General features: G+C 39.5%; 4 protein-coding genes, 2 long non-coding RNA genes, 2 pseudogenes and 1 gene segment (V, D, J or C); 6 read left to right on the top strand and 3 right to left on the bottom strand.

The window, feature by feature from the left end:
* Positions 1-992: 992 nt before the first annotated feature.
* Positions 993-1,516, bottom strand: LOC122342808. The segment is given in 2 exon segments: positions 993-1,342; positions 1,422-1,516. Coding segments are annotated over 2 exon segments (429 nt in total).
* Positions 1,517-4,849: 3,333 nt separating this feature from the next.
* LOC122342756 lies at positions 4,850-11,095 on the top strand (annotated as a pseudogene).
* Positions 11,096-22,729: 11,634 nt separating this feature from the next.
* LOC122342757 lies at positions 22,730-24,060 on the top strand. Its single transcript, XR_006250642.1, has 3 exons — positions 22,730-22,852; positions 23,388-23,458; positions 23,983-24,060. It is a non-coding gene; the product is annotated as an uncharacterized LOC122342757 (long non-coding RNA).
* A 5,464-nt stretch (positions 24,061-29,524) lies between these two features.
* LOC122342807 lies at positions 29,525-35,270 on the top strand (annotated as a pseudogene).
* A 1,874-nt stretch (positions 35,271-37,144) lies between these two features.
* LOC122342758 lies at positions 37,145-37,823 on the top strand. Its single transcript, XR_006250643.1, has 3 exons — positions 37,145-37,235; positions 37,412-37,451; positions 37,761-37,823. It is a non-coding gene; the product is annotated as an uncharacterized LOC122342758 (long non-coding RNA).
* Positions 37,824-38,305: 482 nt separating this feature from the next.
* LOC122342755 (NLR family CARD domain-containing protein 3-like) lies at positions 38,306-40,267 on the top strand. The gene is made up of 2 exons (XM_043236824.1): positions 38,306-39,325; positions 39,479-40,267. The coding sequence occupies exons 1-2, from the start codon at positions 39,192-39,194 to the stop codon at positions 40,263-40,265; spliced, it is 921 nt and encodes a 306-aa protein (XP_043092759.1). The 5' UTR covers positions 38,306-39,191; the 3' UTR covers positions 40,266-40,267.
* A 19,207-nt stretch (positions 40,268-59,474) lies between these two features.
* Positions 59,475-128,994, bottom strand: LOC122342760 (protein Wnt-5b). 4 transcript variants are annotated; one of them, XM_043236827.1, is made up of 5 exons: positions 128,242-128,994; positions 68,972-69,102; positions 68,235-68,482; positions 65,889-66,178; positions 59,475-59,992 (listed from the first exon to the last, which is right to left on the bottom strand). In XM_043236827.1, the coding sequence occupies exons 2-5, from the start codon at positions 69,061-69,063 to the stop codon at positions 59,534-59,536; spliced, it is 1,089 nt and encodes a 362-aa protein (XP_043092762.1). In that variant the 5' UTR covers positions 69,064-69,102; positions 128,242-128,994; the 3' UTR covers positions 59,475-59,533. The 4 variants fall into 4 exon arrangements, with proteins under 4 accessions (XP_043092762.1, XP_043092763.1, XP_043092764.1 ...); XM_043236828.1 differs by lacking the exon at positions 128,242-128,994 and adding an exon at positions 80,236-80,458; XM_043236829.1 differs by lacking the exon at positions 128,242-128,994 and adding an exon at positions 73,840-74,032.
* Positions 84,506-86,278, top strand: LOC122342759 (F-box/LRR-repeat protein 14). The gene has a single exon (XM_043236825.1). It carries the CDS (start codon positions 85,044-85,046, stop codon positions 86,244-86,246), a length of 1,203 nt encoding a protein of 400 aa, XP_043092760.1. The 5' UTR covers positions 84,506-85,043; the 3' UTR covers positions 86,247-86,278.
* Positions 128,995-133,888: 4,894 nt separating the features above from the next.
* Positions 133,889-144,179, bottom strand: part of erc1b (ELKS/RAB6-interacting/CAST family member 1b) — a 187,244-nt gene continuing 176,953 nt past the window's right edge. For 11 of the 12 annotated variants that reach the window (XM_043236247.1, XM_043236248.1, XM_043236246.1 and 8 more), the window contains one exon: positions 133,889-139,765. In XM_043236247.1, the coding sequence (XP_043092182.1) occupies positions 139,628-139,765 (138 nt within the window). In that variant the 3' untranslated portion in view covers positions 133,889-139,627. The remainder of the gene's footprint in view (positions 139,766-144,179) is intronic. The other variant, XR_006250571.1, reaches the window with a different exon arrangement.

Here is a 144,179-nt window from a genome sequence, read left to right as displayed (position 1 = left end):
ACATGGGGGGGTTTGTAGCTGTAACGTGGAGACTGACAACAGAGTTAGGGATCCAAATGCAAAAAACTTTATTTACAGTACGTTTTTAGATTTTCAAATCTTTAGTCAGATTTCAGCACTACATCCGCACAATCAAAGTGCATTAAGTACAAAATGAGTTGTTCCAGTTTAGCAGACTTTTAATACTTTAAGTATAGTCTAGACAAGGCCCAAGGGGTCTTACAAACCCTACTTTACTGCAACATGAGTAGCAACATCAGTCAGCAGAAAGGTAGGCCATACCGACACACGCAGATAGTCGTGTAACAGACTTGGCCTGTAACATATGTGTAACAGTAGCTGTCTGTTACATCTACATAATTGCAAAGTGTAAGTACAAGCTGTTCCACAACTTAGGTACATGATCAGTACATTTTGTTTCATGTAAGTACTACTAAGCTTCTACTAAGTACTTACTGTAATTAGTCTGTATTATGGACACCTTAAAATAAAGTTATCTGCTGGAACGTCTCTTCTACTGTGAACGAGTGTACTGTAGTTAGTGGAAGCTAGAGACTAAGGCTGAAAGTTTTACGTATGTATATTTTTCTTATAAAATTACTTTTGGGAATTTACAATTTACTCAGGAGGCCTTTATTCTCCTGTTGCATATGTACCATTTCCAGTATTTACTATTTTCGGTTTTCTCAGAAAGATATGACTGTATGAGCAAACATGACATAAAAAGAAGCAAACGTGTAACTTTACCTTCCCTGTCTAATGCAGATAGATGTTTTCTAGTTTGATTTAATGGGTAAAGGGATAGGACATCTAAAGTAAAGCATTGCCACATTTATAACAATAAACTTCACCATCTATTTATTTTGTGTTATGAGTGTGTGTTCTCTGATCAGTGTTGTGTGTGATTGTGTTGTAGAGCAGCTGCAGTATCTCTTAGCTGTATCAGTGCAGTCTCTGTGACTCTGACTCACAGCTTTTTGTACGACTCTTTATCACTGTGTGAACACCCAGCTATTACTGATATAGTTTATAGCCATACAGTAATAATCTCCTGTATCTTCAGTCTGGACTCCACTGATGGTCAGAGAGAAATCAGTTCCACAGTCAGCTCCATTTCCACTGAATCTTGATGGAGTTCCTGACCGGAGGGTTTTAATGCTGTACACTAAAAGTTTAGGAGCTTCTCCAGGTTTCTGTAGGTACCAGGAGAGACATGACCCACACCAACCGTCTGACTGGCGTCCAATAGAGCTGCTGGTTTTACAGGTCAGAGTCACTGTTTGTCCGTTCTGAACATGTTTCTCTGTTGGAGTCTGAATCACAGTCACCTGTCCTGCAGAGTCTGAAGAACAATTAAACGACATGATATTTAAAAAGTTTGAAATAACTTTTAAGAGAGCTAACTGAATGAAAGGTCTTACCTTGAAAATACATCCCTAAGATCAAGAAGAATATGATCAATGTCATTGTAGTTGCTGTTTTTGTTGCTGTGTCAGTCATGAAGTGTTAAACTCACAGCGCTATAAACTCTCTCAGAGCACTGAAGCATGTCTGATGATGTAAAGTGACTCTCACTATTTAAATCATTCACCTGAAGACTGTAGTTCACTCTCGAAGACAGATAACTGAATGTGGCACAACCTGTAACTGAATTCAACTGAAAGAATTATGAAGAACATCAAGAAAATCATCACTGATAGGGACTAAAATGTTGCAAGTTAGTTTTAATTCAAAGTAAATTAAGTCAGATTTAAATTGACAAGTTTCATTAATAAATCCACTGGTGGACAAACACTTAATAAATGATCATTAAAAACAAACAGTATGGACAAAAATGTCTATATTCTTCAACACATGTAGTGTTTTTGATAACTTTCATTAAGATTTAGATTACTGTTTAGATTACATAGTTTTAAGCACTCCTGAAAATTCAGCAATATTAATATTATGCTTTGCTGCTATTTGCCAAACGTTCATGTTCATAAGAGTTTATTCACATGCTAGTGACGCCCCTCTAGAATAAAACAGTCAATATCGCTCTAAAATACTTTAATAATCTACAATACAATAATAATAATCTACAAAACAGTAATGTTCTTTTATTTAACTGGGGTTTAATCCTTTGAAAAGAATAAATAAATAATAAATATATATTTTTTGTTGTTGTTCATTTGTTTGAGAACCACACATGTATGTCCAACTTATATTTAATAAACTATGGTGATTCTTTAGGAAGATATGGTTACTTTACAGGGCAGATAATAGACATATTTACATAGATTTATTTACAGTCTTGTTGTTCAATGCTTTGGCAGTACTCTAATGTGATTTTCTGAGTTAAATGTTCATGTGTTTATTAAGGCTTTGATGGATTTAGTGTTCATTGAGAGCAAGTACACTGTTAAACTAATTAATATGTATCAAATATTTCAATTTGAAATGTCATTTAAATGTATAAATTAAAAAATAAAACCTTTATATTACACTATTGTAAAAACTCTTATTACATTATTATTATGTCTGTTTTGATGAATATTTTGTCTTCTCTTTTACATTGAAATATTCAGGGTTCACTCACTGAACCATGAAAACACCTGCAAATGGAGGAAATTATGAAACTATTTTGAGTAGTCAAATGATGAACCCCAACCACTGAAACAGATGACTGTTGGTTCTGTGTGTGTTGACTCGGTGTAGTCTGACTGTATCTTGAAGCTCCTGTGAAACATCTGCTGATGGAGCTGATCTATTCTGAGAGGAACAGAATGAGTCAGGACTAAAGAGAGATGATGTTTGTTCACTGAGACTCTCAGCAGTCAGACTGAGCTTCCCAATGATTGATCAACCATTTACTGTTTTGCATGGGACTATATATAAGTGTGTGTGTGTGTGTGTGTGTGTGTGTGTGTGTGTGTGTGTGTGTGTGTGTGTGTGTGTTGTTTGTGATCCTCTCATCAGCAGCTGCATTATCTCTCAACTGTATCAGATACGACTCTTTATCACTGTGTGAACACATCTTTACTGTTGATGTAGTGAAAACTCTGACAGTAATAATCTCCTGTATCTTCAGTCTGGACGTCTTTCATGGTCAGAAAGAAATCACTTCCAGTATCTCTTGTTTCTGTCACTGAATCTAGATGGAGTTCCTGACTGGAGGGTGTTTGTTTGTTTAGGAGCTTCTTCAGGTTTCTGCTGATACTAATATAAGTGACCGTAGCGTATCCCAATGTCAATCTAACACTCTATTGTAGCTGTTTGCACAGTTTTAACTTCAGGCTCAGTCAAAGTGACTCTTTTGGATTCTTATAATAATATAACTTAAATAATGTCTCTTACGGAAGTATGTAATAGAAACCCATGATAAATAATCAACTGCCCAGTACATTCTGCGTCAATGACGTCAAATGGTTGCACTCCTTGAGCTACTGGTGCTTTTTACCACAGCACAACTAATAAACAGTAAAGATGTTGTGTCGTTTTGGTTGAAATTTTCAGTCGAAGAGCAACAAGAGAAGCGATGTTTGACATTTGCCATTTTCCTAGCGATAAGAGTAGGAAGAAAATAATGTGATGATGCCTGTAGACGAATAAAACTTCCTAAAGACTTGTTTCTTTGTCCTTTCCACTTTAGCTCTGATAATTTTGACTCATTGCTGTAATCTCTTTCATTTGAGGTGGTCAGTCAGTTTATTTTCCGAGTTGTGTTTTCTGAGTTGTCTAGATCACTGAGTGCAACCATTTTACGTCATCAGGATAGTGGCGTCACTAAAGTCTAAAATATGTATAAAACAATGTGGATTTTTTAATAATATAAACCATTCATGGGTTTTCTTCTACATATTTCAGTAAGGGACATCATTTACATTATATAAAGCCACACAAGTATTAATAACCAGGGTTCCCTTTAATATAAAACATACAATAAATAAAGGACTATGGCTGAAAGCTTACTTGTAATGAAGTAACTGCACTGTAAAATCTAACTGTTCTAACAAACACTGTTTAGATAACTTAATGCCTGTAAAACTAGTAATATGTACTAGTATACACACAATATTCATTGTTTATTCGGAAAACCCAAAATTCGATTGATTGATTCTTTCTCTAGTTGCATCTACTCATTTCTCAAAGTCCTATTGAAAGTTGAATTGTCAATAAAACTGAAGAATTGAAAAGAACATTAATGTCAATCTGCTAAAATGTGCTGGAAATTATAAACCCGTGAAGCAGATTAGTCCATACATAATTGTACAATACCTATATATTATTATGATATTATATATTCTTACAGATGGATCGGTTTGAGGCACTTAATCGGTGTGAGAAGGAGGCATATAAAACTAGTTTAATTTTCATTCATATTGTCCGTGTTGAGTTATAAACGGCACAACTGCTTTGAGATCCACCTGAGCTTGTGATGATGCTCTGCACCACTAGAGGGAGAAGAAGACGAGAAAGAAACAAGAGTTAAGAGTCACCTTGACCGGGTGACTAAATGAAAGTAAAACAAAGGATCATATTTTGAGTTTAAATCTATGCCTGGACTTTGAAGTGGAAGCATACAGTGGTAAGTTCAGAACTTGTTCTTTATCTAATCATGTAGATATTTAAAAATAAAATGATAACGATAATTATGATGGTAAGTTATTGTCTATTTAAAGATCTGTTGTTGGAGGAATAATTTCAAACATGTACTAATTATACTATATAATTAGAAGGATTTATGAAATAATTGCTAGGATTTATGGGCTTTTTTGTTCGTTTTTTTTTTTTTTCATTTGTGTACTCCCAGTGCAGTATGGTATCATTTGTACAGTATTATACAGAACTGCAATACATTATACTGAATTTGACTGTGTATGCATTTATTTAACATTGTATTTTTAACTTTTAAAACTTTAACTTTTAGCAATACAGAAGGCCTTCAATCTGCTATTGAGACTATTTAATAAAATGTCACCATATTTTTGTTTAAATATATGTAGTTTGTATAGTTTATATTTTTTTAAGAGTAGGAAGTGCTTCCAAAATGAGCTCCCATGAGAAAAGGGAGAATGAGGAAACATCCGCTGACTCCAGGTATGACATCCATACTTTTTCAACGTTTTATGAAGGTGCACGTTTTTATGCACGTTCTGATTTCAACATGTTCCTAGGTAACATATCCAACATATTTTGTTAAGGAACAACATTTCAATCCAAAAATATAGTCTTGACCATATCCGTGCACCTAAACCTAATCTTGCACATGAGTAATGCCTAAAATCAGAGGAAATGGTGTAAGCCTAAAAAAAATTCTTCAAATCTGACTGGTTAATCACAACGTTGTTCCAAGGTCAACAAAGATGATAACCTAGGAAAATTTCAAACTCAGTAAAATCAGGTCCTGCTGTGATTTATAGCTCTGTAGCTCAAGCCATGGCTCTCACAATGCCAGGATCATAGATTTGATTCGTGTAGGCTTACTCACACATCACTATAAGATATACAGTATTTGTTGAGTTTTGGATTAGTGTGTTACTTTATGTTGGCATCTGTTACCGTGTTTAATCTGTATTTGATGGGTTGCAGAAATTCTCAAAAGTGTCCACGTGAATTTTTGCATTGGCCAGTGTCTGTCAGTGCCGTGTCAAATTATCTGAATCTTTCTTTCTCTCTGTATTTAGATGAAACGTAATGTGTCTAAACTAAATTAAAAGCCAATGTTCAAGGCAATGTTGTTCCCAGCATAGTTTGCATTTAGCAAATATTTATGTGTAAAACTTTTTATAATATAGAACATAGTTTATTCCTGTTTTTACTAAATTTCAGTTCGCCTTTTTCAGTAATCAAATGGAATAACAATAATTAAAATAGCTTTAACTGTTTGTATCTATTATACTTTGTCTTTTGTCACTATCAGCAGGAAAAAGAGACTGAGATCAGATGCTGCAGGATCCAGTGTGTCTATGAAAAGTACAAGTTCCATGTCTACATACAATACATTCAGTGATGGAACAGTGACCTCTGCCCCACAGTTAGTATAAATATTTAGTTGCTGAAATATAGATTTTTAGTAACCCAAATAAATACTAAATGTCCTCCAAAATATTTAACAATGCACACTAATATGTTTCTCAAAATCTTAAACATTCATTGTAAACACTGTAATTTTTCCTGTTCTTCCTATTAATTTTAGCATAGTGGAGACAGATAATACAACTGCATCCCACAATCAGACCCACATCAGGAAGAAAAGACCTGAAGAAGTCCTGCAAAAAGTCAAAGACAGACACAAAATCAGCATGAAGAACAAGTATGAACACTTATTTGAGGGAAACAAACTACAAGGAAATGAAACCCTCTTGAACCGGATCTTCACAGACCTCTACATCATAGAAGGAGAGAGAGAAGGGATGAATGAAGAACATGAGGTTTTACAGATGGAGAAAACACCCAGAAAACAACACTCACAACACAATCCAATCAACTGTAATGACATCTTTAAATCATTACCTGAATCAAGATGTGAAGAGAAAGACAAAATCAAGACAGTTCTTACTAAAGGAATTGCTGGAATTGGAAAAACCGTCTCTGTGCAGAAGTTCATTCTAGACTGGGCCGAGGGAAAAGCCAATCAGGATGTAGATTTCATGTTTGTGTTTTCATTTCGAGAGCTGAACTTGATTAAAGATCATCAGTACTGTCTTCACGGACTTCTGCTGGACTTTCATCCTGAGCTTCGAGACCTGGGCTCAAAGATTTATGAAGAATGTAAAGTGGTGTTCATCCTAGATGGTCTGGATGAAAGCAGAATGACACTGATGTTTTCAGATGATGAGAAGGTTTGTGATGTGAATGAATTTTCCTCAGTGGGTGTGTTGATGTTGAACCTCATAAAAGGAGATCTACTTCCCTGTGCTCTCATCTGGATCACCTCCAGACCGGCAGCAGCCAGTCAGATCCCATTCAAAAATATTAATCGTGTAACAGAGATTCAGGGTTTTAATGACCCTCAAAAAGAGGAATATTTCAGGAAAAAAATCAGTGACCAGCATCAAGCCAGCAGAATCATCTCACACATCAAAAGAGCAAGAAGCCTCCACATCATGTGCCACATCCCTGTTTTTTGCTGGATCTCATCAACTGTGCTTCAGAAGCTCCTGAAAGAAGATGTTAATGCAGAAATCCTCAAACGCTTACTGAAATGTACATCCACTTCCTGCTGATTCAGATTAAGAGACAGGATGAAGAGAGAGTTCCAGACAAACTCCTTCATTCCAAAATAGAAGTGACTGTAAAACTTGCTAAACTGGCTTTCAAACAGTTGATAAGGGGGCAATGTGATGTTCTATGAGGAGGACCTGAGAGAGAGTGGCCTAGATATCACTGACTGCTCAATGTATTCTGGGATTTGCACTGAGATCTTTAAGGAAGAATCTGTGATTCATCAGAGGAAGGTCTACTGCTTCATCCATCTTAGCATTCAAGAGTTTCTTGCTGCTTTCTACGTATTTTACTGCTATTTAAATGACAACATGGAGGCCCTTAAGGATTTTGATTTAATGCACAATTTGCATAAAGGTGCAGTAGATAAAGCCTTAGAAAGTAAAAATGGACACCTGGATCTGTTCCTGCGGTTCCTGCTGGGCATCTCACTGGAGTCCAATCAGAGACTCTTAAAGGATCTACTGGCACACACAGAAAACAGCTCAGAGACCATGAGGAGAACCACACAGTACATAAAAGGAAAGATCAAAGATGGACATGAACTCTCCACTGAACGATCCATCAATCTTTTCCTCTGTCTGCTGGAAGTAAAAGATCAGACTCTGTCCAAAGAGATTCAGGAGTTTGTGAAATCAGAAAAACACTCAGAGAAGAAACTCTGCCCTGCTCACTGCTCAACAATTGCCTACATGCTTCAGATGTCAGAGGAGGTGCTGGATGAGCTGGACCTGCAGAAATACAACACATCAGATGAAGGCAGAAAAGACTCATACCAGCTGTGATCAACTGCAGAAATGCTCTGTGAGTGTTTAAATTGTGTCTTACAATGAAAAGTCCTTTCTGAATGGAATTCACTTTTGACCCTGTTCAAAGAAAGAAACAGCAGGTTTTGTATGTTGAATTTCTGGTTTTGATTGCTGGTTGTAGCTGGTTTAAGTTGGTAATATGCTAGTTACAAGATCCTAAGCAACTAGCTCCTGCTCAGGACCATCTTAGGACCAGCACATGACCAACTTCAAACAGCTTGTGACCAGAAGCCATGCTTCAAAACATACCTATTCAGCATATGCTGCTTTTTTGTTGTTGTTTTTAAACAGGGTATTATTTAGCTTATTTTTAGAATGTCCTGATCTGTTTAACAAAATAAAATAGATATTATTGCAATGCTAATAGTAGAATGAAATTAAGAATTTGATTATTGTTTTGTGTTCTGTTCTGTTTCAGTTTGGCTGGTTGTAATCTCACTGACCAATATTGTGATACTGTGTCATCCGCTCTACAATCCTTAAACTCTGTCCTAAGATTGCTGGATCTGAGTAACAATGACTTGCGGGATTCGGGAGTGAAACTTCTCTGTGATGGAATGAAGATGGAAAACTGTCAGCTGGAAATACTGAGGTCTTTTAAATCATGTCAAATTCTCAACATTTGTAAAGGCAGCAGGTCTGCTAAATAATCTTGCCCTCTTTCTGCCCAGTTAAATCTTTAAAATTGAGGAAAGTAGTGACAGGTTTGGAGGTTTGCCTAAAGACTTCATAACTGATCATTAAAAACACTTAAAAGGCCCATAATTCTGAAGTGTCAAATATATTATTTATTGTGTAGACTATTTTGTTTGGTATAACCAAAGTTCTGCACTCAGACTTGTGTTTTTAATCTGCTGTCAAATTAAAAATATAGTGTAAATTATTTGTGCATATAATTTTATAACACCCAATAAGGAAATCCAATAAGGACAAATATATATATATATATATATATATATATATATATATATATATATATATATATATATATATATATATATATATATATATATATATATACTTGTTTAAATTAAAGAAAAGATCAACGATGATTCCTCAGGTATTTGATATTTGAGGGCTTCACATATAATGCAGTCTTTTTTTTTATGTATGTTTATAGGTTGTCGGGATGTATGGTGACAGAAGAAGGCTGTCGTTATCTGTCTTCAGCTCTGAGTTCAAACCCCTCACACCTGAGAGAGCTGGACCTGAGCTACAATCACCCAGGAGAATCAGGAGTCAAGCTGCTCTCTGACAAACTGAAGGATCCAAACTACTCACTGAAGATTCTCAAGTATGTGGGGTACAACTTAAGAAACCTTGTCTGTGGCAAACGCCAAATCTTTCTGGATGTACTAATAAAATCACAAACAGACTGCTTAATATCAGCTGACAGTTTATATTGACTGTTTGAATGTAAGAGAAGTTACAGCTCTCTGGCTTTTGTTTCTGTTTGAGAACGCAGATACTGCGCAGTCTGCATTGGTATCCTGCAGACAAATGATGGTTAAACTCACGCTAAAATGCAAATGTTCAAAGATAGGAAAAGAAGATGGCAAAATATTAACACCTAGCAAGGCAAATAACAATCAACTCCAGCTGCTAGCAATTTAAACAGCCTACCTATATTGCTCCATATCTAATCTTACAACGTAATGATGTACAGGATTTAGTACAGTACAAATATTTTGAACATCCTTTATTCTGTCCCTTATTTTCCTATTTTCAGTTATATCATAGGTTAAGTTTAAATTGTGTGAATATTTGAATACTGTTTTAACTATTTGGTATATGGTTGATTGATTACTTTTTAAATAAAACAAGCAAAACACTCTGTGGTGAAATGGAGTGCTGCCTTTCTTTAGGCTTAGTACTAAGTTTTAACATTCACAACATGCAAACATCAGTGAAACAAAGTTATTAAATCAATCAACACATAGTAAGAAACACAATGAGAAAGCTGGATGAACACATTTAGTTTTTAGATACTGCACTTTGGTGGTCAAAGCTCACATCAGTGGTCATGTTTTATATATATATATATAATATATTTTGTATAATCCCAATAAAGCTTAAAATGAATGCATTGCCACCAATCCACCTTCAACATGTTTGACTGGCTGATGTAAAAACTTTAATGGCATTTTCTCAGTTTCAGTTTTTACTGAAATATATTGAAACACTGCAAAACACAGCTCTGTGAAACGCGCTTTTGTAACAAGATGTATTTAAAAAATGCTAAACAAATGAATTGCAATTGTTACATTGGAGGTCTGTATGTGAATAATTATTCCAGATACTGTAGGTATGTTTGTGTTTCATTTTAGTATGGTCCATGGAGAGCCTTTCAGGATCCAACCAGGATTACAAAATGTAAGTTCTATGTCTGAACACTAGCACATTTAATAAAACAAACATATACAATTGCCTCTTCTTTTTGTTCAGATTTCTGTGATCTCACACTGGATCCAAACACAGCGAGCACTCAACTCATTTTGTCTGAGAATGGAGAGATGAAATATGTAGAAGAAGAGCAGCCATATCCTGATCATCCAGAGAGATTTAAAGATATTCCTCAGGTTCTCTGTCGAGAGAGTCTGACTGGACGCCATTACTGGGAGGTTGAGCGGACTGGCTGGGCTCGTGTAGCAGTGGCCTATAAAACAATCAGCAGGAAAGAAGGATGATCTGTAAGTTTGGATACAATAACAAGTCCTGGTGTCTCTTCTACACTGTTGATGGATTTGTTGTCTGGCACAACAATCTAAATAAAAACATTCCTGCCCCTTCACCCTCCTCTAACAGAGTAGGAGTGTATCTGGACTGGCCGGCCGGCACTCTGTCCTTCTACAGCATCTCTGACACACACACACTCACACACTTACACACATTCAACACTACATTCACTGAACCCTCTATGCTGGGTTTAAGGTTTTGATTCCTCGCTGTCACTCTGTAAGATCACACAACAGACAAACCTGCAATCCTAATCATGGTCCTATGTCTATTGCAATTGCATTTTGTACATACAAATACTGTTACTACTACTTGTAACCCGGACTAACTTTTGTTCCAGGTTTACAATTATTTTTGTATATATTTATAAATAGTTTTGTGTATTATTTCATGCACATATAATTGTTAATTTAAATTAAGTAATTAAAAAAAAGAAAATTACGTAGAGCGTGGCGTAGTTGACCAATGAGCCGCTTTATGCATTTTTTTTTTCTCTGACGAGGAAGTAGAATGAGGAAACCGCGGAGAAAGGTTGCGAGAGTTGAAGTAGAGCTCCTGATTAAGGAAAATATACTTTACAAAAGTAAAGTAAAGATTTTGTTTTTGTAGTGATTCAAGAGGGAGATTTTGATTGCTAACATCCAGTTATTATTTTTCGTTTCAAAGGATTTTGTTTTTTGAGTTTGCGAGGGAATACTGGATATGGTGAGTTATTCAGTTTAATGTTGTTAAACTGGGGTTATGCACATATTTTTTTTTACAGTTAAGTGTTTAAATCTTTATTGAAATGTATGTATATGTGTATTTTGCACTGTTATTTGTTAAATTGATGATCGCTAATCGCACGTGGTTGCAGTTCACGTGGCCGCAGTATCTGATACACGTGAGCCTGTAGAAAATGTAATATATTAAGCAATTTATGCAAATATTATTATTGTTATATTCTGTGAAACAAAATGTTTATCATAATGCAAGATCATTTTGAGATGACACCTATTTGAAATTGTTTTATTGAAACGCTGACTTATTTTAATAGGTCAGGTTTTTTCCGTGGATTTGCGTTGGATGTTTTCTTTGATGGCGAGCCGACCTAATCGAATCTGAAAGGAGACCAAAGTTACCAGAACTGGAAATTTACCTTTTTCTCTTCAAAAGGAAAGGATTTCAGAAGACATTGTGGACAGTGAATTACTGCTACGTCGTTGGATTTGAGATAAGTGATTGACAAACGGAACTAATCTCAAAAGCTTTGAACAGGTTTGAACCTACTCCGAAAGAGGATTCTTTAAGGGATATATTTTGTACGGTGAATGTCGATTATATATCCGAAAATTACAGTTAATTCATTGTGTGAGTAACAGAAAATATACCACCAAAGATTCATTTGAGTACTCAAGGAACCAGTGTTATTTTCATTTCAATTTTATATTGGAATCTGTTTTATTTACGTTGTGATTTGTTTATTTTTCTTTTATTTTGTTTTATTATTTTATTTATTATGTTTTATATACTTAAGGGGGTAATTTGATTAAAAGTATACTTGCTATAAAACCTGATTGTGAGTTTCAGTGATTTCCTATCTCCAGAGGGCCGCTCCTATATTTCTGAGTCGTGAGTTAGATTAAACAGTGGAACAAGATATTAAGAGCAATACATTTAATTGAATATAACGTGTACCCTGTGCTACATGAAAAGTGGCGAGCCAGCCAGGAGATGGTTTTTGCATTACTGGAAACTCTCTAATCAACCCAAGTAAACTGTTGACAAAATGGAAGAAATTGTTGCCAAAGGCATTAAAGTACCTAATGCTGTGATAGTCAGTGGGGTAACCGGAACTGTAGATGACGAAAAACTAATTGAGGAACTGCAGAAGCATGGATCCATATCTAATATGGTGACAATCCAAGATCCTCTATCTGAGTTTCATAAGAACCTAATTGTTGAGTTTAGAAGTGGAAGTGCAGTGCAGTCCTTGGAACCTATGTTGCCTTTTATTTACAAGTTGACTGATGATGCTGAAATCACTTACGAAGTGAAGTCCTTGTCTGATGTTTATACTAAACATTTAGGAGGGGATGCTACTAGGTCTTACCTGGAAGGATTGAGGAAAATAGCAAAGCAAAGTGGTGTTCAGTTTGAGACGATGCTTAGTGACATGTTAACACAGATGAGCTCAGCTGTTGTTCCTTCATGTACTGAGATAGGTACTACAGTTCAGGCTCCTGAAACCCACATTAATCAGGATCAACCTGAAATTAAGATGGTGGCAAGTGAGCCACATTCAGCAGAGAGACTACAGACTCCATCTGCTTCTTTGCGTGTAAATGACAATGTTCTTACCTCTCCTACCGTACTGAATCCACCAGATATACAAAGATTAGTTGTTGAACATGTGGTGAGAACCGGAGAAGTAAATACACAAGCACTTGCATCAACAAGGCTCAGAGTTTTCTCTGGGAGGATTCCCAGGCCTCCAAATGAGGTTGAGTATGACACCTGGCGTGCAAGTGTTGACTTCATCTTAAAAGATCCTACAATATCTGGTTTTCATGGGTCACGAAAGATTCTAGACAGTCTTTTTCCCCCAGCCTCTGATATAGTCAAACACTTAGGTCCTGAAGCAACCCCTTCTGAATACCTGCAGTTGCTTGATTCAGCATTTGGCACTGTAGAGGATGGAGATGAACTTTTAGCTAAGTTCATGAATACTTTGCAGAACGCAGGTGAAAAGCCATCAGTTTATCTGTCCAGACTTCAAGTTGCTTTGACCATTGCTGTAAGGAGGGGAGGCATTTTGCCTAGTGAAGCAGACCGGCAATTATTAAGGCAATTCTGTCGGGGCTGCTGGGACAATAATTTGATTGCAGATTTGGGTTTGGAACAGAAACGCGGTAGTCCACCTTCATTTGCGCAGTTATTATTAATGTTGCGTACTGAGGAAGATAAATACACTGCCAAAGAAAAGCGCATGAGACAGCATTTAGCTGGAACAAAGCAACGTGTTCAAGTGCATACTCAGAGAACCTGGATGGTAGATGAAGTGAGGCCATCAGACAATTCAGACATGTTGTCAGTTGCATCTGAAACTAAAGAGCTGAGGAAACAAATAGCCACCCTTCAGATTCAGTTGATGAAACTCACTCCCAGGGCTGAAGTTTCAAAAAAGTTTGCTTCACAGCCTAAAGCCGGAAAAGGCTTTACAGTAGGAAAGAAATCCCAGAACCCAAATGTTGGAGCCATCACCACTGCACCTACAAGCAAACAAATGGAAAAGCCCAGACCATGGTACTGCTTTAAATGTGGAGAAGATGGCCACATTGTAGCCTCTTGTACTGCTGAGCCAAATCCCAAACTTGTGGCTGAAAAACGCAAGCTGTTAAGAGAGAGGCAATCCAAATGGGAATCTCAGAATGCTGTTGTGGAGGAGCATTTAAACTAGAACCAGTTCCAATTGAGGGGCGAATTGGAACTGAAAGACATGCTAGTCCCATCAGGACTTACGTTTCCACTTGTAGCCAGTGCCCTAAGGATTCAGGCATGAACGTTAAAGTACCAAAAGGTTTAATTGGCACTAAATGCATTGCATTAGTTAATATTTTGGGGCACGAATGTCAGTGTTTAATTGATACTGGTTCGCAAGTTACCACAATCCCTAGTTCCTTTCATCAGCAGTATCTTTCAGAATACCCCATTCATCCTCTCTCTGACTTACTAGAGGTAGAAGGGGCAACGGTCTTTCTGTGCCATATCTTGGGTATGTGCACCTGAACATAACTTTTCCAGCAGAATTTGTTGGTGTCGAGACTGAAGTTCCAACTATTGCTTTAGTGGTGCCAGACATCAAATCTCGCAGTCAACCATTGATTTTAATTGGAACCAATACCTTGGATATTTTGTACGAGGAACATTTGAAAGTGAGATCCATACCCTTCTTGCCAGAGTTGTATGGCTATAGAGCTATCCTTTACAATCTTGAACTACGACACAAGCGAAGTGAAACTGGTATTCTTGGTCATATTACACTGAAGAGTCAAATACCTGAAGCTTTGGCTGCTGGTCAAACAATTGTCTTGGATGGTACTTGTCATTTACCTGGAATTCCAGTTGACAAATGGATTGTTGTGGAACACCCTACTCTTTCTTCTTTACCAGGCGGAGTTGTAGTAAAATGTTGTTTGCTTACCCTTCCCTCTGAAAAATCAGGATGTCTTCCTGTGGTTGTCACTAATGAGGCTGAACACGATGTGACTATTCCAAGACGATGTGTCATTGCTGATATATATGCAGTGGAATCTGTGCGTTCACCTCATGGAAGTCTATCAGCGTTTGATTCCCAGAATGTTAAGCCAGAAGGGTCCCAAGAGCCGAACATTGCCGTTAACTTTGGTGATTCACCATTGTCTCAAGAGTGGAAGAGTCGGATTAATAATCAGCTTAACAAAATGCCTGAAGTCTTTGCTCACCATGACCTGGATTTTGGAAGGACCCAGAAAGTAAAGCATAGTATCAAGCTAAAGGATGAAACACCTTTTAAGCAAAGAGCCAGACCCATCCATCCTCAAGACCTGGGTGCTGTACGTAAGCATCTTCAGGAACTCTTGTCGAGCGGTGTTATCCGTGAGTCAGAGTCTTCCTTCTCTTCGCCCATAGTGGTGGTACGAAAAAAGAATGGAGATGTCCGCCTTTGCATAGATTACAGGAAGTTGAATCTGCAGACAATAAAGGATGCGTACGCTCTACCTAACCTTGAAGAGACATTTGCAGCCCTAAGTGGTTCAAAATGGTTTACCGTGCTTGACTTAAAGTCGGGGTATTACCAAATTGAAGTAGAGGAAGCAGATAAACCGAAAACCGCATTTGTGTGTCCCCTGGGGTTCTGGGAATTTAATCGCATGCCCCAAGGAGTGACCAATGCGCCAAGTACCTTCCAGCGGTTAATGGAGAAGTGTATGGGAGACATTAACTTAAAGGAAGTACTTGTGTTTTTAGACGATTTGATTGTGTTTTCACAAACTCTGGAAGAGCATGAAAGACGGTTGATGCGAGTCCTTAATCGGTTAAAGGAATATGGGCTGAAACTTTCAATGGAGAAATGTCGGTTTTTTCAAACTTCTGTGAAATATCTGGGACATATTGTTTCCGAACATGGAGTTGAAACTGATCCTGAGAAGATTGAAGCCATAAAAACCTGGCCATGTCCTAAAAATTTAAAGGAACTAAGATCATTCTTAGGATTTTCTGGTTATTACCGAAGATTCATTAAGGACTATTCCCAGATTGTGAAGCCACTAAATGAACTGACATCTGGATACCCTCCACTGAGGAAAAATATCAGAAAGCCTAGCAAAGACCGTCAGTATCACAATCCTAAAGAGCCATTTGGTGGTCGTTGGACACCCTCTTGTCAAGCAGCATTTGAAACCTTGATAACCAAGCTCTGTACCGCTCCTGTTTTGGGTTTTGCTGATCCAAAACTCCCATACATTCTTCATACGGATGCCAGCACCTCAGGCTTGGGGCAGCGCTGTATCAGAAGCAGGATGGACAACAGAGAGTTATTGCTTTTGCTAGCCGGGGGCTCTCCCATAGTGAATCCCGTTACCCAGCGCACAAGCTTGAATTTTTAGCACTTAAGTGGGCGGTAACAGAAAAATTCCATGATTATCTTTACGGCAGTTCATTTACAGTTGTTACTGACAGCAATCCGCTGACTTACTTGTTGACGACTGCTAAGTTGGATGCTGTCAGCTATCGATGGCTTGCTGCCTTGTCCACATTCTCGTTCACCCTCCAGTACCGAGCTGGTAAGCAGAATGTTGATGCGGACAGTTTGTCCAGGCGACGCACGCCGGAGCTGTCTGATGATCACTTGTCAATAAAGGAAATTGAGAGGATTGAGAAGTTTGTTCAATTTCACACGGCTGATGTCAATGCCTCTGGTATCGCAGAGACTGAAGTGATTAAAGCCATTTGTGAACGACATTTGGTACAGCAGAACAATGATCCCGCTTCCTCCTTGGTCATGTCTCTTGCAATTCATCCAGATGCAGTACCAGACTGTTTTATACAAGGAGATGTTCTAGATGGGTCATCAGCTATACCTCACTTGACAAACGAAGAGCTAGTTGAAAAACAAAGATCTGACCCTGTTATCAGAGAAGTGCTGATCTACCTGGAGTCTGGTGAGAAACCTTCGTCCGGTGTTAGGAAGGAAATTCCTGATTTCCCGTTTTACTTGTAGAGTGGGATCGCCTAGAGGTGAAAGATGGCGACAGGATGGAGATTCTGTCTCTTACCAGTTAGTGCTGCCTGAGGAACTTAGGTCCTTTGCTGTTAACCAACTACATGACCAGATGGGCCATATGGGCATGGAAAGAACTTTGGATTTAGTCCGTTCTCGGTTTTATTGGCCGAGGATGAGTTCTGAGGTAGAACACAAAATAAGAACCTGTTGTCGATGTCTCCGGAGAAAAGCCTTACCTCAGAAAGCTGCACCTTTGGTAAATATCCAAGCCTCAAGGCCGCTTGAACTTGTCTGCATGGATTTTCTTTCCCTGGAGCCAGATAAAAGCAACACAAGGGATATTCTAGTCATTACTGATTTTTTCACAAAGTATGCTGTTGCTATACCGACGCCCAATCAAAAAGCCAAAACAGTTGCTAAAACCCTATGGGAACACTTTATCATACATTATGGTTTCCCAGAACGCTTACATTCTGACCAAGGACCCGATTTTGAGTCACGTATGATTAAAGAGCTCTGTGCAATAGCTGGTATCCAGAAAGTTCGTACCACACCTTATCATCCTAGAGGCAATCCAGTAGAGCGATTTAACCGCACACTACTAGGTATGCTGGGAACTCTGGAGGAAAAAGATAAGAGTCGTTGGAAAGAATTTGTTAAACCTTTAGTCCATGCGTACAACTGTACTAAGCATGAGAGTACAGGATTTTCACCATATGAATTGATGTTTGGGAGACAACCTCGCTTGCCGCTTGATTTGGTGTTCGGATTGCTGAAAGAGAGTAATCAGAAGGTATCACATTCACAGTATGTGCAACAGTTAAAGTCTCACTTAAGAGAGAGCTATGAAGTTGCTGTGCGTAATATGCAGAAACTCGCTGAAAGGAATAAAGTTCGGTTTGACAAAAATGTGAAAGAATCTACCCTAGATGTGGGTGACCGTGTTTTGGTGAGGAATGTTAGAATACGTGGGAAACATAAACTCGCTGATAAGTGGGAGTCTGAGGTCTATGTTGTGGTGAAGAGAGCAGACAAATTACCTGTCTATACTGTTCGACCAGAAACAAAGGATGCTCCGCTTTGCACTCTTCATAGAGACCTGTTACTTCCTTGTGGATTTTTGCCCATTTCTGAGCCTGTAACTTTAGCTGAGCCAAAGTCAGTTTCAAAGGCAAAGACTAGGTCAACTCCTGAGGTACAAGAGCCAGAAGAGCTGAATGTTAATTCAGGGTTTGATGATGAATCCACTGATACTTTGTATAGGACTTGTCCAGTTAAGGGAATCAGATTTGTAACTTATCATGATTTGCCCAGACAAGAAAATGTCTTCCCTGTTTCAACTTCTGAAAGTTCCTTACCTGTGCATAGTACAGAAGAAGAGCCTTCACCTGAGAGTACAGCAGAACATATACCAGTTGAAGTTTCTGTTGGAAATTTACCTGATGTTGCAGAATCTGCTGAGTTAATTTGTCCCCCTGAAACCCCAGAGGTTGCTAATGAGGACGATAGTGCTGAAAGACAGTGTGATCCAGTTAATCATACTTTGGTTGAAGACGATACTGTAGTTTCAGAAACTCAGTGCAGACGTTCTAGTAGAGAAAGAATGAAGCCGAAGATACTTACATATCCAAGTTTTGGAAATCCCTTAATTCAAGTGGTTCAGTCCTTGTTTCAAGGATTAAATACTGCTTTTGTTGTGGCTTTGAGTGGTATGGAAGAACCAAATGAGCTAATAGAGAAGTCTCAAATAAAGATTGTGTAGGGTTTGAGTTACCTTAATTTAGGATACGAGGACGTATACCTAATTAGGAGGGGAGAATGTAACCCGGACTAACTTTTGTTCCAGGTTTACAATTATTTTTGTATATATTTATAAATAGTTTTGTGTATTATTTCATGCACATATAATTGTTAATTTAAATTAAGTAATTAAAAAAAAAGAAAATTACGTGAGACGTGGCGTAGTTGACCAATGAGCCGCTTTATGCATTTTTTCTCTGACGAGGAAGTAGAATGAGGAAACCGCGGAGAAAGGTTGCGAAGTTGAAGTAGAGCTCTGATTAAGGAAAATATACTTTACAAAAGTAAAGTAAAGATTTTGTTTTTGTAGCGATTCAAGAGGGGAGATTTTGATTGCTAACATCCAGTTATTATTTTTCGTTTCAAAGGATTTTGTTTTTTGAGTTTCGCGAGGGAATACTGGATATGGTGAGTTATTCAGTTTAATGTTGTTAAACTGGGGTTATGCACATATATTTTTTTACAGTTAAGTGTTTAAATCTTTATTGAAATGTATGTATATGTGTATTTTGCACTGTTATTTGTTAAATTGATGATCGCTAATCGCACGTGGTTGCAGTTCACGTGGCCGCAGTATCTGATACACGTGAGCCTGTAGAAAATGTAATATATTAAGCAATTTATGCAAATATTATTGTTATATTCTGTGAAACAAAATGTTTATCATAATGCAAGATCATTTTGAGATGACACCTATTTGAAATTGTTTTATTGAAACGCTGACTTATTTTAATAGGTCAGGTTTTTTCCGTGGATTTGCGTTGGATGTTTTCTTTGATGGCGAGCCGACCTAATCGAATCTGAAAGGAGACCAAAGTTACCAGAACTGGAAATTTACCTTTTTCTCTTCAAAAGGAAAGGATTTCAGAAGACATTGTGGACAGTGAATTACTGCTACGTCGTTGGATTTGAGATAAGTGATTGACAAACGGAACTAATCTCAAAAGCTTTGAACAGGTTTGAACCTACTCCGAAAGAGGATTCTTTAAGGGATATATTTTGTACGGTGAATGTCGATTATATATCCGAAAATTACAGTTAATTCATTGTGTGAGTAACAGAAAATATACCACCAAAGATTCATTTGAGTACTCAAGGAACCAGTGTTATTTTCATTTCAATTTTATATTGGAATCTGTTTTATTTACGTTGTGATTTGTTTATTTTTTCTTTTATTTTGTTTTATTATTTTATTTATTATGTTTTATATACTTAAAGGGTAATTTGATTAAAAGTATACTTGCTATAAAACCTGATTGTGAGTTTCAGTGATTTCCTATCTCCAGAGGGGCCGCTCCTATATTTCTGAGTCGCAGTTAGATTAAACAGTGGAACAAGATATTAAGAGCAATACATTTAATTGAATATAACGTGTACCCTGTGCTACATACTCATAAACAAAAAAAAAAGTTTTTATTGTATTTATGTTGTATTGCAAAACACTGTTATTGTTACTGATACAGAATAAGTTTGACAAGTTAAGGGTGGGATAAGGGATAGTGAAGTAGACTGATAGTAGAGCAAACAAACTTAATATATATATGTTATTCTTGCTGTTTCTCCACCACATATATGTACTGCAATCATTATGTTATTATTCTGTTACTGTTTAATCTTAAATGAATGTTGTATGCTGTGAGAAAGAGAAGAGAGACATTCTCTAATTTAAGGATATTATCACATGATGACGCTGTGAAGCAGTAATTTTAATTTTGAATGATGTTTAACTAAACATGGAAACAAACACAGCTAAAATGATTTAATAAAATGTACTGATTATCATCATATCTTTATCTTCTGCTTTCTGAAATCCACCTGCATTTGGGCTGGCGTGAAATAGATTTTATGTTGACACAATTGAATATGTTTTGAATTTTTAAATGAAGCATCACTGAGATCCTGTTGTTTTTGTGGTGTGTTCACTGTAATTCTACAGTGTTTAGTGTAAATCTACATTGTATTCATTGTAAATGTTATAAAGAGCAATTTGACCTTTTTCTATCAGAACGTGAAATCTGACACAACCCGGACCAAGGACTTTCAGTGTGCTCATTAATTAATGAACTGTCAGTTGGATTCAGTTCAGCTTAGTTTATTTGATGAACACTCTCACGATATATTGCTCCACTCTAGAGAGATCAGATTTGTCAATTGTGTTATTAAACACAATTTAGCTGATACTAAACATAGCAGAGAACCTTAATATTATGTGAATAAATAAATGAAAGCATTATCATTTGTACACTAGCTCTCTGATACATAGCGGTCACCACAGTGGAAGCCATTTTGAAACATTTAGGTTGTAGTACCATGTCCCAAACACCAACTGGTGAACCCCAAATTGTTGTGTTTTTATCTATTTTTTGTTTTAAGATATTATAAAATATAGTCAAAATGACTGTGGGAAAAGGGGATGCCCATGTACCTTGGGAATAAGTGTTACATACAGGTGCATCTCAATAAATTAGAATGTCTTGAAAAGATAATTTATTTCAGTAATTCAACTCAAATTGTAAAATGTGTGTATTAAATAAATTCAATGCAGACAGACTGAAGTAGTTTAAGTCTTTGGTTATTTTCCTTGATTTTGGCTCACACACCCAACAAATTAAAATACTAAAATACTGTTCATTTACTGTAAATGTGCTCAATACTTGATAGGGCTCCTTTTACTTTGATTACTACCTCAAATCGGTGTGACACGGAGGTGATCAGTTTTGTTGAACTGCTGAGGATGTATGGAAGCTTAGGTTTCTTTGACAGTAGCCTTCAGCTCATCTGCACCTTTTGGTTTCTTGTTTCTCATTTTCCTCTTGACAATAAGATTATCTATAGGGTTAAGGTCTGGTGAGTTTGCTGGCCAGTCAAGCACACACCAACACCATGGTCATTTAACCAAGTTTTGGTGCTTTTGGTAGTGTGGGCAGGTGCCAAACTTTGCTGGAAAAATGAAATCAGCGTCTTGAATACAGTGACGCTGGTTTTTTAAAAAAACAAAGTGGACCAACACCAGCAGATGAGACTTTTTAGCAACTTGGTCTATGAGCTTCTTCGCCCTTCCGCCAGACAGATTCCAAATGAAATACAAAACTTTGTTCTCATCTAAAAAAAAGGACTTTGGACCACTGGGCAACAGTCCAGTTCTTCTTCTCCTTAGCCCAGGTAAGACAGCAATTCTATATATACAGACAGACACATTGCCTTCAGAAGGACAGTTTAGCTTTTTTAGCATACTTTTGTGCTTATTACAGAAATAATATGGCCTAACCTACTTTGAAATATGATACTGTTATAGGTGTGAATTAATTGTAAGGATTTCAGACATTTATCTGCATTTTAACTATATAGTGTATTATAGTTCAAAATCATATGCATTTAGCTGAATTTCAGAGTGCTTTTTGACCGCTTATGTAGGACTAAAGTACATATTTACTGTATATAGATTTTTATAATATTGATTCAGAATTCTCTGTAAGGTGGAAAAACATTTTCGTCTTCATTTGGATTGAGGTTGAATGCTTAGGAACATGGAAATGGAATAGAATAAAATAAAATAAATAATATTGCTTATCCTCTCATGATACATCAAAATCAGTTTACCCCTAGACACATTGTTTTTCTTTTTTGAAACATAAACCCCATAAAAAACGATGCAATACTCAACTGCACTACTAAAACAGACCAGATGAGTCCATACATAATTATACAATAACTATATATTATTATGTTATTATATATTATATATTCTCACAGGTGGAGCAATTTGAGAAACTTACTCAGTTCCTGAAGGAGGATGAGGAGCAGAAGGACGTCAAAATTCAGAAAAACACCATCCTTAGGGATGAATTACAAACAAAGTTTTTTTATTTTTATTTAATTAACTCTGTGTTGAGTTACAAACACCCACAACTGCTTTGAGTCCACTAGAGGAGAAGAAGACGAGAAAAGAGAAGAGACAAGAGTGACCTTGACCGAGTGACTAAATGAAAGTAAAACAAAGGATAATATTTTAAGAGTTTCAACCTATACCCAGACTTTTAAGTGGCAGCATAGTGTGGTAAGTTCAGAGCTTGTTTCTTGTCTAACTATGTCGATATATATAAAAAAGTTTACAATGGAAATTGTGATGATAAGTTATTGTGAATTTAAAGATATTTTGTTGCCAGAATAATGTAAATCTTTTATGATTGTATGATTCAGTGATTGTTGATTCTCTTGATGTGCCATGACATGCTCTTAAAAATGAATGCAGTTTTTACATGAGTCTTACATGCTCTTCTTTTATATCACAAACACTGCGTTATTGCTGAACCTACTGCTTCCAAATTTCTAGAATTGTACTGTATATTAAACATTAAAAACTGAATTACCAGTGAGAATGATTTTGTAATGTAATAAAACCTGAACAAAACAGCCAAAGATATTTGATATGAACCATCACAAGATTTTCATTGCTCTTATAATGTTAAAATTAATGTCATGACCACTTTAAATGTTTATATGTATCTTGAGTGTTATAAAATATTGTTTATGCATTTTATAATCGTTTTTATATTTTTTTATAATTAAATAATATTTTCCACTTTAATAAGATAAAGAGAAGTGCTTCCAAAATGAGCTCGCATGATAAAATGAAGAGAAAAGACACCACCATTGATTTCAGGTATGACATCAATACGATTGCTGAAATATGACTGAATAAAAGTTGTAATATAAACATACACAACTGGAAGCGGTGCAACCAAGAGAAAAACTATGAAACAAAGAGAATAATTTGTTGGACATCATTTAATGCATATTCATGAAAAAATAAAGTAAAACTAAGTCAGGGATTCTGATCATGTTTAGGTCAGCAGAGAAGTCTTTGCTGGACACCAAATCTGCCACACATAATATTTTTTCCACTCAGTTATGTCATAAGCAAGATCTTTTCTTATTAAAACATATTATGTCATGCGTTCCATTATAATAGATGTATGCTGCATTATGGGAGCAAGTGATTGGTCACATAATGCATATTAAATCGCTAGTCTGTCAATATACTGTGATCTAATAGCTGTACTCAGAGCCATGGCTCGATACTGCCAGAAAACTGAATGGGGGTAAACTAAATTAATAGCCAATTTTCAATGTTGTCTGTTTAAGCATACAATACATACTTGTTTGTCTTTTGTTTGTCACTACCAGCAGGTTGAAGAGACTGAGATCAGATGCTGCTGGATCCTGCAGCAGTGTGTCTATGAAAAGTACAAGATCAATGCCTTGCGCGCACCTACGTTCAGTGATGGAACAGTGACCTCTGCCCCACAGTTAGTATAAGTATAGTATATGTAGTTGCTGATTTATAGGAATGGGCAATGTTTCAAATATATTTTAAAAACAATATTTTTAATAACATTTGCATTTTGCATTTTGCATCAGACTTTTAAAGCTGCAGTGCCATGTAGTTGGATTCTTTTGTTGTTGTTTTTCATGTACCATGTGCTCTGTGTGCCCTACTTCCTGTCCTCTGTTAATTGTCTCTATTGAGAGTTATATTCTTGTCGAGTACTCCTTTCCTGAACCACACAGTGACAGAAGAACGGTCTTCAAACAGTTTATATAGCGGCGTGTTTCCCTTTTTTTATGTTCTCCCCAATGAATGACCTTAATTTCCTCAACCTCCTGCTGGAGCAGGGGGAATGCTCTCTCGAGGGCTACACAGAGGAGTTTGTCGCCCTTGCCAGTGACTCGCGTTACCCGGGCAGCTTCCTGTGCTCGATCCACTTTCACAGACTCAACACCTCCACACAAGCAAAGCTGTCTGAGAATGGGCCTTGAGAGGCGTTGCTGCTTACATCGAGTTGGTGCTGGTGTCGTGCAGTTCGCCAGTGACTGTTCAGCCTGTGGACAGCGACACCAACCCCACTCCAGATCCAGAGACCATAGACTTGGCACATCCCATGCATCCTGAATCCCCCCTCCAGCCGTTCTGAGTCCCTGCCTCCTGTGCCACCCACTGGTTATTGCGCAGTCAGCACATTTTCTAGAGTCTGCCCCACAAGCGCGCCCTCCAGTGATTGCGCTGTCAGCATGCTCTCCAGTGACCAGACATCAAGATTTCCCACCCTTCCACTCTATTCTGCCTCCGTTGATGTCTTCCTGCAGTCCCTGTACTCACCCTCAGCTCACCATCTGGTGCTGGGGTTTGCCAACGGTTCGGCCAGTCACCATCGCCATCATTGGAAGAGGATCCCTCACCTCGTCATCTAGCCTCCAAGTCCTGGACTTCACCTCAGCCCATAGACCCCTCGGCTCCACTGTGGCCCATCAGTCCTCCAGCTCTGCCAGGCTCCATCTTCCTCTGGATTCCTCACCTCCGGCTTCACGTCATCCCTCCATCCCTCCGGCTCTGTCAAGCTCCTCCATCCCTCAGGTTCCACCTTTGGCCTCTGTCGCTCTGGTTCCACTGTGTCCTTCTAGTTCCCTGTCTCCTCATCGGTCGCTGGTGCCAACAGTGTCGCCTAGGCCCTCCTGCTCCTTGGTGTCACCCTGGCTCTTCGGCTCTCCGTCTCCTCCACCACCTGCTCCACTGCCGTCGATCAGCCGCACAAAGTTGACGGCCATTCCTCCTCCATTGCTCCTCCCTCCGTCAGCTACACCGTGGGCCGTCATTTCTGTGCTCTGGATCCTACAGATCTCCTCCTACTTCGGACTCCTCCCTGTCTCCTCTCTCCATCTGTTCCATGGACTCTGTTTGCCAACCCCCTCCTGGGGCCGTTCTCCACCAGAACCTTCTCCCAAGATCCCATTCTCGGTGCTTCTCTCTCTCCTGACAAAATGGTGTCTTCATGCTTTTGTATTGTAACTCACAGTGTTTTTGTTGTATCATTGCATACAGTGCACGTTTTACTGGATGTCGCCAGAACCAAAATTTTAGAGTTAAACTCTGCATTAACTGAAGAGCTGTGGGACAATGGTCTGCTCCAGAGGCCTACTGCATCACTGACCCCACTACTGCACCTCGCTACAGTGGAGATACTACAAGCGGTTCGAGAGAAAGCAAAGAGGGGTATATGCGAAGGTATGCAGCTAACTCCACACAAGCCAGCTATCCCCACCATCTTATTGGTGAACATTCGCTCTTTGGAAAATAAACTGAACTATATCAGATTACTATGATAAACACAGAGGACTGTAAGAGACTGTTGTGTTTTTGTGTTTATGGAAACATGCTTCAACAACAGCATGCAGATTTAACAACACGTGGAGCTGTTGTGGTCTGCAAACACTGCTCATCTCTGGTGGACTTCATGATTATTAAGTGCCAGCCATTCTATCTACTGAGGGAATATATGGCCATACCGTTGCTCTATATATCTCTCCCAGTTCCAACAACAACTACAGGAGAGTGACACTAAATGATCTGTACCAGGACATCAGTAAGCAACAGACAGCCCACCCAGATTTTTAATCTTGGCTGGGGATTTTAATCATGCTGACTTAAAGAGTGTGTTCCCAAAATCTACCAACATATTGACTTTCCAACAAGGAAACAACACATCAACCCTCCCCCACATCGGTGCCTCAAAACCATGACCATCTTGCTAATGCCTGCATACAGACCGGTCGTCAAATTTACCAAACCAGTTCACAGACAGATTCAGAAGTGTGGCTATAAGGGTCATCAGAAGCCCTTTAAGACTGTTTTAGCACCATTAACTGGAGTATGTTCAAGCAGGCTGCACGATACAATGACGTCACAGACCAGAATACACAGAGACTGTTACATCCTACATCATCAGGTGCATCGAGTCATAAAGTCCATCACTGTCTGACCCAACCAGAAGCCATGGTTGACAGGAGAGGTCTGCAGACTCCTAAAGGCCCAGAACGCTGTCTTTAGAGCTGGAGATCAGGAGGGCCTTAAGACCGCTAGGACCACCCTGTCCAAGACAGTACTCCAGGAGATTATCGTTTCAGTGACTGCAGAGACACTCAAAGCCTGTGGCAGGGATTCAGTCACAGACTTCTAGCCCCCCACCCCCAGACCTGCAACAGCTCCGTCCCACTGCTGAACAAGCTGATTACCTTCTTTGCTCGCTTTGAGGAGGCAAACAGCACCACAGCACAGAAGACTCCACCTCCCTGGACGACCAGGTGATGATGGTATCCTGCAAAAGAGCAAGAAGAACCTTCAGCAGGGTCAACGCATGCAAAGCTCCGGGTCCTGACAAAATTCCTGGGCGTGTTCTGAAAGAACACAAACATTTTCAACACCTCGCTTAGTCAGGCTGTTGTCCCCACATACCTCAACGCTAACATCATCATTACAGTGCCGAAAAAGTAATCTCCATCCTGTTTCAGTGACTACCATCCAGTTGCAATTGAACAGCTAGTCATGCACCATATCAAGTCATCCCCCCATCTCTGGACCCCTTTCTATTTGCATATTGGTCCAACCGCTCAACTGATGATTCCATTGCCACTGCCCTCCACTCAGCACTCACACATCTGAATAAAAAAGACTCATGTGTCAGAATGCTATTCATAGACTTCAGTTCAGCATTTACTACAATCATCCCTCAACAGCTCATCTACAGAGTGGTTCAGCTGGATCTTAACACTTCGCTGTGAAACTACAGTACAGGTCATCATAATTCAATCTGCTGCCATCAAGGAGGAGACTGCAGGGAGGAGTCTCCAGACTAGGACTAGTAGACTGAAGGACAGATTAATACATCAGGCTTCATAAGACCAATAAAAAACATTTTTTAGTAAATTGTTGACCTTCTGGAAAGTATGTTCATTTACTGTACATGTACTCAATACTTGGTAGGGGCTCCTTTTGTTTTAATTACTGCTAGCATGGAGGTGATCAGTTTGTGGCACTGCTGAGGTGGTATTGATTTCTTTGACAGTGACTTTCAGCTCATCTGCATTTTTTGGTCTCTTGTTCCTCTTTTTCCTCTTGACAATTCAGGTCTGGTGAGTTTGCTGGCCAGTCAAGCACACCAACACCATGATCATTTAACCAAGTTTTGATGTGTTTGGCAGTGTGGGCAGGTGCCAAATACTGTTGGAAAATAAAGTCAGAATCTTCAAAAAACTCAGGCAGTTCAGCCTTGACTGGGTGCACTGACCAAGTCCAACTCAACACAGAAAAAAGATTCTCTACACAGGGTAGAGCTTGCTCTTTTTCCAGTTTACCTGAGGCTCCAACTGGCTAAGGTACTGGAGCACCAGGTCCCTGTGATCGCACAATTGTTCTTGAAACTGGGCCATGATGAGCCAGTCGTCCAAATAGTTGAGGATCCTGATGCCCACTGAACTGAATCATATAGCCAAGTTGTATCGTACAGACAGACCTTATATATGGATGCTTAAATAGGTGTTGTATTTCTATAGGTAGATGGGGTCAGCTGAAAGTCAGCTGATGCAAGCTTGACTAACGTGAACGCTATGCTAGATTTTTTTTTTGAGCTGAACTCACACCCTGAATTTTTATATGTACACAAAAGGCCTATTTCTCTCAAATATTGTTCAATGTTGTCTTAGGCTGGCCACAATAAAGGGCCACTTACACAGCACAATGCCACAGATGTTTCAAGTTTTGAGGGAGAGTCCACTTGGCATGCTGGCTGCAGGAATGTCCAGCAAAGCTGTTGCTTGTGAACTTAATGTCATTTCTCTACCTAAGCCACCTCAAAATCACAGATTATGTGTAACAACATCAGCCCAGGACTTCCACATCCAGCTTCTTCACCTCCAAGATCTTTGCATGACCAAAGGATTTCTGAAACTGTCATGGAACTGCATCTGCATGCTCGTCATCCTCATTGGGGTCTTGGGATTGTGTGAGTAAGCGGAATGCTGATGCCCATGGTGATGGTGTGGTTATGGTATGGACAGGCGTATGTTATGGACAACAAACTCAGGTGTATTTTATTGATGGAATTTTGAATGCACAGAGATAACATTGGTTCCTGAAGGCCATTGTTGTGGCAGTCATCCCATCATAATGCACCGCCCCATGTTGCAAGGATCTGTACACAATTCCTGGAACTGAAAACATCCCATTTCTTACATGGCCAGCAGACATGTCACCAATTGAGCATATATGACATAGTGTTTCAATTCCTGTGAATATCCAGCATCTTCACACAGCCATTGAAGAGGATGGACTAGAAGGTGATTCTTAGCATGTATGTGCATTAAAAATGTAGTTTCTGTGCTTTGGTGAATGTAAGGGGAGGATAAATGTCTCATATGGAATTTCAGTCTGGTCCTGAGGGGGGATGACTCTATGAAGAGTTTACAATATTGATTACTATTATGAGTTTACATGTGATGAACATGATGTGCTGTGTCTTTTACCATTAATCTTGGTTACTCAAATTGACATTATCCTTCCTTAGTTGGCAGTCTGTTGGATCTCCTGGCCCATAATTTTACAACATTCTGTTGTCCTGGGCCTCTGTAGTAGAATTTCAGCTTCTCATGTTTCAATGTTCCAATCAAATTTTAAAGTGTCTGATTCACTCTGAGATCCAACAATAATCTGCAGGTTTTGTTGTTAATCACTGCTGGTAGCTCAGTTTACTGTAAGAAACTGCAATTACAGGTTTTTAAACATAAATTGCAACAAAGAGGCAAAACTTATGGACTGCAGCTATAAATACAACAGTTGTTTCCAACTACAGTCCTGGAGGTCCCCAACACTGCGTGTCTCCTTAGTATATTTAAAAAGAACAAATAAAATAGTATTCTGTATTTAAAGTATGTGTATTTGAAATACTACTCATTCCTGCTGATGTATTGCAATTTCATTTTAATTTTCATTTTCATTTAAAATTGAAACCGAAATGAAAACTAAATGTTCTCCAAAATTTGCAACAATCCACGGCAATATTTTGCTTAAACAGTCATTGAAATCACTGTTATTGCCATTTTCAATGTTTAAATTTTAGCATTATGAAGATAGATGATACAACTACATGCCACAATCAGACCCATTTCAGACAAGAAAGACATGAAGCAGTCCTGCAGAGAGTCAAAGACCAACACAAAACCAGCATGAAGACAATGTATGAACACATATTTGAGGGAAACAAACTACAAAGAAACCAAACCCTCTTGAACAGGATTTACACACAGCTCTACATCATAGAAGGAGAGAGAAGGGGTGAATGAAGAACATGAGGTTTTACAGATGGAGAAAACACCCAAAACACAGCACAATGTAATCAACTGTAATGAAATCTTTAAGCCTTTATCTACACCAGGATGTGAAGATAGAAACAAAATCAAGACAGTTCTTACTAAAGGCATCGCAGGAATTGGAAAAACCGTCTCTGTTCAGAAGTTCATTCTAAACTGGGCTGAGGGAGAAGCCAATCAGGATGTAGATTTCATGTTTGTGTTTTCATTTCGAGAGCTGAACTTGATTCAACATCATCAGTACAGTCTTCATAAACTTCTGCTGGACTTTCATCCTGAGCTTCAAGATCTGAGTTCAAAGATTTATGAGGATTGTAAAGTGATATTCATCCTAGATGGTCTAGATGAAAGCAGAATGACACTGATGTTTTCAGATGATGAGAAGGTTTGTGATGTGAATGAATTTTCCTCAGTGGGTGTGTTGATGTCAAACCTCATAAAAGGAGATCTGCTTCCCTGTGCTCTCATCTGGATCACCTCCAGACCAGCAGCAGCTAGTCAGATCCCATTCAAAAATATTAATCGTGTAACAGAGATTCAGGGTTTCAATGACCCTCAAAAGAGGAATATTTCAGGAAAAAATCAGTGACCAGCATCAAGCCAGCAGAATCATCTCACACATCAAAAGAGCAAGAAGCCTCCACATCATGTGCCACATCCCTGTTTTTTGCTGGATCTCATGCACTGTGCTTCAGAAGTTCCTGAAAGAAGATCTCAGTGCAAAAATCCCTCAAACTCTGACTGAAATGTACATCCACTTTCTGCTGATTCAGATTAAGAGATGTTATGATGAGAGAGATCCAGACAAACCTTTGAATTCCAAAATAGCAGTGATTGTGAAACTTGCTGAAGTGGCATTTAATGAGCTGATGAAGGGCAATGTGATGATCTATGAGAGGACCTGATTGAAAGTGGCGTAAATGTCGCTGATGCCTCACTGTTTTCTGAAATTTGCACTGAGATCTTTAAGGAAGAATTTGTGATTCATCAGAGGAAAGTCTACTGCTTCATTCATCTGAGCATTCAAGAGTTTCTTGCTGCTTTCTATGTTTTTTACTGCTATTTAAGAAGCACATCAAATGCTCTTAAAGCTTTTAATTCTATGCTGAATTTGCATAAAGGTGCAGTAGATAAAGCCTTAGAAAGTAAAAATGGACACCTGGATCTGTTCCTGCGGTTCCTGCTGGGCATCTCACTGGAGTCCAATCAGAGACTCTTAAAGGATCTACTGACACAAACAGAGAACAGCTCAGAGACCATAAGAAAAACAGCCCAGTACATTAAAGAGAAAGTCAAAGATGGACATGAACTCCCCACTGAACGATCCATCAATCTTTTCCTCTGTCTGCTGGAAGTAAAAGATCAGACTCTGTCCAAAGAGATTCAGGATTTTGTGAAATCAGAAAAACACTCAGAGAAGAAACTCTGCCCTGCTCACTGCTCAACAATTGCCTACATGCTTCAGATGTCAGAGGAGGTGCTGGATGAGCTGGACCTGCAGAAATACAACACATCAGATGAAGGTAGAAAAAAGACTCATACCAGCTGTGACCAACTGCAGAAAAGCTCTGTGAGTGTTTTTTTTTTTTACATTGTTATTTACATTTTTACAGCATTAATGTTAAAGTAATTATAATAAAAATACATGAAAATACATAGGCAATTAAATTTTATTTTCATTTTTTCCCTAAACTGTGCATAACGATGATTCGCAATTATGTTATAACAGGATGATTTGATAGACCATTTTTCTTTCTGCAAAATGTGTTTAAATGGAAATAAATAGGATTTCTCATTGAATATATCTATGAACTAAATATAATTTTAATATTAATGTGTTTTGGGGGGCGACCTGCAGTAAAAAAAAAAAAAGAAGTGTAATAATGGCAGTAATAATTGACCAGATTTTCATAATAATATATAATATTTAATAGATTATTAACATACAATTTCTTTCCCCATTCATTTGTTATGACTCGCAAAATGCATAATAAACATGCTCCTTGGGGTCTTCATATGAGGACATTCAATGTCCTGTTTCGTAATAAAAAGTCATAATATAATTTGAAACCACAAGATGTGGATTAAGATGTGGATTTATTCAAAAATTATTATTAATTATTACAGATATAATACAAAATACTTACTTTTTACGTCAATCCCTGTTCTAGTTGTATTGCGGTAGGGAAAACCTTAGCGCAAATGTTTTATTTATGATTAAATCTAGCTGCATTCAATTGACCACATAAAGATAGAATAAATAGATATAAGTATATATTATTGCAATGCTAATTGTAGAATGAATTTAAAATTGTATTAATCTGTATTCTGTTCTGTTTCAGTCTTGCTGGCTGTAATCTTACTGCTCAGCAATGTGACATTGTGTCATTAGCTGTACAGTCCTCAGAATCTGCCCTCAGAGAGCTGGACCTGAGTAACAATGACCTGCAGGATTCAGGAGTAAGGCTTCTCTCCGATGGACTGAAGAGCCAAAACTGTCAGCTGGAGATACTGAGGTCTTTTAGAACATTCATTCATTCTTTATTTATGAAGCACAAAAAAAAAACAACTCAGGGTTGACCAAAGTCCTGTATTAATTAAGATAATTCATATAAAAATACACATGACAAACACCAATAATGGGTTAATACATCATACTAAGTAAATGTGTTTTAAGCTTCGATTTGAAAGAGGAAAGCGATGAGAGCATTAAATTGACACTGGAAGGCTATTCCAAAGTTTAGGACCTGCCTGATGCTTTAACCTCGATCTACAGACAGAGAGTGTTCCAAGGCCAGTGACCCAGAAGGAATGTGATAAAAATAACATATCTGAAAGACACTATGGTGTCAAGCCATGTAAAGCTTTAAAAACAAAGACTAAATTCATAGTTTAACTGGTATCCAATGATATACATTTGAAGTCGTCCAATCAATGATTGATTAGCTCCATAACAGAATGAATTGCAAAAATCGAGGCGTGATGTAATAAATGCAGTTAATTCAATGTTTTTGAGAAGAAAAAGGTTTGACTGTTGTAAGATGCCATAAATGATAAAAAAACAGGTTTTGACAACAGCATGAATTTGTTAATCAAAGATATTTTAGATATTTTTCACACAGAGTAAAATGAGAACTTAAAACACAGAGGTCCAGTTTACAAAAAATCATAGGGATCACTTTGACCAAACTATAAAACTTTGGTTTTACTCTCATTTAAGGCTAAAAATTGTGTGAAAGGCAAATTTTCACTTAATGAAAACAAGCTAACAGAACCCCTTTGGAGCTTGAGTCATTCAGTCATTCAAGTGAGATATAGTTGGGTGTCATATAGGTGGAATGATACTCTATATTTGGAAAAAATGGAACCCAATGGCAGCAAATACAGAGTGTAAACAATGTTAGCAAGTTCAGCTCTCAGAATTGAGTTTTTAATGTGCTGTGTCAAGTTAAAAAAATATTATTTTTAAAGAGCCTGTTTCAAGAAGTTGCATTACACTGCTTGGCTTGCACTCCCTTTAGAGAGAATGACCTGTCAACAGTGATTTCTCAGGCATTTGAGAGTCGAGAGCTTGACATACGATGAAGTCTGTTGTGTGTTTGTAGTTTGTCAGGTTGTATGGTGACAGAAGAAGGCTGTCGTTATCTGTCTTCAGCTCTGAGTTCAAACCCTTCACACCTGAGAGAGCTGGACTTGAGCTACAATCACCCAGGAGAATCAGGAGTCAAGCTGCTCTCTGACAAACTGAAGGATCCAAACTACTCACTGGAGATACTCAAGTATGTGGCATACATGTTTAAAAAATCTAGTTTATCTTAATCTTAACAAAAACATTGCTTAGAAATTCTTTCTTTTGTGGTACTTCTCAAGTGTGTTTGCTAGTTTCAGTCCGAAGCAGTTTAAAAAGGAGGTGTGAACACCCTCAAGTTTAGTAATAACACATACATATATAAATACATATATTTTTTTGTAGATGTAGACATTTAAAATGTTATAAATACTTTTTCTCACTTCCGTAGACCCCATATGTGGGGTGAACTGACCCCAATATGTCCTGAAGGCACAACAAAACTGATTTCAAAAAATATTTATTGAGAAAATACTATACAAATGGATTAATTCTTATTAATGCATTCTATAAGAATAATATTTAAAATTCCTTTAATTCTTTATGTCTGTATGTGTGTGTGTGTGTGTGTGTGTGTGTGTGTGTCATTGTAGTTTGGACTATGGAGAGTCTTTCAGGATCCAACCAGGACTACAAAAATGTAGGCACTCTCTGGAGTCACTTTTGCACATTTAATGAAATCAAAATTTTTTAAATTATTTTCCCCTTTGGGTTTAGATTTCTGTGATCTCACACTGGATCCAAACACAGCGAGCACTCAACTCATTTTGTCTGAGAATGGAGAGATGAAATATGTAGAAGAAGAGCAGCCATATCCTGATCATCCAGAGAGATTTAAAGACATTCCTCAGGTTCTCTGTCGAGAGAGTCTGACTGGACGCCATTACTGGGAGGTTGAGCGGACTGGCTGGGCTCGTGTAGCAGTGGCCTATAAAACAATCAGCAGGAAAGAAGGGATGATCTGTAAGTTTGGATACAATAACAAGTCCTGGTGTCTCTTCTACACTGTTGATGGATTTGTTGTCTGGCACAACAATCTAAAGCCACAACATTTCTGTCCGTTCACCCTCCTCTAACAGAGTAGGAGTGTATCTGGACTGGCCGGCCGGCACTCTGTCCTTCTACAGCATCTCTGACACACACACACTCACACACTTACACACATTCAACACTACATTCACTGAACCCCTCTATGCTGGGTTTAAGGTTTTGATTCCTCGCTGTCACTCTGTAAGATCACACAACAGACAAACAACTGACTTCTGATTCCATCTTAATCATGGTCCTATGTCTGTTTATGAAAAGATTTGATGTATGAAGTATATAATGTATGAATTTTAATAACTACACACTATGAATCATTAGTTAAGCATTAGTTAATACTCAATTCATCCTTTATTAACCATTGTACCAAAATTATTATACTTTATTAAGCGGCTTACAAGTGCATCTATAAATGCCTTGTTCTTGAGCATATATATAATGTTTAATAGTTGTATTTTCATGCTTTATTAATGATCAGTTTATTGTTTCTAAATTATTACATTATGTAAAAACAATTATTTAGGAGTTTTCAGTGTTTAAGATCATTTAGAAAGTAAATGATTAACAAATTATTTCAATGCACATTATAATATCGTATTATTTAGACGCATACGATAATAGTTTCTCAGTGTGTTAATAAATGCTTTATTAACACATGTTCGTCTCTAATTCATGATTAAGTCAAGTACCTATAAAACATTTAATAGTTGCCAGCCATCTATTTTTGTGAGCTCATATATAGTGAGGAATATTTTTACCTTGTAACACATTTATAAAGGAGAGGCAAAGTTAAACTAACACAACACAAGAACAGAACTATATATATATTTAGCAAAAAAGGTGCAAAAATGAAACCGTACAACTATACACTTGATAAATGAAAAGACAAACCTCTGCACCCTGAATCATGTGTGTAAATTAGGAGACTTCTAACATGAGCAAAGTTCTGTTCTTCTGGTATGGGTGGTGCTCAGATAAGGTTTTATCATCCTACCCCAGGTGGTACATGACTCACAGGTTAGAATCGGTCCCAACAAAAGGTCCTGTAAAAGTTTTAATTATGCCAGAATTGATTATTGTTTTGTTTTGATTTGGGTATTTAAAGAAAACTGGTGAATCATTCAGGGAAGCATCTATAGACAGAATGCTGACTCTTTGATATCATTTTGATGTTTGCTGATCAGTTGTGTAAGAAAAATGTATTACAATGTATTCTCAATTTGAATTGGTTAAAAATGGTATTTTATTGATTTAAGAATTGTTTAATTATGCCTGGCAAAATAAATGTTCATTTTGATTTATTTCAAACTCTCTGAAATTATTCTTCTGAGTAGATTAATGTGCAGTCCACGATATTGTGGCAGGACAGAGCGTAACCGACGCATGGCGTGGCGAGGCTATCCATTATGAATGTTTTGGATGCTCTGTCGCCATCATTAACACGGTGTTTGGGTATTTTGCGGTTAATTAGTTAGATGTCCTCTTTGTTCAGAACATGCCGGTGGGTAGTTCACTTAAGGCATCATAACCTTCACCCCTTCACCTTCTGAGTAACGGTGGAACTGTCCAGCCGTGTCGAGGGTTCAGCGAAACGGTCGCCTGAATTCCCAAACACTGGGTCCGTAATGGAAAGACTAAAATGATGGGTTCTAAATTCTTACACGACAGGTAACTGTAATCAGTCTGTAAGTGAAAAACACAGTTTAAGAAAGAAAGAAATTCATTATTATTGGAGTAAGACCAAATTATATATGGAGTCAGATCTTTGCATGTTGTGTGCTGTGTTGACTTTAAGTTAAAAGACATTCTCTAATTTAATGATATTATCGCATGATGATGTTATGAAGCAGTAATTTTGTTTGGTATAATAACAGTGAAATTGCGTGTGAGCCGGATCGTATTGAACTGAGCACACAACTAAGATTATTCAATAAACTGTACTGATTATTACCATCACTTAATCTTCTGCTTTCTAAAATCCCCCTCTTGTTTTCTTAGAACTGAATCTTAGACAAAAGCGAATAAACTGGTTCTCGTGGTGTACTATTCCTGCAGTGTGTTCACTGTAAATCTACAGTGTTTAATGTAAATCTGTAGTTATAGTACATTTTAGTAAATAACAACTTGACCCTTTTTAGCCACAGAGTGCAGTCTAAGAGCCGAACCAGATCTAACTAAGCTATTTTCACTCTGTTATTAAACCCGGTTCGAGGCAGCATCTACCTGATACTAAATATGGCAGAGAACCTAATATTATGTGAATAATATGTGTACACTATACAAGGCCGACTGTATCTGACTGGACGTTTATAGTAGGTCAGGACTGAATTGTTTTGGATAGTCTCCATCTAGAGGTGAATGTACAGCATTACGCAGACACATTGCATTCAGAAGCACTTAATTTTAAGTGTGCTTGAAAGTGAAAACTAACTTAAGGTCCATGAGATTGCGATGATGCTCTGCACCACTAGAGGGATTTTTCACCTCAACCAGGTGACTAAATGAAAGTAAAACAAATTTAAAACAAGTTTAAATCTGTGCCTGGACCTTCAAGTGGCAGCACAGTGTGGTAAGTTCAGAACTTGTTCTTTATCTAAACATGTATATATACTGCATAATTATCATGCAATGACAATAATAATAAACCAGTGATGCTGATTGTGCCAAGAAGTGTTCTTGTGCTCATTTACATTCTTTTCATTTACAAAAAGTAATACTGAGTTCTGCACTTATATTGTATCACAGATACTACACTAATACTAAACCTACTGCTTTTCTACTGCAGGTACGTTTTTGTAATTGTACTGTAACAAACATTTAAAGCTGAAATATTGATTTAATATTATATATATATATATATATATATATATATATATATATATATATATATATATATATATATATATATATATATATATAATACATATTTTCTGTAGAAACCTTTGAGTTTACCAGGAGTTCTGGGCTTCTTATTTATCTTTTACATTGCATTTTGTATTTATGTTTAATGGAGCAATACAGAAGGTCTTCCATCTGCTGCAAGACTATCCTAATCTAACGTCCATGTTTTGTTTTTATTGACATATATATCAAGTGTTTCCAAAATGAGTTTCCAAGAGAAAAGGGAGAACGAAGTAACCGCTATTGACTCAGGTATGATTTTAATACTTTTGAAACTTTTTATGTAACTCATATTTCTGTAGCTTAGCATGGTTTCACAATTCCAAGATCAAGGGTTTGACTTCGATAGGCTTTTTCACAGCACCAACAGATGCTGGCCAGCTCTTTAAGGTATATTCGTTGGGTTTTGTTGGATCATTGTGATCATCTGTTACCATGTGTTTTCCTGTTTTCTATAAAAATTTCATCGAGTATCTTTTAATAATAAAATATAACAATACAAAGGTTAGTTAAACCAAAAAACTCTCATGTCATTGCAAACCTGTAAAACCTTTGTTCATCTTGAGAACACAAATGAAGATGATTTTAATGGAATGAAATGGAGCTTCCCTGATCCTACCGCAGACAGCAATGATCCTTAGGCTCAGAAACATTGCAAGGACGTTGATAAAATAGTCTATGTCAGTTTATAGCTCAGGGCTCAGCAATAATTTTACACAGCTACAATAATATTTTTAAGTCTGTGGAGGGTCAGAGAGCTCTCCAAAAATATTTTAATCTGTGTTATGAAGGTTGTTGTGGATGAATCTTATGGATAGAGGCAAAAAGGAGACCAGAAGTGCGAGGTGAGATGTGCAGAAAACATCAAAACATCCATGGGTCAGAAAAATAGCACCCCGTTAGACTTTGCTTGAACTGTAATATGCACTTGGAACTTGACAAAGAGTCCAAAGACATGAAAGGTCATTTATATTCATTTGACAGAAATTTACTGTTTACACAAAAGCAGTAGTGCTACTGTAAATAAAGCCAGATTTCTCGAATGTGCTGCAGATATTTTAATAAGCCTAAATTATCATACAGTATGCACATTTTTCAGAATATATAACATAACATGTACAGAGTTTTACACTAGACATAATTAACATAACCCAACACATATTACACACAACCCTTCCCAGCCTCATAATAAATGAATGTTTTATGTGCATGTGTGAGAAAAGAGGAAACATGCCCCATATTCTGTGAATGGTCGTGGAGAAGCTCTGTGACCAAGATGAACGAAGGTCTTACAGGTTTCAACGACATGAAGGTCATTAATGGCATCATTTTTAATTTTTAAGACATGCGGAGTGGGTGGATTATTGTAGGGTGGTTGTGTTCACACATTGACAACGCAGATTTATGTCTAAACACCATGAAAAAAGTGAATTTTGCATAATAGGTGCACTTTAAATAAAAGAAGAAAAATCATTAATGGATGATGCTTGCCTGTTTATCAAGTAGTACAAATGTGTATGTTAATATGCAATAAAACTGTGTGTGTGTGTGTGTGTGTGTGTGTGTGTGTGTGTGTGTGTGTGTGTGTGTGTGTGTGTGTGTGTGTGTGTGTGTTTATATATATATGCTTTACATATTTGTTTGTATTTTCAGCAGTATCAGCAGGAAGAAGAGATCAGAATCTGCAGGACCCAGCTCTGTGTCTAATAATAGTATAAAGTCTATACATAGACCTCCTTCATTCAGTGATGAAACATAGTAAATATTTAGTTGCTGGTTTACTGCAATTTTATGTCAATTTCAAATAAAATATACTACAATATATGCAAATATATAATTCACACTAATGTGTTTCTTAAAACAGCTGTTGTAATTTGCCATTTTGACTATTCTTTCTTTTAATTTTAACAGTAAAGAGATAGATAATCCAACTGCAATCCACGATAAAACCCACAACAGGCAGAAAAGACCTGAAGAAGTCCTGCAGAGAGTCAAAGACCAACACAAAATCAGCATGAAGAACAAGTATGAACACTTATTTGAGGGAAACAAACTACAAGGAAATGAAACCCTCTTGAACCGGATCTTCACAGACCTCTACATCATAGAAGGAGAGAGAGAAGGGATGAATGAAGAACATGAGGTTTTACAGATGGAGAAAACACCCAGAAAACAACACTCACAACACAATCCAATCAACTGTAATGACATCTTTAAATCATTACCTGACTCAAGATGTGAAGAGAAAGACAAAATCAAGACTGTTCTTACTAAAGGAATTGCTGGAATTGGAAAAACCGTCTCTGTTCAGAAGTTCATTCTAGACTGGGCCGAGGGAAAAGCCAATCAGGATGTAGATTTCATGTTTGTGTTTTCATTTCGAGAGCTGAACTTGATTAAAGATCATCAGTACAGTCTTCACAGACTTCTGCTGGACTTTCATCCTGAGCTTCTAGACCTGGGCTCAAAGATTTATGAAGAATGTAAAGTGGTGTTCATCCTAGATGGTCTGGATGAAAGCAGAATGACACTGATGTTTTCAGATGATGAGAAGGTTTGTGATGTGAATGAATTTTCCTCAGTGGGTGTGTTGATGTTGAACCTCATAAAAGGAGATCTACTTCCCTGTGCTCTCATCTGGATCACCTCCAGACCAGCAGCAGCCAGTCAGATCCCATTCAAAAATATTGTCGTGTAACAGAGATTCAGGGGTTTCAATGACCCTCAAAAGAGGAATATTTCAGGAAAAGAATCAGTGACCAGCATCAAGCCAGCAGAATCATCTCACACATCAAAAGAGCAAGAAGGCTCCACATCATGTGCCACATCCCTGTCTTTGCTGGATCTCATCAACTGTGCTTCAAAACCTACTGACAGATGATCTTAATGCAGAAATCCTTCAAACTGTGACTGAAATATACATTTACTTTTGCTGACTCAGATTATGAGAACTTATGAAGAAATAGATCCAGAGAAAGCGTCTACAGTCCATCAGAGACGTAATTGTGAAACTTGCTGAAGTGGCATTTAATGAGCTGATGAAGGACAATGTGATGATCTATGAGGAGGACCTGATTGAAAGTGTAAATGTCACTGATGCCTCACTCTATTTTCTGAAATTTGCACTGGGATCTTTAAAGGAAGGGTTGTGATTCATCAGAGAAAGTCTATAGCCCCAATTTCATCTGAGCATGCAAGAGTTTCTTGCTGCTTTCTATATTTTACTGCTATTTAAGAAGCACATCAAATGCTCTTGAAAGCTTTTAATTCTATGCTAGTTTGCATAAAGGTGCAATGGATAAAGCCTTAGAAAGTAAAAATGGACACCTGGATCTGTTCCTGCAGTTTCCCTGCTGGGCATCACTGGAGTCAATCAGAGACTCTTAAGGATCTACTAGCTTTAAACAGAGAACAGTTCCAAGAGACCATAGGAAAGAACAGCCCAGTACATTGAAAGTCAAAGATGGACATGGGCTCCCCTGAACTGATCATCAATCTTTTCCCTCCATCTGCTGGAAGTCAAGAGATCAGACTCCTGTCAAGAGATTCAGGAGTTTGTAGAAATCAGAAAAAAAACCTCAGAGAAGAAACTCACCCCTGCTCCTGCTCAACAATTGTACCACCTTGCAGATGTCAGAGGAGTGCTGGATGAGCTGGACCTCAGGAAATACAACACATCAGATAGGTAGAAAAGGAGAACTCATACCAGCTGTGACCAACTGCAGGAAAGCTCTGTGAGTGTTTTTTTTTCATTATTATTTACATTTTTACAGCATTAATGTTAAAGTAATTATGGCAAAAATGCATGAAAATACATAGGCAATTAAATTTTATTTTCATTTTTTCCTAAAACTGTGCATATGATGATTCGCAATTATGTTATAACAGGATGATTTGATAGACCATTTTCTTTCTGCAAAATGTGTTTAAATGGAAATAAATAGGATTTCTGTTACTAAGATATATCTATGAACTAAATATAATTTAAATATTAATGTGTTTTTGGGGGCGACCTGCAGTAAAGAAATTATAATAATGGCAGTAATAATTGTAGATTTTCATAATATTATATCATATTTAATAGATTATTAACATACAATTCTTTTCCCCACATTCATTTTATTTATGACTACTTAAATGCATAATAAACATGTCCTTGAGTATCTTCATGTGAGGACATTCAATGTCTGTTCGTAATAAAAATCATATTATAATATGAAACCACAGTAATTTCTTAAGGTATGGATTTATGACCCATGATTAAAATTAGACAGATATAATGCAAAATACTTACAGTAGAAACCTTAAGCAGATGTTTATTTATAGTTAAATCTATCTATACAATTGATGATAAAACATGAACTGCGTAAGATAGAATAAATAGATATAAGTATATTATTGCAATGCTAATTGTGAATGAATTTAAAGTGCTGTGTTAATTTGTATTCTGTTCTGTTTCAGTCTTGCTGGCTGTAATCTTACTGCTCAACAGTAACGACATTCTAATGTCATTAGCTGTACAGTCCTCAGAATCTGCCCTCGAGGCTGGACCTGAGTAACAATGACCTGCTGGATTCAGGGTAGGCTTCTCTCCAGATGGACTGAAGAGCCCGAGCTGTCAGCTGGAGATACTGGAGTCTTTTTAGAACGTTCGGTTCATTCTTTATTTATAAAGGACAAAAAAAAACAACTCAGGGTTATTAAATTACATATATAAATTAAGATAATTCCTTAAAAATACATGACAAACCTCAAGAAAATATGTAAAGACACTTTCAAAATAATGGGTTAATACATCATACTAGAAGTAAATGTGTTTTAAGCTTCTGATTTGAAAGAGAGCGATGAGAGCATTCAAATTGACACTGGGAAGGCTATTCAAAGTTTGAGACCTGCCTGGAGTGCTTTAACCTCGATCTGGACAGAGAGTGTTCCAAGGCCAGTGGCCCCAGAAGGGATTTGATAATGTAGCATATCAGAAGACGCACTATGGTATAAGCCATATAAAGCACAAAAACAAAGACTAAATTCATAGTTTAACTGGTATCCAATGATATCCATTTTAAGTCGTCAATCAATGATTGATTAGCTCCATAACAGAATGAATTGCAAAATCGGCGTGATGCTAATAAATGCAGTTAATTCAATGTTTTGAGAAGAAAAAAGGTTTGTGTGCAAGATGCCATAAATGATAAAACAGTTTGGCAACAGCACAGATTTGTTAATCAAGATATTTTAGATATTTTTTCACACAGAGTAAAATGAGAACTTAAAACACAGTCAGTTTACCAAAATATCATAAAGGGATCACTCCCAGCCCAAACTATAAAACTTTGTTTACTCTCATTTAAGACTAGGAAATTGTGTGAAAACCAGAATTTTCTTAGTGAAAACAAGCCCATAGGGCCCCTATGGAGCTTGAGTCATTCAATCATTCAAATGAGATATAGTTGGAGTGTCATATAGGTGGAATGATACTCTATATTTGGAAAAATGAGACAATGGCATAAATACAGAGTGTAAACAATGTGTAAGTTCAGCTCTCAGAATTGAGTTTTTATTAGTATATGTCAAATTAAAATGTTTATTTTAAGGCCTGTTTAAGAAGTTGCATTACATATGACTTGCACTCCTTTAGAGAGAATGACCTGTCAACAGTGATTTCTCAGGCATTTGAGTCAGAAAACAGTATCTGATGATGGGAAGTCTGTTATTGTGTTTGTAGTTTGTCAGGTTGTATGGTGACAGGGAAAGGCTGTCGTTATCATCTTCAGCTCTGAGTTCGACCCCTCCCACCTGAGAGGCTGGACCTGAGCTACAATCACCCCAGGAGAATCAGGAGTCAAGCTGCTCTCTACGACAAGCTGAAGGATCAAACTACTCTGGAGATTCTGATTATGTAGCGCCATGTTTAAAATTATCAATCTTATAAAGAAACATTGCTTAGAAATTCTTTCTTTTGTAGCGGTACTTCTCATCTCTTCTTAGCCTTTCTTTAAGTCCACATATTAACTCAAAAAAATTGTGGCCATATTCTTTGAGTTCTTGCTATATAATTGCTAATAGTAATATTAACACATACATACATATATAAATACACATATATTTTTGTAGATATAGACATTTAAAATGTAGAAATACTTTTTCTCACTTCCGTAGACCCCATATGTAAGTGAACTATTAATATGTCCTGAAGGCACATTAAGGTGTACAGTGCTTGAAAACTGATTTAAAAATATTTATTAGGAAAATACTATACCAATGGATTAGATTCTTATTAATGCATTCTATAAAAATAATATTTCCAGCTTCTTTAATTCACTATGTCTGTATATGTGTGTGTGTGTGTGTGTGTGTGTGTGTGTATGTCATTATAGATTTTTGGACTATGGAAGCACAGGATCAACCAGGACTACAAAATGTGAAGCCACTCTCTCTGGAGTCACTTTTGCACATTTTAATGAAATCAAATTTTTTTTACAATTATTTTTCCCCTTTGTGTTTCAGATTTCTGTGATCTCCCACTGAATTCCAAACACAGCGAACACTCCAGCTCATTTTTGTCTAGGCAGGAGAGGTAGAAATATGTGAAGAGGCATAGCCATATCTGATCATCCAGAGATTTAAAGATGTTCCCTCTGGAGTTCTCTGTCAGAGAGTCTGACTGGGCGCCATTACTGGGAGGTTGGGCGGACTGGCGCTGGGCTCGTGTAGCAGTAGCCTATAAAACAATCAGCAGGAAAGAAGGGATGATCATAAGTTTTGGATACAATAACAGAGTCCTGGTGTCTCTTCTGCACTGTTGATGGATTTATTTGTCTGGCACAACATTGCAGAGGCCCTGCATTTCTGTCCATTCACCTCCTCTAGCAGAGTAGGAATTATCTGGACTGGCGGCGGCACTCTGTCCTTCTACAGCATCTCTGACACACACACTCCACACACTTTGCACATTCCTTTTCATTCACTGGAACCTGCTGGGTTCCGTTTTGTTCTCGCTGTCACTCTGTGAATCACTGAGACAGAACAACTGACTGATTCCATCCTAATCATGGTCCTGTCTGTTTATAGAAAGATTTGATGTATGAAGTATATAATGTATAGATTTTATAATAACTACACACTGAATCATTAGTTAAACGATAGTTTATGTAATTCATCCTTTGACAACCATTATGCAAGAGTGTTATACTTTATTAAACTGACTTACAAGTGCATCTATAAATGCACCTGTGATATCTGTAATGTTTTGTGAATTTGTATTTTTCATGTTTATTAATGATAGTTTATTGTTTCTAAATTGTTTACATTATGTAAACACTTGTTAGGAGTTTTCAGTATTTGAATCATTTAGAAAGTAAATGATTAACAAGTGTTCAATACACATTATAATATCGTATTATTGACCTTACGATAATAGTTTCTCAATTATGTATAAATGCACATAACACATATTTCATCCTCTAATTCATGATTAAGTCAAGTACCTATAAAACTGTTTAATGAATTTGCCAGCCATCTATTTTTATGAGCTCCATATATAAAAGTAGGAATATTTATACATATAACACATTTGCAAAGGAGAGCAAAGTTAAACTAACACTTAGAACAGTACTATATATATATTTAGCAAAAGGTGCAAAAATGGAAACAATTACAACTACTACATGATAAATGAAAGACAAACCTCTGCCTAAGATGTGTAATAAATTAGGAGACTTCTAACATGAGCAAAGTTCTGTTTCTTCACCAGGTATGGGTGAATTGCTCAGATAGGTTTTATCATCCTGCAGGTGGTACATGACTCACAGTTAGAATCGGGTCCCAACAAAGGTCCTGTAAAAGTTTAATTATGCCCAGAATTGATTATTGTTTTGTTTGGTTGGGTATTTTAAAGACTGGCGGGTGTTCAGGAAGCATCTATAGACAGAATGCTGACTCTTTGATATCATTTGATGTTTGCTGATCAGTTATTATGAAAGAATGTGTACAATGTATTCTCAATTTGAATTGGTTTAAAATGATATTTTAATGATTTAAGAATTGTTTAATTATACCTGGCAAGATAAATGTTCATTTTGGTTATTCCAAACTCTCTGAAATTATTCTTTTGAGTAGATTAATGTACAGTCCACGATATTGTGGCAGGACCAGGCGTAACCCGACGCATGGCGTAGCGAGGCTATCATTATGAATATTTTGGATGCTCTGTCGCCATCATTAACGCAGTGTTTGGGTATTTTCACGGTTAATTAGTTAGATATCCTCTTTGTTCAGAACATGCGTTGGGTAGTTCATAAGGCATCATAACCTTCGCCTTACCTTCTGAGTAGCGGTGCAGACTGTCCCAGCCGTGTAGAGTTCAGTGAAACGATCGCCTGAATTCCCAAACGCACGGTCAGTAATGGAAGGAACTAAAATGATGGAGTTCTACGTTCTTACGACAGTGCTGTAATCAGTCTGTAAGTGAAACACACAGTTTAAGAAAGAAAGAATTCATTATTATTGGAGTAAGACCAAATTATATATGAGTCCAGATCTTTTGCATGTTGTGTGTGGTGACTTTAAGTTAAAGACGTTCTCACTAATTTAATGATGTTATACGCATGATGATGTTATGACAGTAATTTTTGTTTGGTATAATATGGTAGAGAGTGCGTGAGCGGATCGTATTAGACTGACACACAACTAAGATTATTCAATAAACTGTACTGAGTTAGTACCATCACTTAATCTTCTTTCTAAATCCCCTCTTGTTTTCTTAAGACTGAATCTTAGACAATGAATAAACTGGTTCTCGAGGTGGCCACTATTCCTGCAGAGTGTGTTCCTGTAAATCTTCACAGTGTTTAATGTAAATCTGTGAATTTATAGTACATTTTAGTAAATAGCAACCACGGCCCTTTTTGGCCACAGGTGCAGTCTAAGGCCAGACCAGATCTAACTAAGCTATTTTCACTCTGTTAATAGAAGCCCAGTTGGTAGCATCTACTGATACTAAATGTGAGAGAACCTAATATTATGTGAATAATATGTACACTATACAAGGCCGACTATCTGGCTGGACGTTTATGTGGAGTCAGGACTGAATTATTTTGGATGATCTCATCTAGAGAGTGAATGTACAGCATTACGCCCAGACATTGCATTCAGAAGCGCCAATTTGGTGTGGCGAAGTGAAAACTAACCCGAGTCCATGAGATTGCGATGATGCTCTGCCTGGGGGATTTTTCACCTCAACCAGGTATTCGTAGAGAAAATGAAACTCAAATTTAAAACAAGTTTAAATCTGTGCCTGGACCTTAAGTGGCAGCACAGTGTGGTAAATTCAGAACTTGTTCTTTATCTAAGCATGTATATATATACTGCATAATTATATTACAAAGCAATAATAATAAACCAGATTATTTGCAGAAATTGCTCTTGTGCTCATTTACATTCTTTCATTTACAAAAAGTAATGCTGGAGTTCTGCACTTATATTTATGCAAGATACTACTATTACTAAACCTACTGCTTTATTTTCTACTGCAGGTACGTTTTTGTAATTGTCTGTAACAAACATTTAGCTAAGAATATTGATTTAATATTATATATATATATATATATATATATATATATATATATATATATCATATATATATAATATATATATATATATATTACATATTTTCTATAGAGACCTTTGGAGATTTACAGGAGTTCTGGAAGCTACTTATTTATCTTTTACATTTGCATTTTGTATTTATATTTAATGGGGCAATACAGTACTTCCATCTGCTGCAGACTATCCTAATCTAATGTCATGTTTTGTTTTTATTGACATATATATCGTGCTTTGAATGAGTTTCCAAGAAAGGGAGAGCAGAAATGTAGCTATTGACTCAGAGTATGATTTAATACTTTTAGAAGCACATGAAATCTGTAGCTTAGCATAGTTTTTACAATTCCAAGATCAGGAGTTTGGCTTGATAGGCTTTTCTGGCACCAGCAGATGCTGGCCAGCTGCCTGAGTATATTCGTTAGGTTTTGTTGGATCATTGTGATCATCTATTACCATATGTTTTTTCCTGTTTTCTACTAAAATTTCGCCAGTATCTTTAATAATAAAATATAGCAATACAAGGTTAGATTAAACAAAAACTCTCATATCATTTGCAAACCTATAAAACCTTTGTTCATCTTGAGAACACAAATGAAGATGATTTTAATGGAATGAAATGGAGCTTCCTGATCCTGCCCAGACAGCAGTCCTTAGGCTCAGAAACATTGCAAGACATTGATAAAATAGTCTATATCTAGTTTATAGCTCCAGGGCTCAACCCAATAATTTTACAGCTACAATAATATTTTTAAGTCTGTGGAGGTCAGAGAGCTCTCAAAATGTTTTAATCTGTGTTATATGAAGAGGTTGTTATGTGGATAGATCTCTTTATGGATAGAGGCAAAAAGACCAGTCACGAGGTAGAGATGTGCAGAAAACATCCCCTAAAACATCCCTTAAGTGAAAAATAGCACCCGTTAGACTTTGCTTGAACTGTAATATGCATGGAACTTGACAAAGTCAAAGACATGAAAGGTCATTTATATTCATTTGACAGAAATTTCTGTTTACACAAAGCCCAGTAGTGCTACTATAAGTAAAGCCAGATTTATAAGATGTGCTGCAGATATTTTAATAAGCCTAAATTTTATCATACAGTATGCACATTTTTTCAGAATATATAACATAACATATACAGAGTTTTACACTAGACATAAGTGCCATGGCAACACATATTACACAGTAGCCCAGCCTCATAATAAATGTTTTATGCATATGTAGAGAGAAAAGAGAAACATACCCCCTTATTCTGTGAATAGTCGTGGAGAAGCTCTGTGACCAAGATAGACAGAAGGTCTTACGAGTTTCAACGACACAGAGAGTCATTAATAGCATCATTTTTAATTTTTTTAAGACATGTAGGTGGGTGTTATTGTAGGAGTGGTTGTGTTCACACAGCCCCCTTAGCACTCAGATTGTATCTAAACACCATGAAAAAGGTAGATTTTTATAATAGGTGCACTTTAAATAAAAGAAGAAAAATGAATTAACAGACAGTGCTTGTCTGTTTTATCAAGTAGGCCACAAATGTATGTTAATATGCAATAAAACTGTATGTGTGTGTGTGTGTGTGTGTGTGTGTGTGTGTGTGTGTGTGTGTGTGTGTGTGTGTTTATATATATACTTTACATATTTGTTTGTATTTCAGCAGTATCAGCAGGAAGAAAGTCAGAATCTGCAGGAGCCAGCTCTGTGTCTAATAATGATATAAAACTCTATAGGTAGACCTCTTTCATTCAGTGAAACAATGCCCTCTCCCACGGTTAGTAAATATTTAGTTTGCTGGTTTACTGCCGTTTTATTATCAATTTCGATTAAAATATTCTACAAAATGTACAGATATACAATTCACACTAATGTGTTTTAAAACAGCTGTTATAATTTGCCCATTTTGACTATTCTTTCTTTCAATTTTAACAGTAAAGAGATAGATAATCCAACTGTAATCCCCTGATAAAACCCATCAGGCAGATAGACCTGAAGAGGAAGTCCCTTGCAGAAGGTGGGAACCAACACAAAACCAGCATGAAGAACAAGTACAGACACTTATTTGAGGAAACAAACTGCAAGGAAATGAAACCCTCTTGAACCGGATCTTACAGACCTCTACATCACTTAGAAGGAGAGAAGGGAAGTAGATAAGAAGAACATGAGGTTTTACAGATGGAAAACACCCAGAAAACAACCTCTGGCCTGGCTGCAATCAACTGTAATGACATCTTTAAATCATTACCTGAATCAAAGATGTGAAGAAAAACAAAATCAAGACTATTCTTACTAAGGAATTGCAGGAATTGAAAAACCGTCTCTGTACAGAGATTCATTCTAGACTGGGCCGAGAAAAGCCAATCAGGATGTAGATTTCATGTTGTGTTTTCATTTCGAGAGCTAGACTTGATTAAAAGTCGTCAGTACAGTCTTCACGGACTTCTGCTGGACTTTCATCCTGAAGCTTCAAGATCTGAGCTCAAAGATTTATGAAGGAATTTAAGTAATTAAAGTGTTCATCCTAGATGAGTCTGGATGAAAGCAGAATGACACTGATGTTTTCAGATGGTAGGAAGGTTTGTGATGTGAATGAATTTTTCCTCAGTAGGTATGTTGATGTCAAACCTCATAAAAAGGAGATCTGGCCCTGTGCTCTCATCTGGATCACCTCCAGACCGTAGCAGCCAGTCAGATCCATTCAAAAATATGTCGTGTAACAGAATTCAGGGTTTTAATGACCCTCGAAGAATATTTCAGGAAAGAATCAATGACCAGCATCGTAGCAGAATCATCTCACATCAAAAGAGCAAAGAAGCCTCACATCATGTGCACATCCCTGTCTTTTGCTGGATCTCATCAACTGTGCTTCAAAACCTACTGACAGATGATCTTAATGCAGAAATCCTTCAAACTGCTTGACTGAAATATACATTTACTTTTTGCCCAGCTCCAGATTACTTGAGAACTTAGAAGAAATAGATCAGAGAAAGCGTCTACAGTCCATCAGAGCGTAATTGTGAAACTTACTGAAGTAGCATTTAATGAGCTGATGAAGGACAATGTGATGATCTATGAGGAGGACCTGATTGAGAGTAGGCGTAAATGTCTGATGCCTCACTGTTTTCTGAAATTTACTGAGATCTAAGGAAGAATTTGTGATTCATCGGAGAAGTCACTGCTTCAATTTCATCAGGCATGCAAGGTTTCTTGCCTTTCTATATTTTTACTGCTCTTTAAGAGAAGCACATCAAGTACTCTTAAAGCTTTTAATTCTATGCTGAATTTGCATAAAGAGTGCAGTAGATAAAGCCTTAGAAAGTAAAAATAGACACTGGATCTATTTCCTCTCTGCCCAGTTTCCTGCTGGGCATCTCACTGGAGTCCAATCAGAGACTCTTAGGGATCTACTGGCACAAACAGAGAACAGTTCCAGAGACCACTTGAAGAACAGCCCAGTACATTAAAGAGAAAGTCAAGATGGACATAAGACTCCCCACTGAGCGATCCATCAATCTTTCTCACCTGCTGAAGTCAAGGATCAGACTCCTATCAGAGATTCAGAGTTTGTAAGAATCAGAAAAACCTCAGAGAAGAGCTCTACCCTGCTCCACTGCTCAACAATTGCCTACATGCTTCAGATGTAGAGGTACTGGATAGGCTGGACCTCCAGAAATACAACACATCAGGCAGAAGGTGAAAAGAAACTCATACCAGCCTGTGACCAGCAGAAAGCTCTGAGTGTTTTTCATTATTATTTACATTTTTACAGCATTAATGTTAAAGTAATTATAATAAAAATACATAGAAATGCAAGCGAATTAATTTATTTTCCATTTTTCCCTAAACTCATGCATAACGATGATTCGCAATTATGTTATAACAGGATGATTGATAGACCATTTTCTTTCTGCAAGATGTTTAAATGGGAAATAGTGGATTCTCATTGAATATATCTATAGACTAAAACATAATTAAATATTAGTATGTGTTTTTTTTAAGAGTGACCTGCAAATAAAAAGAAATTATAATAATGGCAGTAATAATTATTGAATTTTCATAATAATATGTCATATTTAATGAATTATTAACATACAATTTCTTTCCCCATTCATTTGTGGCTCTTAAAATGCATAATAAACATGCTCCTTGGTGTCTTCATGTAGAGGACATTCAATGTCCTGTTTCGTAATAAAAATTCATATTATAATTTTATGGAACCAACTTAATTTCTTAAAGTGGATTTATAGCCATAATTCAAAAAATTAGACAGATATAATACAAAAATACTTGGTATTCGAAAACCTTAAGCGCAAATAACACATTGCCAGATTAAATCTATCTGCATACAATTGATAAAACACTAGACACGTAAGATAGAATAAATAGATATAAGTATATATTGTTGCAATGCTGGTGTAGAATGAATTTAAAATTGTATTAATTTGTATTCTGTTCTGTTTCCAGTCTCTTGCTGTGTAATCTTCTGCTCCAGCAGTAACGACATTGTGTCGTGGCTATACAATCCTCAGAATCTGCCTCAGAGAGCTGGACCACAGGTAAACAATGACCTGCTGGATTCAGGAGTAAGGCTTCTCTCAAGTGGACTGAAGAGCCAAGGCTGTCCAGCTAAGGATACTAGAGTCTTTTAGAACATTCATTTCATTCTTTGTTATAAAGGACAAAACAACTCAGGTTGACAGAGTCCTGCTTAACAAATTACAAGATAATTCATATAAAAATACACACAAGCCAAACCTCAGAAAATAACCAAAAGACACTAAAATATTAGGTTAGTATGTACTAAATGACTCTTTAGCTTCGATTTAAGAAAGAGAGAGAAAGCGATAGAGAGCATTCAAATTGACACTGGAAAGCTATTCCAAAGTTTAGGACCTTAACACAGTGCGCACTTATAGATCTACAGACAGAGAGAGTGTTCAAGGCCCAGTATTGGGAAGGGATTTGATAATGTAACATATCCCCAGAAGACACTATAGTGTCAAGCCATGTAAAGCTTTAAAAACAAGACTAAATTCATAGTTTAACTGGTATCAATGATATCAGGCAAGTCAATCAATCAATGATTCAAGTTAGCTCCATAACAGAATAGATTACCAAAAATCGAGCGTGATGTAATAAATGCAGTTAATTCAATATTTTGGGAGAAGAAAAAGAGTTTTGGCTATTTGTAAGATGCCATAAATGATAAAAACAGGTTTTGACAACAGCATGAATTTATTAATCAAAGATATTTTAGATATTTTTCACACAGAAGTAAAATGAGAACTTAAAACACAGGAGTCCAGTTTGCAGAAATATCATAGGGATCACTTTGGCCAAACTATAAAACTGGTTTTACTCTCATTTAAGGCCTAAGAAATTGTGTAGAGAGGCAAATTTTCCACTTAATGAGAACAAGTAACAGAACCCTATGGAGCTTGAGTCATTCAGTCATTCAAGTGAGATATAGTTGGAGTGTCATATAAATTGGAGATGATACTCTATTTGGAAAAAATGGGGCAATGGCAGCAAATACAGAGTGCAAACAATGTTAGCAGTTCAGCTCTCAGATTGAGTTTTTAATGTGCTGTGTCAGATTAAAATGTTTATTTTTTAAGAAGAGCCTGTTTCAGAGTTGCATTACATATGGCCACTCCCTTTAGAGAGATGACCTGTCAGCAGTGATTTCCTCAGGCATTGGTCGAGAAGCTTGACATCACGGTGGGGAGTCTGTTGTGTGTTTATGGTTGTCAGGTTGTGGTGACAGAAGAGGCTGTAGATTATCTGTCTTCAGCTCAGGTTCAAACCCCTCACACCTGGGAGGCTGGACCTGAGCTACAATCACCCAGGAGATCAGAGTCAGCTGCTCTGACAGGCAGAGGATCCAGAGCTACTCACTGGAGATTCCAGAGTATGGCATACATGTTTAAAAAATTATCTTAATCTTAACAAAAACATTGCTTAGAAATTCTTTCTTTTGTAGGTACTTCTCATCTCTTCTTCCCTTATTTCTTAAGTCCACATGTGCTCAAAGTTGTATATTCTTCACACTGAAGTTCTTTTTATAATTGCTAATAAATAATATTAGCACATACATGTACATATATAAATACATATATTTTTATGAGTAGACCCATTTAAAATGTTAGAAATACTTTCTCCTTCATGGAGCCCATATGTGGGGTGAACTGACTAATATATCCTGAAGGCTTTTTATTAAGATGTACAGTGTGAAAACTGATTTAAAAATATTTATTAGGAAAAATGCACATACCAATGGATTAATTCTTATTAATGCATTCTATAAAATAACAGCTTATTTAATTCTTTGTATCTGTATGTGTGTGTGTGTGTGTGTGTGTGTGTGTGTGTGTGTGTCATTGTAGTTTGGACTATGGAGAAGCACAGGATCCAACCAGGACTACAAAAATGCAAGCACTCTCTCTGGAGTCACTTTTGCATTTAATGAGAATCAAATTTTTTTTAATTCTTTTTCCCCTTTGTATTTCCAGATTTCTGTGATCTCTCACACTGGATCCAAACAGCGAACACTCAGCTCATTTGTACAGGCTGGAGAATTGAAATGTGGAAGAGCACCAGCCATATCACAGTCATCAGAGATTTAAAAGATATTCCTCAGGTTCTCATCGAGGAGTCTGACTGGGCGCCATTACTGGGAGGTTGAAGTGACGGACTGGCTGGGCTCGATGTAGCAGTGGCCTATAAGGCAATCAGCAGGAAAGAAGGATGATCTATAAGTTTAGATGCAATAACAAGTCCTGGTATCTCTTCTGCACTGTTGATGGTTGTTGTCTGCTTTGCAACAATGAGCCCTGGCATTTCTGTCCATTCACCCTCCTCTAAAGTGGTGTATCTGGACTGGCGGCCGGCCTCTGTCCTTCTACAGCATCTCTGACACACACACTCACACACTTACACATTCAACTTTTTCATTCACTGAACCCCTCTATAGGTTTGGGTTTTTGATTCTCGCTGTCACTCTGTAAGATCCACAACAGACAAACAACTGACTTCTGATTCCATCCTAATCATGGTCCTGTCTGTTTTATGAAAGATTTGATATATGGAAGTATATAATGTATAGATTTTATAATAACTACACACTGCTGAATCCTTAGTTAAGCATTAGTTTATACTCAATTCATGTACAATAACCATTGTACCAGAATTATTATACTTTATTAAGCAGCTTACAATTAAATCTATATTTGTATTCTTGAGCATATATATAATGTTTAATAGTTTATATTTTCATGCTGTGTAGTCAGTTGTATTTCTAAATTGTACATTATGTAAAAACAATTATTTGAGTTTTGATGTTTAAGATCATTTTAAACAAATGATTAACAAATTATTTCAATGCACATTATAATATAGCGTATTATTTAGGCGCACGATAATAGTTTCTCAATTGTGTTAATAAATGCTTTATTAACACATATTCGTCCTCTAATTCATGATTAAGTCAAGTACCTATAAGACATTTTGTGAATTTGCCCAGCCATCTATTTTTGCAGGCTCATATAGTAGAGGAATATTTTATACCTTATAACACATTTATAAAGGAGAGGCAAAGTTAAACTAACTTTAACTTACACAAGAACAGTACTATATATATATATTTAGCAAAAAGAAAGGTGCAAAAAGTAAACAGTACAACTATACATGATAAATAGAAAGAGACAAACCTCTGCCCTGAATCCTGTATGTAAATTAGGACTTCTAACATGAGCAAAGTTCTGTTTCTTCTGCTATGGGTGGTGCTCCAGATAAGGTTTATCATCTACCCCCAGGTGTTACATGACTCCTGAGTTAGAATCGGTCCCAACAAAGGTCCTGTAAAAGTTTTAATTATGCAGAATTGATTATTGTTTTGTTTTGATTTGGGTATTTAAAGAAGACTGAATCATTCAGGAAGCGCATCTATAGACAGAATGCTGACTCTTTGATATCATTTTGATGTTTGCTGATCAGTTGTGCAAGAAAAATGTATTTACAATGTATTCTCAATTTAGATTGAATTAAAATGGTATTTTATTGATTTAAGAATTGTTTAATTATACCTGTAGAATAAATGTTCATTTTGATTTATTTCCGACTCTCTGAAATTATTCTTATGAGTAGATTAATGTGCAGTCCACGATATTGGCGATGAAGCGTAACCGGCCTTGGCATAGCGAGGGCTATCCATTATAGATGGCTGGATGCTCTATGCGCCATCATTAACACAGTGTTTAGGTATTTTGCGGTTGTAATTAGTTAGATACATCCTCTTTGGCTAGAACATGCGTGCGGTAGTTCACTTAAGGCATCATAACCTTCACCTTCACCTTCTGGTAAACACAGTTTAAAAGCTTAATAAATTCATTATTATTGGAGGTAAGACTGGAATTATATATAAGTCAGATCTTTTATATTGTGTGCTGTATGTTGACTTCAGTTAAGACATGCTCCTAATTTTAATGATGATGTTATGAAGCAGTAAATTTTGTTTTGGTATATGTATAAATTGCGTAGGCCGGATCGTTTAGTGAAGGATGCCAGAATGTTTTTTTCATTTGGGTGAACTGTTCCTTTAAATCGAAGCGGCTTTGTTCACAACCCAAACAAAAACAAGCCCTCTTTTACTGTCGTGAACCTCGGAGAGAACTCTTAACGGGCATGAAAACTTGGAAAAATACAAGTCAAGAGCATGAAAACTCCGAACAAAAGCCCCATCAGTGCACACACTCACCTCTCAGAGACTGACACAAACAAGTCTGAAAGTGACTAATGCAAAGGGTTTAGACCGCGTACTTTTCTTTCTGCCGACTCACATCATTCTTCGGAAGATTTAAGACGCCTCTATGATAATATACCGATATGTTATATCGTTTAAAATCAAATTCCCGTTAGGACAAAAAGCTGGAAAACAACAGACGGACCGTTCCAGGCAGCGTAGCAACGGCAGCTAGTCAGCTAGCAATACTGACACAAACAACTTCATTAGCGCGGAAATACAGTCAGAAACACCCTAAAATGTGCTCCAGCGACTACACGGGGGTGTCGTGTTTTAGCTCACCTGTCTGCGTAAGCGGCGAGCGGTTGTCCTTCAAGCGTGTTTTTGTCGGAGTGGCGCTGCGGATCCAGCGGACTGACTGACTGACTGACTCGACCTGGCTGGATTTTCTCGATATCCTTGCGTTTCAGTGTGACGCCCCTCGCGTGAGGGCAGAGTGGCCAGTCAGAATGCACGGCTGAGGTCACGTGACAGAGTTTCGGGATGACTCGTTTGACGGGATTTGTAGTCCGCGCGTGACTTGTTTGTTTGTGGGTTTCATGTTTTCTTTCATGTTTTTGTTGTTGTTGTTTCTTTTTGTTCACCGTCACTGTGTATATTTGTATGAAATGTCGTTTAAAATTTTAATCATTTATACACTACAAACCATAAGGACATTGTCATATAAGGATGCAACCAAATATTGATAAGACTGAGAGGGAGACAAATGTAAAACGTTTACAAACCTGTCTTTAAAAAAACCATGTTGATCGACTGCTATTGTAAATACCAAGGAAGACTCTTGTGAGGCCCCCAATGTCTATAATGTTAACAACCCTGCTGTCATGGGTCTGTGATGATTTGAAGGCTACGATTTTGTGCAATCACAGATTCGAATATTTACATTAGAAAGCAGGGATATGCAGTGACATCCCTCCATGTCAGTTATTCAGATATGATATCAGCTTTAGTTGTGCAATGTTGGAAAGTAGCCTGCTTCGTTCACCAATGATGTAATCTATAGCAAAGGTTATAGAGAAAATGTACTATGATCTTTCTTGGGAAATTATACCTCGGCTTTGACCATTATCACTAATCATGACTATGTGGGTGAGCATATAGGTTACTGCAGTACACCACATTTTATGCCAACAATAAAAATGTTTTTTTTTTTTTTTTAAATTTTGCATTATTTCGAGGTCGCACTTTTCAGGAAATCTAAAGTTTGCATTTATTTAGCAACACTCGAACCGAACTGTTACTGATAGCATAAACAGAAAAATATAAGCACTGGATTCAATAGTGGACTTTGTCTATATGCGGTTAAGTGGTGTTTTGGCCTATATGAGCTTTTTGGAGATGAGGTCAGGTCATGGTTTATCATTTGACCATACAGACCCAATGAGAAACTGAACAAGTGGAACATAAGCCTCTGTGTTCGAAGCTGATAATCACCCAAATGAAAAATAAAGCACTCACCTATTTCCAAAACAGATGTTAAAGGAGGACATGCAGGCCGATCTGCACCTGTCAATACTTTCTGTGCCTGGTATTGAGCCAGGGTCGCTGGAAACACTCCCAACCTGCGTGCGGTTCACACAGTACACGCAGTTCGTGCCAGTGTCTTCTAATTGCATAACAAAACCAGTCGGCTGATCTACTAATAATGACAAATGGTAGCACTGAAACTAGTCCGGGCCGGTGAAAAAGAGGGTGTGAACCAAGAAACTGGAATTTGAATTGAGATGTTGGTGTTTGGTTAGCTTTAGAGAAAAGCTGGTGCCGCCCCACCCTGTGACTTCTCCAGAAATCACAACTTGATCCGCACAGACCTTTCAGGTTAGAGGCCATATTGGAAATGAGGCAGTGATGGATAGACTTAAAGAGTCTTTTAAACAGGCACACTCTGTATAAGGGTCCTAGATCACATAATATTCACAATAACTGGTATGTTGTTAAACGGCAGTCCACATGCACTTTTATCCATCACAGCCTCATTTTCCTGTCAATATGAAATATGGTGTACCCTCGCTAACTAATCACACGATCACTGCCTGTATAAAAAAATGTTTAGTGTAAGTGTAAAGGTTACATTATGTTTAGTTTACAACACAGATAATGTATGATACCAAAAATGCTTGACCATATCAGTTGAATGGATAATATGAGCAGCGCGTATAACTTCATGCAATCTTTAAACCCGGTCATAAATGTGATGAAGTCGTTCCACAAATCAAACAAAACAAACAGAGTTAAACAGAAAGTAAAGCAGCAGAGAAGGTGATAATAATCACTATTCATATTTTTAATATTACTGGTTTGAATGAGGGGGAATACACACAACAAGCATATGATCACAGGGCAGCAAACAAACTGTGGAGTGACATGTCAAAGAGATTGTAAGTGTTAATGGCATATATGACTGACTGTTATTTACAAGTGTACTTTTCCTCCAAAACACTCATGAATGAACAAAAGATCTTATTGTCCTGTTCTGTGGCCTGACAGTGGGAGAGCTCGGCTATGATCGCCCGATCCATCCAGTGGCCAGTAATATCTCCTCTGCTAGCATATAAATCCCCAGTAAAAAGCTTCTTTATTAAAAAATAATAATCAGAACAATACATATGATGTATAAAATGAGAAGCAATTAATAAAATATAATCTGAACCACTAGTATTTGGTTACAATAATAGTTTTTGCAGTCCTCATCATGTAGCCTTGATTTATTTTTTTCCTATTTTTCCATTTACCAGACACACATTCATTACCGCGAGTCTTTCAACAATGTCAAAGACAGTGACGGAACAAACACAATATTCTCTGCTCTAGATTAGATGTTAATTTCAAGATGTGATGATTTACAGAAGCCCCTGAAATGCACCAAAGGTTCATAACAGACCTTTGAAAGCCTATACGACGGATACAGATCGAATGATTTTGTGTGTGTGTGTGTGTGTGTGTGTGTGTCGCTTGAATTTAGGTAAAAAGGTTTCTGGTTTCATCTTTCACACGTCTCTCCAGGTTTCTTAGCAGAAATGCTTGTGCGACAGCTAACAGGCAGCATTCTGTTCTTGTCATATCTCAAGGATCTTTATGACATCTCGGGAACGCAACGTCCGATAATTCCGCATTTCTCTGACTCAAGGTTCTTAAGAGCTCTGATATCGGCAAGGTGGAGTTTGTTTGTGGAGGCGAATCAGCGGCGGACGTTGCTCTCCGTCCTCTTGCTGCATCTCTACCGTTTCTAGAGTCTCTAAAGAGTTTAGGCTCTTCTTTTCAGAACAAGCAACCAACGAGTTCGTGCCTCTCTGGATTCAAACATCGAGAGAACAACAGCTTGAGCCAGAAAACGTCACACCGGTGCCTCCTTTTCATCAATGACGTCCAACTTTTGATTCTTGAGTCAGAAAAGGTCATTAAATTACTATCAACGGCACACGTACACTTATTTATATACTTTAATTTGTTGCTATTTAATATATCATTTTACATTTAATTATCTCTAAGTCCCCCTCTGGGTCCGTTATGGTCCCGTTCCTCTCCCGCTAATTGCTCAGTGCCTCTCCAGGGCGTCTGTTCCTGTCCCTAGGCTGCTACTTGCACACGAACTGGTCTACGAGCGACGTGCAGCGCTTGCACTTGACGTAGCAGCACCAGTGGAACTTGCAGTGGCAGCGCTCGTGTTTGTAGGTCTTGAACTGGTCGTAACCGCGACCGCAGCACATGAGCTCGCAGCCGTCCATGCCCTCCGAGGTCTTGTTGCAAAGGCGGCCCTGGGTGCCCAGAGAGCCCGTGGTCTCGTTACGCAGGCAGTAGTCCGGGCTGGGGTCGATGTAGACCAGGTCCTCGCTGGTCGGGGGGTTGAAGCGGTGGTTGACCTGCTCCAGCTTGCCTCGTCGGTTGATGCGCATGGCGGCGGCGCTGTCGTACTTCTCCTTCAGGAACTCTCCCACACGCCGGAAGTCGGCCAGCTGAAGCCAGCAGGTTTTCAGGCTGCACGAGCCGGAGACCCCGTGACACTTGCACGCGACGTTGGCCAGATTGTACACTGCCTGTGAGTGGAGAGACAACCAAAAGTGATGTGAGGATATGACTAGACCATGTTACTTATAATTATATTTGTCCTGCTCGAATACCAAAACCTTTCGTGGTTACTTTCCGCTGTCATATTGTTTTAAAGCCTTTTCATCTGGTAAAACTGGATAATATTGTCTAAACTGTAACAATGGTAGGTTGTAAGCATCAGCAGAAAAAGTGATCAATAGTATTTCGCCACGCATGCCATAAAAAAAAAAAAAAAAAGTGTACGAATTTATGTTTTCCTTTGTAATTATAAAAAACGTATAATTATTGCAACTTAAAAATGTATATGATAATATGGTATATGATGTGTGAAATATAAAAGATAATAATAAATAATATCGTGCAAATATTCTGACATAAGCATAAAATAGCAAAAGCATTTAATGCTATATATTTACATATATATGTAAACATATTTAAAATTTTAAGTAGATGTGACAAAATATATAATATTGTGATATGATTTTGAAAAAGTTCATTTGAATTGTATAGATTTGAATAAAAATTTAGTAAAATTACTGTTTAAAACATAAATATGAAATCAACAAAAGATATACAATAATGAATAATAATAATAATATATATTAAAATGTGTTGGGGACAATAAAACTGATAAGCTGACTTTTGAAATGTCAATTATAAAATTGTGTCTTTTTACTTCTTAATATGTTCCCTGCACAATAAAACCAATAAGTATCATGGGTATATTTGCAGCAGTACAGTGATTTTTCTTTTCCATCAAATTTTTTGTACATTTCCTACCATAAATATATCAAAACGTCACCGTGGTCACAGACAGGACATCCTAGCGTATTTATTTTCATGTTTTCTATTAATTGAAGTGAATGAACTTTCTTTAGAGCAGCAAAATAAACCGTAATGGATCAACGGCGCTCTCTAGAGGCCAGATGTGTCCAGTTCGGCCAGTCCTTTTGAACCTGGCGGGGCCTCCTTTGAGTTTACGGTCCTTTACAAACAGAGAGCGTTTGGAGAACAATGGGATGAATAGTCATTCTGTTCTAGAACACACAGAGTCCTTTGAGACCACTGACGGCAGACTTCCTGCTGATTAAATTCAATGAAACCCCCAGCTGAATCAATAAAGAAGCACTCGACATATTGTCGTACTAAACTAACGGCTGTTCTTCCCTTTCCTTTTTAACCATTTAACATGTAACATTAACAGACTACTCGTTTTCATTAACCGCCCGCCCCCTCCGACGGCCGAACCGAACGCGTCACGTCTCACCGACAAACATGAAAACAAGCTAATGAGTGCAACGTCTGGGCTCAATCAAGTTTGGGTGGCCCGCGTGGGCCTTTCCCGCCCTCGGTTTGTGACGCGTCTTGTTTGCCGTGTCTTTTGTGTCTGTTTAGTGTCCTGAACGAGGGAACATTAAAGGCATTTCTCTCTCTGTTTCTCTGTCATTTAAGCGCAGGCAGTGCTCCTCCCTTTAACACCTCACGTGAGAACATTTAACGGTCGTCTTTGAGGATGTGCTGCCGCGGCTCTTCAACCCCTCCGGAGGCAGCTGTTAAGCCCCCTCCATTTTACCTGCTCGCACACAGACATTAAGGGGAGTTCCAACACCTTTCAAGTCTCTGTCATCACCGGCCCTACCTGCATACCTGTCTGCAATCCAGAAACAACACACACACACACGCTTTCCCACACAGCGGCGGCCCACATCACGCAAGCTATTTACAATCTTGCGTGTCAAGCGGCAGTTCTGCTACCTCATCCAAATGATCTCACACAAAAGGGTTTTGAGCATTTCTATGCAACATGCGCGCCGACTGAAACTGCGTTCGCATAAAGGCCGCCGATGCGCTCTTTTATTCGCGCTCTCTTTCATCTATCTCCTTTTTGCGCCTGCTTTTCTCTCTTTTCTCTCTTTTTTTGGCCCGAGTGACCAAGGTGTGATGGATAGACAGGTTCATCAGTGCGTGGAAGGGACACGCATGCGGTGCTGCGCACAATGGAGCACGCTCAGACGGGGTCGGGGTCGGCTGCTGGGCGGGGTCGGGGCGGAGTGCGGAGACGGCAAACAACCATCCCTGGAGGTGTGGAGATAAGAGACGCAGCACGAGAAAGAGAATCTAAAGTAAACAAATACAAGTCTCTCCGAGCTACGCTCAGAAAATGTAGCCATTTGTAAGGCCCCAGCTATGTATCAGTAGCAATGAGATGTATTTTGAAAGATATAGATACCATATGTAAGGTTTATTTAGCTGCACATTGGGGACTAAATCTGGCAAAACAATAGTTTGAGGATGCCATCAGAGGTAAAAAATATATATTTAAGTAAATAATTCAAAAAATTATTATAAAATAAATTCTTCATTTAATTTGATTCTGTTTTCTAATATATATATATATAATAAATAATAATAATAATAATAATAATATATATATATATATATATATATATATATATATATATATATATATATATATATATATGACAGTGGAGAAATTTTTTTATATCATATATATTTATACTGATTTGTCTTGGTGATTAGACAGATTCGATATTTGACCGCTATTTTTGTTAATACTTTGACACTAACATTTCTTATTTCTGCCATGAATTATAAATCAATCGGAAGACGATGATATTTTAAACAGGACACAAACCTGTACATATTTAATCATGTTTGTTTTCATTTATTTTTCATTAGCGCTTCGCCACACATCCAAACTTTTACTCCAAAAGTGCGCACATTACGTATTCACACTTTTACCTCGTATTTCTTTAAATAGAATAGAACCATCATTTTTTTATGACACAGAAAGAAAGTTCTCTGTCGATCCACCGGTCAATAGTGTGTCATAATTCATATAATGGCGATGGTAAACTTTATTTTATTTTACTCTAGGACACTAAAAAGCTAGGAGACAACTTTCAATCAGTAACTGCTAGTAAATTTCACAAATAATTACAATATTTTTTTAAGTAGGAAGACTGAAACTCAATTTTCTATTATTATTTCTATAATTCTTCACATACACGCTCTAATTGTTATACTTCATTCATACTTTAAAGCTGGTGTTTGATATATTACATTTTTTTATTTATTTTATAGATAGATAGATCACGTTCAGTCCAAACACATCCATTTTAAATAACCCAATGTTATTTTATAAATATCTCTCTATTTGTCAGTTTTAAACACTTGATAATAATGTCTTCAAATCTGAGGTTTTTCTAAGATCATAAGATTCATGATTCAGTCGCTTTTGACTAGTTGCGTAAAAAAAAAAACACACACAGAAGCATATGTTCCATCCTCATTTAGATAGCTAAGTAAATATGCGTGTCTGTGAATACAAAAGCATTCAAACATTAGTAATGCAGATAAATTCGCTGAATGAGTGAGACCGAAAGCCTTCCCAGTATATTAAAATGCGCTACGCCTACATGTGTGTGTGAGTGCGTAATAAAGTGCTTCAGATTAAGGTGTGTGTGTGTTTGTCTCCGCTGCAGTTGATTAAGAATGAAAGAGGCACAGAAGCAGGTGATCTTTATAAAGGGTGTAGGCCTCCTCCTCTCTGTACAGTCTGGGTCACAAGTCTTTGTGACCCACAGGGCCGGAACCACACGCACCAGCTTTCACTACACCCTTACATCCCCCACCCGCCCCGACTCCACACCGAGGGGCATCCGATACGCTTCTGTCGCCTCCACAAAAGCCCACCAAGACTAAGCCTTTCCAAGCAAGACAAATCTCCGGCAAACAGGCCCCCGCAGAAAGGGACCGCCAGGGAGGCGGGAGGCACCTTCAAATCCACCTCCATCAAAAAAGCAGGTGCCAATAACTCAAAAAAAAAAAAAAAAGAACAAAAAGGATACAATTGAGATCTAATCTGGTGCACGTACAGGACCCGTCCAGACCTTGACCTCCTCACCTCCGGGAACCTCCAGGAGAAGAGCCAGGGATCTCAGATGTGCCATTACTCCAGAAAAGAGGCCCTCTCTTCTGTAAACACGTTAAATACACTCATCTTCTCTAAGACAAACATACGCGGCGGAGCTCTGCGCACGGCGAGCACCCACATCGGCAGGCAAATGGACTTTTTACGAGGCCGCTTGGTTTTAAAAGCACTCAAATAAAGAAGAGGATGGGATCGGGGTGCGGTACGACAAAGCGTGGGACTCGCAAAGGGACGGAGGCACGCATTCCAGCTTGATGGCGTGTTTTGGCAGGACGTGGTGACATTCTGCAGCGCGTTCTCCGGGAGGGTTTTTTTTTTATGCCCACCTGAACGTGGCAGGGGGGGCCACAGTTTGTTGGAGCCAGACACACACACGCTCGCATGTTTGGAAACGCTCCAATAGTCCCTCCACCGTGTAGCTGTTCTATAAAACAGCGAGAAGTCGTTCAACAAGAAAATGTGCAGCGTCAGAGCGTTCCTGACTAAACATATTTACCACACATCACCTTATAAAAAAAAAAAAAAAAAAAAAAAAACGCAGAAAACTATTTGTTCTGGCATTGACTGCTCCAATAAATTAATCAAAGGAAGATTAGATCTGAGCTACATGCTGACTGAGAGAAACGCGGACGCTTCATCCCTGGTGGCGCTTTGACTTCCTGACCCCCAGCGGTCTCCGAGAGCGCTAGCCGTTGCATGGGCGCCATTTGGTCATTTCCATTTAATTAGCTCTCTCACTAGCCTGCGATCTAAATGCAGAGAGTTATTTTTATATAAACCCGAAGTCTTGATGACTAACTAATCATCCAACAAGCGACTAATCAGGTAAACAAGCTTTATTCCAGATGTGTGCATGCTGCTAGACAGCCATTTTAGTTTTAATTGCATCTACGCCTTAAACAGATGTTTTTCTTTTTTCCAAAGCAACTTTTATCAGTTAATGCGTTCCCTGAGAACCAAACCCACAACCTTGATGTTGCAAGTGCCATGCACCAACTACAGGAATTCTGCGTTTTGTAATTCATCTGCTTTAAAGCACACTTCGGCCCCTGCTTTTAAGTGTCCTTTCACCAGGATTATGTTTTCAGGTACATAAAAAGGCGCCTCTTCACTTGCTTCAACTTTTTCAGGCCAAAAAGGTCTCGTCTATCGTCAGTAGTGTTGCAAAGTTTGAAGCACAGCTCAGTCACAGTCCAAATCAATTGTGCGAAACTTAGGGCAACTTCATAAATATTCTCAAAACTCCTAATCGTGTGAATTCCTATTAAAGCAACAGGTTTTTGTCTGCACAACCTCACCAAACAATCGCAAATGCGACCGCGTTTTAACTGAAAATGGACTTCCTTACAAAAAATTTACCGATCAGTTGTTCAGATAACTCCCCGGCTAGTCCATTTAAAATATGTTATTGCACATCTTTAGCTAAAAGTTAAATATAAGACCACACACTAGCCCCGCCCCTTAAAAAATAATGAATCATTTTACTTTTGAGAACATCTGATTTAGTCAGGCGCAGCTAACTCCTAAAAGCAATTGCGGTCCCAGAGTGTATCTAAGTAAACACATTCACTACACAACAGAGGGAGAATAAAGTAACCGTGTTTGTTATTGTGTTTGTGGTGATCTGCAGGAGACATTACGGCTGCCTTTGGTTTATTCGCGCACAAACATATCTAAAGCTGTGTTTATCCGTTCGAGTGTGCATCTGGCCTCTTATTTCTCAATATCACAATAGAGGTTGCGACAAGTTGTGAATCACGGAGAAACACACCTTAACCAGACCAGCGCGCTGAAGACTCTTGCTCAAAATGATATTTCGCGGATCCCGATGGATTTAACGCCCACAGAGTGGGTCGGGATACACAGTTCGGACGCTGGTCGCCGTCTATTAACAGATCGTTAACCGATGCGTGCGTTCATTTCCTCACCATTCTCCCGGCCTCGTTGTTCTGTAGGTTCATAAGCGTGCGTGCGTTTTCGACAGACCCACGCGGGTAGTTTTTCTCGCGCTCGCGGGCATCCACGAACTCCCGGGCGAAGCGGTAGCCGTAGTTGACGTTGTCCCCGCAGCCGCCCCACAGCCAGTCTCTCGGAGGTCCTGGGCGAGCCGCTCGACTGCAGCCGCAGGTGGAGAGCTCGCCCTCACGGCACGCCCGACTCACCGCATTCACGACGCCCGCTGCGCTGATGGCGTAAGTAAAAGCTGTTTCTCTGCTGCCTGCAGAAGACACACACACACACATAATTAGGACACAGACGACATTCCACCGGCTGCAAATCACTTCGTTAAATCATCCACAACTCTTCAGTACACTATTTTTCTTGATTATTCACTTAGGAAGTAAGGCAAAGAGTACAACGACTCATTTCCAGAACCCCACAGATGGTAACAATCTTTTTGGTAAGCCCTGCAGTGAGAGATAAGATTATCAGAAACGTGTGCATGTACACAGACAGCACTGATTCATTGTTCCATTGTTATATACATATATATATATATATCTCGATGGATATATATGGAAACACAAACGAAAAGAGACAGGTTTTCCAGTGTTGGTACACTTGATATGAGGCATATGATAACCCGCAAAGCGTTGCTGCCAAAGAGGCGCTAGGTTTATAAAAATTTGTGCTCTTTTCGCATCTGTTGTGCATGTGTTACCTGATTTTTTCCCCCCATCTAATAAGCCATCTGGAATGCAGATTTCACATACCTCAACAGCACAGGCAATACAGTTAATAGCGTTTAACGTTTAAAAGCTGTTTAAACATGTTAAAAAGTGCCGGTGCAACCATATTTAGAGATAAGCACTTTGTATCAATGCTCGGCGACACAGTAATTACGAGAGGAAATTTGTCAAACAAAACGTTTTGTAAACTCCAGGCCCGGAGAATTCCTTTTTTAATGAACCGGCCTTCCTCAACGCCTTAATGAAAGTGAACCTGCCCCTGACTAGACTGACCACGAGTCACGTTTTGTGCATAAAAAAAAAAAAGCATGACGGGAGCGCATAACGTTAATGCTTCACGCATTACCTGATTTTATGGCTTTTTCGGCATGTAAAAATATAGATCGAACATTTTAGCACACGTTTTGGATGATAGATATACATAGCGCGCCATACAGAAAGAAGTCCCACAGTATCACACACACAAAGCGGCGCGTGTAAACGGGTGTGTACCTGCATTCCAGAGATGCGCCTATTGAATTCGGAGGGCCACTTTTATTGGCCTTTGGTGCCCAGACTTCAAATAGAGTCCCGGATATCCCGACTCTGTGTCATCGTGTCATTGCATTTCAAAAGCGACGCTGGACAATGGCCCGACTAACACCTCAATATAAACCTCGCGATTGACTGCAAATAAGTCCCATGCTATTTGGGGGGGTGGCATGTCGCGTCTTACACCTTGTTTCACTGATGAGCGGAACTAACACTCAATTCAGGCAACGAGCGCTGTCTTTGCGTGAGAGATCGACGCGCAAAAGAGCGTGCATTAGATTCAAGCAGCGTGCGCGCTGCTTACGGGTCACGTGAAGGATTGACACCATCCGGAGAAACTTTCTTCATTTAAATATGCCGTATAAAGGATAAGCATGCATGCATTAACGAACATAGGGCATCCGTTCTTCTTAAATAACAAACAATGTTACATGAAATCCACCACATCGATGTCAAGAGGCGCAGCGCGTGAAGCCCCGGGAGCTGTTGAATGCGTACTGAGCGCGCGACATGAACACTTTACGTATAGGCTACGTATAACTAAATAAAACCAAAAACGTTTGTTAGGCACGCACGTTATTCATTTTTAATGAAAAAGATGGCAAACAAAGTACCATATTTTCATATATTTGAATGATAACATAAGAACAACTGGTTATATTCCATGCCTCATATTAAATAGATTAAAAAAAACTAATTTGTACGTGCACCGTGATCCTTAATCAAATGAAAGACACTTAATTACACTAAAACACAATAAACTAAACAAAAAAACAATAAATAATATATCTACCAAATATGGTAGATATAACTATTTTTATGAAGCTTTAACACATTTATCATCTTTCTGAAGAGCAAACCGAATTAAACAGCTAGTCATGTGACTATTAAGAACTTCCATTAATAGTCGACAATTATCGCACGACCCTTCCATTTCAAAAGTACACTGTGGTCTGAAACGCGAAAGCAGGCATGCATTTAATAACTGCATGCTTTATGTTTGTTTGTGATACTTGCTTCGAGTGCATTGTAAGCGTCATCCCGTTTACTCACCTATCTGCATGACGGGGCCGAACACGGATGTGTTGTCCACCGTGCTACAGTTCCATCTCCTTTGCCTGAACTGATACTGACACTCCTTGATGCCCGTCTTTGCCCCCTCTCCGATATAAACCATATGGTCCTGATAGAGCTGGCAGAGCTTCCTCTGACCCTGAGACAGGCCCATCAGCTGGCTGCACAGAGGCTGTGCTCCAATGATGTACATCTCCGGTCTTTGGATGGGGTTCATAGCTAATGACCTGAGAAAGTAAGACCAAAGCACAGTTCATCAGCTAAATAAAGTGCGGACGACTAACCTGCAGCGTGCATGACAAAAACCTCAGTTAGGCTATACTTGGGTGTTTATCTACTACTTCTTCTTTTGAAGAATGCAGATGTTAAGTCAAACGCTAAACCTGTGATTCAATGTGCCGGCTTACTTTCAAGCCAATTCATTTTGTTGTATTAAGTTATGGATTGTAAAGGTTTAACTGTGTCTGTAACTTATTATTCAATCGAAAACGGTTGGAAAAACAGTTGCCATGTTGCCTTGAATGCCCTTATTTACAAACAGTTTGACCATTTGTTGCCCAAGGTAAATATTGTGACAAAGCCTTCACATTTGTTCTCAGCCAACGGTTTTCTTACGCATCGTTTCGTCCTTCACAAAGATGCATAACTCACTATGGCGTTATTCGGAAACATAGACATGTATCCTAGATTATTTGGCAAATGCAATCTGATCTTACCACCATGAGTTGGCGACCACCAGCAGCTGTGAGTTGCAGACGATGAGAGTCACTGCCAAAAGTAGGTGTCCTTGGTTCATTCTCACATCCATCCTTCCTCGTCCAAGAAATGGAAACGCGAAGAGCCTCCTCTGGGGAAACATTTAGGAAATGATAGTAACCCACTTGGAGGAGCTGCTTCCTTTAACTTGACTAAAAAAAAAAGAAAGTCCAGCGCGTCTGAATCCCCTCAATGTCGCCCCAGCTCAGTTTTAAACACCAGCTGTGCGTAAAACACCTAGATGACCCGAGGCACTAACGGAGTCTGACATCTGTTGAGAATGTTCTTTTCAAACTCCGCTTCATAAAACGCAACGAAGGTGGATGCGATGGACATAAGCGCCACATGGATGTAAGTTAAAACGAACGACAAGAAGACATAAGTGCAACTATGCAGTGGTAGTCCAAACTCTCTCTGTCTCTGCCGGCTCTCTCGATATGAACTAACACCTCTGCGCTCCGATGGCACAGCTTAAAACCTCCCTCCTGCTCCTCGCGCTACAGCGCACCCCCTTCGTTTTGACGCGGATACAATGAAGAGGAGGAGGAGCGCGAGGGGAAGCCGAGGAACTGTTGAGGAATTTGGGGCGGCCAAACAACACAAGAGGGCAGCAGATGAGCCTTGATCCTCCGGCGCGCAGGAGCGCGTTTTGCGCGTTTTGCGCTCACGCTAAATCACGACGCGACGCACGTATTAAGAGGAGCTCGAGATCCTCGCGAAGCGTTTCTATGAAAATCAAAAGAAGTCAAAAGTTCACGGAGGGAGACGGAATAAAAGAGTTAACGGCTTGGAAAACATCATTCTTCCATTAAAGTTCGCATGCGTATAATCGCTATTCTTTTTAGCTCTATGGTTTACCGCAATAAATCCGAACGGGGGGGAAACAAAAAAAATCCCAGTTTGACGCGAGGAATAAAAGCCACGCATGTGATCTTTGACAGTTCGACTCCTGCTACCCTCTAAATCACTTTGCGCATAAAAGACGCGGTTGCGTTAAACGCGCTTGGGCATGAGATGTCCGCTCACACTTCAGCGAGCAAGACTAAACCGGGATGTAATGTGGGGAAAGTTTTATCAGCACGCCCGTTTTAGACGAATTTACGGCTGATAACCAACACTGCAGACATAAACAGCCACATTGCACCCTATCCTTCAGAAGTGCGGTGTAAGGAATGCAAATACAATGAGTGTTTTACGGCTCCAGACTCTTGGAAAGGTTTGGGAATTGCAGAGATCCCTGTGCCATTCCAGCATCACCCCCACACCTCTCTTTTGAGCGCAGACATGTCAGAATTGGTGTGAGAGACGCCACTCAATTTCCGAGCAGTCTGTGCATGATAAAGCGCCTCTCCGGACCCTTTCATCTCCTCTAATCCACACGCCCAGCCATCACATCTCAGACCCGGGCTCGTCTTCACGCCCCTCCCTCACCCTGGGACCCTGGGACCCTGACGCACAGCGAGCAATAAACCCTCTCGATTTTACTTAGAATCACTGCAATAATGCGGTTGATCTTCCGTTTTTGTAAATGCAGCGTAAATCCTGTAATAATTTCAAACACTAGGATTTACTGGACGACGATTCGAGGTAAATCGTGTATAAAAATATTAAACAATGTCTAACAGACTGGGTTCGGGTTCATCTGATAATGCGCATAAATTCACGAATTTCTTATTTTTAAGCACGACGTTGTTAGTGGTTCGTTTGAGTTCACATTTATTAGGAGAAAATGGTGTTTGCTCCATCTGGCGCACTGATTAAGTAATTACAACACACTTAAATTAAAATAAAATATAAATAAAATTGTACTGTTTAAAAATAAGTCCATACGCTTGATAAATAAATTAATAAAGTATCAAATTTTTATTATTATTTCCCCAGCAATGCCACAGAAGAGCCGTTTTGTTTTGGTTTGTGAACAGTTATTAAGTTATTAAGATTCCACCGGTGTTAAACTGTTCTTCATGGAATCATAGATTGCAATAAAAAAAAAAAAACTATGAAAACAAAGACCAAAAATAATATATTTAACTAGTCGAAACTGCGCTGGAATAAATAAAAGTTACCTGAATAAGTAATTCTGTATAAAATAATCTACTTAACGTGTAAATGTAGCTATTTAATTTTGATTACTTAATAAAAAATAGCAAAGTCATGTAATTATTATAATTAGTTTTTTTTACAAAACCTATTTTATAAATTAACTCATCTATCGCTCACTTTCCATTCACAGTTCACAGTCGTGGTTGTATTACTGCCTCTCACCACGTGGTGGCGCACTTTAGCAAGAAATGAACCCGCACTTCCGTTTTCTCACGAGGTCTATGCAATCGCAGCGCAACCCAGCGCAATGCTCGCGTAATACACGGCTGATGCCTCATGCTTATCAGTATGCATTAAGCTCTTTGTAGGTGCTAAGAAAAATATGCATACTGGGAAAAAAAGAGATTGAATTGCCAGAGCTTGTGTATAAACGCCACTGCCTGTAATTTGATTTTATTTTTAAAGAGTCCTGTGAGGTCTTTTGAGTTGAGAGCCTCTTCGATCCTCTCTGGCAGGTCACCTCTTAACAGTGAGCTATAAACCCTGTAAGAGCAGATATACGTTGCTTATGCATTGTTCAATCTGCCTGAAATCGGTGCTAATTATACACATTTCAATGTGACCTTAAATGGGCACGTTCTCCCTCTGTTGGTCTGTTCTATGCCATCTGTGCTGCTGCCAGCTATGGTTGGTAAATGATGACATCACTGGCACGCATGAATAGAATCGGAGCATCCAGTGGCTTTCAGAAGCTGGATGCCGTCTTCGTACAGGCTTTGCAGATTTGTACTGACTTATATTAGCAGGGCGGCTGCCAGTGCTGGAACGAAAATCCTGTCATCGTTTACTCGCACTCGTGTCATCCAACCAGAATTATTTTCTTGCTCGCATGGAACACAAAACAAGACGTTTAACAGAATGTTGGCGCTGCTCTTTCTAACATAGAATGATCGTAAAACGTCAGTAATTTGCATGCTATTTTCCAAGTTGTGGACTCTAAAAACAACAAGGTTTTTTTTAACGTGATCATCTAAAGACGATTTTCCACTATGAGGAAACTTTTGAAGAAGGGAACGGTTCGACTGATGTTAAAAGTTCTTCATTGAACCACAGATATCAATAAAGAAACGTTTATCAAGTGTATGAGAAGAAGACCACATTTTTAAACAGATCTGACCACATTATTGGCCAAATGAGCACAAATAAGCATTGAGAGACCATTTCGGTTTTGTTCCTCCCACAAAGCTATCATATGACTTTGTTATTAACTGTATTGTAAAGAACCTTTTTGTTCCACACAGATACCAATAAAGAATATTTGTTTTTAAGCGCGTACGAGAGGATTTTTGTAACCAAATACGACCACGTTATTGTGCATATTCAAACTGCACAAATGCTTCAAGAACTCTTTTTGGTTTTGTTCCTCTCACAAAGCTATCATATGACTTTGTGTGCTATTGTCCTATTGTAAAGAACTTTTTCTCGCTATAAAGCACCTTCAGCAGAAACCTTCTTCTTCCATGGATGTTAAAAGTTCCAAACAGAACCATAGATGTCAATTAAAAAAACATTTTTTGACCAAATTTGACTACAGTATTGACCAAATAATTTCTGAGAGTCATTTGGTTGCCAATGAATGCCAATAAAAAAACCTTTATTTTTTAAGACTGCACGAGAAGACCGAAGCTGACCACATCACTGACCAAACGAGAGCGCTCTGAGAGCTCATTTTGGTTTCGTCTCACACAAAAATCAATCGTGTGGCTATTGTTAAAATGCCTCGTCACCATTCACTTTCATTAAAATAGCGGGCTGAATGCTCCGCTTAACATCTCCCATTGTGTCCCATAGAAGAAACAATGACACAGCATGAGTAGTTTTGCTTTTTGAGTGAACCATCCCTTTAAGGTTTGGAACAGATTATGTAAACAGCTCAGTGTCTGACACAGAACAGGAAAGAAACAGAGGTGAGAGAAGACAAGGAAAACACTGGAGCCAAGCAGACGGCGTGTGTGTGTGTGTGTGTGTAAATGTGCAAGCGAGCGAAGATGAAGACAACCTGGCTAAAGCTCAGGAGAGCTCTTGAACTCTGTGATGATCCTCCAGTTACACAACTGAGCACAAAGAGCTCCGGCGCCAACGAGAGAGAGACAGAGAGACTGAAAGAGAAAAGATGCCACCCATACCAAAGATCCCGAGTAGCATAAAAACAGCCACTAATCAAAACAGTCTGCCCAATGCCTCGGTCTCTGCGCACGCAGAGAAAAACGAAAGGCACGGAATAAAGAGCGAAAGCTTTTAATCACACGGCATCAAACAGTCATATGCGAAGCAGCTTTCTGGCTGTGAATTCACAGCACTTATAATAACCAAAGTGTTCACAAGTCTGTAAAACTCGCTGCTTCCCCGTTGAGTCACACGTACTGTAAATGCCCCCCTCTTTCCTCACACACAACGCCATGTGGTTCGGGGGTACGCTGGAAATGACGGGGAGGGGGCTCTACACGTGCTGGGGGTGGGGTTAACCGGTCCAGCTGTGTTTCCCAGGGTGCTTTGCGGCAGCCGCTGGGAGATCAATGGCGAGGCAAGCCTGACAGATCTGTGTGCTGAGGTGTCTGAGTGAGCGAGCCTGCTGTATATCATTAAAACTGCAGCGTCTCTCCATAACGCTGTCTGTGACTAACCCAGATTGCAGGCAGACTCCCAAATCAAAGACATGTGGGCTGCACGCACACACACACACACACACACACACACACAAACATACACATACAATGCCTCTCACCGCTCATGCTCTCTTTTACTGTCAACTCCGTCACTCCCACCCCATGTTGCTCGCTTTCACTCCGAGACACTTTCCTGACGTTCCCACTGTGCGCTCTTGAAATTCCATCATTTTTCCTCTTCTTTCTCCTTTAGCCCGCTCCACAATCTTTCTGTCTCCTTTCTGCCCTCCACCTCTCGCCTTCCACTTCCTTTACTCAGCGTATAGTCTCTCCCACAGCTTGTTTTGCTTCTCTTCTGCCATTTTGCATTTATTTCCTTATCCTACACCTGCTTCTCAGATGTTTCATGCCCCTGTTCCTCCTCCTGTCGTGCTCCTCTCTCTGTTATTCATTCACTCTGTTCCAGCCGTTCTCTCTCACTGTTCTGTTTCTTTGTCTTCCTGTAACTCTGCTTAGGACTCTATTATGGCTGTTTTGTACTAGTGTATTAAAATATATATATATAATTATGAATATATATATATTTTTAAACCCTTCCAAAATGTCAAGTTAGCAATGACACAGTAAACTTTATCGCAACATACATTTTTATTTTATATATTTTAAAATATATATTTTTATTATATTTTGCACAGTAAACAAATTAAGAAGTATTTGTTAGACAAATATTTATTTTTGTAATTAAACTTGTATACTATTAAAAAATGTTTGGATAAAAATGCATTTACATTTTTATTCATATTATATTTGAATTATCATTCAGAATTTGTTTATTCATATGTTTATACATGCAAAATCTTATATTAATTTTTTTAATATAATCTGCGTGTTTTGGGGGCAATTGAGCTGCTTCAGATGCAGCTTCTGTGCCGCTTTTTCCGGGTAAAGCTGGGATTGTACCCTCTATTTCATTTCCCTCTGTAAAGCTGGAAGAAGATGACTCATGCACGCTGCTCTCGTTGTGAAAGTGAATGCATGTCTCTCTCTCTCTCTGAACCCATATGGCTTTCTGCACTGACTGCTCAGGAAACCAGACACAGGCCAAACTGGCCACACATCAGTCACTCTCTCTTCTATGACGCACACGGCCCCTCTCACTCTCTCCTTCCTCCTTCCTCTCCGTCAATTTGTTCCCAGTAAGAAGTCTGATAGGACTTGGTGTAGTGTGGAGAAGCAGCAGGGATCCTGCTATAAAAGCGCAGGGGCTGTTAGAGCTACTTTATTCCCTAATAAATAGATGGACGGAGCAGTCAGGGGCCTGTAGCTGCTGGATAGACCATGTGTCTGCCAGGTTCCTGATGTGATGGCGGGGGTGGAAGAGGGTGTCCTGACAGCCGCTCTTCACCGGGACGGGACGGGCCTGGGGTCAGTCCCCCCAGGGCCGAGGGGGACACAGCACATGTTATAGATTTGAGGGGTGATGGTGTAATGGCACTGGAGGCGTTTGGGTCATATTCTTGTTCTTTCAGCAAACGCAAACTAAAATAAACACGAAACACATTTACATGAACAACTCAATAACAACCTGAAAATGGTCTGTTAAGATCAGAAATGCTATCAAAAATCTGTCCTTGAAAAGATTTAGGTCGAAAATCGAGTTTTTGCATCAAAGGTATTACAGAGTAACAATGTAAGGAAGCCCGCCCCAAATTAAAAGAATAAAAAAGGTTAACTGCAACTTTATTTCACAATTCTTACTTTTACCGTAACTCTGAGTTGTGAGACATAATCTTTGCAATCGTGAGAAAACCTGATGTAAACTAGGAGGTCAACAAAAAAAGTCTACATTTCTAGGTATAAGCTAAATGTAGACAAAGTATGAGATACGAATTGCAAGAAAAAACTGAATTCTCAGTATATATTTCACAACTCTAAGAGTCTAAACTGTAAGATAAAAAGCAAAATTTTATTTTATTTTATTTTAAAAGTTATTATTTTTGTGTTAATTCTGTGCTGGATACAGGTTTGCATAATTAACCATGTTTAAGGTTTACAAAGAATAAGCCGTGACCTTTTAATTGAAAAATGTAATGGCAAAAATCTAACTGTGATAGGGTTCTTCGTACACCGTTTATGACCTTTCCCTCATGAAAGCACACAGTTCTAGGCATGTACATGACCTTACATGCTGTCAGCTTATTAAGCATAATCAGTGCAACATCATGCATGTCAGTGCATTCACTGCGTGCAATAACTATCAAAAAACAGCTCATTAAAAACCCACGTTTTACAGGTTCACATGCAAACCACACAAAACCCATTTCACAAGAAAAACACGTTTTCGTTAGATACATTTAGAAATGACTGGCCTCTTCTCTCCATTACATAAAATGCTACGCAGTCAGACTAGATCTTGCGAGGAATACAGAGACCGTATGCGGTCTTTGCATCCGAAGCGAATGTTCAATTTGGTTATGCATAAGCCATTTATGACCTTTTCCGGATAAATTAACACTAGCATGACTAAAATCATTAAAGCATTAATAAAAACCATGTTACATCCCATATATAATCACAAGATTGCTTGAGAGAGGTATGCGACCCGGGACGTGGTTACAAGTGACTGCAACCGCAATCCTGCTCACTCATTACTGTGCATTTGAGCAATGCACTTAAACCCCAGGATCCAACAGTCACAATTAGAGCATTGTCAGATGCATTGGGTGAACAGGCATTGATTAAACAGTAAAAAGCTCGCCAACTGAACGGCTTCATCCTGTTTTTTTGGGGTCAAACAAGTCAATGGATGCACTTTGCTCATCTGACCCTGGATGAATCTGTCTGGAGTATACAGGTCAGTTACGTATATAATGCTGCTTTCTTCATCTCCTTTCTTTCACTCTACGTCTCATACTCTTATCTGAGTAGAGTATAGGGGGTTCATTCGCTCCCCAGGCAGCCCGAAGGCCGCTGTCAGCCTGGGCACGGTGCCCACATCGGTCCTGGCACGCTGACAGGCCGCTGGCTGCCCATCAGTCCTCTTGGGCTGCCCTGGAGAGCCCGTTCCATTCCCTAGCACCTCCTCCTCTCCTCCCTCTCCCCAGCCCTCGTTCACCACAGGAAAGGTCTTATCGCACATCAAAGATGGCAGACAATCCAGGGTTAATTTGTAGAACTGCAAATTGTGTTATCAAGTGCAAACGTGACTTTCGAAATTATGCACATTTGTTATTCCTAAAGAGACCTGATCAATATTATGCCAGCAGTTATTATATTAGTACGTTCAAGACAGGGGTTAATCACTATTATGCTGTTTTTATGACAATGAATCAGAGAGAATCTTGTATTACTATGTATTTTCTAAATGTGGTTATACAAATGTATATATATATATATATATATATATATATATATATATATATATATATATATATATATATATACACGAAAATGATTTTGTTTTTGGATTGTGATACAGGTTTAATAAACAAGATCAATGCAATTCCCATTCTTGTAACACTTTACAGTTAATAGCCATTTATTAGTGCTAATAAAGAAAATACATCCCTAATCCCTACATCCCTAATACCTAAACTTAACAACGACCTTACTAACTATTAATAAGCAGCAAATTAGTTAATTAAGGTCATTGAAGGTCAGTTAATGGCTTGTTTATAGCAAGAATTGATAAGCTACTTCGCTTTTCAATTATAATAATCTTTAATTAATTTAAAGTACTAAAGCTGGGTTCATTTAAGTTGCTGAAGATAACTAATATAACCGCTATTCAGCTGATTTTATATGTTTTGTATGTTTTTATTTATTTATATTCTTACTCCATAAATAAATAATAAAAAAAAATCTAGAATGACTCTTTTCCCAGACTTGCCCCGTCTAAAATTTCCTCTTGTATTCTGGCTTTGCCAGCATCCCGGTATATGTATTTATATTTGCATCGCTTCGGCCTTCTCGCATGTGCAATGTCTTCACCTTCATCCAAAACTTAGACATTTTAGCCAATTTAGAAATCCTGGCCAGGACATCCAGGAGGGGAAAAAAGAAGGAAGTATGGTCAATGTATTTAATCAAACTCACGGTCAAAACGCGGTTAGATAGACGGAAGTACAGAAATGCTCTGCAGCCTTGCTTATACATGAGCACACATGCTGAGGGAGAGGAAAGAGGACAAGTCCTCAAACGTGACCACACATACAAACACACTGGCTTGAAGCAAGCAGCTGGAGGGTGGAGAGGTCGGAGTCTCCACAGTCTCGGCCTGATTAAAACTCCCAGCACTGCCTCTCACTCCCCCTGGATTGATTAACCTGACCTGTATCGGATCAACCCCTCGGGACGCAAGCGCAGCCCACTTTCCTGAAGTGGATGAGAGGAACAGCAACGGGGTGGGAGGGGGCAAGAGGCAGAGACGCAGAACAGGAGATGGGCAAAAAGGGACCACGCAGGAAGAGAAGGAGAACAAACCAGACCAGACTTGCAGGTCAGCACATCGGCGGCATACTAATCCCTGCATTCAGGTTCTGCGTTTCCGGCCCTTTATGCTTAAAACTTCTCTTTCCTCCATCAAACACAATACACCTTCTTGTAATGTTTAATTCAAATGCAAACAATGCATTTCTGCGCGAATGTATCAATTATTTAGGTTTTCATTATTGTTATTATGAGGGCAGCACAGCTGCTCGGTGCTCCGTCAGCAGACGGCTGTCTCTGAGTCCCAGCACTGAGACAAACAGCTCGGCTTTCTTCTCCACAATCAACACTCTCTAAAGAGATACTCTCTGACAGCTATGGCGAGATGAACCAAAAATAAACGGGAATACGCATGCACAGATATTCAGTGTCTCGCAAAATGACTCCCCATTAATAAAGTAAATTACAAACCATTTTTGTGTGAAATGATTACTTCCTTAACCTTATATATATATATTTTTATAGTTAATAAAAAAATGTATGTATGTATGACTATATGTATTTTTGTTCTTGAGCTGTTCCTATACACGTACTAATATACCTTGCTGCTTGCTGTTTTTGAAACAGGCCCTTCTGCCATATTTCCCTGTATTCTTTCCCTCACTATCCATTCTTCTCTTTTAACAAGATGCCCAGTGTCTGCTGATGAAAAACAGCCTTACGGTGTGATGCTATCACCAGCATGCTTCACAGTAAATGTGATGTTTTTTTTTTGCTGTGTGGGCAGTGTTAGATTTTCACCATACGTATTAGTTCAGATTTTAGCTGAAAAGTTTCATTTTGGCCTTGTCTAACAAGACAAACTTTTCCTTCACCGCAAACGGAGTCACAATTACGTTTTTGGCAAACCCCAAACTTGCTTTCACTTGGTTGTTTTTGAGCAATCATTTAGATGGCACAGATTTCCTTCTTTGTGCAGACAGTTTGAGAAACGATTACTTCTCGATAATTAAACCAACAATAGGCCACTGGGGCTGCGGCATTACTTTGTAGCCATTTTCTAAAATGCATTCGCTTTGCTTTAACTTCTTTGGAATGCTTATTAGTCTTGATTTTTGTGGCAGGTTCACAACCTGAATAATGATGCCTTAACTGTTGGGTTTCATCTAGAAAAGATGAAAATTACTTTAATGATTCAAAGGTAAAGGCCGAATCATTAGTGTATCGAAGTGTTTCTCAACTTTGTCTGAACTCAATACTCTAACTTACAAGACTTTAACTTGGGAAATTAAGTTCAGTTGCTCATAAGTATTATCAAATTGACTGTATAAGCAATTCCATCTTAATTATATTAATTATTATATTCAAAAAATAAAAATGCATTAAGTCAAGTCTCTTGAATCTCTTGATGAGTTAGAATAATGGGAAAAATATGTTTTGTTTTTAAATTAAAAAGATATTAAAATAAATTATTTATATAATGCATTCTATCTAACGGCTTCAAGCGTTACCCGAACATACTGCATTGACTTTGAACTAAAATAAATAGCATAAAATGAAAATAAACAAGCTTATGTCAGTTCTTTAAAACAACCTAGATGGTTTACGGGCCTAAATACTTCCGCGAAGCACATTTTCTCAAAGGCTGCAAACCGTCTTTGTTGATAAAACAGGCCACTAAACACTTATGGCTCATGACCTCACTGCTAAAGCTCGCATTAACAGTAACCTCTCCTTGTGGGTGCGGGACCTATGACATCGAGCGCTGGGTCTCAAAGGCCCCTGATGCTGAGGGCTTTACTATCTGGGTGGCTGATGTGTGTGTATTCTGCCCTTGAGTCACACAGTTGTTTGAAGAACACTTTTCAATGCGTTCCTAGTTCCTCCCTCTCTCCAGGCCCGGACATGCAGCAGACTAATTCAGTCATCTCTCTGTCTGTTTTGCTCTCTATTTTGTCTCTTGAAGGTCCCAGGTGGGCACTGTGACCATTGTGCAGCCAAACGGCCTGTTATTGTCGGTCATGCTATGAGAGAGAGGTTGAGCTCGGTGTTTTTTTGTATGTGTGCGTGTGTTTTGATGAACCCACTGCTTTCTGCCCTGTCAGTGTCTCTCCTCTTCAGCACATTAGCCCGGGCTGTTCCTTACGACTGCTTTGATGGTGAGCGCCGCAGGGCTCCGATCTCTGTTTCAGGTTGTAATTACTCTCTGGAGGGGCCTCACCTGGCTGTGGGCTCCAGGCATACAGAGAGAAAAGAGAGAGAGAAAGAAAAGGGAAAGAAAGTGGAGCTATGAAAGAACAGAAGATGTGAAAGGAAAGGTGGGGTAAAAGGGCAAAACTTCAAAAAATACAATGGGGCTAAGAGTCTGAGACAAGCTAGAAAAAAAAAAAAAAAATGTATGCACATGCCTATGTCTCTTTTGCTCAGCAAAACTGCATTTATTTAATCAAAGATACAACAAAAGAGTTTAACTATATAAAAGAACTGTTTTTTTTTTTATATATATATATTAAAAATTGAATTTATTCTACGGTGTAAATGTTCAGCTGTTTAGATGATATATTTATATTATTATTAAAAATAATATACAGAAAATAAATAGTCGAATAATAAAATTTTACATTTAATTCTCATATATTTATATATTTCTAATTATATAATGAAAATTATTTTATATATTATTATTAAAATGTTACAAAATATTATTGTAACATATACTGCATGTATTTATCTATTATTTTATATAGCATATATATTTTTAGATATTCTGTTTGTTTAGATTAATTACTATTAGGTTATTATTAAATAATAAATTCCTCTGTACATGTTAATAAAAAAAGTATGACTATTGGTATAATTTTTATATACAATGCTATTTTTTTAATTATAGAAGAACATAGAAGCAAATGGTTTTATATTGTAATAATATTTCAGGCATATATTGTATGTGTGCGTGTGGGTGCTTAAATTTTAGATTATATATTTAGATTAGATTATTGTTATTAAAACTGAACATTTTGATTTGTCATTGTTAGGATCTGTAATGGAAAAAATTACATTGTTATAAAGCGTAATCAAAAACACTTGTAGTTAAAAAAGCTGCGTTTTTAAATTACTACAAAAAAGTGAAATATTTTCACTAGCAGCCTCAGATTTTTGCACTACACACGTAAACCAATACAGTTTTATATCTATAAAATATGCAATCAACATCTCTTACTTGCCTTCTGCATCAAACTACATACTGCTGTATTTCTGAAACAGCATCAGAAATCAAACTTTGCACTCCGTCAGGCTGCATATGAGAGAAAAGTGCACAAACAGAGCACAGAATTGAAACGTTACGGGAAAATAAAGGGATTTGCTCAATTGGCATCACTAGTGGTATTACCATTACAATGCATTATATGCAGAGAGAGTATTACATCATCGCCTGTTCTTTACACAGACACAGAGAGCATCGGCTTCCTGGTGCTTCCCCTGTAGTACCCCAACGGGGTTGCAGCTCCTAGGGAGATTCGACCTGATTTGAATAGAGTAACGTAGCTTCCCCTGCTGTAGAAGAAACTGTTGTCTGATTTCATGAAAAGCCCATTCAGCGAGCTGGATGTATGCGAGCGTTTGTGCGAGTTACATCCGCCAAAATCTCTCCTCAAACTGCCACCGCTTGCAAAACAAAAAAGCAGATTGGAGTCATACACGATTCCGTGAAGGAGCCAAGCGAGAGAGAAACTACAAAGTAGCCTAAAATCTATTCATGAGGTGTCAGCTTTCAACAGCATGTTGACACATGCCTACGTCTCCTAGGAAACGCTTGCCCCAAGCGCAGTTATCAGCGCAGTTCTGTGGCATGCAATTATCCAATTATCTCCCTCCCCTGAATCAGCACATCAAATCACATGACAGATTTTTTTTTTTTTTTTTTTTTTTGCAAGGCCCTACAACACCTTCGCATTTGCATGTAGCACTTGTCCTTCCAGTTCTCACCGGCTCCCGGCTTCATTTTCACTTTCCTTCGCTGCAATCTTTTGTTTCTCTTCCACTTCGGGATCAGAACGTCCTTAAACGCTTTCCGTTTCGCCTTCTGTTTTGCTTCCACTTGGTGCAATTTAGCCGGAATGATCGTAAACTGTTAAATTAACAGCGCCGTCGCTCTGCGTCTTTTTTAATTGTTAGCTTTCGCCTGCTTTCTAAATCAAACCCCTCCCTTTGCTTTCTCGCTCGTCCCCTCCTCCCTCTCTCTCTCTCTCTCTCTCTCTCTGCTTATTTCCAGGAGCAGCTTGAATCCTGCTTTTGGCTCTGCGGGCCTGCTTTGAGAGTCTCTGACTCACAGCAGTGCAGTTCTGGAGCGGCCCTCCTCTCTGGCGGTGAGGCCGGCTGGAGGAGCCAGGGAGAGGGGCCGCTGTCACAGACCTCTCGCCCTCTTACACGCTGGGCACCGGGGCTCGGAGAGCATTCAGAGCCCTTCATCTGTCCACCATACAAGCCCAGGACCTGTCCGTCAGAGCGAGCGCATGAATTCAGCTCCACGTCAGCGTGAGACGGAGTCCGCAGCGTTGTTTTATTCCAGTAATCTGACGTATTTCAGAGATGATCTGGTTAAGTGGATGATAAAAATAAGAAGGATGACGGAGCGAGGTTTGATTAAAGACTTCAGTGCAAAAACGGCTTATCTTACGCCGTATTTTTGTCTTGTTTCTAGTCAAAATATCTAAAAATTCTTATACTGAGATGCAATTAATCAATAAGCCAAAATATTTAGTCTTGTATCCCGAAGGGGGAAAAAAAAAAATCTAAATTAAGTGCATTTTGCTGAAAATAAGGAAAATTATCTGCTAGTGCGAGAACAAAAAGTATTTTATTCATCCCACTGGTTGATCATTTTACTCAAAGCAAAGACTAAATATATTTTATCTAGTAAATGCATCTTAAATTTTTAAATAATTTGACTAAAATAAATAAACCAAACAACCAAAAACAATAAAAAATGTTTTTTTTTGTATTATTGCATTGCTTTTATAATGTTTATTTATTTATTTGTAAAGATTTATTTTGCCATTTTCATCTTTATTATGATAGAATAGATCAGAACTAAAATCAGAGGTAAAATAGTAGAGAGATGGGGCAAGATTTGGGAAAGGTCCTCGAGTCGGGATTTGAACTCAGGACAACCGTAGGGCAAAGGTACTATAAGTCAGTGAGCTGTCCACAAGGCTTTCTGAGCTAATAATAATGTGCCTTTATTAAGTGAACACAGTAAGAACACGGAATAGGATGCATTTTGATTTCAAGAGAACTTTCAGCACCGTGTGCTACTTCTGAAGTAATGCTGGATAGAGTTTTCTGCTTTACACAATTATAACCTGAACCAGTGAGAGCGGAAGGAGGGGGATGGAAAAAAGTGACATTTATTGAAAAGAGAGAGAGAGAGAGAGAGAGAGAGAGAGACGTTCGGTGAGGTAGAAAGAAGGTTCGAGACAGACAGAAAGCCGGAGTGGGGAGGGTTGGACTTGTGCTGTCAGTTGTGCTGTGCTGCATTTTCTTTTGTAAACACAAACGTGTGTGTGCTGCTTTTCTTCCTTCTTTCTGCTACACTCCAGTACCTTCTGCAAATGCTCCCGTCATATCAGCTAACAATGCCAAAGAGCCCACAGAGGGGGGCCTGGGGCCCAAAGACGGGGAAATATGCAAAAGGTGGAATAAAAACCACCTTACGTAAGACTGACGGGGCAAAAAGGCTAACTGTTACTGCCAGAGCATAACATTGCACGCCTTTTTGTTTAGTGATACATAGCCTGCAAGAAGTGAACAAAGTTATGACTGTATATAATAGATAAAGAATCACGACTGAAATAATGAATAAATGAATGGCAAGATACGTGCATCCGTTTTTTGATTAAATTTAAAACCGAAGCAATAATTATCTAACAAAATATTACATTTATGCCATTTAAAATGAGCACTTTCTATTGTTTGTTTGCTTCTTCAATGCACCTAAAACATCAGTCATTGCCACGCCGTGTCACTTTAAGAAGTAACTTTACTCTAATAATAAATAAAACTGAAACAAACACTGCAAAAAATACCAGCATCTGACACGGAAGCTGAAGGGTTAAGGGTAAAGTGAACTGAATTGTAAGAAGTTGGTTTCCAGGGGAACTATTCTTACTGTTCCAGCTGAGTTGGGCGAAACCACTTTGCTTTCGAAAAGGGGGGCGACAAACACCCACAACACGAATCTCTTTCGTAACAGTTTAGAGGAAAACAGAAGACGGGCTGGGACAATAACTACAAACACATGCCGTCCCGTTTTATAAGTTACAGCCTGTTCCTAAACAATTTGCGCGGTTTTGACGGGTTTAAATATGCGCGCCTCCCCCGCAGCCGCTCTGTGCTGGCGGCCCTGCCAAGTCAGTTTGAAAAGATCAGACAAAGGCAGCAGGAAGCCCCTCGGCTTGGCAATGAGTGCGAGCGGAGCACAAACGCGAAACGAAACCTCACTCTTTTATCTGATAGCGGACTGAATTTATTTTCTCCCGAGGTTTGTGGCAGTTTTAGACATCTTTTGAAAATGTACGACCGTCTGGATCCCCGGGTCGAGCGAAGACTATTATCAAAGCGCCAAACGGGCAGCAGCGCTGCCTGACCGCCGATCGCTGTCGGTCTGAATCGGATCAAGCGTCTTTTGGGGGCATTTTTTTTGCTTTTGAATCCTTCCTACGCCGCTGAAAGGATCACTCGGGACGGGGAGTTGACGATTCACACAGTTAAATGCAAACGGAAAAGCTTGAGGAGCTTTCTAAAAGCCTTTTTTTCTCCTGAGGGGACTACGAGCCGCGACGGTGACCGTTGGTGGGGGTTTACCGCCGTTTGTTTTCTTGAGCGCGTTTGGAAGATGGAGACGCACATCTCGTGTCTCTTCCCGGAGATTTTAGCCATGATTTTCAGCTACTTGGACGTGAGGGACCAAGGCAGAGTGGCCCAGGTCTGCACGGCGTGGAGGGACGCATCCTACCACAAGTCCGTGTGGAGGGGGGTGGAAGCCAAGCTGCATTTGAGGCGAGCGAATCCGTCCCTGTTCCCCAGCCTCCAGGCGCGGGGCATCCGGCGCGTTCAGATCCTCAGCCTGCGGCGCAGCCTCAGCTACGTGATCCAGGGGATGCCCAACATCGAGAGCTTGAATCTGAGCGGCTGCTATAACTTAACGGATAACGGCCTGGGGCACGCGTTCGTGCAGGAGATCCCTTCCCTGAGGGTGCTCAATCTGAGCCTTTGCAAGCAGATCACGGACTCCAGTTTGGGCAGAATAGCGCAGTATCTGAAAAACTTGGAGGTGCTGGAGCTGGGCGGCTGCAGTAACATCACGAACACGGGCTTGTTGCTCATCGCGTGGGGTTTGCACAGACTCAAAAGTCTCAACCTGAGGAGCTGCCGGCATGTGTCGGACGTGGGCATAGGGCACTTGGCTGGCATGACCCGGAGCGCGGCGGAGGGCTGCCTCAGCCTGGAATACCTGACCTTGCAGGATTGCCAGAAGTTGACGGACTTGTCTCTCAAGCACATCTCGAAAGGCCTGACCAAGCTCAAAGTGCTCAACCTGAGTTTCTGCGGGGGCATCTCGGACGCCGGCATGATCCACCTCTCTCACATGGCGAGCCTGTGGAGCCTTAATCTGCGTTCGTGCGACAACATCAGCGACACGGGCATCATGCACCTCGCCATGGGCACGTTGAGACTCTCCGGACTCGACGTGTCGTTTTGCGACAAGATAGGCGACCAGAGCCTGGCTTACATCGCGCAGGGCCTGTACCAGCTCAAGTCGCTGTCGCTGTGCTCGTGCCACATCAGCGACGACGGCATCAACAGGATGGTGCGCCAAATGCACGAGTTGAAGACGCTTAACATCGGCCAGTGCGTGCGGATTACAGACAAAGGACTGGAGCTGATCGCGGACCACTTGACGCAACTGACCGGCATCGATCTGTATGGATGTACGAAAATCACTAAGAGGGGACTGGAGAGGATCACGCAGCTCCCCTGCCTTAAAGTTTTGAACCTGGGCCTTTGGCAGATGACTGAAAGTGAGAAAGTGAGGTGAAACTTGGGGGGTTTTGGAGGGAGGGAGAGGAGAAGGAGGAGGGAGGGAGGGAGGGAGGAAGGGGGGATGGGTGAATTTCAATAGAGCAAAGTACATAAAAAGAGGCTTAAAATGCTGAATGTGATACATGTGTCAGTTATTGCTATTAACACACACGAAAAGTTGTTTTGTTTTCTCTTAACAAATCGCAATATTAAACCTCCTTCTCCCCGAGTATCGCGATATTTTGGCTACCTCGTTAGATGTATTATATTGTTATTCTTAAGAAGAATGAGAATTTGTGCCTAGAAAAACAACCCCCTCCCCCTTTATCTCGTGTTTGGCTCGAGGAAAGCAAAAAGGCAGAAAGAAAGGATGGATCATTCAGACTACCTTTTTTTTTAAATTATAATTATTTCCTTCTTTCGACAAATGAGGTTTCAAAAAAAAGTCTATGGGTAGTTGACATCAAATTTCAAGCAGTTTCGCCAGCGCCATGTGATGTGACAGCTCACCTTAAAATGTTTTAGGCCTTTGTCATTATTAAACAACGCCGTTTTGTGATCTTACATTAACCGAGAGGCTACATGCAATATTTGTGCTTAAAACAAATAATTGATCACACCGTAGGACCATTTAAAATTAAGTAGCGATTAAAAATGACAGAGGAAAAAAAAAAATAGCGGTCGGTATAAATTACGAGAATAAAATCTGCAAAAGCTCATGGACATGCTTTATGTCAACTACCCTTATGCAAAAATACTGGGTTTTGTACACTTAAGCTTTTATATTTCCGATCTCTTTTAGTTTTTGCTCAATTTTACAGGCCTGAAAGCCTTTAATTCCTGCTTTGAATAAGAGGTTCCCTCTGCTGATGTATTTATGCTTATGTAAGCAGATATTAATTAATGGCTGTTATTCAGAGCGTTGTACTTCAAATTGAAGTGAATTTTGTCCCTAAAAAGAAAAAAAACCCGTTGGCAGTTCTCCTGACGCCTTGTTTGCCTCTTCACGTGACTGAAACGGGGCACATCGTGTTATAAAACAATCCGTCTGTTTTAAATACAATAATATTCAACTTTACATATAAAAGACATGGTCGAAACGAGGGTAACACGCAAAATGCATGTCAGGCCTATATACGTACCATGATGTATCGACCTGCAACATGTATTGAGTCCTGCTGAGAAGCTACTGTGTTCTAATGTACTGTAAATGTATTTGTAAAAAGAATCCCAAATTAAAATGTTTTATATTCTTACGGTAAAAACATTAAAGTTGATATTTATATAAATAAAAGAGCCACTCTGAATTTCGTTTGTGGGGAAAGGTTTTTTGCTGCTTGTGATTTGTGTTATAAATCCGTGCATTCGGTTTGGTTCCGTGTCCTTTTGACGCTAAACGTCACGGCGTTCAGGCAGCATCGCAGATAATGCCGCTGTAATAGGGTTAGGGGTATATTTGGTCGATTGCCAATGTTGTGGATTTGAGAAACGAGCGCTTTGGAGGACGCCGGAAGTGATATTTGTGTGTTAAGGGCATGCATGTTTGTTACATTATTTATGAACTGCAACAAAATGGATGCTTCCTTTTAATTGTGCAAGTTAGAGGGTGTTAAAACGGCAATGCTGCTTCTTTTACAATGCAATGATGTGCGTACTGTTACAGCACCTGATATCAATTTAGCAGCTATTAATAGCGGTTGCATTTCACCCAGCGAAATATTATAAATCCTGTTCTCAACAGTTGCCATTGTTTCCCCCAAGTTAAGAAGCCAGGTTTAGGATTTTTTTTTTTTTTCTTCTCCTTGCTCAGTCACGCATACCAGATCTGAGAGACGGGGTTTGTCCCACGGAGTCCCCACCACCACCACCAGAAAAAAAAAAAAAACGGCCCGGCCCACCCCCCTTTCCTCAAACAGACACTTTTAAACATTCCTCACCATCATTCAAAGCATTTAAGCTTTAGTCTTTGCTCCCCTCCACCGTCCAGAGGGGTGGAGGATTTAAATGGGGGCTCCGAGCGCTTGATGAGAGAGAATTTAAGCCCTTCTGAAGGTTACCGCCATCTCTTTTTACTAACTTCGCTGAGTTCATAGATTCTCTTTCTTTCCCCCGGAGCTACGTTTTTTGTTGCATTTTTACAACTGGAGCTGTTTGTCAGACGTTCGGATATGTTGCTCGCATAGATCTTCTTTAAAGTCATAAAAGACGCGATATTTTATGATTTCGCTGAACCGAGCACGCGGAGCAGAAAAACCCAGTAGAATAAAAAAAGATTACGCCACCTTTTTTAAAGATAAAAACACGGCTCGGTTTTACTGCTGGGAATTCTAACAAAGCAGTCGGAACATTAGCAGCGACCTGTATAGCTCTCCCAGCACCTGTGGTTGAAGGTGTCTCTGGGTTACAGTCAGGGGCTTTGAAGTTTCTGAATGTTCCAGAAAGGTGGGGGTGGAAGGGTCGGAGGTTATTCTGCTCCTGTCTGGAGTTAAAGGCGTTTTAGTAGGTCCGTGTGATTTGCTCAAATCAAAAAAAAATCGAATCATCTGATAAAAGTCGCTTATCGTTTGATTTGAAAATCGCGACGAAAATCTGATTTGTTTTCGGTCAGGGTTATAGGAAAGGTGGCTGGAAGCCGTGCCTGCCACATCGCTGGAAAATGGACAGGAATTTGTGAGTCACTGTTTGACTTTGCTCTGTGAAAAAAAAATATGCGGTGCAAGAACCCTGTCTGACTTAAGGAGGCCGGCACCGTCTAGCAAACATGGCACATGAGAGATGCTTTAGTTTTGCGTCTCTGTGTGTGGCATTGCTATTTATTCGTTCAGAACAACTGCATCAGGCCAAATGAGAAGGTCATGAGCGGAGAGAACAATCTGTTGCTTCATTCAAATACTTAAGACTCAACTTTCTCTCTGTGTACAAATTAAGCAACAGAAAATCTTTTAACTCAAAAACAAAAAGTAATATCTCCGTTCAGAAGTTTTTTTTCTATCAATAGAAGTTTTTAGCATAATGTTTGTTACCACAAAAATAATAATTAAATCTTTCTGTCTTAATTCTTTTATAACAGCATCATACAATGGCAAGGTTTTTTGTGGAATAATCTGAGATTGTTTTTACATTTAATTTAATCTGCATGATTCGAGCTGTAAAGTGGTTGAAAAAGTTTTTAGTTTATTACACTGTAATAGCTATGAAGTAAAAAAAAACATTAAGTCAACAAGCATAGCAAGTGATTTTTCTTGCATGCTAAAATCATATTTACACAAATATCAAATTTTTCTGTATTGATTTAGTTTTTTGCTTTATCTTCATTTTGACTTCACATATAACAGAATTGTCCATAACTTCGACAATTCTCCGACAGAAAATTAACAGCACATTTTTTATTTTCATTTTATAGTGCATTGAAACAGTATATTAACGTTTACAGATTGGACCCATTAACTTCCATTGTAGCCCAGATTTCTGCTGTTTTAAGAGGAAAACATTGCCATAAATACTCGATGGAGCTTGTACAGGACTTACAATACTCATTTAATTTTGAAACGGGACTTTATAAAGCTTAACTTTAGAGTCACATGTTGGTGATTAACCAGATTCTTCTGTGGCTGAAGAGTCTGTCAGCAAGAGCTGATGCAAAAGTTTGTGACTCAGTGCGCAGAGAGAGATTTGGGTTTGAAAAGAGTGGAATTAAGTGGTGAAAAAGGCGTATGATGGCTACCTGTCTCGCATGGCTGTCAGGTTTTAGTCATACTTCTCATTAGAACTAATCCACAGCGGTCTTTTCACACTGTGGACTGGATGACGGCCATATGGCATCTTTACGAGCGCACAACTGGTTTACTGCACAAACTGTACGTCAAGCGCTTTTTTTTGAAGCAGCCAGATGAAAAGGTAGGTTTAAGGCGAGTAGATGTGTGTGTGTGTGTCGTCCAGGTTTGCTCTGGTTTGTCGCTGCCAGCTCTCCCCCGGTGAGGTTGTGACAGAGTTTGACTGGTGTCATGTGACCTTGCTGGAAGTGTGAGTAAAGAGGGGCCGGAGCCAGGAGACCCAATCTGTCGCTCTCGCCCCACCCTTCACACACACGCGGAGACAGAAACAAATTTGCAAAAATGACCCGTACAGGCGCAAAAATCCACAGACGCTGTTCAAATTCTAGGCAAAATTTAGGAAAATAAAGGAAAACTGTGTGACTTGGCGGATGTGTGTGTGTGTGTGTGTCTTGCTAGGGAGTGTTTGCCATCTCAGTCCTATCAGACGCATACACACACACGCACACAAACTTAAACTCTATTTTTCTCTTTTCTCGAAAAAAAATGGGACTCCGGCTTGTGTTGCACCAGTTTTCCCCTTTGTTCTGATTGTATTAGGTGACGGGTCCGCATGTTCTGGATCGTATCTGCTTTCATATGCAGTGAAATGCAGCTCTCCGGCAGCACTCTGGAGGCAGGAGGTCTGTGCATGAAAGAAACTTGAGTGCGAGACTGAAAACCACACCGCACAACAAAAAACGATATGGGGAAAAGACAACCAGTGATTGGAAGCTTTGTTGCTTCTAAACCGCCCATTTTAGTGTTAATCCTTGACCTCAAACTGTCAGGCGCACCTTTTTTTTTTACAGTCAAAAATACTAATTCTGTCTGAACAGCTGATTTAAAACGTATACTGAAGAACGCATCGCTTCCATCCTGGCTGCTGATTGGTCGACGCGGCACGAAAATGCACGAAACGGGAAGAGATGCATGGGAAACAGGAAGCCAACCTGCTTGCGAATGTACAAAATTGCGAAAGGCCGGTTTATTTGTTAGCCTCCACGTTGGGCTTTATAATTTAAAAGGTAATCTGTCAGACGAGTACATGCGTGTGTGTCCGGGGCTACAGGCCGACTGCACAGGAGATTTGTTGTTACTCAGAGTGTGGGTGGTAGAGAGGGCGTGAGTGTTGTGTGTGGCGCTCGGAATCCACTCAGAAAGGGAAGCGATGGAAAGAGAGAGAGAGAGCGCTAAAAGGAAGAAAGTGGATGAGAGATGGATGACGAGGGGAACGCAAGCTACTGTAGCTAAAACCTCTTCACAGAAACACAGCAGCCTCTGGCCGTCACATCCGTCGAGACCCCACACAGCCTGACTGAGCTGCTCCCCACAGGGGGATGTATTTTTAAAACCACCGTGGCATTTGGAATTATCGAAGAGGCACGTCCATAATGTTTTGGTTATGTAGGCACTTTTTCAAGCACTGCGTATACAAAAAGCACGGTAGGTCCGATGGGTTTATAAATCCAGCGGAATTTGCAGCTTGCCAGACGTTTGTTTTGAGCGGTTGCTGATCAAAGTTATTGGTTGAAATGAAATAAAGCTGTATCCTGAGCAAGGTACAAAAGAACCCCTTCGCATTGCCAGTGGAATCTGGATTAGATAAATCTAGCAGATCCAACATGGCACCACAGCCATTACAGGAAAACTGACTTTACCGCTACGCCACAGATTGACGACACGCATTAAGCGAATGACGGGAACCAGTGGCATTGTGGCATTTAAAAGAACGAATGGATCTTTATTTGAATTATTAAAATTCGAAAAGCAATTCTCGTTCGAAAACAGAAAATCCTGTCATCGGTGACCGATTCCGGCACCACTAGTCTAAAACAACTGCTTCTGAAGCCAGATGATCAGAATGTGACTGGGAATTCAACACGAGGCTGGGTAAATGATGAAATTGTCATTTTTGTGTCGGCTGTTTCTCTCGAAACGACGACGCTCAAACTCCACGTCTGTCAGACTTTGTAGAGCGTTCAGCTTTTGAAAACGCGGAATATTCTGGAAGACTGTAAATAGCCGCGTGTTCAAAGCAACAGCAACAGAATTGTGCCTCTTTTCTCTCGCTCTCTATCTCTCGAGCCTGGGTATTGCATAGCTCAGTCGGAGATGTAGAAAAGGCAGTGTTACACAACAGGAAGTGAAGCATGTCTCTGGAGCTTTAAAGACAAATAGACCGGTTTGATCAAGTTTAGTGCCGGGCTCTCTTGAGCCCACCTCTCAATACCGGCTCAAGTGCACAAACACAGGAGAGCGCGGGGAGAGAAGGAACACTCATACTGCCTGATTGAACTCTTTGTTTAGTGTTTTTTACCTCCTTAAATGCCAGAGGAAAATGCTGCTTCTGAGAATAAGCTACACAGTCTGAATTGATGAGATATAAAATCTCGATATCTGCCTACAGTGTTGGGGAAAGTTACTTTTATAAACAATGCGTTGCAATATTGAAAAAGTAATTGCTTTACTTAGTTACTTTTCATGGAAAGTAATCTATCTATCTATCTATCTATCTATCTATCTATCTATCCCATTATTCTTAGAGCCTGAGCACAAAAACAGCAGTAAAACAGTTACTAAAATGGACAGTCGACTTCTAATGGTGGTAGAAGTATAACTAAAAACAGGATGCAATATAGATGAGTGAATCATATTAAGATCCTGCTTTGGCAGTTAGCTGCTTATTAACGCACCCGCACCCACAGGGCTACATGCACCAGGCCCACTAGCTCAAAGAATAAGTTTAAACCGTAGCGTCAGCAAAAAGGCAGCTACCATTGTTTCAGCTTTACAAAAGAACGTATAGACTGGACGGCTGACAGGAAGTGGTTGGAGCTGCTAAAGGTGGGTATTCACAGAAATACAAATAAAGCGTTTAAAAGGCTTTGCTTTTAAAGGGACGGTTGACTTAAAATATCAACATTTTGGTGCGCTATTACTTTAAGAGCTGTCTACGAGAACTTTTTTCGACTGAAGGTATATATAAACCGTCCCCTTCACAGCTGAAGACTCGAGACAAGACGCTCTCTATGAAGTCCTGTGTAATGACAAAGCAAAATGTCTGGACTTTAAGATGATTGTTTTGAGGGGCTTAAATTAGAAAAGAGATCAGGGTGAAGCAGTGCTTCGGTTCTTAAAATAAACGCTTTGCAAGATGATTGCGTTGCTTCTGGCCATTTGGGCAGAGCTAAAAAGCTGAGAGCGATGCGGGAATACGAAACCAAACATACCGGGCAGCACCGAGCCCATTTTTCATCTCATTTCCTCTCTTTCTCTGTCCTTCCTTTTTCCAGACGAAGCCTTCTCGCTCTCTGACGGCCGTCCATCATTTTTTTCTCAGCCCACTGTAAATGCCATGCTCCCTCTCTCTCTATATCTCTCTTTGAGATTTAGAGGCTCTGAGTGTGACATGGAGAGGCTCAGCTTGTGTCTGCCTCGAGGCAGTGGTCCGGCTCAGCCGGGGAAATTTATAAAGTGTCTGACGTTATCGCCATGCGGTATGCAGAGCATTCTTTCTCCCCTCTTCTCTCTCTCTCTCTCTCACCAAATCTTTAACCGTTTTACATTTCTGACATCTCTGCCCTGTTCTCCAACATCATTCTTCACATGTATTTTGCACTCTCCATGTACTTTTCAATATTTAAGGGGTAGTTTGTCATTTACTCAACCCCATTTTCTTCTGTGGGAAACAAAAGGAGAAAAAAAAAAAGGTGAAGAACATTTTAATAATCTAAAGAGCCTTTCTCCACTATTAAAAAAACATAAAAAATGATCAAATGTCTTCACGAAACATAAAAATGCCAATAAAGAATGTTTAATGGTTAAAGAGCACACATCTTCGTCATGCAATAGCTTTATTGAGGCCAAGACTGAAGTCTTAAGTTGCTCTATGCTGAAAAACATGCAAATTACCAAAGTGCAATCGGTCAAGAAACATGCACGTCATTCGTAACGTCATCAAACCTGGCACCATAGCCATTAATTCTCAGTACTGAAGCATATATGAACATCATCAATGAATAACAACTGAAAGCTAACCTATACTTGATTGTATGTTGTCACTCAAAAATGAATATTCTGTCATTACATACTCGCCCTGGAGTAGTTCCAAGCCTTTGTTTTGCCGAACACAGAGGTAGAAAGCATTTTTCAGACTAAAAGACGACAGAATTTTCATTTTTGGGTGAACTACTCCTTTAACAGTGTCCCTTCCCATTCATTCTCATCGAGTGGAAAAGAAGATCTTTTCACACAGGTTTGAAAAACTGCATTCTTTTCCTCTTTCATGTACCTGCATATATCTGCTCATAACCCACATATCTGCCACGCTAAAGTCCTGTTTGCTGTGCGTCGGCTACTTTTTCCATCTGTTCTTCCTCCTCCCTTCCTGTTCCTCTCTCTCTCTCTCTCTCTCTGTCTCTGGATGCTGGGAAACTGTGGATAGTGTTTTACTTTTGTGCTGCCACTTCTCTCACTCTCTTTTTTTGCTTTGTCACTCAACACGACATGTCCTGTCACATGGTTCATTCACTCCGACAGACACAGGGCCGGAGAGTGCTGCCTCTCCCACATTTCAATCTCCTCTCTCATTCTCCCTCTTCCTCCCTCTCATTTCAGCCTGGGGTCTATTCTGAGGCAGGAATTGGAAACTCAGTCTTGTGCTGATGTTTATCAGCCCATTCCAGGCCCTGCATTTCTATCTGAGAGTGTATCAGAGCCCCTGATTTTAGATAGATATGATTAATGTTGTTACATACTCCATGGCATTACGCGGGAAGGGGAGAGGAGGGGGTTATACACAGCCAATGATTTTCTGGATAATCTTCTTGTTTTGCTCAACAAGAGATCTTCGTGTGGTAGTGGCTAAATGGAAAACAACACAAACTTGCAAATGTGCACGGTCATATTTAGAAATGTATAATGTGCGTTTGGATGGATGTAGCCAGAGAGGGACTCTGGAGGGAAAAAAAAAGAGAGAAAAAAAAGATTGCTCTGGAGTGACCCTATTAGGGAACTAATGTTAATACATTTCAGCAACATCCACCCGCTCGTGTTACTGCAGTGATGACACAAGACTTCAATTAAATCCAGGCCAGACGGGGAATTCACACACAACTATCTGCTTTGATTTCTCAAGCTCTCAAGCACAATACTTCCACATCTGACCGCTTCAACGACTTTAAAAATAGGAAATCAAAACGACTTTCTTAAGAAATTTAACTTTTTGTGCATGAATAAAAATGCAACAAAATTCAGCTTTTGGTATATATATATATATATATATATATATATATATATATATATATATATATATATATATATATATATATATATATATATATACACATATATCTAAAATTAAAGTTTTTGCTTACATATGTGTGTGTATATATATATATATATATATATATATATATATATATATATATAAAGACACACTCATACACTATATATATACATGTATTTACGTATATATTTAAATTTATATATTATATATTATTTTATTTAATATATATGTGTGCATTTAAGTATACATAATAAATATAGACTTTAAACAAACATTTATTTTAGGTGCAATTAATTGTTTGATGTACATGTTATTTGTTATGGCAACATTTCTTTACATTTTTTGGTGATTCTTGGTGAAATTGGTGAAATTTCATAGTTTAATATAATTACGTTTTTTTATAAAGCCTTTCATCGTTTAATATAATTACAATTATTTATATTTTACATAAACCTTATTTCAGTTACTGAAAAGGTTTTTTAATAGTTTTGGTTTTAACAACAACAACAACGCTGGAAATATGCCATATTATAGAAAATAAATGAGATATGAATGCAAATGAATGCACAAAGTAACACACACAAAGTGTTTCTCCATAAATGTAATGTAACGGTCTCTCATTCTGTTCCGTTCTCCTCGCACCTCTTCATCTCTGCCTCTGTAAAACGGATTTGTCTCTCAGGATTAGAGCTGACATGATTGCAGATTTTGTTGCAGATGTGTTTTGTTTATGAGCATTAAGTGATTCTGAAAAAGGCCTTGCCACTTCACTGCTCCCCATTTCCGACTCTTGCAATATTCTGCCCGCTGATGTGCTTTAGAGACTTTCGGAGAGACAGACAGGGACTTTCAGACGGAGCAGAATTTTTAATAAGTGGAAATCTACTGCACCAGGATGAGGAAAAATATATATATCACGGTTTGAGAAAAAAATAATATGGGATCGAACCCCAGCGTGTCTGGCTTTAATTCAAAGCATACAGGCGGCAGAAGACCCTGCGCTTTTCCCCTTCAAATCATCTTATCCATATTTAAAGGATAAGACCTGAGTGCAATAAGTGAAAGCAGCTTTGCATACGAGATCACAGCCAATTAAACTGACAGTTTCTCATTCAAGAAGGCGAGGGGGGAGTCAAGTCAGGAATTTCTCAAAAGTTGCCTCAGACAAAAGAAGAAGAAAAAAAACCCCCCGGAATATATACGACCTGTCCGGAATACCAGGAGAGAGAAAAAGAAGCCTAAAAAGAGACGTAGAATAAGAGAGGGATGGAGAGTTAAACAAAGGATGTACAGTTGTTGTATCTAGTCTCGAGCCTGCGAACACAAAAGGTCTGTTACAAAACCTAGTGAACTGCATCACTGCCTACAAACTTTACAACTTTTACACTGAACAGTCTAATTTTAACATTGTATAAAGGCAAAAACGTTGTTCCAATGCCATATATATATATATATATATATATATGTGTGTGTGTGTGTGTGTCTGTGTATATACACGTAAATAAATGTGAATATTTTCAAAACATATACTGTATGTGTGTATATTTATACATAAGGAATGTATATACACAGTACACAAAGGTATACACAATACACACACACATATATAATATATGTACAATTTTTATATAAAAATCGAATACACACATGTATAAAAATGAAATGCACGACTCGCTGTGGAGAGGGCAAATGACTACAGGTTCTGCACAAATGAAAAAATAATAATTTGGCCATGAGGGAAAATAAAAAAAAAAGCAAGATTCCATTTTTCAATATTTTTATGATAACTATGCATACCAAACTAGAGTGAAAATACAAACCTCATGATCCCCACAGTAGACAATTAAATTCTCCAACTTTGTATAACTAAAATGAAACCAGCTCTCGAAGAACAGCTCATGACCGATAAGGTCATTCTGAACAATGGCGCATATTTAGAGAGACGCAACGGAGAGAAAATAGGAGGAAAAAAAGACTAAATAAATGAAATAACAATCTTGTGACTGTCAGGCACTGGAAGCGTGCCAGCAGCCGGAGCAGAGGAGGCTCAGAGGAGAGAGAGAGAGAGAGAGAGAGACAGTGAGGGGGTGGAGCCTGAAAGAGAGAGAGAGAGAGAGCTAGGGGAAGAAGGATTGTGAAGGAGGACAGAGAATAAACTGATAGATACTGAGAGAGGAGAACAAAGGACAAGAGTGTGAGTATTTTAGTCATCGAAAAAAAGCAAAAAAGCATGAATGTCAGAAAAGTGCGTTTGCTGAAAGGCAGAGAGAGATAAAGTGAGCAGAATGACAATACAGACCAGAACACAATCCAAAAACGACAGCAGATAGTTGGAGATGTACGCTCTTCTTTTGAGAGTTTGTAGGAGTGTGGGTGTTTCTTCCATTGCGAGCACATTCCTGTCATGGTTGATTTTTATTAAAACAGACTTCAGATTTTTCTTTTTGTTATATGAAGGACAAATTAAAGGGAACTTTTTCACTTTTTTTTTTTGATTCTTTGGGAACTTTTGCCTCAGACTCGCCCTTTCATTCATGACTGTATGTAAACAGTCAAGCTCAGTTCCTGGAGGGCCACAGCTCCGGACACTTCTGCTCCAACCAGCTTCAAATCACACCTGTTTGGACGTTTCTAGTGATCCTAAAGACCTAGGTGAGCTTGATCAGGTGTGTTTGATTAGGACTGGAGCAAAACTCTGCCGAGCTGTGGCCCTCCAAGAATATATATAATGCAATTTTTACCTTTTATTTTATTTTCTCCAAAAATGGCAATCTCTACAGCATCCACAAATAGCCACTAAATAAGTCAGCCATTTTGTTAAAAGAAATGTAAATGTTATCTTCACCACATATTTTTTATAAACAAATAAAACATAGTTGTATTTGAGTTGTGCTGTAAAAACCTAGACAGTTCAGAAAAAAGAATTCTCCTAAGATGCCTGACTGTATCTCTACTGACAAATTAAACAAACTATAGAAAGTGTGAAAAGCATGTTATAAGTGTGCATATAGTTGAAAAAACTTAAAATAATAGTGGAAAGTCTATGGAAAGTCACAATTCACAGAAACAAATCTGTGTGTGTGTGTGTGTGTTATAGAGAGAGAGAGCGAGCGAGAAAGAGAAAGAGAATAAGAGGGAGGGGCGAGAGAGTTTGTGTGAGGTAGAGAGTGTGATGGTGATAGAGCTTTCAGTTCTTTGTGTGTGTGTGTGTGTGTGTGTGTGTGTGTTGCTGGTCAACGCTCAGCAGTGCAGCAGCTCTCAGCCGCCCAGCAGGAAAAATCCCATCATTCTCTGCATACCGCACAAATTCCAGCTCGGCTTTCACCTCCTGGCCCCACTCCTCCACCCCTTCCCTTCCCTCTCCTCCTCCTCCTCCTCCTCCTCCTCTCGGCCTGCTCTTACAGACCAAGACTGGTCTGAACTCTCTCAGTCCCGGGGCCTCTTGTCTTCTCTCAGCCTCACCTTTGACTGCAGACCCTCCTGCTCAGCTTTAGATTTCACTAATGCCGTAACAATATAACCACAATAAAAATCTGTGTGTTGGCCGCCACGCTTCACAAAAGAAAAAAATAACAGATCAATAAAATAACAGTTCCCACAAACTTTTCCCACTCACACTTTCAGCCTCACAGTCTGCAAAGAAATGTCCTATACTAATTTCCACATTAAATATATAACTCTTTTAATCACTTTTTGAAAATGTGTGACAAATTTGCTCAAGAATTCTAATTAAAAATAAAATCACTTATACATCCGCATTTCATCCTGAACTTGTTTGATTTTCGTTTTCTGTGATGCACAAAATATTTTGGAGAATTGTAATTTTAAAATTAAAATTTAATTTTTGTCGGCTCCACTGACAAAAAAATGTAACCAATATTCTTTAAAATATTTATTTTTATGTACTGCCTAGGTATGACGTACAGGTGAGTAAATAATTTTTATTTTTTGAATTATCCCTTTCCCCCAACCCGGGTGGATAATTATTTACTTTGCTGAATATCTGAAATCCAGTATGTACCAAAAAAAAAAAAAAAAAAAGGATCAACGTAGAGGACCTTTATTACGTTTCGCCGCTCATTATGATATCACTGTAATCAAATGGGCTCACAGCACAGTCCTGATATCATCTATGTGCTGTTGACACACCGTCAAGGATATTCACAGAGTCACTTTACACCATAGTGAGACAGGAATTACACTATTCTAATCATTATCAACTTATTTTTGCATACGGTCTCATCCTGGGCGACTTGAAAAGCCCTGGTGCTTCAGCCTTGATAAAACTTGCATAAAAGCATGAAAGACTCTTTCATGTTTCTGACCGCATTACGCAGCGCTTTGGACCTGATGAAATACAGAAAATGTCAGAGTCGTCGAGTTCATTATGACCTGACTTTGAAAATAAGAGTCTTGACTTTGGTTCAGACTACAACTGCTGTACCGCCACACAAAGAAAAGTGTGCTGTTGTTTTTTGTTCCTAATGCATATACAGTCCAAATAGGTATTTGTCATTATTTTTCATTACTAATAATATTTTAGTGCACAACAATTAAAAATAGTTATAATAAAGAGGAAGGAAATTTCTACTTGAATTTATTTTAAAAAGTGCTTCTGTTTTTATTACAAATAATTACAAATTATAATTAAAAATTATAATTACAAATAATATGTAAAAGCAGATTTTAACTATTTAAGTTAACAGTGTTTACGCAATTAAAGTAGTTCTATCTTAGTTTCAAATAATACTGAAATACATAAGAATTCAAGTAATAAATATTCCATTCATCATTTTTAAACAAAATGAAATATGCTTCTATTTTGATTACAATTACAAATAATACTTAAAACCATAAAGAGTTTCTATTGCATTGCAAATAATATTTAAAAGCGTAATTAAAAAATAAACTATCTATATTATTTCAAGATCGCATTTAAACATCGGTATAGATTTAACCTTCTCTTTTTTTTCTCAATTGTATTTAAGGACATAACATTTGTTGCAATATCTTCAGATAATACACACACATAATGTCCTCATCTTCCTTTAAATCTAGCTTTCTAGAGTGGATTGAGAGTGAATACTCTCTCAGAAGAGGAAGAGAGGAGAGCCGAGGGGAAAACAGAGCTCTTGTTTTGCCTCTTTCTCTCTCAGGGCCTCCCAAGATGCCACTCAGGGAGAAGCTATTAATCATTGACAGGCCCCCGTGGCTGTGTGTGTGTGTGTGTGTGTGTGCAGGGCCGTATGGACTCAGCACAGGCAGGACATTGAGAGTAGATGTCTAAAGCCAGGCTGCACATAGAAACATTAGCAGCATTCTCCACGCCCACTGTAAAGCCCTCTCTAAGACCTGGGAGTCTGTCCCTACAGCAGGTGAAAAAACTCCCCGCCGCCCCACAAAGAAAGCACAACGGTGGCATGCATACACACACACACACGCAAACACACAGCTGAAAACCGATCTCCCACAGGATATGCTTACAGCCCTGGCTGCTGCCTCTCTCACAGACTGCCAACAATGTTACACCCAGGAGAGAGTATGTGTGAGAGAAAAAAGAGACGGAGAGAGGGAATCATACACAGGGTGAGGGGAAAAAAACCAGAAGGAGAGAACGAGGGCAGAAAAAGGCCAAAAGAGAAAACGAGGGGGTGTCTTTGGGGACAAAATGTAGAATAAAAAAAACAACAAACCCGAAAACACAATGGAAACCGAAGATGGAGAGAGTGTGGAAAAGAAAATGCGAGGAACAGACGGAGACGGGCGGTTAGCATGAAAAACCGGTCTCGGAGTAATGTTGCTTTAATCTGGTATTTCCTTTTCGCAGAGCGAGGGATATTCCTGGGGAAGGGTGGGAGAGTATAACACACTCGAAGCCGTCTCCTGGCCTCGAGAGCAGCTGCGAGGCTGCGCTGCCCTGCCTGCTCACTGGGCCTTAACAAGAGCCACATCTAGCCTGTGCGCCTCAGGCCTGTGTTACCAAACACACACACACACACATACAGAGACAGAGGTATACAGTCACTCTGTCTGACTCTCCACCCCATAAATATATAGTGACAGAGTGCAGGTGGACCCAACACTCACACAACCGTAGCACGGCCATATAATGCACACCAACAGAGCTTAGAGTAAAAAGCATCAGGCTATTTCTTTCACACAAAAGAAAATAAAATCATTGTCTGGCTTCTTATTTAAGTAGTTTATAATGCATTAATTTTTATTAAAACAGAAATTCTGCTGGGTTGCAAACATCGGAGCGTAAGTTCAAAACAGTTTTCCAATGATAAGCTGCTAGTAAGAAGATTAATACTCAGCAGTAGGTGATTTTTTTCATATCTTTGTGTAATGCACAAATGAAAGTGTTCACTACTCTAGAAATATGCATGAGGCTCATTAGTATGTATGCGCTGATAGAGATTAGCAATCCTCTCATGCGCAATCTGAGATACTGATACAGGTCAGAGGTTATAAAGGTCGCTGTGAATCTAATTCCACCAGGGCTTTAGATACCGCCTTTAACCGCTGTGTGTGTGTGTGTTTTATGGTAGAGTAGAAACACACTAACAAGTGACCAGCAGGCAGAAAGTTCCACACTTGCGCATGAAGAGTTAAGCAACTCTGGAAAGCACCATTAAATTCACGAGAAGGACTGGTCAAAAGGGCCTTGTTGTAAAATTAAATTTAATGATTAGCTAATTGGATTAAACAGAGTCAGGGTCTAATTTGTGTCTTCTGATTGGATCCTATACTTGCATACGGTGCTGCAGAGTTCTATAATGTTCATATTATGTTCTAGTTTTTCTAGCATCAATTGTCACCCCTAGTGAAAAATAAATAAATAATATTGGACTTTTACTATACTAAATTGATCCCCTAAATTGGAACTTTGTAATTATTACCCTTTCACTGTGTATACTGCTAAAGTATATTGTGCTAGAGCGTGATGTGCACAAGCATTTCAAATAAAGTTTAATCCTAATTTCTGTATCAATTAGGGCTAGTCTCAAGCGATACTAATGGTATATGCTAATGGTTTTAACTGTACTTAGTATGCAATAAATGCATTTTAATACTATTACCTTTTTACTAGGGACGATCCAGAAATCATTCTAATATGCTGATTTGCAGCTTAATGCTTCATATTTCTGTGGAAACTGTGATGCAATTTTTTCAGGACACTCTGATGATTAGTAAGAACATTTTTGAAACACAGATATATTTACCATCACTTTTGATCAATTTAATGCAATGAAGGCAATAATGTAAGCATAAACAACTTAAAAACAACTCCAACAAGAACTTAAAAAATCTTCCCCAACTCAGTTTCTATCAAGCTCGCGTATATCAAGTTATTTATTGTAAGCGCAGCTGAAATCTGCATGCATGCATGCAACTGTGCTTCCTACCCCAGCTGTTCGGCTGTTTTCAGCCCCTCCGGCGGAGGCGGAGCTTACATGCACAACAAACAGGGGGGCGGAGCCGTAACGAGTCCAGACACCGCCCATACCATAACTCCAGGTGAAGATATCAGAAAAGTGTGCAGGGTTAGAGATAAAACGGCTATGCACTTCGTCCTTTGCATTTCTTTTTACACCTCTGCATCTGTCACAAATCCCTCTCTCTCTCTCTCTTTCTCTCCAGGGCTCACTGCACTGGTGCGGTGTGGCTGTCAGCGGTGCCTTACATCCTGTTTGAAACAGGGTGCTGCACCGTCTCAGGGGATTATCACGGCATAGCGGCACAACATAAAAGATGCCGGCTAATAAAACAGCACAGAACAGAGAGAGAGAGAGGGAGAGAGAGAGAGAGAGAGAGAGGGAGAAATGGGGGGAGAAACAAAAAGAAAAGCTTGTTCAATATGGATCAGACTGTCTTCCACCCTCCCCATGGCTCTCCCCGGTCCATCACCTGCCGTGGTTGGTCCTGAGGCAGCAGGCAGGCAGGCGGGCGGGCAGCTGGCCAGACGGGGAAAGGCACGGCTGGGCTGGTCTGCGCTGCGCTGGGCCGGGCTGGGCTCAGACCATGTCCCTGGCCTTCTGAGGCAGGGAGCCGCTGGCTAGAGCCGCTTTCATCCTCCCAGCAGAATTAATCACCAAAGCCTTCAAGCTGCCAACCAGCAGAGGAGACTGTCAGCCAAGAGGGGTTCTGGCACCAGCCCAGGCTTCTATCCCTGCAGGGGCCTTCTATCAGATCAAAGACTGCCACCATCATGTCCCCCCTCCCCGCACACCTCTTTTTTGTTGATGTGGCAGAGGGGATGTAGATGATTCCGGAGATTTTATGAGGGAAAGATAGCTGGCTCGATGAGGACGTAGATACGTGTAATTAGATTCTGAATGTCTAATGAGGGATGTGCGGTACGTTTCAGGGCTCGGGGAAGATGCTGAGCACCTGCTCGAAGCGAAAAAATCACTCCATCCACTAGCACCTCAGCCAAGACACATCCCCATGACAACCACGGGCCAATGAGACGGCTGCCACACGGGTCACACAAGCCTCCCACAGCACTGGACAATACGTCTGAGAGGAAATGCTCTCGCTCTCGTCTGAGAGATATACGGCTCTGTTCATCGGGTTGTGAAAAATGGGCTGTGCACTGTTGTTTACCACAGTTGCCAAATGCCATAGTTACTGAAGTTCATGTAACTATGAAATTGCAGTAAGATAAAATGGAATGGCTTTTTTTTTTTTATAAATGTATCGTAGTAATCACTCAATCAAAGAAATTAAGCAAATGGCAATTTCTACTTAGGGAGGCACAATATATACTCTGTATCATATCAGTTATCAGCCAAAAGATATCCTTCTAATTTGCCAATAGAAATATGGGATATGTAGGGTAGCCTGTTTTCGCTGTTTTCAGTTGTGACTTTTTACTCATTATAATTGTTAAAAAAAATTCAGAATTTAGACATTGTTTCTTGTAATTCTGAGATAAAAGAAAAGCTAAATATAAACACAAAATGTGGAGATTAAAAAAAATAAACGTACAGAATTAAGGGATATGATCCCCAAATTTTTTTTTTCGTGAAAATTCTCAGACTTTTTTTTTCACAAAAGGACACAGTTACTTTTTAAAAAAAAATAAATATATGTATATGTATATATATTGAATTATGCTCACGTCCATCTGTCCATCCATCTGTCCATTTGTCCATCTGTCATTTTATCCATCCATCCATCCATCCATCCATCCATCCATCCAATCTGTTCTTTTATCCATCCAACTGTCCATCCATCCATCCATCTATCCATCCATGCATCCATCCATCCATCCACCCATCCACCTGTCCTTTTCATCCATCTTACTGTCCATCCATCCATCTGTCCATCTGTCCTTTTATCCATCCATCCTTTTAACCATCCATCTATCTATCTGGCCTTTATCCATCCATCCACCCATTCATCATCTATCTATCCATCTATCCATCTATCCATCCATCTATCTCTTTTTCACTCATAGAGCCTGAGGAATCATTTGCTTCTCTTCTCTCTTCCCTCAGGGACAGCAGGGTTTTAATTGATTAGTGTCTGGCACAAGACCAGATAAACATGCAGATTTGGCATCTTGGCCGGGGACTGTTGCTCATCCGCCTTAAGCGTGCACATACACTCACACACACTCACACACACACTCACACACACACACACACACACACACACACACACACACACACACACACACACACACACACACACTCTCTCTCTCTCTCTCTCTCTCTCTCTCTCTCTCTCTCTCAGTATTTTGTCAGGGGGTTGTGCTTCAGTGGCACAAGGAGGCAGCGTTAGGTGTCTGCAGGGACTCCACCCCGCTGAAGGCAGCCGACGTCGTGGCTACTTATAGCCACGCCATAAATCAAGCTGTCAGTCTCAGTCACGCTTGCTGGCACACTCATGTTCCAGAGCGGTCCTCTCCACACGCCCTGTGCTAAACTTTCTCTCTGAGATGCTGTGAGAGCCCAGCGTGCCGTGACCTGAGTTGAAGTCATCACAGAATATGTTGCAGGAATAAAAACAAGAACTGAGAGGCGGCTCAACATGTCGTCGCATATTCAGAAGGGTGTCTCGATTCTTAATGTAAATGCTCTTGCCATGGCAAAAGGTTTCCTTCATTAGTGACGTTTAGATCTGTGCAGTAAAAAAAAAGAAAAGTCTTTTCAAAGTTGTTCAAAGAGTAGATTTTATAAGAATATACTTTTTCACTTTTTTTACTCCAAAATTAAAATTTTAATGTGTTAACAATTTCTTTGTAATTAATTGAAATTTACTAGTCATTTATAAATGGAAAATGTTTCCACACCAATTACTTGTGTACAGTGATTGTGTGGTCTAAATAAAGAGTGACAATTTTTTTTTTTAATATGATTTTTGCATTTTTTGTAAATATTGACACGCATTTAACAGTTTCAATCATTTTTAATAATAATTTTAGGAGAAAATGCCTTTTCCCTCCTAATTAAAATTTTTGTGGCTTTTCCTGAAATATTTTTTATATTTTCCAACTTCATTTCAGTTACCAAAAATACCAACATTTCCCAGTTCAATTCCCCCCTTTCCCTTCTTATTTCCTGTCCTCTCTCTACTTAAATAAAAAAAAACAAGATAGATAAACAAAATAAAAAAATAAACCATCCAACAAAGTGCATTGTGAACAATTAAATAATCTAAATCTCTTAGATTAAGCAAAATCCATTACATCTGACATATTTCTGCAATGTCACCGGGAAGACAGAAATGCGAGTTTAGCGCTTTAGGCCGCTGGGGGATCAGGAAGCTGGTTCCCTGCTGAAGGAGCTCCAGGTCAGGGGAGAACCAGGTGCTAATGAGCCACGGCTCAGGGCCAGCTCCAGGGGCTGCAAGGGTGACGCCAATCTCCCGGCTTTTAAACTAAACCGAGAGAGAAACAGAGACATTAGAAGTAAAGTAAGGCGGGATTGTGGGTCAAAAGGCACCTGTTGTCCACCTGACCCCACGCGCCTGCTGCACACACATCCTCATTCCCAGCAATCCCTCCATGACCAATGTCACAGCCTCCGTGGAGTCTGCCGATTTCACGCTAAGGGGAGGTCGGGGCAGGCAGGACACTTGTCTGTCCCGGCAGCCTACGCGCTGTCATCAGCCCCCTGTGGCTTGAAGCATATGGGAAAAGCTTGTGGTAAACAGAACAGATCCGCTCTGGACACTGGAGCGACATGCTGGGGCTTTATGATGGATGCCTAGGGCTGATAAGGGAAAGCGGTCCGGCTTGGCAAGAGTGAACGGATATATAAAACGCTCAAATGTGTAAACAGGGTCCGACGTGTTTTGCGATCCGGTCACATAAACCTCAACGGTTGTGAATGCTAATGCAGCCTGTTGTACCACAGACAACAGTGAAGGACGTACTCGTCCAATACGCAATATCACTGCACCAAAACAATGTCTTTAAAAAAAAAAAGGTGCTACTTGAATATGAATATGCAAAAATTCACTTGGTGCTCCGTGACACCTCACTGAAAATGCAGCGATTCTGCATAATTGTGGTGAGTTTTTTTTTTTTGTTCTTTAGCAATAGGCAGTAAAACGCTGGCTTAGCGTGTGATGTATTTAGCCGCAAAATATCAGATTTGAAATGTGATCACGCTTGGTCACAGGAGACACATCTGAGAAGCATGTCACTACTAGGTGTAAACAAGCAATGTGTCTTGGCTGACCACGTGTGATCTGATCACCCGAGATGAATGTTAATAGCAGGTGTCAACACGGCCTAAAACACGTGACCCGTACAATATCTCAGATCAAGCGAAGCCATTCGATTTTGGTTTGCAAAGGACAATATGACAGACGATAAGTTTTGTTAACACGGAACACATTTTGCATTTCACTGGGCTGCTTTTCGATTGTTTTTTTATGTAAACGTGCTGGATGAACATCTTTTACAACCTCTCATGCATGACACGGCATTCTAAAAGCATGCAACTCATGCAAAGTTAAAAGAAGAAAAAAAACAATATTTGTGACACTGAGTCACAAAAAACAGCCATAATTAGTATGAGTATATCTATTCTATAGCAATAGCCACAAATTATATAGCTCCATTGTACAGGTCAAATTGATATATTTTTCTTTTATGCCAAAAATCATTAGTGTGTTAAGATCAGATAAGATCAATATTTAAATCCTAAATGCTATCCCAACAAACATGAATGGAGAGCTTATTTATTCAGCTTTCAGGTTGTGTATGAATCTTAATTTTAAAAAATGGACCCTTATGACTGGTTTTGAGGTCCAGGGTCACACATGGTGTTTTTTTAAAAGTGTGTTTCTGTAGTGGGGCTATTTCTCATCCTGAGACCTTAAACGTCCATGGATAATTTTATTAATATATTTTAATAATCTAACGTAAATCTAAATGCAACTTTTAAAACATAATAATAATAACAAATAAATAAATAAATCAGAAGTTAACATAGTATTGTAAGAATCTTCTGGAATCGCACTTTTTATATTCATTAATTTAATGCATAAACACTCCCAGTTTCTGTTCATTTTAGCAGAAATATCAAAAATAAATAGCTTGTATAGAGGGGACTTTGTATATTTTGTTCAACAGAAGTCAAGTTGGACTAAAGCATTTAAGTGACATTTTGCGACAAATTATTTATTTAGTCCGACAGAATATGAACTTTTAAACTGCATGTAATGGCACTTAGTGTCTTTGGTAGGTGACCGTCCTTTTAAAGGTTTTGACCTTTAACTGTGTGTTCCTCAGGGTCTCCGAGTCTTTCTACTGCCACGCTGCTGAGAAAAAAAATGCAGGACATGAACAAAACTGTGTGATTCTCTCTTTCTCTCCCGCTCTCTCACGTAAGCCCTCCCTTGTGTTTTTCCAGCCGAGCTCTTTCTGTGAAAAACAATTAGACTAAAACTGCTCAATACCCAAGGTCCTCTGAACGCTTCTTTTTAAATAGAGCCGTCAAGGTGACTTTTCTCCAAACACCCACTGCTTCTGTTTTTTTCTCTCTCCTCCTCCTCCTTTTCTCTCTCTCTCTCTCTCTCTCGCTCGGTCTTTCACACACACACACACACTCGCTCACCGTTTCCCTCTCACGCTGTTATTTCCCACTGCGAAGACTATGTCCGATCAGAACACCTTTTTCTGACAGAACACGCAGCAAACGCAGTAACAGTGTGTGTCGTCCCTGTGAGAACAAACCCATGATTCCCTGAAGTGTGTTGGGCACAGACAGCAGGGCAGCTAGAAACACACACACACACACACACACACACAGATAAACCTCAGATGGACTGACTCTCTTTGCTTCCACATAATGAAAGAATAGTTGGGTAAAAAGCAGTGTATGAGCATAGAGGTGGGTTAGTCAATTGTAAAATATACCAAAGGAAATTGCAAATTTCTCAGAACTAACTTCAATCTCCTGATTTTTGCAATGATTTTTAACAAAAAGGTGATTTTTAGTGGATGCCGGAAATCAGTTCACCTCATATTAAGATACTGCTCTAACTACTTCACTACTAATAATGTACTAGACTACTCTAATAATGGCTTCTATCCTAACCACAGGTTTATCACAAACTATAAACATGAAGTAAATGACAACTAGAACATATCCGAATACTTGGTCCTTGAACTGTACATCAAAATTTCTTTTATGAAATGTTTACAGTAACACTTTACAATAAGCTTCCGACTGTTAATTGTTCGTTAACTACATCAGTTAACATGAACTATAACATCTTTATTAATATGTTATTACAATCAAAAGTTGAAGGTATGTAAGTCGCTTGTAAATAAAGTAAATGCACGGATTATTGTTCGTGCATTAACTTACGTTGACAAATGAGACTTTATTGTAAAGTGCTGTTTGTCTGGAAAACTGCGCTTGAGCTATCTTTACGATAAATGCTACTTCTTGTGACGCTTTATCGCATGCAAGGACGCTCCAACATCTTTAAGCGTGCAATAAGTGTCTCGATGCATTTTAAGGCTGCTCGCAGATACAAAAGAGTTGGTGAGTGTTTGAGAAGGCGGCAAAACAGCTTAAAGCGAAAGCGGTAAGGCCTAATAAACAAGCAAAAATGGAAAATAAAGCATCTTGCTTGGAGCGTCTGTCCTTCTCTTTCTCTCTCAGAACAGATTAGCTATAAGAGAGAGAGAGAGACCGAGAGAGCCCAAGGCCACGGCCGGTCTGATCCGCCCAGCTCCCCGAGGCACTCTTAATTCTGACACACATTCATCACTCTCTCCCACACTTCATCATGAGCACTCCTCTAAGCTCACACCTCCAGATGAGATCCCAGCTCTCCCTCCCGCCCTCCCTTCCTTCTTCACGATTCCACTCTGCACAAAGAAACATGGCTTGTTTTTATGAGAATTACCAATGTCAAATGTGAAAGCAGCAACAAAACACTCTGAGGGTGTCAAAGCTGCTCTCTGACGACACAAAACTGGACGTGTCTCGATGGGTCGGGCAGAGATGGGAAAAAACGCACCACAAGGTCATTTAGCCTCTCCCTGCTGGCTCGCATGCAATCTGCTGGCCAGTAGAAGAAAAACACTGAATCTTCCAGACCAGTTCTCCATAATCAGGGCAAGAACCACGCTGACGGACAGCCGTCTTGCTCTGTTCACCTTAAAAAGCCTGAGATGTTTACATACAAATGAAAATGACTGTCTATGATTTAAAGGCAAAAGAGTCTAAATTGTCTGTTTTGTGCAAGTTCACTTTTATGTTGATACATATGCTTATATTCACCTTTATAGCCTAATAGGCTGTTTCAGAAAAGAAGCAAGGGTTAAAATGTACTTTATGCAAATAGACAGATCCTTCCAGTTTTGCAAGGCTGATTTTACATGTAAAATGTGTCAGAATGCAATGTATACTTCATGTACAACCACCCGTTTGAGTGCTAATGTTTGTTACTGCATTTAAAAAAAAAAAGTTGTTCAGCTTGAAATAGCTTTCTGCGTAAAATGTTTTTGTTGATTCAACTTAACTTATTTTAGTTGACTAAAAACATTTTTAGGGAGCGGGGCAACAAGTTATTTCAAGTTAAAACTTTTTATTATTACAGCGTGCCACAGAAATTCAAGGATGCAAGTTAAAGTTCATTGGCAAAGCATTTTATTTGCTTAATGCGATATATTTCCAAGTTAAATATGATATTTAGCAAGGAAACTATTCATGTACTATTATTCATAAACTACACAATTCAATCGGTTAAAATGAGAAGTGGCATGGCAAGTTGTATATTGAGCCAGATCAAATGCAAATGTGCTAAATCAGTGCCTAAATAACTATTTGACTGTTGCTGAACATACACACAGTACGTGTCTGGCTTGAGTTTGCGTCTGAGGTCTCGAAAAACTGCTAAATAGAAAACCAGAAACAACTGAGCAGCACTAGATCCCTTTCCTTTCCTGTTAGTGATGTCTAAAGCAACAAACAAATTACATAAAAAGCTAAATGAAAGTACACTGACTGCTGAAACAGAAGGAGAGACGCTGCAGAGTTCTGCCTGACGACAGACAACAGATGCATGTATGTCCAACTGCCTCCTGGCCGTCTGCTTGTTCACACAAAGAAAGGCGCAGATACAGTATATCAGACCACATGCAGATATTGAGGAGTTGTGTGGCAGCAGAATTACAGAAGTTTCAGATGAATCTCCCTCTTTAAGATACAATAAAAAGGCAGCATCTCATCTCCAGAGCAATATGAGACTTTCAAAGCAGATTTATTGTAGTATAATTGATATATATATATATATATATATATATATATATATATATATATATATATATATATATATATATATATTGTATATATTTTTTTTAAGTAATTAGGTTTATTGTAGACTGAAAGTTTAAGTAATTTTGTTGAATTATTTTTGGTCATTTTTATTTATTTATTTACATTGCTATATAGATTTAATTTATTTCAGTTTTAGTTTGATTTATTTTAGTACATTAAGAAAAATGAAGTGAAGATGACAAATGTTACCTTGGCAACTAAAAATATTTATCTATTCTGAGTAACAGAAATTGCTCTACAGTGAAAGATTTATATAAGAACATTCATTCAAAATCTATTTATATATATCGGAAATATCCAACAACTTCCTTGCATGTAGTTGCAAACTAAATTGTGATCCCAGTCCAACTTTTAAGTACATAATCATTGCTTTTTAAGATTTATTTTGTTCATCTGCGATGTAAAAATGTGTCTGACGTTTTAAGGATAAGGTCACACTTACTGTAGCTTTTTTTAACCAATGTCTATAGGAATCCATGTTTGCGAGTTTTGCACAAAAAGCAAGGTTTGAAAATGACTTCCGTGCAAGCTGTGCTTCATACATCGCTACACGTTTGACATTGGACCTTTTTGCCCACTAAATGTTGCTAACATGGCTTAAATAAACACACAATAATTCCATACGGCTAGTGTACCCTCACCAAATGAGCTAGCAGTGCTGGGCAACTGTGACGTCAGCACAGGCTGAGTAGGTTTTGAATGTTTTCCTCTACACATTTCAACTCATTCTTACACCCGTGAATTTACATACTGCATTTCTCACCGTCTCTCTCATCATCTCTACTTCCTTCTCATCGTTCTCGCCACACTCGCGTCTTCTCGCCCCCCAGCAGAGTCAGATTGGAGTGTGTGGACAGCCTGTTCCAATAGCAACTGCAGCCCCCTTTCACAGACCTTCAGGCGCTCTCCGTCTCCAACACACACACACACACACACACACACTTACTCCGGCTTCAGTACATTCTCAAGGTCTCAGCACCATTACACAATCACAAATTCTCAAATTCTTCAAAATCTTTCATACAGCACCACACAGCTGATATTTCAAGTGCTTCTTTCTCTTAGAGTAGCACACAAACAAACTCTCTCGCTCTCTCTATCTGTGTGTGTGTTGAGTGTCAGGGTGTTTGTTACTCTTCTCCGCAGCGTTGCGCTCCACTGCCTGCCTCTTCCTCCTCCACACAGGCTCGGCTCTCTCTCCCGCAGCTCCCGGGAGATGGCTGCCCAGTTCTGACCTCTCTTGCTTGGGGAGGCTGGCTCCTCTCCACCTGCCCTCCCCTCTGCTCCAGCCTCCACAGATCTAGACCTGGCAGCCACCCAGAGCCGGCTCGCTCGCTCGCTCTCACCCTCCCTCAACCCCACAGCGGGCGATACTGCACCGCTTAGGTGGGCAAAAGACAGTTTGAAGGCCGACAGATAGAGAAAGAGAGAGAGAGAGAGAGAGACAGACAGAAAGAAAGGAAGTTTCTGCCACTGTACAATACTGGTGAGAACCGTTTTCACCAAGATGTCAGCAGTAAATTTACATTTATGCATTAGGCAGGCGCTTTTAAAGCAACTTACATTACATTCAAGGCAGACTTTATACGAACTTTATACATTTTTCAGATGACAGCGGCATTGCAAATACCAGGCTGTTTGAACTACGGGAAGGCATTTATAAATTATTATGGGAACGGTGTAACATTGAATATATCTTGCATATCATTATATTATCATTTTGAAGCAACACATGCTTTTGTAGTCAGTCTTTTCGGTTTCACACCGGGATCCCCCACCCACGATGAAATCTCATTGGTCCATAACCCTGCTCCAAATAACTACAGACCACACAACAAATGTGTTATGAGACAAATAAAAAGCTTTCACAGTCTTTTAGCTGTTTTGATGGCACTGAACAATCACAATTTTTGTTAAGATTTATTCGATATTTTTGTTCTTCAAGGTGGCATTTTTAAAATACAGTAAAAACTACTATATTATTACATATTTGAAATGACCGTTTTATATTTGAATACATTTTTAAAATGAATTATCTTTGTTGAAAACAGTTTTGTAGTTCGATTTAAAGCATCCTTGCTGAATAAAAATATTCCGTTGTTAAAAACCTTACTGACTCCAAACTTTTCAAATACCAACTGATTTGCTATACGCTAAACATGGCAGATATTCAGAGAGATTCAGCCATCCAAAACAGGAGCAAGGAAACGTTTTAATTGTTTGAAAGTTATTGAGCGATCCACCAGAGGCGAGAGTGCGTTTGAGCAAATGTGGGCCGCAATGGGGGGAAATCCATTGCCAGCTGAACCCAGATTGATGATCGTCTCTCACAGCGGCGGCAGCATCTGGTAAATGCCCACACGCAGAGAACAACCCCCTTCACAGGCTACTAATGGAACGGCCCAAATTGGTGTTTGGGCCCGAACCAAGAACACGAGTGTCGTCTGTAGCCATGCAGAACTAGAGAGCAGACAGCTGGGCACGGATACTGATTGATCACAGTGGTGCGTACAGGAATGTGGAGTGTGGAGAGGTAAAACGGGAAAGGGAAGTCATACAGAGAGAGAGCCTGGAGGGTTGTGTGTGTTTTGAGCCGTGTGGTACTGAAGGACGGACATGGGCCATGACGGACACAGGAAACGCTGGAGAGTTTCAGAACGCTTCTCGAATGCCCAGCTACAAGCACATGGGAGAGAGAGAGAGAGAGAGAGAGAGAGAGAGAGAGAGAGAGAGAGAGAGAGAGAGAGAGAGAGAGACCACAAGCAGCATCTACACCACTATAGGAGTCCATCAGCATCAGCACTCATGCATTATACATGCTTTCTACAGAAAACATCTATGACGCATGCTTGCTGCCACAAATCCCCATGGTAAACATAACTGCTCTACCAAATAATCATTGCAGATAAAAAAAAGACCTAATATTTCCCAAATCCTTTCAAATCTTTTCATCCCTGGATTCCCTCTCCAATGTTTCTGAGATGCTATGAATCCTCTTTGGCCGCTCCTGAGCTTGGCTCAAATCCCTTTCGATGGCCACTTACATAATTTGAATTCCCAGAGCTATCAGTTCGAATTTTTCTCCTTCCTGCTTTGAATTTCTGTTTTTATTTTCGGAAGCGCCGCTTCAGAGGAGCGAACAGCTACGCAAGGATAAACGTAAGATTTTATCTATTTAATTTTCTGATAATGACCGCCTGACCGTACGTAATCCTGTTGTCTTATCGAATAGGCAAATCTAAATAATTTTTTTGGTTTTCTTTACATTACATAAGTACATAAGAAAAAAATTACCACAGAGCAAAACATTAATAATAACCCACATTTTCTACAAAATGTCAGATTGTGAAGATTTAGCAAAAAAATTAGTTACAAATAATTAAAAATAACAAAATATTAATAATAGTTTTTATTCTTTTTTACAGTTTTAATGATTAAATTTACAACATATTTATATATCGTTTTAAATAGAAAATTAAATAATCATAATTTAAGAATATGTAATATATCACCTTTTTTTAAAATAATTCTAGATAACTTTTAAAAAGCAAATTAAAATACAAAATAACAATAAATGTTCATCTGAAATAATTACATTAAAGTCAGAAGAAGGTCCGATTGTAATGATCAATTTGGATTCTCTGCCTGGAGTTATCTTCATCCTCTGTCAGGGCAACTTGAGCTGCTTTAAAACGAGCACTCTATCTGTCCTTCTTCAGGTCTGACCCCCTCCGTCCTGCAGTGTGCTCTCAGGGCTGATTAGCGGTCCTCAGAGGCTCTGCTGGGAGCCTTGCCTGCCTGCCCACTGTCAGTCTAATTGCAGCCAGTGTAGCCGGATCCCTGGGGAGCGCTGGTGTGAAATCCAGATATGATATGTACTATTAACTAAACTGCAAAAATCCCCATGCACACATGCTGCCTGAGCTCTCTGTGCATGATCTGCCTCTCTAACACGCTATAAATTACAGCGAGGAAAAGTGTGGAAGAAAGAAAGAGAGGCTGGTGGGGTTCAGAAGCGGGATAGAGACAGATATACTGACTGGTGATGACCATTTGAGATTACAGATTATGCATTGAGTTTATGGTTTATGAAAAAAAGAGCTTTACCCAATGTCACCCGTCTGTTCTTTGTAATAGTGCTCTCTACCTTTCTCTATTACTTCTGCATAAAATCAGAAAAGATTTCAAGACAGCTCTCAGTGCATTCCTTCTGTGCCTGCTTTCTCTCGGTTTCCTCTGCGATCAAATCTTTGCCTCTGTATCTGTCTTCCCCAAATCCTCCCCCATGTTTTCTCTAAAGCAGAGAGCGCCCTCTGTCTGCAGTTGCGGGAACGAGCTTAAGCGCAAGCCATTGTCCTTATATCAGAACATCTGCCAGCTTGAGATCATTTTATAAACTCCGGAAACAGAAAAGACGACGACAACGGGATTAATCTTGCTCATGGTATCCGTCTTGACAGTAACGACTATCAGAAACAATTCAAGGCCCTCCGTCCTGAGAGATCCCAAAATCAATTCCCTTGACAGTGAGTTATCACCCTGATGTGAAACGCTCCTCCGCTCGGATGACTGGCAGCAGCATCTCTATCCTCTACGATGCTGAACGAGGAGACAGAGAGGGTGGAAGAGATGAGAGTGATCATTTGAAGGAGAACAAGTGATTTGGTTTTTTTTTTTTTTTTTTTGGGAGAATACAGCTAAAAAACAGCTCGTACCTGCCAAAGGTTTGGTGGTATTAGATGGTTTATGCTGGTCTAGCCTGTCAACAAACCTGGTTAAGATGTTTGTACAAGCTGGTTTCCCAGTCGGATGAGCTGATAAGTGGCCAAAAACCTTCTAAAAAAAAACCCATGGTGGCCAGATAAGATGTCAGCAGAGATAAATCACAGCGCAATTTCTAAATTAAGCATTTAAAATTAAGCAAGGAGATATTCTGGGAGCCATCGAAACCGGTCCCATCCTTTCTATATTTACAGGCACCAGCTAACGCGCTCTTCCATTAGATTTGATTTAAAACAGGAGAAAATGCACAGAACGTGCAGAAATGCTGAATCTGGAGGATTTTGCTCTCAAAGCCAGGAGCCATTCTGGGTGTTAAAGCCCTTCATGCTCGGGATCAATAAAAGAGCTTACACTTCCTCTGCTCATTTCCATCGTCCCTCCATCCTTCACCTAAACAATGATACAGAGCGTGATCTGAGCAAAGATCTATGGGACAAGGTGACAAAGAGGAAAAACCCTCGGATCGATACTGCTTTTCATCTTCTTAATAATTTCATCTTTTGTCTGACGTCTTGGCTCGAGCACAGAGAGAAAGGGAATGTGTTACTCGTTCGCTCTGTGCTGTTTCTCATGCATTCCAGCTTTTAGAAATCAATTCTCTGTCCACTTTCCCACAGGCGGGGGCGCAGTGGCGCTAAGCTGCCATAGAGGGGCAATATTTCCCACCAGATATGACTTGTGTCCATCTTCCTCTCCATCCCTCCCTCTGACGCCGTCATTCGCTCATCTGTTCTCTCTGGGAAGAGGGAAGGCACACAAACACACTCGTATATGGAGACACAAACTGCCATGTCACATAAACAATAGCAAATGCACTGACACGTACAGAAACTTTGCCAACTTTTTCTTCTCTCACACACATGCACACAAATCTGGCTCTGACAAACGCCAGGCTGTAACTGGCATGCGTGTGTGTGTGTGTGTGTGTGTGTGTGTGTGTGTCTCTCACACACACACACACACACACACACACACACACACACACACACACGCTGCTCCATCTCACCGCTAAACAAGAGGACCTCAGGGCATAGAGCTGCAGCCGAAAGCCGTCATGCTGGCAGAAAAGCCTGCAGGGCACTTACACTCTCTGTGCTCCCACAGGCTTCGCCCCTCACATCACGGCTCTGCCCGTCTATCCGTGTGCCCGGCTGTCTGCCTACACCAACTGTCTCTCAAAAATGTCTGTCTGAGGCATCTTACGGTGTGTGTAGATCCCTCACTGTCCCATCACTGTCCGAATCCATCGCTAATGAAACGCTTGACTTTTAACTGTCCACACTAAATCATCAATTATGTTCAGTCGTTTTCTTTGGCCATTAACCGTGCCCTACTGACAGCTCTGACGATGAATAATGAACATTTTTTTCTAATTACATAATCATTTTGCATTAACATTTTATATGCAGTCTATGTACACACAAAAGCGTGTCTTTATTTTTCTTTTGAAAGGAATTAACGCTTTTATTCCGCGAGGATGCGTTGCATTAATCATTCATCAAAAGTGACAGTAAAGACATTTTAAAAATGTTACTTTGTAAATATTTTTTTAAATTCTTGAAAAAGAAATGTTCTTAAACTATTTATTCAAGAATAAATATAAATATAAATGACTTCAACGTTATTAATAACAGAACAAATCAGCATACTGTTATGATTTCTGAAAGATCAGGTGACACTTAAGACTGCAGTAATGATGCAAAAAAATCGGCTTTACCGCTCAGGAATAAATTACACTTTAAAATATATTCAAATAGTAAGCAGTTAATTTAAATCAAAATAATAATTAAATTTTTTTACCGCATTTTTGATCGAATAAATGCAGCATTAGGAAGCATAAGAGACTTTCGAAGAATATAGTATATAAAAGTAAATTTCCATGATATTACAAACAGCCAAAATAAAATGGTTATTCAAGTTTTTAAAATATGAGAAAATGTTTTCTTTAAATATACATATTCATTCACATTTCTAACAATATTATCATTACACACACAAACACTAAAGATGCATATTTTATATTCTATCAACGCATCTATATATATATATATATATATATATATATATATATATATATATATATATATATATATATATATATATACACACACATATACATAGATAGATATAGATATAGTCTATTCATATAAAACAATATATTAGTCATCTTAAAAACTGAAATATTTTATACAATTTAAACGAAATATGTTAAACATCATCCAGTGCATTACATCAGTCATCATCCAAAACCCATATCTGTCAGCCATTAATAATTATTCCTCCTGACTTACTGACTGCAAGTCAATTCCCATCTATCTAAACATCTGTCTGTTTGCATTGTAATAACATCGATGGTGATAATCACAGCACTCCCGGAATGCAGAACACCGCCGAGGGAGCCTTAACTCACGGTTACCATTCAGACCAACACGCTCGGATACACACGCAGATGCACAGCGCAGCACCTGTTGCGTCTCCCGCGCCTCGGCCCTTCCGCCACGTCTGCTTTAAATGTCATCTCGAGGCCTCTGCACGCTCTAAATGGCTCTTTAAAAGAGCCTCCGTGGATGTGGAGGCAAATAAACGGAGGACCACACCGGCAGTCCAACGAGTCCCATTCACCGGGGCCGTGTTTGGGTTGGCCGGCTGAAAGAGGCGTGATTTACAATAGATCAACACAGCCGTCCGGCCCGGGACACACAGCGCGGGCCCCTGCTGTGTCATTTGGGGTCAGACGGTAAAGATGTGCCTCGCTAGCGTTACAGACGAGCCACGACACCCGGCGCTTTGTCCAGGGGTGTTGCTGCTTGCTTGTTTGTTTTGCTCGTGCAAACGACCGCATACTCTTGGTATCACGGGTTTGGAGGAGTTCACGGTCCGCTGAGCAGCATCTTTGATCTGCTTGGCTCTCTGACAAACATTCCCTGCCCCGCTAATCCTCATTAATGGCGGGTTAGAATCCATCTTTTCATCATCCGACCGAGAGAGCGAGTCGTGGTGGAAGAGAGGTGGTAAGAGCTAACAGAAAGTGATGATGCAAAATGCCAAATTGCTCCCAAATGCTGCACAGCGGATTAATGGTACCCCAGATTCTGTTCGTCCGTTTGAACGTGTTGAAGTCGGCGTGTTTCTGTAAACTAGCTCACAATGAGGTGAAATCAGTCGTGAAATGCGCCTAAGGCAAAGGCTTTGGGCTTTAGAAGGAGAGTTATTAGGGATGCTGTTAGAAAGCAGAAAATAGCAAGACGCGTGAAAACAGAAAGAAAAGTGCAATTTTATAAAGGAACAAAAAGAAAGATGCTTTGAGGGGGGGGAAGCGTGAAGAAGAAACTCATCAGCATGTTGAGGGAAGCTGACGGAAGGTATATTTGTTTCCCCCCCCCCCACAAAACTTCCAGAGTGTGTGAATCTGGCTGTGAGCGTGTAATAAAAGCCACAATGTTGCGGCAGCGGAGTGGGAAACTTCGGTCTTAAATGAATGCAACAAAAGACCTGCTGCTGCTCCGAGTCCCTCCAAACATCCTGAAGCCCCTCGCAGAGCCCACCATGACTCCACACAACCAAGGACACGGGCACATGCAGGTCTCTTTTCGCTTTATAAAGGCCATTCAGACTTTCAGCAAACAAAACCACAAATTCTATTGCATATTTAGTCCAAGACACCATTTCATTCACCCTTTTTTCAGACTTGGAATGCCAACAATGAAAAACAGAGCTTGCATTTACAGCATATTTAAATTTCAGTACAAAAATACAGAAAACAAATGTAAATACTAAACATACAACCACATGAAAAACCTGTGGACCTACAAAAGTAATAACATAGATGTCTGTTTTGAGGTGAAATTCACTAATGTACACAAAAAAATAAAAGTCTTTTACCGGCATCTACACTTCCATAAAGATCAATAGAGTGGAGAAAGATTTTTAGATTATTAATATGTTCTTCACACTTAGAAAAATGGTTCTTTTAAGAACTATTCTTCACGCTTGTTATTAGGTGGCCTTAACTACTACATACTTGCATCAAAAAATAAGTCCAAAGTCAACAGTGTAATTATAAACGTAATTACAGAAATTAATTACAAATGTAATTACATATACATATTTTGAAATATATAAGTACAATGTAAAAACATGCACAACAAGTGCATTGTACCGAATGCTTAATTTAACGCAAGCTCATAGTAGTTAAGGCCACATAATATAAAGCGAGACCGAACTATTCACAGAAAAACGTCTTTGGAGAGTTCTTTGGCATTTGCTGGGAAAAGCGTATTTTCTTTTAGCGGAAAGCATAAACCACATTAAAGGCCTTTTCACAACAATCATTCTGAATGTTAAAGAATAGCAGGGTGCGCACCACGACTAAAACTGCACAGAGGAACAATCGCTTAAAAAAAAAAATAAAATAATGTAATGAACAATTAAACATTGACAGCCAATCAGAATCGATCCTGCTTTAACCAGCTCAAGCATGTAAAGTGGCAGGCGATATAATTGGAGCAAGTGCTTTTAATAAACGAAACGTTCTTGTGCCTTGGTGAGGATGTTATTATTATATAACATTATATATTATATAACAGTTATCGTCGTAATTAGATTTCTTGGTGTGAGTGGGCTGCTTCAGGAAACCCTACTGACGAGAAAACAGTACACTAATCTAAACATTTAGATGCCGGTTAGCATTTGTAATGTCTCCGAATCGCTGAAATGAACTATTTTTTAGAGAGCAGGCGAATTTGGAACAATAACAGCACATTGTGTTTCAGTGTTACTAGGTCACAGCTCCCACCATCTGCCCCCAGAAATCTTGTTTAAGAGAAACCTTTTTTAACCCAAACACCCCATTTCCCCCTCTCTCGCTGTCAGCCCTCTTCCCAGGACTCCCCAGTCCCTCACCCTATCACGCTGTTAAATGACTCCATTGAAGTCCTGTTTGCTCAAGTGGGCCCGGCCAATTATCTCCCGGCTTTCAGAGCTCTTAATGACACCAATTAAGGCTGCTGTGAGGGCCGGGGCAGCGAGGTCAGTCTCTCGTCTAGCGAGTGTATGTGTGTGAAGCTAAACTGTGGGGAAATTGTGTTTCAATTGGTGCAAGAACAAGAAAACATGTGAGAGGAGAAAATGAGAGTGTTTTAGAGAAAGCGCGGCCATATGTGAGAGTGTGTGTGTGTGTGTCTAGGCTCAAGCAGGATTTACACAGCTATTATACCAGTCTATTACCGGCGCTCTGCTAGTGCCCTCGCAATCTCCTTAGCTCGCTCCTTAAACCCTATTCCTCACTCAATGTGTTCAAATGTGCAGAGCAGAACCGCCCGCTCTCACCCAAATCCCCCGGCAGCTCTTTAGTGCTGCCCCTGTCAGAAGCCTCCGATTGCAACACACTGCTGTAGAAAAAAAAAAGACAAATGCATAATGCATAATAATACTCATTTGCTCTACAGCAACATTCATGAATGCATATACACCTGAAACTCTCCGAAAGCATCCACAGAAACAATGGCATATGATGAAATGCAGCCTGAAGTCATGGTGCAACTTTTTGGTTTAGATCTGCAGTTACGTGCAGCGGCAGCCCAACATTTTCTAACTAAAATGTTCTTGTTTTCCAATAAATCAGGAGAAAATAATGGAGTCGAGTATGAAAAGTGTGACTTACTCGATGCATTCATGCAACAGCATTAATGAGATAAAGCACGTTGAAACCCTGCCAATGAAAATTGTGCGTTACAGATCTCTGGCAACACTGATAGAAAGGAAATCTTTCCATTTGTGAGCTAGCATGCCTAATGCAAGACTAGTATAGACAAGTAGACAGATTGATCAAACATTGCTTTAGAAGACTAGCATGTTTTTGATGTTGCTTTCCAGCAGGGTATATTGGTGTGTTGGTATCATCACCAGACTCCTTAACTAGCTTAACCAGTACCAGGGGAGGATCAAAAGAGGTCAGCTTGTAGATGGACATCTTTGACCACTGCATTCAGTGTCTTGAAGCATGAGCCTGAACTTTTCTGTTATTTAATTAGAAATTTCACAATCAAGTTCAAAAGTAACACTTTTAAAAAAATAAATAAATTGGTTATACACACACACATATATATATACATATATATATATATATATATATATATATATATATATATATATATATATATATATATATATATATATTAAAATGCAAGCATTCAGAAATATTAAAAAACAATAAATCGATTTAAAAATGCTAATATAATAGAATGAAACTGATATAATTTATATATTAAGAGTTATTCCATTCATCAAAAAAGAGAGCTCTATTATCATTACTACACTGAAAAGGTCATTTGTATCTTTCGAACATCAGCCTCACTTAATCTAGATGAACTTCTCAGAAAACGAGACTTAATAAATAAATGTTTCTTAAATCAAGTAAATATTTTTTGATTTAAGAATGTTTAGATATTTGTACTGGAAACCAAGACAAAAAAAAGCGATTTTCACGATCTATCACTGCCGTTGCTTCCAAGCACTCTGGTGCACATCCCTTGTAAATATGTACATGCGAATACACAAACACGCACGCAAACACGCAAACACGTAGTGCTAATATCCAGCTTACAGAAGAGACTTTGTAAACACTGCTGAGCCAGGCTCAGAGCCATAGCGGAGCTCAATTAGGGCATAAAACCAGGAGAAACAGGCACATGATCCACTCCTGCACTCTTCAGCAACTTCCAGAAGCCCTGCTGCGCTTCAAACCCTTCCTCCTGCCCAGGCCACACTCAGAGACTCGCCATCAAGACAACCAATTTTGCACATCATTATCTAACAGCGAGGGGGAGAGATTCACACGCGTGGCTTTTATCTATTACAGCACTTCCAAATCTCGAGCAGGACTCCACAGGCCTTAAAGTGGTTAAACACACACACACACACACACACACACACACACACACACACACACACACACACACACACACACACACACACACACACACACACACACACACACACACACACACACACACATCCGCAGTCTATATCTGTAAAATCTATCTTCTCCTCTGAAAAACACTCTAAATCTTAAATAAGCACCGAGTAGTTTGCATAGTTGATTAATGTGCGGGAATATCCCTGGATTCTGCTAAATAGCCGACGGGGAATCTTCTCGCAACACCCAGAGGTGAACACACGCTCACAAATTAACAGCTGGCCAGAAGTGTCACATACAGCTGTGTTTACACTGGGTCAACGCCATGGTGCACTGACAGTACATCCTGGTGGGGAGAAACATCATGTATGTTTTATTCTGCCGGTAACATCCGCAGCCACTGTTTTACGGATGCGGTCGGAGCACGCTTTTCTAAAAAGTAACTATAATCAAGTTTTGTGGTACATACTTAGCGTTACGGTAAACTCATGGGGGCGATAGAGTTCAAATGTCTAAAGCGTGTTATTATTCGAGTAGCTAGCTATAAACAAGCTTAAGGGTAAACGGTGACGCTGCTTATGACAGCTGTTCTTCGGCGCTTGATAGACGTCACGCTAAATCCGCGTCAACAAACCCAGCTCTGTAATTTCAGCATTACTCACGATGTGTTTGGGATGCGCGGCACTTCTGCTGATCACTGTCTCCTTTTCCGGACAGGACGTCAATATGCTGTGTGTGTGTGTGTGTGTGTGTGTGTGTGTGATGTGATGATGACGCACGGCACAGGTGATGAAGGTAAACACACGGACAGACAGGCCCGTTCTCACTCAGACATGATGTCGATACGCTGTGCCCTTCAGCGGCTGAAAGGCAGGAGGCCAAACATGAGCATTTCACAGTCCGGGTCTCTGTAATCAATGAACATGGGCTCCTGTTTTTCAAGGCGGTGTTGAAATAGTGGCATGTTTTAAAGAGCGCACACCTGGTGTCGGAGCTTCTCGTGAGCATCTGAAGAAATAACACCGTCTCTGACATGATTACAAGCTAGAAAAACGGCTTCGGTCAGGAGCCCGTAATCTTTACGTGCGGTGCAACGCAGAACTGTTAAATAGTTGCTCAGCAAGTGCAGATTTCAGTTTACGCTGCATTAAAAGTCTGGGAGAGGGAGAAAACGATGATCCCGTGAGCTCAAATTCACGTGACGTTTGACCTATAGTCAAGAATCTGCAGGAGCTTTGCAGAATTGCCATTTAGCACATCCTCCTCCACCCCTCGCGTAGTTGTTTATTAAATGTTTTGGCTAGTTTCTAATTTTCGCATGAACGTTTTTCTGCCTACTATATGTGACATATTTCAATTCCACAGACTTACAAAGATTATCCCAAAGAAAAGCACCAAAAACTCAAAATTATAGAAAATGTAATCAAATAAATATAGAACACTTATATATAAGCTTTAGCTATATGTGTCAAATTACTTTGCGCTTTTAAACCTATTTAGACTATTGCAATTATTATTTGGGGGCAATTTTTTTACATATATATATATATATATTATATATATATATATATATATATATATATATATATATATATAAAATCTTTCATATGAAATAATAAATATAAATACACGCAATGTGATAAATATAAACGCAAATATTTATAAAAAGCTGTGTCAAATTATTTTTCATTTCCTTCAGAAAAAAAAAAAAAAAAGTATAATATATATACAGAAAATTTAATATATAAATGATCGTATTTGTATGCATATATAAATAGCTTAAGTGAAACAAATCAGGTTTTGTGGCCCTTTGCATCTATTTGATTTAAGCATATAATCAAATTCAGCCACAAAACATTGCATTTGATCTTGCGGATCATACATCACCGCGCCATCTTTTTCCTAGCATGTGGATGAAAGGGTCTTATGCACACATCAATGCCAGACACATCAGGCCGGGGCCAGGCTGTGGGCACTTTTATCAGTCCCCGAATCACTGACAGAACAGCTTACATGAGTCAGGGGCCGGCACAAGTGCATGCGAGCAGAGGGTAGCCCTCTCAATGGCCCGCAGGACCTGGTGGGGAGGATTATCACACTTTTGAGAAGGATCCGGATCACGGTGATCAGAAACAAAAATAGCACGGCCTGACAGAACGCTTCGTATCGCCGTGTTTCAGGTAAGGGATACATTCGGATTCCGATCGCATTTTCCTGAGAGGGAGAGAAATAAAGGTAAGTTTGAGAGAGAGAGAGAGAGAGAGAGAGAAAAACAGACAGAGAGCCAAAGACTGTGTGCTGCGGATGATAGGGGATGTACGTGTGTGTGTGTGTGTGTGTGTGAAGCGCGTGCTCAGGCAAGAGAGGCAGGTTGGCTTGTGCAGGTGGGCTGTTGACGGTTTTATCTCTCTGAATCAGCTTTTGAGAGGTTTCCCAGAGCTTTGGCCACAGAAACACGGCTGGTGTCTGCAGCTTCTCATTCCACCCCAGAACTCAAACATTTCATTAAATGAATCAATGTCTTAATCAACCCAGCCCCCGTCACATTCCAAATACCGCAGAAAAACAGATAGACACATATAAAGGAGAAAAGGGGAAAACCCTGGGCTGAGGTAGGATCGAGGCTAAAAACATCTGAAAGCTAAACGGCAAGCTCTCGATCAGATATCCGACCCCCTTCCCTTCAAAAAAACCAGGCTTCAGGCTGCGTGATCAAAGAAAATGGCCACAAACTCTTTTAAAACTAATTAACAAAAGGAAAACCTCAACAAACACGCTTCCATATACATCCCCTAGATATTTACCGCACCGTGGATAACACATTTTCAGATTCATGCTGATTCGAATCACTGCGTTGCCGCAGAACAAATGGGAATAATCAAGTGCAACGTGGATGCCTGTTTGCTCTTACCCGGGCCGTCCTGCTCGAAAAGAGGGAGTACTACGATTTCAAAAGGAAACGGTTCGCCATATTAAAGCACGGGACCCTCTTAACCTCGGTTAAGTCCTAAAAGTGGTCTGTTAAGAGGGAGAAAGTACATTGCGTGTGTGAGAATCGGGTTTACTTCACCGTAAAGTATCGATAAGGACTTACACAAAGCCGATACGTTTGACACAAGGCCCGCATATCAATTAAACCTGCACAAATACAGCCTCTGGCAGGGATAAAAGGTAAAAGACAAACACATGAATTATATGACCGACATAGGGGAATGAAACCCGCAGCCAGCGTTTATACACACAACAGGAGATATTGCTTCCCACTGTCTGTTCCTCAGTTCGAGCTGAAAAAGAGAGCCTCTGAGTACATCTAAATCTTCACGTGTTTGGTTAAACGACACCTGTTTATATTTTTGCGGTTAGAAACTATTTTGGCCGAGCAGACAAGAATCTTCTTATCGTTCCAGAGGCACTGGAAAGGTAGCTTTACATTACACAAACACACAGAAACTCAAATACTGCTGAGGGGGGCAAAACATGAAACATTCATAATAATGAAACAAAACAGAAGCGCCGAACAGTTTGCGTAAAGCTTGGTGACCCTTAAAAACGCCTCAGAAAACTCAGTGACTGCTATTCTCCAATACATTAAAACCCCAATGCAATAAAACTATTCACTGTTTGCACTGCGCCCCCGAGACGCGAAAAGGATTGTGGGTTAAAAGTATTGCTGTAAAAGCTAAAAACAGAAAAGTCATTGACAGTCTTCAAATAAATGCAAACGCCTTGCATGCAAAATAATTCAATAATAAAAAAAAATTATCTCGGAAAATCTTTGAAAAGAAGACACATTTGCAAATGTAGCAAAGGATGCAGCTTCCTGAAGACGTTGAGGGGGTAATAATTTTGGCGCCCATGCATAGCCAGTTAGAAAACCATATTAAAGGCGTTTTACGCACAAAAATGATAAATAATGAAAATATAAATGTATGTTGATTATAACGTCAAGCGCTCGAGCGGCGTACTGTTGCTATGGTTACCTGCTGGCGAACATGACTTCCGTTCGCGAGCGTAGGCTGCACGCTTGGCGCGGCGTGACCAATTTGTAATCTAATTTCTGAGGTTACCGAAACGTTTGAAAACACCATTGAAGCGCACACTCGCGCGTACCGTCGGCCGCAGAAGAACGGACGCTTTAAAATCGCGGCGTCAAAAGGTTCAAGTCCGGCTTGCCACATAATTCGGACCCCGGCGCTTTTCGAATGGCCGAGGAGTCAGACAGACTGCAGATGGCTTATTTAAAAGCTGCGGCAAAAGTCAGCAACTGTCGATCATTTTTCTCGGCCTCGGCGCGTCGCATGAAGTGTTTTCGCAAGAAAGTCCCGGCACGAACCCGATAAAATCATTTCAAACAATTGACCTCAGTTTGAAAGACGTGCCCCACATCCACAGAGAGGAAAGACGGCAAATGATTCAGATGATTATAGCGGGCTATCCAAGTGAACCGTTTAAAAAGCGACTGGACCATTGAGAAATTAACAGGATGAGAGTGTTCTTTGTGTCAACGATTACTAATACAAGTGGGTAAATACTCTGGCAGAACAAAGAGATTTCCATATTTACCTGTTGCACATTTAATTAGGCTGCTTTCTAAACGTACCGTTCGCCCTTAAACCAAGTATCACACGAGAGCGCGGAGGGTTGCGAGGAGCCTACAAAAGACGGCTGTAACGCTAATAGAAAACATGCACATTCTGTGAACGAATGTAGCCCGTTCGTGGTAATTTACTTGCTCAACATAATGCCAAAATCGCATCGCTCAAAAAAAAAAAAAAAACAGCTATGCAAACGGAAAGCATTTTGCAAGCAAAGCTGGTAATAAAAAGAGATGCAACTGGAGAAACAAGTTAGTCCCTCTCACCGCCGCGTCAAACCTAGGCCTGTACACTGTCCCGTTCCTGCAAGTCTTTGTGGGTCCAGTAGCCAAAATATTACAATGGACAATATTTTTATCTATTTAATTTCTTATATATATAAATCACGCAAAGGGACGCTTTTGTGCGTGTTAAACAAATGAACCTGTTGATTCAGATGATGCACGTTTTATAATATCCGTCAATATCCCCCAATCGCTTTATGTCGCTAAACCCGACATAATATCCTACAACTTGTACCATCACCTCAGGAAGGTGGTGGACATGTATGACACCGATTTGACTTTTGTAGCTCATTTCTAATGGTGTTACAACTCCCCGCTCTCTCTCTCTCTCTGTGCCTCGGGCAAAAACATATTTTTGTAGGAACCTCGAGATGAAGAGAGCATATGAAGCCCGTAGCTTTAAACTTTCTGAAGGCACACACTTCCCTTAAAACAACCAAAAGCCCGAGACAACTTCAACAAACGTCCTTTCCGAGCAATACAACTTTTAGGGTCGATATTAACTACACCTTACTTGCTCGCAGATCTCGATCTATCCGCTCAGTGCAGCTCTCCAAAAGTTCCTCCGAAGTTCCAGAGCTGAAGTCCTGACAGCTGAACCCGGTCTTCTTCTCTGCGCGACGGACTTCTGAAGCGCATATAAAGCAGGAGTTCCTTCAGAAAATAGGAAACAATTCCACCTCCGGTCGATTCAACTCGGCGTTTGCGTCTCCAGGGTTCTTCTAGGTTTCATTCACCTCAAGAACATACTCCAAAACAGTCCGGCGCTGTCCATTGCGAGAAAAAAAAAAAGTTCCGCGGAAATCACTCGGGTTAAAGTTTGTGAAACGGGAACGCACTTACCGGGCTACAGAGCGTTAGGACGTCGCGCAACAGGTGTCAATTAAACGTTCAATAGTTTGACGAGAGCGCAAACAAACGCGCTGCGCTCGCCGTGCGTAACGGGAGCGACAAAACACTTTTCCTCCTTATTAGAGAAATTAGCAGACAAAAGCAGTCTGGAGTCTATCAGTCCACCTCACAGAGCTCATGCGTTCACAACTTTTCCCTGCGCTCTGAACTTCTAAATCCTCCTTTTGCGCAGCAAACGCGGAGACCTTTTCAAACTTTCCCCCTCTTTTCCTTCCAGAGGCTGCTCGGGCTTTTGACCTAAAACCCCGGCGCTTCCAAGAAAGCACTAAAAGCAGACGACGAAGAAACTCTAGCGACTGCTTCGGTCCGCAGGCAGGGGGGTGAAAGACTGAGTTTTGACTAGTTTGTGCATTGCCTTGCTCATGGGCCTGCCCTCCCCATCTCTCCAGCTTCGGAACAGGGGAGGGAGAGAAACCACAGTCCTCCAACAGCGCGCTCCCATTTGACGAACACTTGGACTAGTGTCCCGACCGCTGCTCCTATTAGTCAGCCAATAAAGTTGTAGTAATTAGTTTTTATAAGAGAGATGATCTTTATTGTGGCAGGCCTGGGTATACTTTGGAAACCCAATCAAAACTTTTCAAGACGTTTCAAACATTCAAATACAAAGTTTTACTTTATATTAAACAACTAAAATACCGGTCTCTAGAAAACATGCACACACCTGGGCTTTTATTTTATATCTATATATATATATCTATATATATATATCTATATATATATATATATATATATATATATATATATATATATATATATATATATATATATATATATATATATATACATATATATATACATATATATATATACACATACATATATATACACACACACACATATGTAAATGCCAAGGCTGTGTATATATATATATATATATATATATATATATATATATATATATATATATATATATATATATATATATATATATATTTTGTATATATATATATATATATATATATATATATATATATATATATATATATATATATATATATATATATATATGTGCACACACATTTTATGTAAACAAACATAATTGTGTATTTTGGATGCAATTAATTATTTGACAGTAATATATAGTTTTGTTTTGTTTTTTACCGGAAACCTGTGTGTTGATTTTTGTTTTGCAAAAGAAATTTTAAAAAGCTGCTTTAGGTAAACTAGGTTTAGGTTAAATGCATATTAATAAAAGAACTGTAAAACCTCTTTAAAACAATACTGCTTAAAACAACACATTGTCACGGTTACGTCAACCCATACTTCATAAGATGAAATAATATATACTAAGCATTACTCAATAATACGCAATGTTTATAAAAAAGCAATAAAAAAAGTATCATTTAACAACACGGTTTTGAATAACAGAGCGCTGTAACCCGATTCGCGCTGCTCAGAGACGGCTGCAGCTCTGCAAAAGCATAAATACGACAATCACGCTTTTGGCTCCGAGCTCACAGTCCTGCACACATATGGAGCGACTGAACGAACAGTAGATGACAATGGAGGACAAACACGCAGTAGAGCCGTATCGGGTTTCCACATGTGAAGATATTGCTTTAACGAGCGTGGAGGGGCCGGTGGGTCAGAGCCCAACTCCATTTCTCCAGAACACACATTCTGCGGCGGGGGCTCGACTCCCGAGTCACGGCGCACATATGGGCCTGATCTACCGCTGCGTGCCCACCTCTGACATCTGGAGCTTTCTGCTGGCAACGAGTGTGAAAGATTCTGACAAACGTATCGATAACATCTCAATCTGCTGAGCCCTTTTCCCATCCCAATTGTTGTAACAACATGGAGGGATGAAGGTATTATAAGGGACCTTCTAAAGTTTCATCTCGTACGGCTCTCTCTGACTGACACCGCGGCCGTCAAGGGAACGCGAGGCCTTTGAACCCTCTCCCTCACGTCTGCCACGGCGGATCAAATGCAAGCAGAACGCAAGCACGTCAAAACGGCCACGATAGCGACAAGCTAAAGAGCGCGACGTGTTCGAAACGCAGCAAACGTCCCAGGACCCACTCGCTCCTGTACGTAATCAAGCCCAGCTCCGGCTCTGACTCGCTTCCAGAAAGCCTTCTCAGAACTGCTCCGTTCGTTACCTATAGTTCACGTGAGCGCAATTCGGTGAAATCAAGTCGTTTCAGCAGTTTCCCAGAACGCGTTTTGACTCTGTTGCGTTCGCTCGGGACAGACAGACATTCTTTCGAGCTGCCGTTTCATCCACGGCTGTTTTTGAAGCTCCAGGTAAGATCATCCTCTAGAAACCTGTCACGGCTTGTAATGGCTCTTGCATGTCTGGTTCTTTCTGCTGCGCTGCACGAGTGCGAGTGAGCACTTAATAATGGCCTTGTAATTAGTTGTTTAACTCTCAACAAGCCTGTTAATTTTCAGCGAGATCACTTCCAGACACTGATTTACAGTAGGGGTGAAATCCCAGCCCAGGTCGGTCTGTCTGTAATTTGTTGATATGTTTTTCCAAAAAAGACCAGCGTCAGCAGAAAAGAACAGTCTCTCTTCAATCTGTCATTAGTTCTGCTTGCTAAGGCAAGCATCAAACTAAAGGTTAGGGATTTCAACAAACTGCCAGCCTTAAGTATGAAACTTGAAAGGCGTAACTCATCCAGCACAGTTTGTGCTTCAGAAATGAATGACACCTCCGATCGAGCGTTTGAAGTGGAGAAGTGTTCTGTTACTTTTCTAAGTGATTTGACTTATGATGCAGAAGACACGATTGCTTTAAAAGTAATGAAAATGCACTCACCCTCAGGCCATGCAAGATGTAGATGAGTTTGTTTTTTTCTTCCAAACAGATCTGGTGAAACGTAGTTGCTCACCAATGGATGGGTGCCGTCAGAATAAGAGTCCAAATAGCCTTCTCGATGGATTTATTTCTTACAACCATTCAGCTTTTTGCTTAAGACTTCAATTCATGGACTGGAATTGTGTGGACTACTTCTGAATGTTTGACGGCACCCATTCACTGCAGAGGAAGCTTTGGTGAGCAAGCGATTGGTTCTGATATTCTACGACCCGAGTATCCTGAAGAAATTAAGCACAGCTACACCTTAGTCTTGTGGAGTTTTGCTCAGGTAAATAGTACTCGTATCACTCTTATAACCTTCCCCTAATGCACAGTCACGTAGTTAGCGTAACTCTATGTGCACTAAAGCAAACTTTGCTTATGATAATGCCATTTCCAAGTAGGACAGACAAATTGTTGAGAGCAGCTCACCACAAAACCCAGACAATGCACCGCATTCATGTAAGTGACGGGTCTTGTTTTCTTTATGACCTTCATGAAGTCAAGTGATGTGAAAAAAGATGTTTTTCCATGCCTCTCCATCCAATGGACACGGCGTTTATTTTAAGCGCTTGCTGTTCTTTTTTCACTCTCTCCCCTTGCTTTTTGCAATCAGTGTGCCTTTGGCCGCTACGGTTGAAACCACATCGTTTCCACACCCACACACGGACCTCTTATCCTCTGTGCCTCTCTGTAAAAACATATGCAGACGTATTTCTATATATACATGCACTTTAAACAGAAAGGGAGCTCTACAGGCCACTCTTGTTTGGATATAGGGCTTTATGGGATAGAGATGGTTGCCAATCATTGGCTGCTCTACTTATCCAGGAGTAGTGTGATGAGGAAGGGCAGATCTCCCTCATTCCTGAGGTGCACAGACTCCCACTGCGTCAGAATCAGAGCGGGAATAAAAATTAAGAACTGGTTCGCTTTGCTAAAGTGTGGATTTGAATCGGCTCTACCTATAGAAACCTGAATTGGAACGAATCCGTCAATCCATCCAGATAAACAGATCTCTTCATCCATCCACGAAAGGTTCTATCCTTTTGGTCCTATCCATCTATTGTTCCTTCTATCCATCCATCCGTATAGAACAATATATAGATCTATCCATCTATCGAACGGCTGTTAGGTTTCTTCATCTATGCACGAATCGCTTTCTATCCACTTACTCACCCATCCACCCAATCTTCAAACGTAAAAACTTTCAAACAGGGCTTTTACTTTATTAACTTCAAATTGCTATTTTGTGTCGTATGTGCTTCTTCTGGAATTCGCACACATGCTAAACTCCCTTCTGAAAGCCCCGGCCCCGTTCAGAATATACTCACCACAGTATACTGCATAATGCAAATGCAGTAGCAGCATGGATGCAGCACGTCTGGGAATGTATTTATACTGCACACCTGCATACCCCGTACTTCATTAACTGCTGAGAAGTTCTTCACAGTCTCTGAACGTGCGCGTCTGGATGCAGCTCCTGTGATTTCTGGACCGGGCTCAGCGCATAAGTAAGGCCTTCCCATGGGGAAATTCCCCAGAAATTTGCACATTTAACTAGTGGTTTAAATAGTGGTCATATTCTTCTCATTGCCTGTGTTTAGCAAACACAGGCTTGGCGTGGTAGGCCTCTCCAGTGATTTTCCCCAAAGCGATGGGATCTTTCCCACTCTGCATGCTCTAGTCGCTACTGATATATACTGCGTGCAAGTTGTATATCGTAAAATGAGGAGTGTAAACTCGAACAGGAACTCCGCTGGGTGGCCTAAGTGGCGATGTGTAATCGGCAATAAATCCAGTCCTTGGGGGGTCTGTACAAAAACCTGGAGGAGGAAACGGAGACATCTCAACGGGCCATCTGTAGTCCTTTTTTGTGGGTTGAGGCATCGGTATCAAACAGGTTTCTTTCTGTCTGGTGTGGAGAGACGCACGGAGGAGGAAGGAAGGCTCCCGAACGCTGAGGATGTCACCACAACAATACAGCTCACACAGATACGAGTCCTACGAACTGACTCACCGAGTAATTATAGAACATTATCTCTGATCCCAAACCCTGCTGTTTACTGCAGCTACCTTCAAATGCAGCATCTTAACGGAAATGGAACATCATATGACTCATTTGGAACACTGACTCACGATTCCAAAAACCATGAAGCTAAGCTAATGACATGATACTCATACTGGCTCAAACACTCAATTTTCTACTTAAGTGTAAGATTTTGACATATTAAACTAAATCATTCATTATCAAAGCTTCGCAACGCACTCTGGGATTTTCTTTTCCACTACGAATACTTTATACTTTATATTTTAAGTGTCTTAAAAGGTAGCATCTTAAAACGCAGCTGAAGTACGGAGCTCAGCGAGTCTGTAATAGAGAAGGATGGTGAAAATATTAGTGCACTGTAATTGACAGAAAACGCTCAAACACAATAAGGACTGAATGATAGAGTTTATATACATACAAAGGCAAAAGCTGAATACAATGCGCCTTTTTGTTATTTTTCATTTTCTTTTTACAGAAATCTTTTATGTTTTCCACACAGACATAAGGCAGTATTTTTTTTTTTGTGAACATGAATATATCATTTAAAAATAAAAAACAAAAAAAGACACGAGAGATGACCAGCTTTGGGTTAAAGTTGACATTTTTCCATTTATTTTTCTTCATTAAATTAAAGGGGAAAGGGCGAGAATCCTCCTTGACAGTGTTTCCGTGTACTGCGTAGAAAAAGAGCATGAATCATTAGAAAAGATAGACCCTTGCTGTGACAGAAGGCAGGGTTGCTGGAGCCAAGAGAACATGATGTGGATGGGGTGATATTGAGGTCTGACACTCTCTTAGGACAAAATCCAGAGGGAAAAAATAGAAGAAGTGCCAACTACAAGCCTGACATATTCTCTCATACAGGCACGCAGAACTTTCTAACAGTCTCGAAAATGACCACATGCACAGTTCTGAGTCGAAATGAAGATTAGGTCCGTGTGAATGATGCTGCTTCATTCAACTCAGACGCTCCGTTACACACTTAATAAAGGTCCGTTCTGGTGCTTCATCTAGCAGCTGACCGAGCACAGCAGGCCTGGTTTTGGTTTGACCTTTTATTGTGTCAATTAAGGTTTAAAGGTTTAAATATAACGCAAACATGATATAAACAGTAAAAGGTCACGTGACCTGGCTTTGGTTGCTGATGAACGACAGGCAGGTTATTATTTGTGGCACTTTCTAGAGCAGACTAGCTTCGTTTGGCACCGGATTCATTCAGATGGAGAACGGAAAGTCAGACATAAACTTGCCAAATCCTTCAGCGGATGTTTTATGTGGTTTCATGCTTTAAACAGTCTCAGTCCATCAAACTAAGTGGAGGGAAGTAATGCATGAAAAATGCGGACGTGTTGACGGACCGTTTGGGTAAATAATGACTATTCAAGATGAGTTAATAAGTAAACAATTTAATAGGCAATCTACTTAGACGCCATAAAAACTTTAAGTGTGTTTACGTGTGTGATAAATTACTATGAACAAAAAGAAAAAAGGCTTGGTGTCGAGTGATGCCGATCATCTGACCAAAACGGTCAACAACACGGGTGTTATCTCTTGAAAATGCGAAAATAAACCTGACTTTCCAGCAACCTAGAGTGCTATTAGGATCACAGTTCTCCAGCAGAGGTCTTGGCATCCCTCAGTCCACTCGAAACACCGTCACGGATGCTTCTCCGAGCCCAAGGATACATATACATGTATTGTAATATAAAACACGCTGCAGTTTTCAACAATCGCAATCACGCACGCTATGGAGGACTGCGAAACAATCCCAAAAAGAAAAAAAAAAAGAAAAATTACTGCAAGATGAGCTGGAATCAAAATCGAACAAGATGCAGAGAAGATAGCAACAGCACATCATCAACCACATGGTAGCAATTTTGAAAATCTTTGTTAACAGCTTTGATTTGACACTTAGAAAGGCTTTGCTTTTTCTTTAATTTTCATTTCAAATGTTAGTGTTACTAGTTCATTCATTTTTTTTTTGTTTGTTTGTTTTTTTGTTTTTTTTTTAAATAGCCGACAGCCATTTTGTTCAGATGGATATATTCTCTTCCCCAGATGCTTGTGCGAACTGTTCAATTAAATCTAGGTCTAACCACCGACACATTTATAAATATAGATTTCTTTATATGCACGTTTGCACGAGACGTCTCTGGCAGTGTTCTCACAGTAACGAATAAAAGACCATTATAACATCTGTATGACAAAACTCAGGATCACTACTGATTAACACGAAAGAATTATGGGACATGCAACATGATGTAATCCATTTTGTGAAGCATTTAAGTAGACCCTATGATAAATGTCTCACGTTATAGGGCGAAATAGGGTAGAATAAAAATCATGACAGCAAGTGGAAAATAAGTCGGGTCCTTACAGCCCGTGCGTTCCTGGCCGCCCCGCGCTTGCTCTTTCTCTCTCCCTCCACAGACATGCCTCGGTGAGTTTAATGAGGATGAAAAATGTTCATACTAAAACATGAAGCAACACCTCATGCTCATTCTCACTCATGGCTGAACGCGGTTTCAAGCCAGGTAGATGTATAAAGCCAAACGGCGTGGAAAGTCAGCTGACCACATCCTACGAGCTGCTCCTATAAATGAACAAGAGTAGTTTGCAAAACAAAATGAAAAACACTTCTATGAAGCCTGTATAGGTTTATATAGGTGAGCACACAGAGTGAGTTCAGCTATATGGTGTTCTAATGCATTATATAAACACAAATGGGCCGATTTCCATCTTCGAGATCAGAAAGCGACCCAATTTTGCTCATATGATGCATTCTTAATTCCTTGTAACACAACTTATCAGTTGTAATTAATTATGACTAGTTTTAATGCACTATAATACTTACCCAATGGTTACACCCTTAAAAAAACAATGCATGTTTATAGTTGTAAACATGACTAAGCAAGGTTTTTGTGAATTAATCTGCCCTCAAAATACCGTAATAGATACAGGCTTCACACAAAGTGCTACTGAATGTGGGTAGTATCGGTAATTAGCTACTGAGCAGAGAGCGCTGGTGTAGATCTCTGTGATTCCTCAAAAACATAAGGAGGAATCACTGGGACGCATACGGAGCGATCCAAAGCCTGCAGGGAATTTCCATACTCTTCTGTGTGATTAGGTCTGCCTATAACCAGCAATCACACAAATACCAGAGCTCCAGAGAGACACTCACTCAACGCACAATAACACCCTCTGCAAAGCGCCGGGTCATTCTTTCTCTGATCTGCTCCCGGTTATCACAGCGTTCCTTCTTTATGTTTTCTTAGGGAATTCTCCGGAGTGCTCTGCGCTGAGAGGCCAGCTCCTGTACTGAAGGACATAAATCGAGAGGGGGCCTGTGATAGCGAGCGTGTGTGTGTGTGTGTGTGTGTGTGTGTGTGATAGGTCTGTGTTTAGTCTAAGCGGGGAGATTCAGCCACGGTGCAGATAACTGAGCCCCATATTTCAGAGACCCACGGGTGACGGCCAAAACTGTGTTTGTGCCTGAATGAGATAGCAGACGGGAAGAAAGCGACAGAGATGAAAAACAGGACGTTATCAATCAGCGGTTTGATTTTAAAAGCCCAAAAGAGCTGCTCGTCACATTTATGTCCTCATAAGGAAGTCCATCAGCTGTAATTAAGAGCATAAAACCATAAAAGACTTTATAGATACGCGCGTATATGACTGCAATAAGATCGACGCGCCAAGGGTGAGAATGGCACGCGAACGGGCGTTCTCTTGGCATTGCCCATGTGAGCGTGGGAATATGTTGTTAAAGTGGCTCCACACTGTCACATTGGGCTTTAGTTAATTATAGATGCAATTAGGTGAATCTCACAAAACATGATAAGTAAATGGAAAACAGAAAATTATATTTTGCTTTAAGAAAACAAACAGATATTGTCTTATTACATATTTTCAATTATCATTAATATATATATATATATATATATATATATATATATATATATATATATATAAAATAATAATAATTATGGTTCATTTTTTTGAGTTACTGTAATTTATGCACATTTAAAATATTTTACACTTAGATTTGGATTTGATCAGAATCTCATGAGAAATTTGCTTACAATGATGCTAATAATAATTTAAAAAAAAGACATAATAAGAATATTATTCTGAGGAAAGGAAAATAATGTAGCTTCATCCCTTTTTATGCAACATATAATTTCTTTTGATTTTGGCGTACAAAGTGACCGAAAAGCATTTTTACGAAATTCACCCAAACCCGTCTTTCAGTCTAAATCATTCACAGAGACAAACAATCCCGAATCTCTGGAGAACAATGCACTAGTGCTAGTTACAGCGACTAGATTAGAGACTCGCAGTGCAATCAAACGTTTGGCCCCACAACACGTGGCAGGTTCCTTCACAACCAGTGCGTATGGGCATGAGGAGAGGTGGTGTGGCGATTATATTCGCTGTGATCTCGAGCTGTTTGTCTTGTCTGTCGGGCTTATCGTGCAGAGAGGAGTATGACTAACACAACACAGCAGGTCAGAGCCATAAACTACACACAGGCATGAATGAGGGAGGGATGAGGAGATATAGAGAGAGAGGAGCAGAGGGCACGTTACGCCCAGTGTCATCCACAGGGGAAGTCGACTCTGGACTTTAAAGCAACAGCCGAATGCGTTTATCACAAGTTGAACGAGGTTGTATCTTATCACTCCAAAAAGGGACACCCAATGCCAACGGATATAGACCCATATAACCATAAAGTGAAAGAGGATACACCTGCCGGCTGTGCTAACAGAGACGCCCGGGTCTGAGGAGGAGGAGGATGATGATGACGATACGAAGCCAAGCAAAGAGAACGACGGGAGCATGATGGTACATGCGAGATGCTTGGGATCAAAGCTTGATGGTATCTCCCAAAGCAACCGTTTTTTTTTAAGAGAGAGTGGAATAAAGCAAGCGGGTATCTAAACAGCTACTCTCATCCGTCAAGAACAACCTTGTAGTCTCGACTCTTTGCTTTGGAAAATCGAGCAAGACCGCCGGTCTTCATCCCAGTGCGAGACCGCATAGTTTTCAAAGTACGGAATGAGTGATAGGTGCCTATTTTCCTATTCCAGTGCTGTATGGCAGCTGCTCTCTGATGATGAGGCACTTCTGTGTCCACAACATCTGCGTCGGCAATACACCCTCGGCATCAGAGAGCTATAGAAAAACACCAGCAAACCAAACCTGCCACATGCAAAGACAAATGTTAGCAGCAATAAACCTACAACTTCCAAGGCAAATAATTTTCTTCCTCTCACCTTTAACAGACACAAACCAGGGCTGTGGTTTCTTTAGCTGGTGACAGGTGCATACGGGATAACATTACCCATATTGTCCGTTTCGTAACTTTTACGAACGAGACTTGGGGAGGAAATCGGCCGGTGACCAAGTCGAGAGTAAATTCCCAGATGGTGGGGGTTGCAGTAATCTAAACCCGCTACCGACTTCGATAGTAAAAGTATGTTAAAGTCCGCATGGACTGTCTGCTGGCACAACCGGAGCATTAACCAAGTTTTGAGTGAAACCAGATGGTTTGAGAGTGCAGGAGTTTTGCCCTGCGCGAATGACCCATAATTTAACGTCAGTAACAAAGCATCTAGGAAAAGGGAAGGGGAGGAAAAAAAAAAAAATCTAAATTGCTTCAAAACGGTTTCAAAATCCTGCAGCTTTTAAGAGCTGTGGCAATAGTGTATATCAAGATAAGGAGACTATTTCCTGACCCTCACAGAGAGAACTTCACCTCCCGCAGGACGGGTTTAGCTAAATGAGTGAATGAGTCTTATAATACTAAGCTTCCCTGCCGCCCGTTTCCCTCTTTCGGTTTCTTCTTCCCCATGTTTATTTGAATGCAAAGGTGCGGAGGGGATGAATGTGGTGGTAAGGAGGGCAGAAGAAAAGCCCACTGTTCCCACACCTCCAAGCTAATCCAAGCGTGCACTTGACTTGTGAGCTGTCAGTCTTTCCCGTATGTGTGTCTGTCCTTTGATTCGTGCATGTGGGTGAGGGTACGAGAGTTTGTGTTTTGTGTGCTGGCATTCTGTGAAATCGGTGAAACACAGAAGAAAGGGAAGTAGAAGCAGGAAGAGCGAGCTCCGTGATCCGGTCCGGTCAGCAGGACTCCTCCAGAGCATTGACCACCTGCTCCAGGATGTCCGGGCAGTGGTCGGCGATCTGTTGCAGGACGGAGTTTGCATATTCCTGTAGTTCGGCACTCTCTCGTTCACACTGCTCCAGCTCGGATTCCAGCTGAGGAAAAACACAAAGTGTTAATGTTGCATTTTTTCTATCTATCACCCTAAATCATTCAGTTTTTTTCGAGCTGTGCTGTCTGATATATAATGGCTTTATTCCTCATATGAGCAATTTGGCTGCAAAGTGCACTTAATATTTCACAAATGTGCTGCCGCATAGAGGTCTGGCCTGGAGTCAAAAACTCAAAGCATTCAATGTGAACTTGGTAATTTTTGATTTTTCAAAAAAAAAAGAGAAAAGAACCAGATGATCATTCTTACAATTCAAGCGGAATCACACAATCTTTTATTAGTGCAAAAAAACGCCTCCATTTTGGTTAATATTAATTTTAGACCTTAATCTACAGTTTCAGTTGTGATCCTGTTTTTTGATGATTACTATTTACAAATGTAATTAGTCATGGCAAAATATCTAGAATCTTTCATTTAAAAAAAGTAATCCAGTCATTACTATGCGTTACAGTAACTGTACCATTTCCTGTTATGCAAGGATATATTGGTTAATTATATGCATCAACTAAGATTATATAACAATGAGCTGTACATTTGCTACAGTGTTTATTCATCTTCGATAACATTGTTAGTTCATGTTAGCTTGGCTCCATTAAATAATATTAACAAATACAAAAATTTGATTTTAATAATGTATTTGTAAATGTTAAGTCTACATAGATTCATGATTCATGATAGATCGATAAATGCTTTTTTCATCGTTACTACATGCCAACGAATATACAGTAATTAACTAATGTTAACGAATCAAATTTAGATTTTAATGATCAATCTGTAAATGTTAACCCCACGTAGATTCATGACTTTCAACGCGTTTCTCTTTATTTTTATATATTTATTCATTTTTTGTTTGTTTCATGAATAAATGCTTTAGAGGTAATTTCAACTTGTACTTCATATCAACTAACATACAGTAATTAATTAATGTTAAATGTTTTGTAAAGTACTACCACACCTCTTAACCTTGACAAAATAGTAGCACACAGCATTCAGTGCCTTGTTGTTAAGATGCTCCGTCCAGCTCCAGGTGTTAAACACTCGAGGGTAACAAAGGTCCAGAGATCTATTAAATAGCCCATAGAGAAGGGAGTCTAAGGAATCAAACTGTGGAGAGCAGCCCCCTCGCCTCAGCTCGCTCTCGTCCTAGCCCTTAAAACACCACTGAAAACAAATCACCTCACCGAGCACTTCTTTTTAAACCGTTATATAAAATTCAACACTTGGAATTTGCCCGAAAGGTTTAATTTTCCGCTCATTAAAAGAAACTTAAACTAAAGAGAGGGATTTAACATTTTACAGCACCTCTGTCTAATGATAATCACAGGTGTGGTTATCTTTAATGCTCAAATCCTTTTTCCAAATGATTTCCGTAGAGGTTTGGCTATGGGATGTGGAGAAATGAGAGGAGGGAAGGGAATGGGGGATTCCTGGGCGCTGGCAGTGCCAAGCACGCCAGGAAATATGCCACGGCAGGAGCAGGTGCCTCTTAACTTACTAAAACACACACACACACACACACACACTGTGGCACACAGGAAGCAGATGCTAATGTGGCCAGCAGACAGTTTATTTTCTTTCAAATGATTTAAAAAGACGAAAATATACTCTCATCAAGAAGGCTAATTATTCAAACACTGTGAGACAAAGAGAGAAGGAAAAGATTAATAAAGGGAGCTGAAGCATGTGCGTGGATTATCAATTACTGTAATCACTATTTTTATCTTGTTATCCAGGAAAAATATTTAAAGATCTTTAAAATAAGAACTTGAGAAGCAAAATTGCGTGACATAATAAACTAGCATAAGATGCTAAGATAATCATTGTCTGATAATCGAGAATGTAATGGTTATGTTTATTTTACTTACCCAGTGGCAGGCCAAGGAAACTTTTTCTGCATTTCCTTTGCTGATTTTAGAGAAAAATCAGTGGTAGTTTGTGGAATGCTTTCATTTCGGTAATGTGTGTTGTAATGAATAGTGCCAGACATTTACCGGTGAATGAAAACGTAATTAATATGCCAAAATATTTCACAAACAAACAATGAATGGGAGGTAAAATTATTGCTATTTAATATATAAATGTATGTGTGTGAGTGTGTGTGTGTATAAAACAAATATTATATGTCTTACGAAATAGTTATGTTTGGATTTAAAAAAAAAAGACTAATGATTAAGTACATGATTTATTTTGCAGTGTATCAAAAGCACTATTACACTTTTAAACACACACACACACACACACACACACACACAGTCTCTGACTAAGATCCTACTGAACCCAGACTGTCCCGGGTCCCCGTCCGTGGCCCCTGTTTGGCCCTATCTGGACAATCAGTGTTTCGTGGTGCTGTACCGCTTTTAAATTGCTTTTCAGATTTGAACACAAGCCACTGAACCAAAGCCCATAGAAAGTGGAATATTTCACAAAAACCCACAAAAGTATTTTCTTTGGCTCTCCTGGCCTATGAACGCCAACTTTAACAAGGTTAATGATAAAGACATCTGTAACAATAACTGGAAGTAATATTCATACATCATAAAATATGTTTCCCTTTCATGTGTGTTTTTGTGTAGGTTTGGAACGTGCAACTATTTCATAATTAATGAATCAAAACATGTCACGGTGGGTCACTGGGGGCAGGCGGAGTGATCCGTCAGACGGGTGTTTGCACAACTGTAGGGCAAACACGCTGGGAAAGAGAAGTCCCGCCCCTTCACGAGCCACACAGCTAGTGTTAATGCGATGCTAGGCGCTCTCAGGGTTTGAAAAGGGAGGAGACGGATATGCCCGAGAAAGTCTTTCCATCACAGGGCCTCCGAGTAAATGGATCGGTCAAATCTTGGATTTCGGATGGGGGCACAGTAATGCAAAACACTGACAAAATGCTATGCAAGGATTTTATGAAGCAAATATTTAAACATGCACAGAATTAGGAAAGTAGATGTTTGAATCATTTACATTTATCTTATTTAAAGTTATTTCAAATAAAATCTGATGTTGATACTGACATTACAGTGTCCAATGCAGCACCGATATATACATTACCAAATGAAAATTAGCACCTATTTCGAATAATAAACATACAGGCAATGATCATCATCACCATTATCTCAAAATGACCAATTATTCATCAGCCTGGAGTATATATATCAATCTATCACTGCTTCGTAAGTCACACAACGAGAGCACATTCCTCACATCAATAGAAAGCACTGAAATCGCCCGTCGGGTCATAGGGCGGGGGCCGGCCCTGGCCCGATTTAACTTCTTATGATCTCGTCACCTGTGACGACACTCCTGGGAGGCTGGAGTCCGACGAGTTAGCCAGGAGAAAAGCGAAGACGTGATGGAGACGAACGAGTGAGGGAAAGAGGAGGAGTGTATTGAGTCATGAGAGGAGGGTTAATGAGCCTCATCGGGGGCTGATGTATGGGCCTGTGTGAGGGCGCAGTTTGGCAGAGCGCCGCCACTGTAAGCTCCATTAAGGGCAGACAGTGGAGAACTGGAGGAGAGGGAAAGACTGGCCAGGGGGTGGCTAGCGCTGCCACGCGTGTGGCCTGCTAGGGCTAGAAGAATGGAGCGTGGGCATGTGGAAGTTTGGGAAGACAGTGTTACTTTTAGGGTGCTGGCAAACAACGTTAACCGTTACATCATTACTCCTGCAGAACACTTTACACATCGCATGCTTGGTGATTTATTATATTTTTGGCTAATTTGTGCTTTCAGCAACTAAAAAAGTGCAAGACTCAGCTCTGATTAGAATCCATAAATATATTTAGTGTAGCACGGCCCTGTTTTCTTGAGTTTAGCATCCTTGACTAATTTTACATTCAAAATTTCCCCTGCAAATCATGCAGCCCTACTTTCTAGACTTATACAATCAAGTTTCTATGGAAAATAATATATGATATGTTTGCCTAACTTTTTCTTACTCTCCTGCCAGAGAAGTGGTTCTACAGTATGCTCGGCTTGCGGTTGTTTTTCTGAAAGGTATTTCATGCAGTTTATAAGTATATATTCCACATAGTTTGTATGTAATGGAATTTCTGCAATGTATATGCATGAATGAATTATTCATGAATGAATTAAAAGAGAAACAGCATTACTTATGTGTACATTGGGTAACGCATATCTTTACTCATATCTCCCAAAAAGTAACAGGGTTACACCGAAGGCTGGGCGACACTACACCACTTTTGCAAATGATTATAGAGAACTTAGCATCATGCAGTAAACAATTGAGGTTCACAAACTACTTTCACATCACCCAGAACACAACGAATGCAGAAACATGCGCCTCGTTGCTAGGAGATGCATGAGAAATTAAAACAATATGTGTTCTAAATTCAGCTCAAAATACCGAGCATGTTTAATATCCTCCAACTGGATGGAATCAA

This window comes from Puntigrus tetrazona, chromosome 4 (assembly GCF_018831695.1).
Source record: "Puntigrus tetrazona isolate hp1 chromosome 4, ASM1883169v1, whole genome shotgun sequence".
NCBI classification, from domain to species: domain Eukaryota; kingdom Metazoa; phylum Chordata; class Actinopteri; order Cypriniformes; family Cyprinidae; genus Puntigrus; species Puntigrus tetrazona.
Note: the sequence above shows the minus strand (reverse complement) of the source record. Positions and strands in the feature narration are given on the sequence as shown.

Bases quoted from the DNA above. Each gene is read 5' to 3' on its own strand.
- LOC122342755 (XM_043236824.1), top strand. From the start codon at position 39,192: ATGCTTTACATATTTGTTTGTATTTTCAGCAGTATCAGCAGGAAGAAG. The intron at 39,326-39,478 runs GTAAATATTTAG...TAATTTTAACAG, and splicing joins TCATTCAGTGATGAAACATA to TAAAGAGATAGATAATCCAA.
- LOC122342760 (XM_043236826.1), bottom strand. From the start codon at position 69,114: ATGTTTCCCCAGAGGAGGCTCTTCGCGTTTCCATTTCTTGGACGAGGA. The intron at 68,483-68,971 runs GTAAGATCAGAT...TTACTTTCTCAG, and splicing joins GTGGTCGCCAACTCATGGTG to GTCATTAGCTATGAACCCCA. The intron at 66,179-68,234 runs GTGAGTAAACGG...TGTCTTCTGCAG, and splicing joins CGGCCCCGTCATGCAGATAG to GCAGCAGAGAAACAGCTTTT.
- LOC122342759 (XM_043236825.1), top strand. From the start codon at position 85,044: ATGGAGACGCACATCTCGTGTCTCTTCCCGGAGATTTTAGCCATGATT.